General features: G+C 37.8%; 6 protein-coding genes and 1 non-coding gene across 10 annotated transcripts; 1 reads left to right on the plus strand and 6 right to left on the minus strand.

Annotated features, from left to right (window-relative positions):
* Positions 1–21,775: 21,775 nt before the first annotated feature.
* On the minus strand, positions 21,776–47,233 carry mao (monoamine oxidase). Its single transcript, XM_046845413.1, has 15 exons — positions 47,088–47,233; positions 36,932–37,026; positions 36,555–36,692; positions 31,026–31,130; positions 30,749–30,840; positions 30,492–30,633; positions 28,530–28,679; positions 27,192–27,351; positions 26,148–26,244; positions 25,968–26,021; positions 25,818–25,875; positions 25,118–25,215; positions 24,258–24,369; positions 24,120–24,182; positions 21,776–24,005 (listed from the first exon to the last, which is right to left on the minus strand). The coding sequence occupies exons 1-15, from the start codon at positions 47,134–47,136 to the stop codon at positions 23,850–23,852; spliced, it is 1,569 nt and encodes a 522-aa protein (XP_046701369.1). The 5' UTR covers positions 47,137–47,233; the 3' UTR covers positions 21,776–23,849.
* A 3,147-nt stretch (positions 47,234–50,380) lies between these two features.
* On the minus strand, positions 50,381–59,814 carry LOC124380498 (norrin cystine knot growth factor NDP). The gene is made up of 3 exons (XM_046841548.1): positions 59,670–59,814; positions 55,370–55,760; positions 50,381–51,372 (listed from the first exon to the last, which is right to left on the minus strand). The coding sequence occupies exons 2-3, from the start codon at positions 55,559–55,561 to the stop codon at positions 51,148–51,150; spliced, it is 417 nt and encodes a 138-aa protein (XP_046697504.1). The 5' UTR covers positions 55,562–55,760; positions 59,670–59,814; the 3' UTR covers positions 50,381–51,147.
* Positions 59,815–64,170: 4,356 nt separating this feature from the next.
* Positions 64,171–73,405, minus strand: efhc2 (EF-hand domain (C-terminal) containing 2). 2 transcript variants are annotated; one of them, XM_046841232.1, is made up of 15 exons: positions 73,259–73,405; positions 71,737–71,916; positions 71,507–71,657; positions 71,203–71,426; positions 70,872–71,123; positions 69,271–69,378; positions 68,949–69,087; positions 68,402–68,567; positions 67,860–68,002; positions 67,278–67,474; positions 67,007–67,140; positions 66,519–66,713; positions 65,869–65,961; positions 65,667–65,769; positions 64,171–64,390 (listed from the first exon to the last, which is right to left on the minus strand). In XM_046841232.1, the coding sequence occupies exons 1-15, from the start codon at positions 73,289–73,291 to the stop codon at positions 64,280–64,282; spliced, it is 2,229 nt and encodes a 742-aa protein (XP_046697188.1). In that variant the 5' UTR covers positions 73,292–73,405; the 3' UTR covers positions 64,171–64,279. The 2 variants fall into 2 exon arrangements, with proteins under 2 accessions (XP_046697188.1, XP_046697197.1); XM_046841241.1 differs by having other exon boundaries at positions 64,171–64,761.
* A 1,255-nt stretch (positions 73,406–74,660) lies between these two features.
* On the minus strand, positions 74,661–77,353 carry fundc1 (FUN14 domain containing 1). Its single transcript, XM_046839416.1, has 5 exons — positions 77,266–77,353; positions 76,262–76,418; positions 75,986–76,061; positions 75,727–75,855; positions 74,661–75,235 (listed from the first exon to the last, which is right to left on the minus strand). Exons 1-5 carry the CDS (start codon positions 77,291–77,293, stop codon positions 75,158–75,160), a joined length of 468 nt encoding a protein of 155 aa, XP_046695372.1. The 5' UTR covers positions 77,294–77,353; the 3' UTR covers positions 74,661–75,157.
* Positions 77,354–78,879: 1,526 nt separating this feature from the next.
* Positions 78,880–116,444, plus strand: kdm6a (lysine (K)-specific demethylase 6A). Of its 2 annotated transcripts, XM_046839374.1 has the most exons (30): positions 78,880–79,651; positions 79,792–79,855; positions 87,176–87,284; positions 87,410–87,459; positions 92,860–92,918; positions 95,791–95,911; positions 98,445–98,499; positions 98,979–99,013; positions 99,904–99,997; positions 100,781–100,907; positions 101,286–101,384; positions 101,661–101,880; positions 102,192–102,326; positions 103,701–103,838; positions 103,923–104,000; positions 104,105–104,209; positions 104,331–104,738; positions 104,877–105,595; positions 106,143–106,272; positions 109,372–109,477; positions 110,311–110,516; positions 112,602–112,663; positions 112,754–112,828; positions 113,080–113,228; positions 113,336–113,450; positions 113,572–113,759; positions 113,876–114,017; positions 114,188–114,314; positions 115,067–115,237; positions 115,368–116,444. In XM_046839374.1, the coding sequence occupies exons 1-30, from the start codon at positions 79,452–79,454 to the stop codon at positions 115,395–115,397; spliced, it is 4,317 nt and encodes a 1,438-aa protein (XP_046695330.1). In that variant the 5' UTR covers positions 78,880–79,451; the 3' UTR covers positions 115,398–116,444. The 2 variants fall into 2 exon arrangements, with proteins under 2 accessions (XP_046695330.1, XP_046695339.1); XM_046839383.1 differs by lacking the exons at positions 78,880–79,651; positions 79,792–79,855; positions 87,176–87,284; ... (1 more) ...; positions 92,860–92,918; positions 95,791–95,911 and adding an exon at positions 97,264–97,422.
* Positions 111,159–111,230, minus strand: trnag-ccc. Its single transcript has one exon. It is a non-coding gene; the product is annotated as a tRNA-Gly (tRNA).
* dipk2b (divergent protein kinase domain 2B) lies at positions 116,253–121,580 on the minus strand. 2 transcript variants are annotated; one of them, XM_046839395.1, is made up of 5 exons: positions 120,842–121,553; positions 120,212–120,476; positions 119,805–119,978; positions 119,030–119,318; positions 116,253–116,868 (listed from the first exon to the last, which is right to left on the minus strand). In XM_046839395.1, exons 1-5 carry the CDS (start codon positions 121,237–121,239, stop codon positions 116,522–116,524), a joined length of 1,473 nt encoding a protein of 490 aa, XP_046695351.1. In that variant the 5' UTR covers positions 121,240–121,553; the 3' UTR covers positions 116,253–116,521. The 2 variants fall into 2 exon arrangements, with proteins under 2 accessions (XP_046695351.1, XP_046695358.1); XM_046839402.1 differs by having other exon boundaries at positions 116,737–116,868; positions 119,008–119,318; positions 120,842–121,580.
* Between the last annotated feature and the right edge of the window lie 4,620 nt (positions 121,581–126,200).

Raw genomic sequence — 126,200 nt, forward strand, 5'->3', positions numbered from 1 at the left:
GAATATTACAAGATGTGGAAGCATATACAACTGTAAGCTGCACATATTCTTGTTTTAAATGTGTTCAGTATTACACAGTTATAGTGGGATCCAATCAAATATTGCATACCACAAAATTTTAATTCATCTTATTGTATTCATTACGAATTCAAGCTCTCAAGTGCTATACCCTCCTTCGCTTGTTTGTGACTGTGGAGTGTTATGTTGTAGATGTTTATCGCTCATGCTGCAGTGGTATTTCAATTTTCCAGACAGGTCCAGCCCCTCTATTGTTCTTGCATGGTGCTTTATTTTCCACTCAGCCCTGTTTAAGACTCTTCAGTCTTTTTTTATCTTTACTAAAAAAATGCAGTCAACTAAGGGACATAAACAACATGTTTCATTCTGTAAAAAATGTAACAACTAATTTGTCAACTGCAAAGATTCTGATTAATTGTGATAAGTGTGTTTTTTTTCAATTAAGTTTCACATTGATTATTTACAACAATGAGAAAAGCAAAATGTACAGCATTTCCTAAATCATTAGGATATAATACAAATATTGTTTATAAAGCAGAGGTGGCAAAAGTACACACATTCTTCACTTATGTAGAAGTACAGATACTTATGTTTTAAAATATTTTGGTAAAAGTTGAAGTACTGACTACACTTGTACTTAAGTAAAAAGTAGCAATTACTACTACTACTACTAACTTTATTACTATACCTAAGTAGATTTTTTGGTATCAGTACTTTACTTCACTATGTATTTTTCAGACAACTTTTTACTTTTACTCATAAAATTTTTACATAAATATCTGTACTTTCTACTTCTCACATTTTTAAAACAGGCTCATTATTTTAGTTTAAATCTATTTGGTGAAATGTCTATTTTTTCTTCTCACTGCATGTTGTTTTCACCCCATCAACATATTTCTTATCATTTTCTGGCTATCAAACACAATTTGAAATTCGTTTTGTATTAATATATTAACTAGAGCTGTCGAAATGAACACGTTAATAACGTGTTAACGCAAATTAATTTTAACGGCTTCGTTTTATTAATGCATGCATTTTGACAGCCCTTATTAATATATTAATACAAAACGAATTTCTAATTTTGTTACCTAATGAATATATCCAGGCTGATCAACCACTATCGAGAACACAAGCAGAGAAAAGATGATGATGATCAGGTGATCAAGAATGTCTTTGTTTACAGTGATGTTTACATCACTGACTCCCTCTGTCTCATCCACTTTAGCATACGTTTTGTTGCCTTCTGCCTTGCTGATTGTTAGCTTCGCAAACTAGCCCACATCTGTGATGTGTGAGAGGCAGGAAATTATACACCAGTGGTAGATTAAAAAAGCTGCGCAATGACAGATGGGCTGAAAATGGCGGACAGTGAGAAGAAAAAAAAATACTGATCATGTCACCATATAGATTAAAAGTAAAGTAACGAGCCTGTTTCGAAAATGTAAGAAGTAGAAAGTACAGATATTTGTGTTAATAATTTAATATATGAAAGGAAAAAGTTGTCCAACAAATAAATAGTGAAGTAAAGTACTGATACCAGAAGAATCTACTTAAGAACAATAACAAAGTACTGTACTTGTACTTTATTTCTCACAGGGCGACTGCACTGTATTAAGGAGAGGATGACCGGGGCTATGTATTGCAAGATTTTTGGGAACAACCTCCTTCCCTCAGTTAGAGCATTGAGGATGGGTCGAGGCTGGGTCTTCCAACATGACAATGACCCGAAGCACACAGCCAGGATCACCAAGGAGTGACTCTGTAAGAAGCATATCAAGGTTCTGGCATGGCCTAGCCAGTGTCCAGACCTAAACCCAATAGAGAATCTTTGGAGGGAGCTTAAACTCCGTGTTTCTCAGTGACAGGCCAGAAACCTGACTGATCTAGAGAAGATCTGTGTGGAGGAGTGGGCCAAAATCCCTCCTGCAGTGTGTGCAAACCTGGTGAAAAACTACAGGAAACATTTGACCTCTGTAATTGCAAACAAAGGCTACTGTTAACATTGACTTTCTCAGGTGTTCAAATACTTATTTGCAGCTGTATCATACAAATAAAAAGGTAAAAAATCATATATTGTGATTTCTGGATTTTTTTTTTTTAGATTATGTCTCTCACAGTGAACATGCACCTACAATGACAATTTCAGACCCCTCCATGATTTCTAAGTGGGAGAACTTGCAAAATAGCAGGGTGTTCAAATACTTATTTTCCTCACTGTATATATATATATATATATATATATATATATATATATATATATATATATATATATATATATATATATACACACACACACACTTTCTGCACACACCTACACACATACATGCAACTTTCTTATGGCTCAGTATTACTATTTCTTACTGTAGTTTGCCTGTGGCCTCACTTAAGCATTTTATTGTCCAAACTGTCACTGACCTCTGTACATATGACAACTGAAATTAAAACTTAAAACTTGAAACTTGTATCTGATGACTAACAGCATACAACAGCATAATGAATGCCATCTCTTCCAGTGGGTAATTTCTGATTTCTCAACCCACCATGTTCCCAAGTAGCCCAGCAATGGACCTCCTTCTTGTGCTGGACAGGGGGTCTTTATTAACCTATACAGTACAGTAACTTGAGTTTATTTAAAAACTGCTTTTTGATAGCAATCAATTTAACTAAATCATTTAGCTTTAGATAAGTGAAAGGAAAAAGCTAATTAAAGGAACAACCAATGTAAAATGTCTTAATAAAGTACTAATCCAGCATTAATTGGCAGAACAAGTCCAATGCAATTTGCATCCAATTTAAAGTCTTTGTCACTGTAGTGACCACCAAGGAATTTTTCTGTATTTTCTTGGATATTTAGCATTGCACATATTCAAAATGTATTTAAATGTATTATTTTATTGTTATTAAAAAGCATTCAATAGTGAGAACCTAAATCACACTGTATACACACACACACACACACACACACACACATACATATATATATATATATATATATATATATATATATATATATATATATATATATATATATATATATATCAATAAAATGCTTAAGTGAGGCCACAGGCAAACTACAGCAAAATATTAAACATTAAGAAATAGTAATACTGAGCCATAAGAGAGTTGCATGTATGTATGTAGGTGTGTGCAGAAAGTGTGTGTGTGTGTGTGTGTGTGTGTATATATATATATATATATATATATATATATATATATATATATATATATATATATATATATATATACATACATATGCATGTCTGTGTTTTAGTATCAGATAATTTATGCTTCTGACTAATGTAATTTACTACAGTTCAAATTTGAGTTGTTTCCAAAGTTGCTTAAATAGCTTTTTTATTTCTTGACATTCTGCATGTGCTGCCAGAGAACATTTGGTGAAGTTGCAGAGATTGCCTTTAGTTACTGAGCTGTGACAGTTTGGGACTAAGTTTGTGTGTCTAGCATGGAACCACCAGCTGCTCTAAAACTCACATAAATGTTGTTTGTCACATAAACAGTAAATTTAAATCAAGCACAAATTTTTTGTCTATTCTTTATATATTATGATGTGCATACTTTTCCTGTTTTCACCCAGATACCTGATTTCACTGCACACACTTTGTCCTCCTGATCTCTTTAATAGATCAGTGCTGGAGCACTAGGCATGTGAAGCTCTTATTAATAACGAAATAACTCCAATAACTGAATGATTGTGTGGCTACCTTTCTGCAGTTACAACAAAGTGTCAAAAATCGATTTCTCAATTAGAAATGACACAATGATCAATGCTGTTTACAAATGTGTCTATAAGGTGAGAAAGATTTACTAAAATGTAGGTCAGGGAGCTATGGTACATTTTTGTTCTCACTAGAAAATACAATGTGTCATTATAACAGAATTGTACTGTATAATCCATTATTGTTCATAACGAAATTACTGTTTTGTTACACTCGGTCTATGCACATCTGCACAGCAAATGCTGAATTAATCCCCAGTGCTGAATTAACACCTCCTCTGTTAACCTACACTTACAGGGCACATTTCTGTCCACTATCAGTGTTAAATCTGCCCTGAGATTTTTTTTTGTGTGCTCTGCAATTTATTCCACCCACATGTATGCTATCACAGTCTCTACACCCTCTGCAGTTATGTGGGCAGGATGCTTCTGTGGCTCCTGTTGATGTTTGCCAGTCTATCATTGCAAATGGGAAATCGATTTCTAAATGTAATTGCCTGTGATAAATGCATCATCGCACCAAACAGTGGTTTATAGAATTAAAAAAATTATATAGAGAGATGGAAAATGATTGCTGTTTTATTAAGAATCAACTGACAGCTCAAGCAAACCATAATACATCCAAACCAGACAATACAAAATAATGTATTGAATGTGATTAAACCATGCATGACATTAATACACCAAAGAAAACTTTTTAGTCATAATTAAATTTTTTTAAATAATTGAGGTCTAAAGTCCTTTACAGCTTTCATCGAGTAAGCAGATTCATCATTATCACATTTTACAGTGTCAAAAATAAAAACTTTAATGTGAAGGAGAAAAGATCTCTATCTGCAAGCCTCCTGTCAGCATTCTCTGGCAGTTTGAAGAGATTCTGCTCCAAATCGGCAAAGACAAACAGACAGAGAGTAGAATTTAGTATGCATCCTGCTCCATGAAGGTTTTGCCATCACACACAAACAGCTACTATTGGAAAGAAATAAAATTCTAAAAGCAGCTGTTAAGCAACTCTATAAATACTCATTTTTATGGTACTGTATGCTACACCTCAAAAACACCTGCATCTATGTCTCTTCCCATTCCCATAAATATAATGTAAAATGTTATTTACTGAATTTGCTGAATACACATAAGTAATGTATTGTATCAAGACAGCAGGTAAATTATTTGGCTTGCACATTCAGGATCTAGACTGATTGATTGAGGTGATAAAAATTAGACTTGAATATCTATAATTAGTTTTGAACCTAAAGAATAATGTCTAGGGCCCTCTGCTGTTTGTAAAGAGAACTGCAATTGAAAAGGCAATTATTTTACTTCTGCATCATCCACCACTTCCTAATCCAACCATCTTAAATCCCCCACACCCTGATCATACCTCTCTAAATATGGTTCTAGAGTTGATTTCAAGAAGTTATTTTGCTGTGTTATATAATCCCTCTTGATAAATTATAATTAAACAGAATCAAGCCTGAACCTTTTAGGTCTACACAGCAGGTGGGTAGTTAGTAGGAGGAGGAGGGGGATGACTGAGCTAAATAAACTTGCTAAACACCTCCTGGTTTCTCAGTTTCCTCCCATCTCTCAAACACATGCTGGCAGACAGATTGGCTACACTAAGTGTAAGTGTGCCCCTAAGTGTGAATGTGTGCGTGAATGTGTGTTTGCATGGTGACCTGTGACTGGTGTCTCATTCTTGGTGTATTCCTTCCTCAAAGCTATATAGATAGATAGATAGATAGATAGATAGATAGATAGATAGATAGATAGATAGATAGATAGATAGATACTACAGTATCATAACAGTAACATAACAATTGCAAATGTGAATGATGACAAATAAAATAATTGCTTCAGGGATTTTTTTTCAATGTTCATAAATCCTATCACAGTAACACCAACACCTTCAAAACTATCTCCTAAAACTCCCCTATAGCTTTATGTATTCCAGAATGTTTGCTGAGGATAGGTGAGGTGCAGACTTGGAGTCATTTATAGCAGATAAATCTGTTAACATAATACTGATATACTCTAGTTCTCAACAGAATCCACAATGCGCTCTTTTTTATAGCTTTGCTTACTCCAACAGTTTACAGACAAGTTTTATATGATTTGATTCTAGGCCACAGACAACTAGATTGATTGTTCAAATACATTAGATTGAGCCTTCCAATTGGATTAAGCCTACTAAGAGATTGGAAGTAATGAATCAAGAAACTATAATTTATCTGAACAGTTGCAGAAAAGATTTAAACAGTGCAGTGCAGTACATCTGAATGTATTCATATACTACATTTTACCCTTCAGCACAGTAGCTTTAAATGTTTGTGCAATGGAACGGCATCCTTATTTAGATGCCAATTATAATTTATAAGCAATTATATAAAATGTCAAAATATATTAAGCGTGCAAAGGCTGTTATTTACACGCCTGCTGTGTGGTGAAAGGCTTCTTTTTTATTTATAGTAAACATAATGCTCTATTTGTGTGACATTAAATACTGTCATCTGCTAAAGATATTTAATTTTTCTCTTCGTCTCTCTTTATAAATTGTTTTGTCTTTTCTGATATTTATTTGTGTAGATTTACCATATCGGTGTATAAATCACACAATAAAATAATTAACTGTACATTGTAAATACTAGCAGCCCAATTTATAGTAAGAAACTGCACTATATAATATTTCTTCTTCTTCTTCTTCTTCTTCTTCTTCTTCTTCTTCTTCTTCTTCTTCTTCTTCGGCTTCTCCATTAGGGGTCGCCACAGCAGATCAGCCACACCCCCCTGTCCTCTACATCTGCCTCTTTCAAACCAACTACCTGCATGTCTTCCCTCACCACATCCATAAACCACCTCCTTGGCCTTCCTCTTTTCCCCCCCTTTCCTGGTGGCTCCATCCTCGGCATTCTCCTACCCCATATTCCTAATGTCCCTCCTCTGCACATGTCCAAACCATCTCAATCTCATCACACCCAATGAAAACCTTAACATCTTCAGCTCTGCTACCTCCAGCTCCACCTCCTGTCTTTTACTCAATGCCACTGTCTCTAAACCATAGAACATAGCAGGTCTCACCACAGTCCTATAAACTTTCCCTTTCACTCTTGCAGATACCCTTCTCTCACACATCACTCCTGCCACTCTTCTCCACCCACTCCACCCTGCCTGCACTCTTTTCTTCACTTCCCTTACACACTCTCCATTACTTTGCACTGTCCGGGTACCTGAACTTCTCCACTTTCTCCATCTCTTCTCCCTGCAACCACACCACTACACTGCCCTCCCTCTCATTCACACACATGTACTCTGTCTTACTCCTACTGACTTTCATTCCTCTTCTCTTCAGCATGTACCTCCACCTCTCCAGTCTCTTCTCAACCTACTACTTACTATTACCACAAATAACAATATCATCTGCAAACATCATGGTCCATATAGACTTCGGTCTGACCTAGTCCGTCAACCTGTCCATCACCACTGCAAACAGGAAAGGTCTCAGTGCTGATCCTTGATGCAATCCAACCTCCACTTTGAACCAGTCTGTCGTTCCTACTGCACACTTCACTGCTGTCACACTGTTCTCATACATGTCCTGCACCACCCTCACATACTTTTCTGACACTGCTGACTTCCTCATACAATACCACAACTCCTCTCTTGGCACCCTGTTGTATGCTTTCTCTAAATCCACAAACACACAATGCAACTCCTTCTGACCTTCTTTATTCTTCTCTATCAACATTCTCAAAGCAAATAATGCGTCTTTGGTGCTCTGGAGTTGTGGTATTGTATGAGGAAGTCAGGTGTGTCAGAGAAGTATGTGAGGGTGGTGCAGGACATGTATGGGGACAGTGTGACAGCAGTAAAGTGTGCAGTAGGAAAGACAGTCTGGTTCAGATGGTTTATGGTTTAGAGACAGTGGCACTGAGTAAAAGACAGGAGGTGGAGCTGGAGGCAGCAGTGCTGAATATTATGAGGTTTTTGTTGGGAGTGACAACGATGGACAGGATTAGAAATAAGTTTATTAGAGGGGCAGCACATGTGGGACGTTTTGGAGACAAGGTGAAGGAGGCGAGATTGAGATGGTTTGGACATGTGCAGAGGAGGGACATAAGGTATATCGGTAGGAGAATGCTGAGGAAGGAGGAAAAAAAGAAGACCAAGGAGGAGGTTTATGGATTTGGTGAGGGAAGACATGCAGGTAGTTGGTTGAAAGAGGAAGATGTAGAGGACAGGGGGGTATGGAGACAGATGATCCGCTGTGGTGACCCCTAATGGGAGCAGTCGAAAGAAGAAGAAAAAGAAGAAAAAGAAGAAGAAGAAGAAGAAGAAGATACAGGTACTTCAATTGGAGTACAGTATTCGGCAATCAACCATTTATTTATCTATCTATCAATTATTGGACACCTGTTTGAAAGCTGGCAGCCTGTAGGTTTCTTACCTTCACCACCTTCTTCCATATGGATACATTTTCTGTAAAGTCTGTTAAGTTAGACACCAATCAGAGGCTGCATTTAAATGATATCATTCATATCTAAGCCATAATACAAATGGCTAAATCCTATTTTATATTTGAAATATGTATTTCAAATACATGTATCATAAATACTGCCCATGCTTGCAAACACACACATAGACAACTAGTAGACAATTGGATTGTTTTAATCCATTTTTACCTCCCCTGACATGCTGTTTCTCTTTTTTTGCTCTTTATTTTTAAAAAGAAAGAATTCACCGTATAGTGTTGAGAGCTTATTTATGTAAATGCACATCAGCATGGAAGCTATTACTTTAAAAACTGCAGCAAAAAGATTTTTGAATTGTTCCTCAGTATTTGCACTGCTGTTTCCATAACATTTTGTACATTTCATAGATTGAGCACGAAACTTAAACAGTAGCTTTGTAACTGTGACAAAGCAGAACATCGTAGTTAACAGAATTGAAAATGAGCACTATACCACCACCCACTATTCAGGATTGCAGATTGTCTCTGAAGAGCCAAAACCAAAAACCCAGCTGGATGAGAAATCAATTCTGTGGGTGTCTCACAGGAATATTTAACACACAATGGCCAGGTTTGTCAAATGGAGGATGACAGAGAGTAATGTGGTGTGGGTCTCATAGCTGTATAGTAGTGTTGGGGCTGTGGCCATTGCCAGAGCCCTGAGGCCTTACTCCTGCTGGTTATAAAGCCAATACGTGCATGACAGATTGGAAGGCAAATTGCATGTGTCACTTTTCATATGCAGCAGAATGACTGTGGGCCCAAAGCAATGGCCTGGTCATGTGAGACTGCAACCTGTGTGCCATAATAATTTCAACATCAGCACCTTTGTCTAGAACAATCTGCCTGTCTTAGAAAAAAAAATGGGCTGTGCAGTTGTAAAACAATTAAACATGCAGTTAAATTATGGGACAAATGCTAGTAAGACGCACTGCTATTAGTGATCGGCCCAGATAATATCAAGCTTCTAAAACAGAAGCATCGTCCATGAGGATCACATGCCATCTGGTGTTGGTGCTGCTCCTGCTGTTAACTCAATGCTAAAACTGTGATTTAATGAACGACTAATGAATGGACACAGTGCTCCCACAATCCAAACCTCCCTACACATTTCAGTGTGCTTTTCATTTATTTAACATCCTGATGGAAAGCTGCCACTGCAAAAATGGACAAATATTTCTCGCTATTCTCTTCTTTCCTGCTCTGTTATCACATGCTGTATGAAGCTCCGGCAGATGGAGCACAGCTGTAGGTCTTATACAATACAAAATGACATCTTGAAAAAAATGAATACAGTCAAAATGATCTAGTATTTCCTCTCAGAGGATTACAATAAAACATACATACATTTATTACTACTTATAGCTTTATATCAGCTTGCTTTATTGAATCGGAAACGGATTCAATTAATTATATTTGGTATATTGCAGTCTTATAATAGGAAATACTAGATGAATTCAACTATATTCAAACTCTTTTTATTTAGTTAGACACATTTATAAGAGTCCAGGTGTGCAGGTGCTAAATAAGGATTAATAAATGTGACAGACAAACTTGCTTTGAGCTGAACATAAATCGGTTTGCATTACCTCTTGTAATGTGATCCAATTGGACCCCATTATTTGTTAGATACTTCAAATACAAGAACCTAAATGCAAAACATGATTAATTTGCTTTATTCATATTTCAAATTCAGTTTGACTGGTGGTGACAAACAGAAGTAAAATTGTGTTTACATGCACATGGGCATATCATTCAGGCTGCTAACAGTGAAAGTATAAAAGTATGTCAATAACAGAGGAGGTCAATAAAAAATTGCCAAATACAAAACCAGAAGAATTGAAAACATAGCCACCATCTTGATTGTGCCATCTCCAGAAGTCTATCTACAACACGTCTCATTACCAAGAGCACTATTCTCATTATTGACATTATCACCTTCATTTATTTTATGGCTTTTGTTGTGACTTTTTCATTACCAATCACTCTACAGACAAACATAAATAGACTTCATTAGTCTGTCAAAAGGGCTTCTTTAGGGCATGTTACTGATGCACTCAAGAAGCATGCAATCAGGTCGGTATCAAAGCAGGAGGTCTACACAAATTGAGATTTCATTCTTATCTAAAAAGACTATTGAATAGTGAAGCAGTTCGTGTCATTACCCAATAATGCCTCACATACACTCTGAATAGAAGCAGGTGGAGGTGGGAATGTGCACTTGAACAGATTGTTATATTGGTACAGTAAATGGAATGTGCGCTGTCTTTTCTACTATGCAGAAAATCATAAAGATTTTACTAAAGGCTTTTTATTTTATGGCATGGGGCAAGTGAATGCATATCTGTAGAGAGCTTTGTGGAGAAAATCTGTAAATGATGTTTCACAACTTATCAGAGCCTGACAAATTCTTTTAACTATTCTATAAATCATTTTATGGCTGTGGCTCACCATATATATGTAAATGGTATAGCCCTCTTTTTTATATTTGATTGTCTATTAAAGTCACATGGCATGTCTTATTAGTAGAGACACTTTGAGTAAAGCAAAAGGATGGTGATTTTATATTTAAAAAAGGCTGAGAAACATAATTTACTGGTGCTCTCAAAGTAAATCCATGAGTTTAAATAGAATATATTAAACTTTGTCACATTCATGAATGTATTTATGATGATGGACTACTAAAGTACACATCAGCATGGCTACACTCACTTTTATCAGATTCACTTTTAATCAGATTCTTTTAACAGATTCATCTATCCTAAAGGCTACTTTTCCCCACCCCATGTACCCTGTCTATTATTGAAAAAGTCCACCATAAAGGCCACTGCTGAGATATGATTTGAAAGGGAATACAATTCTCAAAACCATCACAACAGCACTACAGTAGGAAGTGTATATATCACTCTGGTATCAGTATCATTGTTTTTAAACACTGTGTTCAACATGATAACACTTCCACTGGTAGACCAGAGTAGAGCTGAGGACTAAAGTGTTTTTTTAAGCACAGTATACAGTGTGTTCATTCTAGACCACCATCAGCACCAGCTTTGGACTACAAGACTGCTGTAAACTGTATATTTTCCCTTTCTTAATCCAGGATTCCCAATCGGAGCAGTGCAAAAAAAAACTCATCCATGTCAGTGTTACAGCTGTGCTGTGCATGGTACACTGGGCAGCAGTTGCCCTATCATGGACTTTTTCCACAAATAGAAAGAAATAGAAATGGGCTTACAAGAAGAGTTGGTAATACATTGTCTACCATAACTCTGTATATATGAATATTTCTGATTTATTGTACACACATTCACTTTATCAGGTAAATGTTTTGTTTGCATGTTGTGTAGGAAATGAAGAACATAGAACAGAAGGCCATGTTTTAATTATGTCTTATCATTGTTAATAAAAGACAATCTGTATTTGATTAACAGTTTTGCTGTTTGTCTTTTTATCCAACCACAAATATGTCAGATAAAATATTAAACGCACCAAATAAAATGAGAAAATAGAAATGTTAATCCTGACAGTCATGACTCTGAAGCTCAGTGATCTGTTCTAAACTTACACTGGCACCATGCTTTATTTTGTAACAGATGGTAACACCTCAGGCACACCAACCTGTGCTCATATGCAGAAATGATTATATATCTATAATAGCAGAACTATACAGCAAATCTACAAAATATATACACAAATACACCCACCTACACACACACACACACACACACACACACACACACACACACACACACACACACACACACACACCACATCACACTGAGGGTGTTATGATTAAAGTGTGACATGCTGAAAGGAGTTACTGAAAGTGAGGACTCATATTTTATATACCTGCTCATGGGATTTAAATTCCCCTGGCATTCTCTCTCTCTCTCTCTCTCTCTCTCTCTCTCTCTCTCTCTCTCTCTCTCTCTCGTTCATGCTATGAGCGAGTGGGCGAAGCTTGAGGGAGTGGTGACTGTGTGTGGTTGTGCTCTTTCTTCTCTAACTTTTTATGTCTTTGTATTTAAAAAAAAATAGCATATATGGTATAATGTTATGTATATATGTTGGTGTTTAGACTCTGTTGCGGTAGGACTGTGAAGGATGAGCTGTTAAAGCTTAACCTGGCGTCATGGACTGAAGGTTGTGTGTAAAGCGAGGGTAGCTGAGTGTGCTCTAGCAGTAGGAGATGTAGTGGGTCATAGAATTAGAATCAGAATCAGGTTTATTTGCCAAGTGTGTTGACACACACAAGAAATTTAGTTCCAGCTGTTAGTGACTTTTAAAAGTACAGACATAAATAACACTATATCAGAAACAACATAGACAGTACGAGTATTAAATAGGGATACAGATTATATGACACATCAGTAATGTACATAAAGTATGAAAGTGCATGGTAATGCAAATAACAGTATTGTGCGTCAGGTACAATAAAGAGTTTACTTTAAATCTTTTGTACGATATACAGCAGCAAAAGTGTGTGTAACATATACGGATGATATGATGACTGACAGTTCTGATAATGCAGTACTTATACATATGAAGCAGGGAATATGTAATAATAATTATGGTGAGTTGTTAATGAGAGTGATTGCCTGGGGAAAGAAACTGTTGCTATGTCCGGCAGTTTTGGTAGAATAGAAGCATCTTCTAGGATGAACAGTGCCATTGTTCTCTTTTTATGCACAATGAAAAGGTTAATAAATGACCAAATCAAGAATCAAAATCGATGACTCCCTAGTACCTGTGTTCACGCTCAGCAGCGTCCCTCCTTTTGTAAAAGATGAAAATTGCTCTCGGGTGTAAATCACCGCTACTAAAACACATTGTGTCTTTCCGAAGACAAGTTTACATGGTTTTTGAAAAACAATAAAGACATGCTGGATTTGTCTATTAATATCAGAAATGACGGATTTGATTACACTGTCTATGCAACATCTGAAACAGGGATGAAATGCTTTAGCTGTGAAAAAATGGGCGACCTTGTGCATGCATGCCCTGAGATCCTGAATAAAAAAACCACAGATACTAAAAATCTTGAGCAGGTGAAGCCTGTCAAGGCTCTGAAACTGAGATAAATGAAGCCCCTGGGGCTGCTGCCGAGGCCGGTGTGAGCAGCGCTTCAGCAATCACCGACACTACGCTAAACCTGCGGTAGAAGAACATACTAACTGTCAGGGTGTGAGCGAAACAAAAGGCAGAAGCCGGAGTACAGCTCGCTTGGGTTTTAATGGCATGCGTGAGAGAGAGATACACATACGCACACACACGCGCACACACACACACACACACACACACACACACGCACATACGTACACGGCAGTCCTTCGGTTGAGAGAGAGAGTCTGAGTTGTGCATTGGGAGAAGTGTAGCTGACCCGAGATGCACAGGGAGGAATGAAGAGCTTATATAGAAGCGGGGCGATGAGGAGCTTCAGGTGTGCGTGATTAGGCTTGGAGCTCCAGAGAGAGTGGGGGCATGATAGATGATAAGCTCCAGGTGTGCGTGGTTAAACCTGGAGCTCTAGGGAGAGCGGAGGCACAGAGAGCCACCAAAGGGGGCGTGGCAGTGGATCCCTGACATTACCCCCCCCCCCCCAGAGGGGGCGGCACCTGACGCCCCAAACCCACTGATGCCTGGAGGGCCAGGGCACTCGGAGGAGCGTCCGTCCAGGGTCGAAAGGGACCTGGTCAGAACCGCCTGCAGCAGAGACTGGGGAGGGAAAGACGTCTTCAGCGGAGGCCTGAGGCAGAGAGATGGTTCCGGCATAGGACAGGGACCAAGCTGCGCCCGCAGCGGAGTCCAGAGGCTGAGCGATCTCCACGGCAGAGACAATAGGCCGAGTGCCGCACTCGGCGGCAATCAGGGGCGGATTGATGCCCACTGGGGAGGTCTGGAGCGGGGTGATGTCTAGCACGGAGGACAGGAGTGCAACGATGGCCTCCCCGGGGACCCGGAACGGAGCGACATCTTCGGCGGAAACCTGGACCGAAGGGGTCTACCACCGAGGTCAGGAGCGGAGCTACGTCCACAGCGGAGATTGGAGACCGTGTAATGCACTTGGTGGAGATCGGGAGCAGAAATACCTCCTCGGTGGTGTCCAGAGGCCGAGCTATGCCCACGGCGGAGATGAGGAATGCAGTGACACCTTCGCTGGGTCTGTGAGCAATGACGACGCCTTCAGTGGAACTCGGAGGTGTGGCTTTATCCGGAGAGGAGCCCAGAGGTGAGACGTCTCCTGGAGAGGGACGCTGAGGCATGTCTTCGCTTTCAGACGGTCCAGGAGCTGTGTCTTTGCCTTTTGGGAGACTTGAGGCTGAGACGTCTTCGTCGGAGGAGCTTAGGAGCGGGATGTCACCTCCAGAGGAGTTCAGAGGCGAGACGCCGCCATTGGAGGAGCCTTTAGACGAGACGTCGCCGACGGAGGAGCTCGGGAGCGAGACGTCGCCATCGGAGGAGCCCGGAGGCGAGACGTCGCCATCGTGGGAGCTCGAGGTGTGACGTCGCCATCAGGGGAGCTCAGAGGCGTGAAGTCGCCATTGGAGGAGCTCGGAGGCGTGAAGTCGCCATCGGAGGAGCTCGCAGGCGAGACATGCTGGAGCGGAGAGGAGCTCTCGGAGACTCTGTGGAGCAGAGAGGAGCTCTCGTGGAGCTCAACGCACAACGTTCCCTTCGCGGCCAGGCGGCGGCACGACGTCCCTTTTGCAGCCTTGGGGCTGAGCTGAGTGTTCTGGGGAGCTCCGGGGTGGAACGGAGTTGTCCTGGAGGGCCTGGAGTCCTTGGATCGGAACTGAGCTCGCCTGGAGACCTTGGAGCTGAGAGGAGCTCTCGAAGATATGCTGGAGCTGAGAGCAGCTCTCGGTGACATGCTGGGGCTGAGAGGAGCTCTCAGGGACGCTGTGGAGCGGAGAGGAGCTCTCGTGGAGGTCCTGGGGCAGAGCTGAGCTCTCGTGGAGGTCCTGGGGCAGAGCTGCGCTCTCGTGGAGGTCCTGGGGCAGAGATGAGCTCTCCTGGACGACCTGGAACGGAGCTGAGCTCTCCTGGACGACCTGGAATGGAGCGGAACTCTCCTGGACCCAGACAGCAGAAAATGTGGAGTGCGATCTTGTCTGCTTCTGTGGGGTAAGAGGATGAATAAAAGTCCATATATTCACTGATGCTCCGTATAAATCCGCCCCACTCAGCGCTGTCACCGGAGAAGCGAGCTGGGAAATCCATGGCGTCATCACAGGGGCGTGGCAAGCATGAGCTGCGTGAAACGGCAGCGGACTTCCGGGTTTTCCCTGAGGTGGAGCTTGGCTGCCACTTCATCGCGGCAGAGCGAATCCTACCTCAGAGGTTCGGTCTTTTCAGGGGTTCGTTATTCTGTCAGGGTGTAAGCGAAACAAAAGGCAGAAGCCGGAGTACAGCTCGCTTGGGTTTTAATGGCATGCGTGAGAGAGATATACATACACGCACACACACACGCGCACACGCACACACACACACACGCGCACACACACACACGCACACGGCAGTCCTCCGGTTGAGAGAGAGAGTCCGAGTTGCGCATTGGGAGAAGCGTAGCTGACCTGAGATGCACAGGGAGGGGAAGCGCAGTCGGTACGGGATTCTGGAGTCCTAATGGAACGGATGAGAGGAGTCCTGTAAGAAAACCGGAATGCGAAAACATGCAGCACGGGAAGTTCAACATAAACAATAACGAACGGGGAGTGGGAGTGAATGAAGAGCTTATATAGAAGCGGGGTGGAGTGATGAGGAGCTTCAGGTGTGCGTGATTAGGCCTGGAGCTCCAGAGAGAGTGGGGGCATGATTGATGATGAGCTCCAGGTGTGCGTGGTTAAACCTGGAGCTCTAGGGAGAGCGGAGGCATAGAGAGCCACCAAAGGGGGCGTGGCAGGTGGATCCCTGACACTAACACAGCTGGAGACATTTCTGTACCTACAGATGTGGCAATAAACATTGATAGAAACAGATGACAATGGTAAGACCGATCCAGAGACATAACCAGTTCAGAAGTCCCCACCAAAAGAAAACAACTCTTTTGCAGCAAAAACTAATAAACAAAAGAGAAAAGGGAAAAGCGAAGCTGAAAGCATAGTGTCAGACAACGATGGCGATTCATCAGATTCCAACCCATCAGACTGTTCTTATTTATCATCACAAAATGAATCTGAAAATATGAGTGTAAAGTACAATGGTGGGGAGATCAGCAAATTCCTACTTGAGACTAAAGGTCTACCAGGAGTAGAGGTTGAAGATTATTTTTCTAATGGCACAAGTTTAATAAATGATGTAAACTTTAATGAAATAAGGTGCCTTTTCAGGTAAGGAAGTTTACCAGCTCAGGAAAATTGTAAATAAACTCAAAATACAAATGTTGAAGAATATAAAGCAGTTAATGATATAAATATATATTTTCATATATAATTTTTTTCTGGAATCATTTGACAGGAATCATTATATCTCTAGCTGTTTTGGATGTAATTTCCCCCAAAAAACAAACAAACAAACAAACAAAAACCAATTTATATTCAATATGAAAGATAAAGATAGAAACCCTTAATCTAAATGGAACAAGGCGGAGCATTGGTAAAGCATAAGAGTGGAGGAAGGTGCACACAGGTGAACTATGTTCTATGTAGGAGATGCAACCTGAAGGAGATTTTAGACTGTAAGATGTTGGCAGGGGACAGTGTAGATAAACAGCACCAGATGGTGGTCTGTAGGATGGTTTTGGAGGTGAAGAAGGAGAGGAGAATTTTGAGGACTGAAAGAAGAATAAGATGGTGGAAACTGAAGAAGGAAGATTGTGGTGTGAGATTCAGGGAAGAGGTCAGACAGGGGCTCGGTGGTGGTGAAGAGGTGCTGGATGATTGTGCAACTACTGCAGAAGTGATAAGGGGGACAGCTAGAAAGGTACTTGGCGTAACATCTGGAATTGAAAGGAAGACAAAGAGACATGGTGGTGGAATGAGGAAGTGCAGGAAAGCATAAGGAGAAAGAGATGAGAAAAGTAGGCAGGAGTAAAAGGAGATGCTGCAGCAGGTAAAGAGGGATGTGGCAAAAAAAAGCTAAGGAAAAGGCATATGAGGAGCTGTATGAGAAGTTGGACACTAAGGAGAGAAAAAGGATTTGTACTGATTGGCCAGGCAGAGGGGCCGAGCTGGGAAGGATGTGCTGCAAGTTAGAGCAATAGGATGGAGAGGGAAATGTGTTGACTAGTGAGGAGAGTGTGTTGAAAAGATTAAGGGAGTATTTTGAGAAGCTGATGAACTAGGAAAATGAGAGGGAGAGAGAAGGTTGGATAGTGTGGACATGGTAAAGCAGCAAGTGGATTGGATTAGTAAGGAGGAAGTGAGAGCAGCGATTAAGAGGATGAAGAGTGGAAAGTCGGTTGGACCAGATGACATACTAGTAGAAGCATAAAGATGTTAAGGAGAGATAGCGGTGGAGTCTTTAACCAGGTTTTTCAACAAGATTTTGGAAGGTGATTGGATGCCTGAGGAATGGAGAAGAAGTGTGCTGGTACCGATCTTTAAGCATAAGGTAGATGTGCAGACCTGCAGTTACTACAGGGAAATAAGGTTGATCAGTCACACCATGAAGTTCTGGGAAAGAGTTGTTGGGGGAAGAGGTGACCATCTGTGAGTAACAGTTTGGTTTCTTGCCGAGAAGAGGACTACAGATGCAATATTTGTTATGAGGATGTTGATGGAGAATTAAAGAGAAGGTCATTGTGTGTTTGTGTATTTGGAGAAAGTGTACGACAGGGTGCTGAGGGAGGAGTTGTGGTATTGTATGAGGAAGTCAAATGTATCAGAGAAGTAGGTAAGAGTGGTGCAGGACATGTATGAGGACAGTGTGACAACAGTAAAGTGTGCAGTAGGAATGACAGACTGGTTTAGGGAGGAGGTTGGACTGCATCAAAGATCGGCTCTGAGCCCTTTCCTGTTTGCAGTGGTAATGAACAGGTTGACGGATGAGGCCAGACAGGAGTCGAAGCAGCCGAAAGAAGAAGAAGAATCTGAATGGTGCTATAGATAGTCAGAAAATGGTTTTGTTTAAATATCTAAAGCAAAAACAAATTGATGTAATGTTTATTCAGGAATCATTGTGATCTAAAAAATGAAGTGGACTGGACAAGACAATGGAATGGACAAATACTTTTAGGCAACATGTCCTCTACAAGTTGAGGAGTACCTACCTACATCTACCATCCTCTCATTAAATGAAAGAAGTAGTTAAATGACACCTTTTAAATGTAAAGGCAAAGTTTGAAAACACAGAAATTACCTTTTCAAATGTTTTTGCACCTACAAAGGGGGCAGAAAAGATTCTCTGGAGGCCAATCTTTTTATTATGTGCAGACTACAAAATACTGTAATTATTAGTAATTTAATGAATCAAATAATACATCACGATCAAACATACTGCATACCCAATAGATCAATACTCGACAACATCTCACTAGTCAAAGACATCTTTAAAGTCTCAAAGCTATTGGGCATCACTGTTTTTTTTATTTCGTTAGATCAGGAAAAAGCTTTTGACCGTGTCGAACACCAATACCTACGGCGCACAAGCTACTGGTTTCAATAAAGGTTTTATAAGAATTATACAGGCTATGTAGTGTAACATTGAGAGTAAACTAAAAATCAATGGTAGTTTAAGTACTCCTTTAAGTTTAAAGAGGGAGTTAAACAAGGATGTGCTCTGTCAGGATTGCTGTACTCTCTGGCCATCGAGCCAGAACTGGTTTCCAAGTGTCACAATGTAACTACTTTTTTCATCTTTCTGCATATGCCGATGATGTATTGGTTTTTATTTCTGAATCTCGTGATGTAAAAAGACTAGAAGGTATTGTTAAAGATTTCAAGGCTATCTCTTCTGTAAAAGTCAATTAAAAAAAAAGGGAAGCCTTGTTGATGGAAGAATGGAAAAAAAGCCTACCCAAGGAGATCTAACATGGAAAAGGGGTGGCCTAAAATACCTTGGAGTGTTTTTGGGTAATAATAACTTCACTCAAAGAAATTGGGAGACAACATTTAAGAACATTAATGGACGTTTACCGAAGTGGAAATGGCTGCTTCCCCAAATGACATATCGAGGATGCACACTCATTACCAACAACCTAGCAGCATTCTGCATGTGGCATAAACTCGCTTGCATGGACCCTCCTGCTGGACTTCTTCCAAAGATTCAAAGTGAAAACATCAAGCAACAGTAGTCCACTGCTAAACCTGGGACAACATGAAACTCTAAATCTTTGCACAGTTTAAGGAAAATTCATCTACAGAAACATAAAAAAGTGATAAACAAACACACGCTGAAAGGCTGAGCAGACACAGTGTGGCGCAACAAGTTAATGATTACTGAAAACGCTAAACCTGTGTGGAGAATATTATACCAACCACCATTGACTAAAAGGGCAAGTGATCTCCAGTGGAGAATTTTACATGGTGCTGTAGCTGTGAATGCATTTGTAACAAGGAACAATCCTACTGTAGGTGATTCATGTCATTTCTGTTTAGAGAGAGAAACAATATATCATTGTTTTATGGACTGTAAAAGACTTTCTTCTCTGTTTATTCTTTTAAGATTATTATTTTCTCTCCTAGGAGTCATTTTCACAAAGCAGTGTTTTGTTTTTGGTTTTAAGTACACTGTGAAACAGAAACATACTTGTCACTTGATAAATTATATTGTAGGTCAAGCAAAACTCGCTGTGTACATTACCAGAAAAAACACAACTGAACAGAAAGATGGACAAGAAATTGTAGCAATATTCAAGAACATGATAAAATCCAGAATAATTGTTGATTTTAATTATTATAAACTAATGAATACAGTTGACACTTTTGGAACTGAATGGTGCTGTAATGCTTGTGTTCTGTAACTAATGGTGAACAGTAATCATATACCCACATCAACCAATGTGCTTTTTTTTTTTTTTTTTGTTTTACTGTACCTGAGAAAGGTTTCTTTTAAATAATAATTATTTTTGTTTTTTAATAAAAATCCCTCTCTCTCATTCTTCCTTTCTCTTTAGCACAAATACTAACCTCATAATTCCTAGTTGGAGTCCTCTCATCATCTGATTGTGCCTTAAAGGGCATTGCTTTTTTTTCCTTCATCTGAGATTTGCCCTTTCTCTTTGATGAAAAATTGTAAAGCCTCTTTCCTTGCGTTACTCCCCTCAGTTCAGACTGTCTTATCCTCTGCTAATCGAGTTTTGATTTTCTTTTTTTTTTCCCTAGATGTCTTTGCCCATTTTCAGTGTCTGTGCTTCAAAGTGGGGATTTTGATGATGCTTATCTTAGTGTAGCACTGAAGCTTTCTTTGAACTTGGCCTTGGGTGGTGGGGAACACGGGACAGGAAGCCGATTTAAAAAACAGAAACACACCAATGTGAGTGTATGATTGCACTGAGCTCAGTGATCAGGATCAGCAAAGTGCAGATAATGTAGCTGGTAGATCACATGCATGTAAGACCTAGAGAAAACGGCTAAATTCCAATAAGTCAATTTTTTATAAAACATGCATGAAAAACAACAAATCTCACTTGGACAATAACATAAATGTATAGCTCTTAAACTTTATTATAAGCATGCTAGTGTAAAACTGCACCCTGGTTACTTGGACCTCGGCACAAGGGTAGTAAGACCCTGAATAAACTCACAAATGGATAAACAATTGAAATATATATCTATATCTAACATCTAACTAGCAAATTGCTTTGTAAGTGAAAATCATTAGTAGAAACACTCTTGTAATGATGATCATATAAGCGTGTTACACTGGCGCCCTCTTGTGGAAAATTTGAGCACTGTATATAAATGTCTCAGAAGTAGAGGTTCATGGGTTAATGGTTTCCTGCACTTTCACCTCATTTGTGGCGTTTGTTCATTATGTTTCTCGTATGTTTGTAATGTTTTTAAATTTTCTTATATTTTCTTCCTGCCATACTGTTTGTTTTGAATGTCTATTCATATCTACCTCAAGCAGTTATTGATAAGAGATGCCTCACACACTTATTTACACCTAGGGCCAATTTTGTGTAGCTAATCATGGCATATATATCGACAGAGGAACTATAAACTCATATAACCCAGAAGAAGAACACACAGATTGTAAGCGAGTGCAGGAAAAATAAACACTAGAGCTGTGAGGCAGCAACTGTAAATGCTGCATCACCATGTTGCCCTACATTGAACTCACAAGGGACCACAAAAAAAGTAAAAAAAAGAAAAGGTTCTATGGCTTGCTAAATAGAACCTTTTTCTTCAACAGTGGTAAAAAAAAAAAAAAACCTTGGTGAAGAATAAAGTAAATTGCTTATTGCATCTTGTCTGCACTGAGGAAGGGACAATATATATATATATATATATATATATATATATATATATATATATATATATATATATATATATATATATATATATATATAGGACTGCTGTTCATAAAAAAAAAAAAAAAAAAGGAAAAACTACACCCAGGCAAGCAGGAGGTGAATTTCATATTTTATTACCATCTGTGTTGTTGGATTTGTACAAAGAAATTAAGTAATGCAATTACAAGTCTAAGACATTGGACACTGTGAACACACATGGCTTTGACAAAGGGTTCTCACTCAAGACTAGCACAATCAGCAGCAGACAAAGTGTAGAGACTGCACCATGGTTTAGCAAAGCTTTGTTAAAGCACAATACATGACTCACCAGACAAAGAGGTTCCATCAACTACAACATGACATGAGGACATCACTGACAGATTCACTGCACCATTACAGCTCATAGTCCACCAGATTCTGGATAAAAAGCTACTTTATGCTATGGTAAACTTTGAAATAGATTAGTCAGCACTTAATATCTGGTTCACATCAGTTTTCTCTGGTTCCTCTGGCTACTTTAGGAGTTAGTGACATTGTGCTGGCTCAAGAAACTCTTAACAGTCATGACCCATCAGCATGAGCATGACCACAAGAACACGACAGCTGGCAAGACATGATAGCGGCGTTATGAGGATTATTTAAAAAAAAAAGGTGACATTATCATCTTTGTGCTGCATAAACAAACACTTAAAGAAGAAAGAAGTAAGTTATATGAAGAATCTATTCACTAAAGTAGCCAGTGGCAGACCCAGGAGCTCATTGCCCTCACACACACACACACACACACACACACACACACACACACACACACACACACAATCACAGAGGCACTTTAGAAATGACAAACACGTCTAAATCGTTAAGGCACCACAAACAATACAACATACCTTTGGAACACTGACACATTCCAAAAACACTGGGCTTACACACACACACACACACACACACACACACACACACACACACACACACACACACACACACACACACACACACACACAAACATCTATTCAATGTCCCATTTCTTCTGTCTTCCCACATCATTTTCATTTAGTCACAATTTTAAGTCAAATTTGTGATTGGTTTGTATCATCATTCTAAGCTTAAGCAGTGAAGAACACATCTAGAGTGTCAGAAATAAACTGTCTTTACTGTTAAACAGAGACATATTATATATTATATATATTATAATATTATACTCCAGCACGCTGTTCTGCGCAACCTTGAATACGAAGTGTGGGAACCATCACGCTGAGTCTTTTATTCTATTCTATTCTATTCTATTCTATTCTATTCTATAGCCAGATAGATATGATGTAGGAATGATATACCTGTGAATGCTGACATATGGTGAAAAGTGACAGTATGGATGAATGGAAATCACCTTCATACACTTAAAATGTGAAACAAACCCAACCAACAACTTAATGTATATATCAAGTATAAATCTGTCTAAATTATGTTGAAAATCATATACAATATTTAAAGAAAAAAAACAACAACAACATTCAAATACATTCATTAAAAATCAAATCATAATTGACACGAATGCCACAATCAATCATGCACAGCAGCATGAAGAAACAACCTGGGCTTTCTCTAGCTTTAGCGACTACGGGCCACTCAGTGAGCACTTTGTGTGGCATGTGTCAGAGAAAACATATGGTGTAAATATCATGTTGCTTGTGATACACTATCATAAAACATAAGTCCGCTAATGCTTTAGTCACTTTTTTGTCACACGTAGTTTGAGAGGCTAGTTCAGGTTTGGAGTTCCTTAGAACAGCACCTAAAATCATCAGAGGTAACCGTGTTCAAGACGAACACTCTGTATTGTACGTGAGAATAAGTGTTGTGACTATATAGTGAAATGTAACTGTTGTCTGTGGCCTTGGAAATTTGTAAAAGATTAGTGGCCAGGCAATCATCTTTACTGCTTCTCACCTTTGAATATGGTGTATCCCTTCAAAAAAAAAGCAGCTCTTATTTTAACAGGAAAGTGTACATATTTTCTTCATTGCACTGGGAAATTTGTACATAAAATGTGATTGGTTGATAAAGTGTTAAAATTACTTTCAAAATCAAATCTAGAACTGACAAGCTCACGCCTAGTCAGCAGCATAGCCCTGGTGCGGTGACCGTATGGAGAAAGCAGTCTTAACCATGGCCAGTGAGACACTAAAGTGAGAGCTCTAGCATCGGTGAAGAAGCCCCTTTTTACAGGCCACAGCGCCTACAATAGCGGCAACTGCCAGGACTGAGGACATGCCCATGAACTTGAAGAATCCTCCAACAGACGGCAAATTTCTCTCCCAGAATGTGGTGACAAACGGCAAGGAAGGGACATCCTGAAACAAAGTCAATGTTAAAAGATATGCACACCAACAGTACAGAAATGAATATACATTCTGTAGACTTGTATAAAAGAGTTTAAATAACCACACTGGAAATAAATATTGTACCATTGACTCTGGCTCTGTTTGCCAGATTTGGCTTGAATGCAGTCTGCCCATTGAAACCAAAATCTGAAAGAGAGTTTAAAGTTTTATGTACTACGTTTATTTAATAAATAGCTGTATACAAATGCTGTGATGTCTCACCTCCCTGACTGCTCTCTCTCCAGCCTGAATAGCCCCTTCCATATAGCCACTCCACTCTGTAGCTGTCTCAGTGCCTGCAAAGTAAAGTCTGCCCACAGGCTCCCTCAGGACCCTACACGCAGCGAGATGCACAACTGTTACCTCACATCTACCGTTTAAAACTTCATGTATCTTTCAAAAACTTTCATCATACATTATATATATATATATATATATATATATATATATATATATATATATATATATATATATATTATATATCTTTTTTTTTTTTTTACATAAAGAGCTGCTATGGAGAATGAAAAAAGCCCATCATACATATTTAAAGCCATAAATACACAATTTATTCACTCCTTCATAAATAAAACACAATATTTGAAATTTTATAATGGTTTGCAGTACAGCATTATTCATGACCATGGTTGTTATTAGTATATTTTCAAAATGATTGTACTTCCTTCAATGAATTCGAAACGCTTCTACATGTGTTATAAAGTCCAATCAAAACGTTCCCAGTATGTAGGCTTTCTGTCCAATCTGAACAACTCTTCTAAAAAGGAAGCTGGCTCTAGTGTTTAATATTTCAGAAAATGCTTATATAAATATAATATAAATATATCCAGCACTATTCCCTAGCTATAACAATAAAAAAAGGCATAGGCCTTATTTAATACTAGAATAGATCCATATATATCTATGCAGAAAAAAGTATTTACGTATATAATCAGTTTTACAGTATGTGTGACCACTTTATCTTTATCAGGGTTGTGGTAAATCTGGAGGGATGATCACCTTACAATAGACATGTAATTAAGCGCAGGAATGGGAGCAGCAGATGAAGTGTAATTAAGTGTACCTACTTGCCATACTGAGTAAGGACTCCAGGGGGGATGCTGGCCGTATAGCAGCCACCAGAGTATTCCTCCTCACACCAGTTCTTTTCCTCATAGTGCACAGGCTGGAAATAGCAACAATTAGCAATCCACATATATTTATTTGATTTATCGATTTAAAAAAAAAAAAAAAGCTTTGTGTATTTTTGCTCTTAGCTTTTGCCATAAAACACAATTTAAACATGAGATTGTGGGCTCTGCAGTGATATACATATTAGATAGAATTTGTTTACATATACATATATATATATATATATATATATATATATATATATATATATATATATATATAAAATATATATATATATATATATATATATATATATATATATATATATATATATATATATATATATTATAAAGAATGAAAATGCTACTTAAAACTTAAAGACGAAGCTGTGAGCCCTGCCTTATGAATAATCGCTGCACGAGGGATTCATGTTCTGTTCATCATGCCCTTCTTATTAAACAAATATTTAAACAACAGATAGTTATTTAGATAATTCCTCTCCAGTGTTTAGATTTCAGTTAATTCTTTACAAAAATTGCTTCTCAGCATCTCGGTTCTCCACCATTGCAATCAACAATCCCCTAAGTATGAATAGTTATACAGCTGTGGTTAGCTGGTCAGACAGCATAAATAATTTAATGAAGAACAGAAACTCACATGCAAAGCTTCCTCAGAGCCTAGTACACGAGCATAGATCTCACAGATCCTCCTCTTTCTATGGGGGTAAAATTCCACATTTCAGGTCAGCTGTGACTACAGCTAGGAAAAGCTTCAAAAATAAAAAGTCTGTTTCCAACAAATATTTACCTTTCCTCCCTGGTGAGTCCAGCCAGCTTCCTGCTTTTACGTGAAAGGATGAAACTGCAAGAACGAAAAAGGTGTGGTCAACTGAATGTCTTTTAACCAGCTGTGTCTACAAAGAACATGTGTTTCTATTCAATGTGGGTGAAGGTACACAGCCCCATTAGTCTTCACAACTTGTCTTACCCCATTATGGCTGGCACTGTTCCATCTGGCTTAGTGTCATCCAGAGTCAGGCCAATAGGCGACTCCTCGTCTTCGATCACCATGGTTCCACAGTAGCCTGGAACCAAACAGCACTAATAAGCACATGTACTGTACATCTAAAAACACAATGTGTCATTTATTTAAGTTCATTTTCACTATGAAGAAAAAAAAAAGGATATCGCAAATTGCAACAGATACACAACAGCCAGAACGTCTTTAGCTAGCAAATATACATGAACCAACAGAGACAACATTAAATAAGAGTTAACTAATTTTAAATATACCTCATAAGTATGGCCTTAGTTTCTTTGTTGCTGGCATTTGATTTTCTGGCCTAAACTGACTGATTGCAATGTTTAGTTACTCTTCTCTTCTCTCGTCTTTTCTCTAAACAACAATCAATAATGCAACAAATTAAAGCACAGCTACACGTCTTCATCTGGAATTACTAATAACACAGACAGATGAGGTTGTGCTGAGAGATGAGACTCACAGAACTGTAACTGTGTGTGTGTGTGTGTGTGTGTGTGTGTGTGTGTGTGTGTGTGTGTGTGTGTGTGTTTTATTCAGCAAGGCCAAAAGTGAGTTTACTCTTTTGATTTACACCAATGTTTGTCTCCCCAGTCTTCGTTCCTCTAGTAACATAGGGTGTGTCACATCATATAAAATATAGTTTTCTTTTCAAAAGGTCACTGCAGTAGTAGTCATTTAGTCAGGTCATGTAGACTGTAGTCATGTAATATGAAATACATGATTATCTTGTATCAAAATACAATTTAGCTCTTGAGTACTATTTAAACATTTAATAATATATCATTCACTTTAATTTTATTAAATGTATTCTGGTCAAAAACACCCACATGTTCACAGCTCAGTGTTTATACAGAGAAGCTAAACCATCCTCCTGGTCAGACTCCTAACAGTAGTGGGTGGGGGGCCTGTGCACGTCAATATATTTATATTATAATTGCATTTGCTTATGTGATAATGGACTCGGTGCTACTTATAGCACTGATCAATTACCCTTCTTCCTCCAGAAGTTCTCCCTGTAGTAGACCATGCACTTGATGACTGAGCCCATGGGGACTCTGTGGATAAGTTGATTCCTTAGTGGAGGAAGTTCAGGGTTAAAGTGGATCTTCAGATTCAACCCTGGAGGTATGGCAACAATGACGTATTTTGCCTGCAACAAAAAACACAGAATTCAACATTCACATTTACTGAATGCTTATTACATCAGAAGTATTTATAGTTTAAGCAAAAGCTGTAGCATAGGAAATAATATTTTCAGATAAATGTTTGATCAGCAGTGCACACAGGGTGCTGAAGCTGCTGGATGTGAAACCCGAGGCCTGGTCTTTGTACTTGGATTACTGATTTAGCTGGATTGTATGGTTAATGATTTGACATGATCCTGGCTTTGTCTGGAACTATTGTCAGACTGTTACCAAGACAACAAGTCCATAAGCTCAAACCTGCTTAGATGCACGCTTATTCAATATTAACAAGATTAGGTGTGGCATTTAAAAGCATATCCTCATGCATTTAAATATCTAAGTTTAGTTTAGCGATTTGAGACAGAGTGCTTTTGTCAGCCATGTCCTAATTGTAGGGTGACTATTGTGGTTTACAGTTTATTTCAAGGAACAAAAGAAACCAATATGTTTACAATACTCTAAAAATATTGTGTGCTATATTGCTCATAATTCCTATATAATAACTAAATAATTTGTGCACATGTAGAGTAAATGTCCAATCATACAATCATTTCTGGGACACTATTACATGTAGCTAATCATCTTAATGAACTGTGTTGGAATGGGTATTTTAGGATTCATAGCAGATGAGAAGACCTTCCAGCTCGGGTCAACAGGATAATGCCCTCTACAACAGCTATTAGTGAGCTTTAATAAGAGAAAGAGGATGTGGTCAGGGCAGGGAGATTAAGAGCAGCTTTGTGGTCACAATCCCACAAGCGTACATGCCAAGTATACCAAGACACATGCTGCAAAAAAACCTTTTTTTTATTGTCCAGAAAGATTAAAGATTTAAAAAACGCGCATTTTACTATAATACAGTTACTCTTTACTCAATCATATTAATTATTAAATCACATTAACAAGCAGAAAGTACTACAAGCATGAAATACTATGGTTATGGACAAATTCTCTCCATCCATGATACGTAGTAACAGAAAAATGGCAAAGATGCACAGAATGCATGGTCATATTCTGTGAAAAATACTGGGGACTAATCTAAACAATGGTTTATTAGATTTTGAGAGCCAAGAATACATCTCCTATAATGTGTGTGCATGAAGAGAGTCTTAAATGCAGCCTGCTGTGAATTTCGACTGATTACCTTATATGTCTCCTCATTGACAGTCTTGACTTCCACCATGTCTCCACGCTGATCAATGCTGTAGACAGCACTCTGAAGCTTGACTCTGTCTCCCAGCTCTTTGGCCATGCACTCACTGATCTGATTTGCTCCTCCTACAAACTTTCGCTCCTGGGGGAATAAAACAAGAATTTAGCCAGACAGAAACTCATGAAATAAAATAAAGGCCTTTATTTAAACCAAATAATTTGTCCTCTGTATTTTTTTCTGTTTCCACTTCTGCCTGCCTTTCTGTCCATTCTGTTTCCAGGTGAGGACTAGGCATGGATGATTTGGTTTGCATTTCCTTTATGTACCAACAGGTGGCGCTATATTTAAATAAAAATAAAAAACCCTGTGTTAAACAATGTTCACACTGCTGTTGAGACCGAATTAAGTCAAGGTCTGCACAGAAATAATCACTTAATACTGTTTCAATGCACTCAAAGTAAGTTTATCTATGTAAAAAGGTTAGCGTGGCTGCTCAAATTATTTTCTGTAAATTAAAGGCTTGATCAAAAATGCCCCTTTTTTTAAGAACTGTTCATATATTGCATGTGTTTCAACATACACAAACGCCTTAATTGCACCACAAACCAGTTACTCTGTTTGCAGGCTTTGATATGTTTTAAAATAAAAAGAAATAATATGCAGGGAGCACGTTCTAATTAGGAAAACAGCAATATGTCTAACTGTGTTTGTTCACCTGTACAACATGTGTCTATCTTTTAGGCTGCACAATGATCACTGGCTAAGCAAACACACACACACACACACACACACACACACACACACACACACACACACACACACACACACACTATCCAATGCAGAGCAAATCACTGCAATATTCAAAAAGAGCAGCAGAGCAACTTATCTTTAAAGGGTGCCAGATAGTAGGAAATCACACAGAACCTCATAATAAAGCTCTCTAATTACTCCAGTATGTTCTCTTCCTCTGTAGCTTTGGCAGCTGAGCATTAATTATTTTATCAATACCAACAAATGGCTGTCTTCAATCTCTTAAAATCCACTATTGTGTGCACCATCTTCTTCTTCTTCTTTCGGCTTCTCCATTAGGGGTCACCACAGCGGATCATCAGTCTCAATACCCCTCTGTCCTCTACATCTGCCTCTTTCAACCCAACTACCTGCATGTCTTCCTTCACCTCTTTGATCTTCCCCTTTTCCTCCCTCCTGGTGGCTCCATCCTCAGCATTTTCCTACCGATGTACCCCATGTCCCTCCTCTGCACTTGTCCAAACCATCTCAATCTTGCCTCCCTCCAAAACGTCCTACATGTGCTGTCCCTCTCATAAACTCATTCCTAATCCTGTCCATCCTCGTCACTCCTAACGAAAACCTCAACATCTTCAGCTCTGCTACCTCCAGCTCCACCTCCTGTCTTTTACTCAATGCCACTGTCTCTAAACCATCCAACATCGCAGGTCTCACCACAGTCCTATAAACTTTCCCTTTCACTCTCGCAGATACTTTTCTATCACAAATCACTCCTGCTATCACTCTTCTCCACCCACTCCACCCTGCCTGCACTCTTTTCTTCACTTCTCTAACACACTCTCCATTACTTTATTGTGAGCACCATGATTAACTAAATTAGGGGTAAAGAATAGAGAGAGGTGCTGATTACAGGGTTTTGGGTTAGGATGCAATAGATTCAACCTCAATGCCTATTAGTTCTTGTACGCACCTGCATGTCTACAGTGCTATTTCACACAATGTTACCTGACTACACTGTAATCAGCATCAGAGATGAGCAGAGAGATGCAAGTACACAGACATTTCTCTGCAAATGCAAAAAAATCATAGAATCGAGTCCAAAGGCAAAGTATCAATTTCCAAGCCCTTTGTTATTTAAAGCCTTATAATAACGATATTTCACAGATGATGATGTGATAGTGTAAATAAGCTGGTGAGATTCACCTGGCCTCCATTAGTGGTGGAGAAGATCCTCATGGTACCACCGCACTGCTTGACATACCAGAGAAACCAGAGAGCGGAAATCTCGTGAGGCTCCGAGGTCACGTTTACATTTACAAACAGCGTGGCAAAGCGGCGGGCAGTGCTGCATGGGAACAATGTGTAAAAAACTTGTTTGTAGTTGTATCAACAATCCCATCTTATAGAAACACTAAACTTTTTTCTTTCATTACTGGGTTTTTTGTTTTTGTTTTCTCTACCTTGTCCAGCAAACTTTGTCCAAGAGCTCTTTCATGGTCATTTTATCCCACTCTATAGCATGCTTGGACCTCCATGGAGCTTCTTGTGGGATCTGCAGTATACATTCACAATCAGCTACCATATAGGACATCAATAACAATGTCAAAGTCTCTTCAATCTATAGAATCTTAAGGACTTAGAATGGTATGATACTGTCAAAACATTTCATATCAGCTCCTTTGTGATGATTAGGCCTAACAGAGAATTCCTGTTCCTAAATACTGCAGATGACCTTACCTGCATACCCATCTCGTCCATAGTCCTCCATAGGTTGTTGTAGTCCATCACGGCTAAAGGGTTCCACATTGGGGGAAAAGGCCCCTTGAATGGATACGACTTCCCCTAGGAGACATAAAGCATCCATCATAAGATCCTTTTTTTGCACCTTTACACTCTACCATTAAACTTAAATTAATCATAGCACCTCATTGTTTGACGTAATGTCTTTGTAAATGCATCATAACTGGAATTACGATTATGCTTTGGAGTGGAAAACATTTTGTCTGCCTAAAATATTCGTCATTGCATTTTTCATGGCTTGCATTGAAATAAGCAAAAGCAAAGTGTGGGGATTTTTTTTCCCCTAGCCCTATATTACATTACACAATTTGAGATCAGATCTAATTATATCCTATTAAGTGTAAAGTTTTAAAAACCAAACACTTTAAGGGGCACTTTAAGGGGTCTCAAATTATTACAGGTCCTCAAGAAATTATTACTCCAACTGTAACCTCATAAAATAAAGACTTCATTACCATAAACACAAATATTTCTCATTGGCACACAGTAGCGATATGACACAGGATGCCTGTTCACACAGTGTTTCATTCTCACAGTAGTGGAAATGCTTAGTCAGAATGACAACATGGTCCATAGCTGGCCGATGGGGTAACAGTAAGCAGACATTACTTCATACCTGAATTACTTTGTTGCAGAGGGACTTTTAAATAAATGCATTTATGGCTGATTGATTAATATTTGACTACAGATTGAAGATCTGAGGCACGTACACCAGAGGAGATAAATTTCCCCTAATCTATGCTCCACTTTACTATGAATTTAATAATTGCTAGTCTATGCAGCCTTGTAATGGGGTCATTGATAAAGGACTTTGGGTGATCAGGAGCGAGGATTACAACACTACTCGACTTCTGATCTTCAGTATTTTATCTGATGTGGTCATTTTTTATTTGAGGTTTAAAGGCCATGCTTCACGTTTTTCTAAACTCATGGTGGTAGTATAGAGAAGGTCATTGTGTGTTTGTTGGATTTAGAGAATACGACAGGGTGCCGAGAGAGGAGTTGTGGTATTGTATGAGAAAGTCAGATGTGGCAGAAAAGTACGTGAGGGTGGTGCAGGACATGTATGAGGACAGTGTGACAGCAGTAAAGTGTGCAGTAGGAACGAGAGACTGGTTCAAGGTGGAGGTGGAACTGCATCGAGGATCGGCTCTGAGCCCTTTCCTTTTTGCAGTGGTGATGGACAGTTTAACGGATGAGGTAAAAAAAGAGTCTCCGTGGACTATGATGTTTGCAGATGATATTGTGATTTGCGGTGAGAGTAGGGAGCAGGGAGCAGGTGGAGAAGAGCCTGGAGAGGTGGAGGTACGCGTTGGAAAGGGAAGGGGAATGAATGTCAGTAGGCGTAAGACAGAGTACATGTGTGTGAATCAGAGGGAGAGCAGTGGAATGATGCGGTTGCAGGGAGAAGAGGTGGTAAAGGATGAGTTTAGGTACCTGGGGTAAACTAAGTTTGTTGCAAACTAAGTGCAAAGTAATGAAGAGAGTGTTAGATAAGTGAAGGAAAGAGTGCAGGCAGGGTGGAGTGGGTGGAAAAAAGTAGCAGCAGTGATTTGTGATAGAAGAGTATCTGTGAAAGGGAAAGTTTAAAGGACTGTGGTGAGACCTGCGATGTTGGATGGTTTATTGACAGTGGCATTGAGTAAAAGACAGGAGGTGGAGCTGGAGGTAGCAGTGAAGATGTTGATATTTTCATTGGGCGTGACGAGGATGAACATGATTAGAAATTAGTTTATTAGAGGGACAGCACATGTAGGAGGTTTTGGGGACAAAGTAAGAGAGGCCCAATTGAGATGATTTGGACATGTGCAGAAGTTGGACATGAGGTATATCAGTAGATATACTGAGGATGGTAGGAAAAGAGAAAAAAAGGAAGGCCAAAGAGGGGGTTTATGGATGTGTTGAAGGAAGACATGCAGGTAGTTGGTCTGAAAGAAGCAGATGTAGAGAACAGAGTAGTATGGAGACAGATGATCCACTGTGGCAACCCATAATGGGAGCAGCAAGTGGCCTTGTCTATAAAGAAAAATTATTTAAATGGATCTGCAAACAATAAAAAAGGCACCAAAATCTCAAAGGAAAGCATCAGCCAACGAGCTATGTACATGCAGTGTTTCTAATGAGAGCTGATTATGCATTGTGCCAAGATCACAATGGATTTTTGATCTTGAAACAAAAAAAAAAGGCAGACCTCACACTAAATTCAACAATGTGCCACACAGGCAAAGCATTTCCACTCATCAATATCTTACAAGATGAGTGCTAGAAAGCAGTGGGCAAAAAACAACACATTTATCGTTGCAATTATTGGGTTTTCTGTGTGTGTGTGTGTGTGTGTGTGTGTGTGTGTCAGGGTGTGTGTGGGTCAGAGCAATGCATTAGAGCACAGTAGATTGCTCACTATCCAGCAACAGGTCTGTTCCCATGGTGACAGAAGTGAGGAGAATGCACAGACAGATGAGAGACTCTGTTTTCTTTTCTCTTTGCAGAGAATGAGCCAAGCCAAGTTTGCTTCTTTTGTCCACATACTGGCTCTAAAGCATTTATTTCGCAACCTTTAATTTCATCTATATTAATCCCTGATGTGCTGAACTTGCTCGGTTTGGTATGAGGCTAATAGGACAAAGCAGGTCAGGCCTTTAGGATTAGAGCTATAGGAAAGCTGATTAGCCTGAACAGTTTGCTCAGATGCTCAGCCTTATTACAAAATAGTCAGCCCATCGTGTGGATATAAACCAAGCAATGATTGTTGAGTAACTGCCACACTAAAAGGTCGACCATAAAGCTTTGAAAAAACTGTGGCATTGTAGTGATTTGTGAAGGAAAGCAATGAAGCTATAATTCAACAAACAGATAGTCACGCTTATATAATGCCATTTGAAAATTAGAAGTAAGCGTTATTGAGATTGCAGACAACATAATAACTTGTAATATTATATAATACCATTTTTTTTTTCAAACTTGTCAAGTTGAAGATGCCGAAACATTCATGCATAATCAGAGAAACAGTAAAGTTTTTATACAGTATTCTAGTTTTAAAGTGGTGTCACAGTCATTCAAAACTTTCTTCAAATGAAAACATGGAATAATACAATAGAGCATTTCACATTGATGGATAAACATGGATTTTAAAAACAAAATTTGATCTCTCACATTTTTATGGATGTCACAGGTAATTTTTTTCAGGCGGGAAAAGAGTGATCATTTGGGACTCTTTAGAATAGAAGCCTAATTAAATGACCATACTTGGAAAAAAAAATCACATTTTTGTGGTTGTGAATATTAAGAAAATATAGTTTAGACTACAGTTCAAACTGTAGATGAAACATTTATATTGAATGTACCCTTTCCCAAAAATCTTTACATTTCAATCCCTATGTTTAATCCCTTGTTTATTTGGAAGCTTTGGACATGTTTGTCTGTTCTGTGCATCATCTAAGTACAATGTTTTGCCTTGTTCCTTGTTTTTAAAATACCTCCTGGCGAGCAAGGCTTCCTTCGCACACATTTGCATGCCATGGAGCTTTATGCTATGCTTTATAATGCCCTCTTCATAGTCCTAGTGACCTTGAACAATTATCCAGATCATGTTCCCTAATTAGAGGGTGAATCAGGAGAAGACAGCTTACAAACTGTGTAAATGTTCTGTGTGTTTGCTTTAGGTGAGTTCTGTCTCCAGAGTCTGGTTATGAAATGAATGAAGGGCAACACCCCTTTTACTAAACACAGGGACAAGCAGAGAGATGGAGAGGGTATGTGAGGGGGGAGGGGGACAGAGAGCTAGTCTTTTCAGAACTGATAGCAATCTCCTTTTGATGGGAGCTGCAGCCAAGATGAGGACACAGAAACAGTGCCTCAGTGCGGATTTGAAGAAAACACACAAACATACACCCACATACACACAAAATTGTGGGCAGTTTGACGCAGAGAACATGGGTCATAAACAAGGTTCAGAAGGCTGCTGTAAACACAAGAAACACAAGCTTCCTCTCTTAGGGAACAAAAAACAAGCTAATTGTATACATGTGCTAGTGGCTATACACGCTTCTGACTCTTCTGATTCTGCCTTGCTGCTTCTCTGAAAGAGTTCTGGAAGAATGGAAAACAAAAGTTTTTGGTGGTATGTAGGTGGAATAATATATAGATTCTATCTGAATGTCAAGTCAAGAGGCTTTTATTGTCATTTCTACTATACACAGTGTTACACAGTACACAGTAAAAGCGAGACAACGTTCCTTCAGAACCCTGGTGCTACACAACATAGAGCTACAACACACAAAATAAAGCTACATAAAGTGCAGCAGAATCTTTCTTAATAACCCTTTTTTAAGGAAAACATCACTTCAAATATACATCTAAGCCTAAATCTTTCAAAATATATAACTCTCTATCCACACATGATCACTGCCTAATGCTTTGTTTTGTGGAAGTAATTCTGCCTGAGGGACTCAACTGACAAAACACATCAGATGTGACATCTTGCAATGCTTCTGTAAAGCTGCAATATCATATGCTATCACTCTGCGACACAGAGATCTGAAATTGCACTGTATATTTAGCATGAATAATATTATACAGTTTGACTAGCCTCGAATCGTGCTTGTGTGGTTTGTTTAATTTTCTGATTAGCAGAAGAACCCATGCAAGGTGGAACCTTTCTTCACAGTAATTTGTAGATTTAAAGCAGAATGTTGTGATTTGCACCAGAATGTTCATTAATGCTTATGAATGACTTCTCATTTGCACACAGCAAGTATGCCTCTGGGGTTTTCTGCCAGACTCCTCTGACATCCTCCAGTAGATTTTCTCTGTGACTTTTCGCTCTGCAAGCATGCTCATGTGTGTGGCTGTGTTTCTCCTAAATGCACATGAGTTAAACAAAGCCAGTGGGTGTATTTGTTCCATATGTGTCCACTACACGTACAGATTTAATTAATCTAGCCATTTTCTCAGATGCCTGCGATTTACAGCTCCAGATTCTGGCCAGAGCCATAGAACAGCTGAGTCTACAGGGAAATCTAATACTTGCGGGCAGTACGTGTGCACTAAAGGCAGAGATGCGTCTGACAAAATTGGATATAAGAAGCAAGAAGGATGGCGAGGCTGCTGTTTTCCTTTCCTTCCTCTGTGTCCACTCTAAACATATTACACACTTCCTTCAGGCACTGATTAGCATCTCCAGGCTCTGGCACCAATATGCTATAAAAGGCTTTGAGCAAATAGCTTTATGTGCCACAGAGAGACAGAGAGAGAAAGAGAGATAGACAGATATAGAGAAAGACCAGCTATAACCTTCTATGCACTACAATATGAGAATGCAGGATAAAGTGGGTATTTTTTTCTTTGCCTAAAAATAGTAAAGTCTTCAAAGCCCAGCTGTTAGGCAGACTGTTTTCACTGTGCTCAGTTGTGAATGTTTTGAGTGTGTTTATGCTGAAATGGAAAGAGACATGTTTTCTTACTTACGTTCACATAGTGAATTAGGGACTCTTCTTCGTTGACCTTGTAAGTCTGAACGCCGTACTCCTTGGCCAGACGCAGAATCCGGTTTTGAGTTGGCCCGATGTATGCTCCGCCCAAATCCACCCATTTGGCATGTTTATTCTGAGGGGCATGTCAAATTCATAACTCAATAGCACTATCCAAAAGGTTAGTTGAACATGGAGTAATTTATAAATCCATCTGTACAATTCCAAATAGCCTTTACTATACATAAATCATTATAGACAGAATAAACATGTTCATGCATAGGTTTCCTATTTGCTAGACAAATTATAGTATCTAGCTTGGATTTCGGAGTGACCACATGCTTATACCTTATTTCTCTAATTACTCTGTCATACCTGAACAGTGTAAGTTCTTCCACCGACACGGTCTCTGGCTTCTAAAACCACAGAGTTTAAACCACTCTCCACCAACAGCTTAGCTGCACTTAAACCTGTCGAGACAAAAAGCAGGAATCTGAGTTATAGTTTTGTAAAAACAATTCTGGTACCTCTATTAACCAATAACTGTATTATCACAGTATTATATGTGGTGCTATTTAACAAGCTGTAATAATATCAGTTTCCTGATGTTAAAGAACACACATTCATACTCGATCAGTTTTTCATTGGAGGCTGAGGTCATGTAATAATCCATTACAATATCTGGAACTGTAGTCGTGTCAGAATCTGTCATTTTTTTTACAGACTGTGTGCATGCACACATCTGGTATAATTACACTGCATTTTATCGTCAATAACATACCCATCAGATATAACCCCAGGTAATATATATCCAATTTCATTTGACGTGTTGGTTTGACAAGCAGTTTTAGTGGCCTACAGGAGAAACTACACAATTTAATGCAGGTGGCTTTAATGTCATGGCTGATTGCTATGTTTATATGTATGAATTGTGTAACAGTCCAAATATATATATATATATACACACACACACACACACACACACACACACACACACACACACACACACACACTTTATCACACTTTGTTTAATACTTTGTAGAAAAGCCTTTGTTGGTGATTACAGCTTCTAGACGCCTCTTGTATGGAGAGACCAGTCGTTTGCATTGCTCAGGAGTGATTTTGGCCCATTCTTCCACACATCTGGTCTTTAAATCTTGAAGGTTCCTTGGGCCTCTTTTATGAACTTTGATCTTCAGTTCTCTCCATAGATCTTCTATGGGATTTAGGTCAGGTGATTGACTGGGCCATTCAAGCAACTTGATTTTCTTTCTTTGAAACCACTTCATTGTTTCCTTGGCCTTGTGTTTGGGATCATTGTCTTGCTGAAATGTCCACCCTCTTTTTATTTTCAGCTTTCTGGTAGATGGCAGCAGATTTTTATCCAGAATGTCCCGGTACATTTTTCCATTCATCCTGCCTTCAATAATATGAAGTCTGCCAGTACCCCTTGCTGAAAAGCAGCCCCAAACCATGATGCTTCCACCCCCAAACTTAACTGTTGGTATGGTGTTCTTGGGGTGGTGGGCAGTGCTATTTCTTCTCCAAACATGGTGTGTAGAATGACTGCCAAAAAGTTCAATGTTGCTTTCATCTGACCATACTATATTCTCCAAATAATCCACAGGCTTCTCCAAATGCTCTTTCACAAACTTTAACCGAGCCTCAACATGCTCTTTGTAAGTTATAGTTTTAGAGTTTGTATAGTATAGTTATCGTTTTCATGTGTTCAATACTAATTCCGTGTGTCATTTCACTTTATTTATTATGACTCAACTTGTATACTTGAAAGTTCTGATTTCTTTGTATGAATTCAATATTTGGCTTGATGGCTACATCTGGTTTAAATTTTGTGTCAATAGCCCACTTAGAAATCCCCTTACTGAAAAAAATGCGTTAAATACTTATTTTCCCCGCTGTATGTATATATATATATATATATATATATATATATATATATATATATATATATATATATATATAAAATATTATGCTGATTCGTTGTGAATCTGACAACTATTTTAGACATCATGTAACAGTTCAGATTGCGGTGATTCCTGTATAAAGACACAGCCTTCCTCTTTCTACAGGGGAAGTGAAAACTCTACTTCTGTGAGAAACTGCATTTGGTCTTAGCAAACTAAGACTAAGTCTAAACATCTGATATGAGTAGACTAACAAAGCCAATTAACAAAAAAAAACATTTACTAAATCAAAACTAAATAAATGATGGCAATGTCTCAAAATAATGTGAATGTTCTTTTCAAGATGAGCTTATTACTAAGGTTTTATATTCAACAACTGATGCATGCACCAAAGAGTGTAGACATAACTGTTCATGTTTAGGCATACTGATGTGTCTACATCTATGGAAAATTATTTCTATACTCAAAGACTCTGTGGACAAAAAGACAAAAATTGTATGATTCTTATACTCTTTTATGGTTAATGTTTTAAGCAGACAAGAGCACATGTTTAAGGGTGGGGAAAAAACTGAAGCAATGAGACATGCCACAGTCTGAAAAAAAAAACAGCAGTTTAAATGGAAGAGGCTAAAGTACACAACTTGTTGCAAACTGGGCCCCTTGCTTGACACTCCTGGTGTATAACATTCAACATCAGGGGGACCGAGTCAGGATATTATGCCAGTATAGGTGCTATCCTGCAATATGAAAAAAATCCTACTTAATCATATACCCACAGAACACCACACCCATTAGTGTGGATTTATGATAAGGATCTGATAAGTCAGGCAGAGAAGCGCTCATATAATGTTTTGCTGCTGTGACTACACCCACCAATGTAGCATGGGGCCATACAGCCTCGAATATACACTTTAGATGGCATTAACAACTCTTGAAACTTCAAACGTCATTCAAACACTCAATTAAACAATTATTCCTTTTTTTTTTTTATTGTTGGAGCAGAAAGGATATTCTTTGTTTTTGCCTTGTTCTTAGATCAATCAGAAAAAGGCCACATCTGTACAAATGCACTAGAACCTTTTATCATACTACTGGGTCATGAAATTAGACCATTAAAATATCTTTTACTTTTAGCATATTTGCAATTGCAATGCTCGCTCATTAATCCAATTTATGTTAAGTAGCTCTGTTGCATTCATCTACTGCTGCTGTAATGGAGCTTTTATGTGACTCTGTTAATTTAACTTGGTAATAAAAGTTGTTAAATTAAGTTGACCAAGTTGATTTTTTATTTTTATGTCTAAAGCATTTAAACCAAATCCAGTATAATAAATCTTTTCAGATATGAACGAAATCTGGTTTACAGCTATGCATTCCTGAGCTATTAGAAAATATGAATAGTTCCCTCTGGAATAGAAAGCAGAACTACCCAAAAGCATGATGAAAATGTAATACCCAATACATCTGCACATTGTGTAACACTATGCATAAGACAAAGCATAACAATTGCTTGTAACACTTCCCATGATAATTCACTTATTCAATAATGATTAATTATTCAATATTGAATCCAATGGGTACAAATCATATATTAGCTCCGATATGTCTAACATCATCCTGCCGAAAATAGGGATTGGAATGGCCATGTCTTCTGGTCATGATTTCTGTCAAAGCAGAACTCTTACATCCAAGAGTTTTAAGATTAACAAGTCACTCAAACAATGAACTTTATCTTACAATCTAGAAAATACTACAATGCATACATACTGCACAGTATGTCAAGAAATCATTTGATTCAAGTTAATAATTTCTGCCAGAGTGAACCAGTCCAGTGGGATTGTTACAGAATAGAAAAAGGGAGATTAAAATTTAAGGGAGATTAAATATTGATAAAAAAAAAAAAAAAAAAATCTTCATCACGGATGTCTCTCCCATGCTTGTTCTCCCTCTTGGTCTGTCTTAGTCAGTCTCCAACTAGACCAGTTCACTATTATTATTATCATCATCTTTTTATTATTGACTTGAATCAAATATTAACTTGAATCAAATGATTTCCTGAAGCCTGTACTATACAGTATGTGTGCATTGTAGTATTTTTAGTAGAAACAATAGTACTCATCTTGATTACGGATAAAATGCTAATATAATAAGCCACTTAGATTCTAAGATAAAGTTCATTGTTTGAGTGACTTGCTTATCTTAAAACTCTTGGATATAAGATCTGGTAATTCTGCTTTGACAGAAATCATGACCAGAAGACATGGCCATGCCAATTGGTTGCCATGAACAATTGCACCATTTTAGTCAGTCTGCCTTTCCTTTAGCCTTTCCGTTTTCAGCCTTAAGATTTAATGCTCTTTTGCTCTCTCCCTCTCCAACATCCAGCTACACCTGAGGCAGATCGTGACCTAACTGCAGTGAAGTTAATTCAATAATGAGGTAGAACAGAAAGCTTCTGGCTCTTAAATCAGGCAAATATCCTAATTCTTAATATATGTGGCACACAACAAAAGGAAACATACAATAAGGTAAAATATGCAGCTGACCATAGGAACAACATCTAAGTAAACTGTAAATCATTTATCAGGAACTCTACTATCAACCATCATAAAGTCAGTTACAATGGTTTTAGTAAATTGGAACGGTTAAATCACACAATTCTACACACAAAATCATTTGATAATATAGCAAAACATCCTTAAGGCTTAAATCAGGAAAAATCTAACTCTCTCATAGTAAGCCAGTTAAACAAGCAGCTGGATTTATTCTTGTTAGTGTCAATACAGCAGGCCATTTGCTGTAAAGCAAGTGTGCAGAGGAACCAGCCAAGGTTTCCATGGCAACTGCAAATGTAAGGATGCGGTCGCTTGGTGAGGGTAAACGCAAGCATAGTCTGACTGCCTTTCACTATTCATCAAGAACAAAAGGTGACACGGCAGGCAGCTCCAAGATATCAAAACAAATATAAACTCTGAATGTAACAGTGGTCTGTTCTGCATAATGCTTGTTTTAGAAGTCGTCTCTAATGGGGAAATCCTTTCCAACAGCAGTTCTCACACATTATTAAAAAAAGAAAGCTGTTCAATGTTTTGAGCTCAGATTCAGACATTACCCACCACAGCCACCCCTCTGTGGCACAAAGGTCAATTGCAAATGAATGATTCTTGCCATTTAAAGTCTAATTCAAACTTAATTACCTCAAATGTTCTCTCAGATGAAACCTAATATTAAAGTCCTAACAGAATCTACTTCATGTGCCAGCTTTAGCTTTAATTGCGAAACCCTATTATAAGAACCAGCTGCCAAACAGACTGGATGTGACAGGGACCACCTATTGGCCTCTGTTATTTAAATGCCATTGCAACTTCTCTTTGCCTAACCCACCTTCAATATTTTGAATGTTCCTAAAACTAATGTTCAACGTAATGTTCATGATAGCATTATGTGTGAATACTGGGGGCTACTAGATAATATGAAGAGTTGCTGATCAATGAGAGAACAGATCTCCATAACTTAATCTAAGGCATCTTCCTTTATTTAATATACATTTTTAAGAATTAAGTCTAAAAAATACATATTTGTGCTTATTTGTTCCTGTAACCTGTCAATATTTTTTCTTAAAAATCTGTCTAAAAATCTAGTATATATATATATATATATATATATATATATATATATATATATATATATATATATATTTAAAAAATAAGAATAATAAATAAATAAAAAAAACACTGCCTCCCTTCCTGAACATTAATGCTAACAAATAATAGCCAATGAGGATGTTTATGAGTGGTGCACTTTGTTCTCTTGTTCTTGTGTCCACCACACCATTTAAAAACTATTGCTTCAGACATGCTGCCAAATGCAAAAATATTGTGTATTTTAAGATGCAATCACCCAGAAAAAGATTAGAGAAAGGGTTGTTGCCCTCTATGAGAAACAGTAAAGCATTATGCAAAGTTGCATAATGAAGCTAGTCAAGCTGGAGTCAGGCTCTTCTTTACTCAAAGACTAAAATCCTGTTTATTCATGCTGAGAATGCAATAGAGAATTAAGGCATCCAAATGACATAAAATCACAAAAATCCTCTCCGAAAGTATTGGAAGAGCAAGGCCAATTCATTAGATTTCCATATACACTGAAGATGTTTGAACTCGAGCTCAACTGACATCATCGAACAATGCATGCTCAATTAAATTGAGGGCAGGAGATTGACATGACCAGTCTAAATATTTCCACTTTCCCTCCCTGATGAAGTACTTTTCTGTGATGGCAGTGTGTCATTGTTTTTGCATGATAAAATTCCTCCCAATTAGATTGGTTGTATATCACAGTACATGGGCAGACAATGTTTTTGTAGACTACTGTATTCATTCTGCTCTTACAATCATGAGACAAATAATTAACTGAGCCATGTTTAGGATCATGAGCAGATCCTTTCTTCTTCCTTTCTAATTACAAGACTTTTGTGGCTAATATCTGTATTTGTTTTCTATTTCCATTCTGGATTTTTTCTGATGGTGTGCCAATATTTGTGTAATATTTGTGTAATATTTGTGTACCTCTGCTTAATTGTCTCTATTTTATTTTTTGTGACTTTCTGCTCCTCTATACACAGATAACAACCAATCTGGGCAAACAAGAAAGACCAGCTTCTGACTTATTCAGTTATATTTCTTGAACACATTTTAAATAAAAGGTGTCATGTTCCAAGTTGTTTAACAGATCTAGATAAATCCAAATGGATTCGTTATCTAACAAAGAATGTAATAAAATAATAATACACATTTTTTTATTTATTAAAATTGCCCCTGCTGTTACAATCATTTTGGAGGGGGACGTTATATTCAACAGGTCCTTGTTTTCCATGCTCCTGTTATTGTATATCTTGCCTTTGTTATATAAATTGAATAGGATGCTGCCAGTTGAATTTTCCACTGCCACATAGAAATGCTTAGATGTTACATAATGAACCCCCTGTAGATACTTCACTGTGTACAGACAAAAAATAAACAATAGGAATCAAGCGTTAGTGTTGCGCTTACTCTGAGAAACTCACAGCTGTCATTTTCATTGCAGACATATTTTGGTGTTGGTGCTTTCCGATTACATTAATGTGGAAAAGTAAACATTGATTAGGAACATCATGAAATACTTGACAGCACTCTCTGAGCACACTTTTGTCTTTAATGTTTGTTCAGCTTTTTTAAATCGTCAGTTACAACTTGTTAACATTTGTGACTGCATTAAACAACAAAAATCCACGAAATGGCTACAAATGTCTGTTGGGTATAAAGTGTTTTAAGTGGACCTTTATCTATAGTCTGCAACAAACATGTTTGAATCGCCCACATGCTAGTTCATATTATATTCGACAATAATTGCATCATTCTCTGTAAAAAACTCTTTCACACAGTCTCCTCAATTGACAATGTAAATGATGATGCGAATTATATCAGAAAATATTCAGTACTATTCAGTAGCAGTTGAAGCTTCAGTCCTTCCTTTTGAACCAGTGGACAAAAAGGCAGGTTTTTGACAGTGACCCCTAGTCCATTGCGGAACCCTTCACAAATAAACTGCAAGGTCGTCAGCTGGAACACCTCACAGATCCAAGAACTTTAGTATCCTTGCATTACAATGATAGGGGCAATGAAGGGCAACAAAGATAACTCTAACCCCTCATCCATCATGTCCCAAGCACTTAAATACAATGTTACACCCGCGCATGTATAATCATACAATACTGTACAGTGCAAAAGGGATTTTATCAGTAATGAAGAAGTCAAAGGGATTGAGCAGAGAGCTTTGTAGCCTTCTTACACTTGAGCTTGTGTTTCCAAGATTAACCGAGTAGCCCTCAAACACACACATTCCACATCTATCTTGTTTGTCTTTACGTGCTATTTTTGTTGCCTTGCGGTTCTCCAGAAGCAGAATTCTAGTATCCTAGCAAGCACAGGATGCCAAACCAAAAACACAAGGTTCACGTGATTAGATGTGGAATGCCCAGTCTTCAGCTTCATTTCTATGACGATTTACACATCAACCGTATATAGTTTCATATAGTTGACTATATAACTATATGAAACTATATACGGTTGATGTGTATATCGTTTATTCAGTTTCTGTCACCGTTACGCTCTAAAAACTAATGTAGAAAACTTATTTAGATTGAGAAAACTAACACATAACCTGCCCCATCATTATATTCACAAATATGCACTGAAACAAATACAATACAATCATTTGTACAGTAATAATTAAGAGTTTAATGTGGGCAGTTCATAAAACACTTCAGTTCATATAACAAAACCAATGTTAATACATGATGAATACATGTAAAGATATAGAGTATGTAACGTGGCCCCAGCATTATAGGTATTATAGGCAAATGCTTGAGATATCACTTTTATCAGTGTAAATCAGTTGTACCTAATATCTGACTTCAGATTACAAATAATGTAATTTAATTCTTAACACTAGTTCAACAAAATATCTGGTGTAGTTACACAACTTTTCAGCAGATAAGAGAAATATATCTGTACAAGGGGAAACAACCTTCCCCGAAGTTTATGAGCAGGAGATAGGGTCCTGTTTATCCAGAAACTCTAACTTTTAGCACACACATTTTACGATGATTGCTCTCCATTTTGCAGAACTCTTAGTCCTCTGCACCGAATTGCAAATTCCTTCAAAGTCCTGATATACAGTGTAGGAACTGGCCATCAACTTTAAACAGCAGGAAAGGCATTTCCTCTTTACAGAAAAAAGGACATGACCCTTGTATCATAGCACTGTTACATAAACACAGTTCACTATAGTTCATCCCCAATGCAATGTAGGATGCACTATAATTCCTGGAAAGCCTTAAACACTAAAGGTGAAGTAAATTTTACTCATATTCTTTAAGCTGTGGCTAATAAACCTTACACCTTTAATTGCCTTCTGTGTCTTGCCTAACAGGCTGCAGTCTCAGTAACTAGGACTATAAAACCGTGGACTATAATAAAAGTTGCTCAAGTTTAACAAATTAGCATGCACTCGTATCATCAGTGCAAGTGTTCTACGAGACAGACGAGTGCCTTTGATGTGAGATATCTAACTTAACTCACGGGGTCAGTGTCAAACTGTCAAATATCCAGCTATAAACCCTGGTGCTGCAGCAGATTTGCTCACACTCACATAAACACTGTGTTAGCTGCATATTCATGGACACACATTAAACCAACCAACAGGCATGTGCTCCACGTACAGGCCAAGTTTATTCATTACTTATCATGTCTTTACTTATCTAATCTTGCTATGGTTCAGGGATAATAAATAATGTGAATATGGCCCAATACCCACACATCTGAGAAAACAAAAAGACCACCATATGGACAAGTTACAACTAGTGAGACAGCTCTCTGGAGGAATTCATCTTACCTCATACACACAAGTTTGTGTTATTGCACTTGTAAGGACCATCCATTGACATTCTTCTTTTATTATTATTATTATTATTATTATTATTATTATTATTATTAATGCATATAATTAATCAAATGACTCACATTTTAACTTCAGTAATCCAAATCAACATTTTGGTGCTTGCTGCTATTTTTTTTAAATAATTAAAGATAACTGCAGCTTTTCACTAAATTGTTGAGACAAACCAAATGTTCCCACAGAGGACAAATCTCCCCGGTGTTTCTATCCTTATGGGGACATTTGATCACCACCAAGACCTCTCTCCTCTCCGTCTCTCGGTGTCCCTCTCTCTCTCTCTCTCTCTCTCTCTCTCTCTCTCCCTCTGTCTCTCTCTCTTTTTTCTTTCTCTCTCCCAAACTGTCTCTCTCCTACGCTCTCCTCTGTCTCTATCTCTGTCTATCTCTCTCTCCTCTGTCTCTCTCTCTCTCTCTCTCTCTCCTCTGTCTCGCTCTCTCTCTCCTCTGTCTCTCTCTCTCTCTCTCTCTCTTGCTCTCTCCTCTGTCTCGCTCTCTCTCTCTCTCCTCTGTCTCTCTCTCTCTCTCTCCTCTGTCTCTCTCTCTCTCTCTCTCTCTCTCTCTCTCTCTCTCTCCTCTGTCTCGCTCTCTCTCTCCTCTGTCTCTCTCTCTCTCTCTCTCTTGCTCTCTCCTCTGTCTCGCTCTCTCTCTCTCCTCTGTCTCTCTCTCTCTCTCTCTCTCCCTCTGTCTCTTTCTCTCTCTCTCTCTCTCTCTCTCTCTCTGCAGTGTAATAGTATTACAGGTAGATTCACGGAACAGGAAGCGAACTCTGCTCACACAGGAGCTATAAACCAACTGAAGTTTCATCTCGCGTAGTAAATAAATGAACCCTTATAATACACGCGCTTTTTATCATATCCACATGTAAACCTGGCTCCAGGACAGCGTGCTTGGTGAATTGTGCAGAGATCTGGATGCAGTAAAGCCCGACAGTCTGTAAGATGCTAAAGTCCCTCCCTGTGGAGAGCATCTCGTTATCGGGAGTATCAGTGTCACAGCTGTCTAAATCCTGCATTCAGACCGCTGCACCTCTCATTAATGCGCTATGCAAACTTTACCAAACGGCACCATGGGGTTTCATTAAGTTTTTTTTTTTTTGGTGTGTGTAATACTCACCTGAAATGCCTCCCCCAATCACTATCACGTCGTACGTGTTGGCTGTCATGGTGCTGTACTGCCCTGTCCGTTCTCTTCCTCCCTGTGTCGCTCACAGAGAAACGCAGTGCAGCTCACGGCCGCAATAAAGAGCCACCGCGAGCATGTCACAGTCCCTCCCACACATCACACGCCCCGCCCACACAACACACGCCCCGCCCACAACACACTTCTGCAATTATGCAATCTTACCGCAGGCTCTTATATTAGCGTTTATCAGCTCTTATCTAAATGGTTAATGATTAAAAACAGGGTCTCTCAAACACATCTGCCCGCTGCATAAATTTATAGATTTACTGCAATTTTATTTTAATCTTCAAATTCAAATGTGTATGATAACATTCAGACCATTTTTACATTAAAAAGTTTACATAAAAAAATTAATTAAAACCATTGATCTAAACCAAGCATTTATCCCTGGACCTTTCACTGACAGAGCACATCAAACTCAAGGTGACAATTTGTTTCTCACTTATTAAGGTTTGGATTCAACCTTAAAACCAAGTAGCTATTCATACCAGTTAACGAATGTAAAAACTTAAATACAACTGTTATATCCACCACTGTAACAATATGTAGATTATATATATATATATATATATATATATATATATATATATATATATATATATATATATATATATATATATGCAAACAATATGTATATTGTATATTGTCAGAACACTTTAACCACTGTTTTAAAGATTTTACTTTATGCCTTTTTTGTGAAAAAAAATGCCAGCAGGGCAAATCATTATCATTTGGCAATAATAAATTAAACCTTTCAATTATACAAAATTTCAAACAATTACTACAAGTCTTTAAAACATTCTGTCTGACAAAAGAATCAGACATTAGTGATTGGTAATCATTGTCATTCACTGTAAAGTAAAATTAATGTTCTGAATACACAGTGAAAGTGAAAGCATTTGCCCTCTTGTGGCTGGATTTGCTCTGTGCTATGCAGCAGGTGTCTTTAAGGATTTCTCTTTGCAAATCACCTATGAATACTAAAGTCTGTATAAAATATAAAAATAAATCTTTATTTTCTAAGGGGAAAACACTGTATGCTATACATTGACAATCAAATGACCATTTGAGCACACTCCACATTTTTTAAATGTCACCAAGTTAGCACAGTTTTCAGTAGAAGAACTACAGGGAAATGTGCACAGCTACAGATTTTAAATATCCAGTTGGTACTGTGTGCAGCAAACAAAAAAGAAACTTATGCACTGACCCCTTTAACTTCAATAATTAACATACTGCAGATAATTCTGAGCTGATCCCATTTAGGTGAGCAACCTAGTAAAACTCCACGCTAGTACATCTTAATATCCTGGAGGACATCCCATAGAGAAAAGGCCTTCACCCAGAGACTGAGTTAACAATAGCACTATGCAGTTTGTCTTTCTGTGGGCTGTCCTCAGCTGGACCGCAGCCACATACCTTTACTGAGGTGTCTGTTTCAACTTCACCATACTTACTTAGCAAGGAATGTAAAGACTAATGCCTAACAGCATACAATAGGCTACAAAGAGCCCAAAATAAAGTGACTTTAAGTCTTCAGGTTCCAGTGATGGAAAGCCATTTTTGCTGTGCATTTTTCAGTATATCCAGTAGAGTGGGCTCTTGCAGCAATCATTTCTATTAGCATTAGAAACAAATATGTTTACAGCTGCCATGCTATCAGTTAACATACATTTTTTAATATATATTTTTTATGTACAGTACAGACCAAAAGTAAACTTTTGGTCTGTACTGTATATATATATATTATATATACAGTACAGACCAAAAGTTTATATATATATTATATATACAGTACAGACCAAAAGTGTATATATATATTATATATACAGTACAGACCAAAAGTTTGGACACACCTGCTCATTCAAAGAGTTTTCTTTATTTTCATGGCTTTGAAAATTGTAGATTCACACTGAAGGCATCAAAACTATGAATTAACACGTGGAATTATATACATAACAAAAAAGTGAACTGAAAATATGTCATATTGTAGGTTCTTCAAAGTAGGCATCAAGAGAATGCCAAGAGTGTGCAAAGCAGTAATCTAAGCAAAATGTGGCTACTTTGAAGAACCTACAATATGACATATTTTCAGTTCACTTTTTTGTTATGTATATAATTCCAGATGTGTTAATTCATAGTTTTGATGCCTTCAGTGTGACTCTACAATTTTCATAGTATGAAAATAAAGAAAACTCTTTGAATGAGCAGGTGTGTCCAAACTTTTGGTCTGTACTGTATATATTTCTAAAAATGTGTAAAAACAACAGATTAATGATCGGTTTATGATAAACATTTTTTTTAAAGACAGATCATTTCTTTGTCTTGGTTATTAAAATTATAACTCATTAGCTTGAGTTTAATAAGTTATTATACATACAGAGCTTAGCCTAATAATTTATAATTAGAATTTTTATAAATAATTTTTTAAGGAGTTTTTCCTTGCCACAGTCAAGGCTCATCAGGGACAAACTTACACTTATAAAGAACATATACATTTTTTATCACCACATTATCTGTGTTAAGCTGCTTTGAGACATTATCTGTGTAAAGCTGCTTTGAGACATTGTTAAAAGTGCTATACAAATAAAATAAAATAAAATTGAAATGCAGTATTTGGTAGATTGAATGGCTCTAGCAGCTTTATTTAGGCTTGCTTTGTTACAGAGTATAAACACTAGGTTGTGTGTGTGTGTGTGTGTGTGTGTGTGTGTGTGTGTGTGTGTGTGTGTGTGTGAACTATCTTTCTAATTTACATAATATATTTCAGATTCAGCAAATGTTGGCAGTGACAGTTTTGGGAAAACAGAATGAGAACCAGCTGTGAAGGACATGTATATTGGTTATACTGGTTAGTTCAAAACACGCCTTGTTGAGACCAGATTCTATTGAGCACATTAATAATTTATGTTTGACAAAAGATAAAAACATACAGAACTGTCTCTGGAGAATGAATTGAATTCTGTACATTATATTCTATTAGACTATAATAATTAATAAAGCTAATGCTTATCTCATTATATATTAACAGGAGAAGCCTTTCAGAGTAACCATGTCATTATTAAAACTCACACTGTCACCTACACACTGTGTCACGCTGCCAGATAAGTTCGAAAGTTGGTGGCCTGACTAAATATAAGTGCAAGGTTCCCTCTACTATTCACCTTCACCTGAATAATAATATGAAGTCACAAAATGTCAGCTAAAAGCATACAGGCAGTGTGTACAAACAAAAGGAAGTAATTTATTAGATTCACATATGGTGCCAACAGAGCTGTCAGTTTTTTTTTTTTTCATAATTACAAACTCTGTGCAACTTCACAAAGGGTACAATTACAGCAAAGCATGACAAATAGAAAGCTGCTTTGTCTTATTGTAAACTAATGAAATTCTGATGCTAACTTAAAGAAATGCAGCATTCTTTTGTGATTTGAACATAGGAGCCCCATAGCTATTTTTGTCATTATGGACTTGGAATATTCCTTTGACAAATCAGTCCTGTTCCACGTAATGATCTTAACCGTGCATGCTATATTTGACCAGTCTTATATTAAATGACCATTTTCCATTTATAGTCCCAGCACTGACATTACAACGTCTGACAGCTGAAACAGACATTACCCTGGCATCACTGCAACCTGTGAACAATTCCCACGAGTTCTCTCGCTTTTGTTGGAATGTCTCCAGCCCGGAACAGATACGATACCTTCTAAGTTCTCTCATAACGCCCCTAAACTGCAAAGTTGTTGCCAGCATCCATAATTTTGCACATGCTGTGATCAAAGCAATGGAATGCATTAGAAATTAATCAACTGGCAGAGATCAGGCCCAGGTGCAACCGACTCGTCAATGTTTCTTTTCTTTGATTTGCTGGCTTAATCTCCATTCATACCAGCACTGTTAATGAATCGTGTAATAGTTTGTTTAATATGGACAGCAATAAAACACATAAAATGGGGCTTAGCCATTTCCTTGTTCTTGGCAAGCCCATTCAGCTGCATTCCTCGCAGCTGCATGCAAGGATGTACCGGTAGGTGGCAGTTATTCGAGTCCCACCAGAGCACCGCAGACGCACTGCTTTCAGTTTGGAGGTGTGCGGGCGGCAACAGAAGCATGTACTTTTAAAGGGTTGCTTAAGAACAGAGCTGAAGGAGATGAGAGGGTCTGAACGAGATGTATGGCTGCAGTGACCTTCACAGCGAGCCAGGAGTACCATCTGTGGAATAAAAGAGAGCACAAAATTAAAGGGATTATTTCATTAAAGTGATTACATTAACTGAAATCAGATGTACTAAAACCAGAATCTCAGTTCATGATGGTTAAAAGAAAACACAAATGTCATCTGATATGTTTAAATTTTCTATTACCTAAAATGTTCATATTAAAAGTATTATATGCAGCACTGGAAGCAGAGGTGCAGTGGGTAGCATTTCCGTCTCACACCTCTAAGACCCAATCCCACGGTTCCCACTCAATGTACAAAGTATATTGTAGTTTCTGGATCTACCATGAATAGTTCAAGAAGATGAATACATTATCATTTTCATTATAGTGAATTTAAATGTAGTTACTTCATGTGGCTGAAAATTCCCATTTAGGAAAGTTAACCACCTTGTGTATGTGTAGATGTAAACATTTAGGCAGTGGTAATGAAATATCAAATATTCCTTTAGTATTGCTAAATATTAACAATCTAAAAGAATTAATTTAATAATTTCTCTGAGTGTATTTTTTTATTGCTAAATAAAATGTAATGGCCTGAATTACAGAAACTCTATAGAGACAGAAAATATTAATAAATGACATTTTAAAGTTTAAAAAATATACGTGAATGCTATGAATTCTCCATAGGTACTGTGTAGCTCATGTTCAGATTATTCAAACAACAGCATCAGTTTATTGAGTCTACTTGAAGTCCGCACAGCAGTCTGTAATGGGACTGTGTGAACCGCTATCGTTTGTGTGAACCTTTCCTCAGGACAGGGCTGAGATAAGCTACTTCAGAGTACATTGCTGTGAACAAAGAATGGTTCTGTATTCCACGTGTGACCTTGCACCTGTGCTGAGATGGGAGTGTGGCTGATCTCTCCCAGACCTGGGTGCAGAAGCTATACCAGCCTCTGGCTCTCACACACAAACACACTCACTCAGCCACTCACTCACTTATTCAGCTACTCAATCACTCCCTCACCCACTCATTCTCTCACAGACAAGGATTCACTTTAGGTGCCATTTTAACAGCATTGTTTTGTGACATTGATTTGTATTATGTAATGTAAAAATAGTTTTATACACATCACAGCTCATTTTATGAGGGTCAGGCAATGCACCTGGGCAAGGTTATTAGGCCTTGAGCTATGGCTGATAGCAATCAAACCACCCACAGCAGCCTATGAAAGAAGCTATCCTTCATAAGAATTCTCTCATAATTAAAGTTTAATGAGTGATGTGATGGTGCATTAGATCTGGCTAGTCAGCTCCAGTGGATGACACACACAGCTAGCTGGACAAACATGACTTAATTGATCAGCCTTCTAAATTTGAATAAAAGATGACTAGCACCAGACCACGAGTCACACATTCCTGCTGCATTTAGTAAACAGACTCCTGTATCATGGTGCCTATCAGCTGTCTAGTGTCAGCCAAGTGTCACCCATACTGTCCGGGACAATAGTCTGTTGGGAGCCAAAAGCTTACTGCAGAAGGCTGTGGGAAGTCAGACCTGAGTCCACATTGTTTAAGTGTCTCAGGGTAAGAGTGCTGATATAAGATCTGGGATCATCTGTCCATCTAACTATATTTATTATGATGCAAAAGACAAAAATGGGTCTGTAATCAGCACTCTGTAACTTTGATAATTTGAGCCTCCTGCAGCGAGCAGTTATTATGAGTATGAAAACTATGGTGATGTTATTATGTCACTCTTCAACTGTTAAGAGCTACATGTAATGATGGAAAGTACTTAAGCCCCTTGGGCTGAACTTTGTGCAAAAATTCCCATATGTACACTTCTTTTCAGTTTCATGACTAAAATTGAATTGGACATTTTAGAAATTAGCTTTTAGAAACATGGGATCCCTCAGAGGTTGTTTGGGCAGTTACTGCTTTGGCTGTGAGTAGAATCATTTTATTGTAGGATTACTGAGGGGTTCCCTCGGAGGTGCAAACTTTTTCAGGGAGTATTTTTCCAAAATCTTTCATTGTATTAGGAAAAATATTCACTATTTAAAATTTAAGGGTAAATCATTTAAATGCTTATACCCTTTTTTCATCGATCACACCATTTTTTTTTTCTTTTTCTATTCTGTGGCAAAGGTTTCCATATCTGCTAAATACTTGGTAGATTGAGCCAAAGTTAGCATACCAGCTAGGCAGTTTAAATGGGATGTTGGCTGAAATTAATGACAGTTAGCTTTGAAATAAAATCTGGCCCTAATTTTTTGGCTATTTTTTTTTTCCCTGTGTCATCCATTACAAAAATATGGAGCAAAAAAGTGATAGTTCTCTCTCAAAGTATAGTGAGAAAGTCAATACATAAGTGCTTGTGCTTGAAAAATTAGATGAATTAGACATATCCTGTAACAATGCCAGTGGATGGAGTTGATAGATTTGAAAAGGTGGGAGGCTGGAAAATGCCGTTTAGAGTGAATGGGTCTAGGTGACAACAGCTGGACAGCAGATGTAGATCTTTCAGGCATATTTCTTCCTTTTATGTTTATAGCGTGAATGATTGCACAGGTAGATGCAATGTGCTATGCGGTGCTGCTTAAATTTGCATGAAGCCACAACCATCTTCATAGCTCATGATGTATGGAATTGGCCTCTTAATGACTGTTACTAAGACATGCTTTACTTGTGAATTTGCAGTGCAGTAAAACAATGTGCCTGTGACCCTGAATGTTAAATCATAAACCTTTTGTAGGATTGTAAATGTCTAGTAGTTGATCTGAACAATTCTGCCCGTAAACCCGACCTTCACCATCGTTTGACAGTAATTCCTCTAAGACCAATAAGCAGTCATATTAGTAAAAGCTGTTACAGCAGAATCTGTCATGATTAGTTACAGCACTGATTCCAAATGGTCCCTCAGGACTTGATGCCCTGGCTGGATACATGAGTAAGTCATTCCTAATCTAACACGGCTGTCCATACTCTATGCACTTCATGTCAATTTTGGTCATTGTGGTTTTTCTTGTAATAGGCACTAATATTACATTTAATTCTGAATGACATCGAAGGAAAAGAATGAAATTTTGTTAGTGATATAGGTTTCTAACATCATATCATCTGTTTATCGGATGGAGAAAAGATTCTGCCTTCACTTATCTCCTCCCTTTGCTGAAATGTCCCAGCTGGGGACATGCTAGTGGAGTGCACAAAGCTGAAATCTGTCCTTTCAACGGCTGAATCAGGTAAATCATAGACTCTTCATTTGGCTCACACCAAGGGTGTAAGGCTGCAGCATGCAATAGGTTAGAGGGCAAACACTGTTATTCAGCCACAGGTCTATGAAGAGCTCTGGAACTGGGCCACTGCACAGACATTTTATGTACCCAGTGGACTTATTTCTGGCCAGACCATGAGACCCACAGGCTGCATATGTTCACTGTTTTCTGCCAAAGTGTCAATGTAACCATGGTAGAGATCACGAGAAAAGAGCAAAGATTTAAAAAATGTAGGTTGAGATCCTAATAGTTAGAAAGAAAGCCCTTTTCCTTAATGTATTTCTTTTAACCTCTCGTTAGCAGGAACATATGGATGTGGAGTGTATTAGCTTACAGCAGGGTCTGACCCAGGCCATTACTGGAACTCAGTGAACAACATGGGACTGTATACTAACCTGCTGTTGATCTCTGTTGGATGCTAATCGCCAAAAAAACATCGACATGAAGAAGCACAGGCCTGAACATAATACTGGAATAGCCATCTTAATTAACCTTTCCCTAAGTAATGATTACAAACATGTCTACAGGGATTTATAAACACAGTCACACACAGCCTCACACACACACACAATATTTCCTATATATATATATGTTTGTGTGTGTGTGTGTGTGTGTGTGTGTGTGTGTGTGTGTGTGTGTGTGTGAGAGAGAGAGAGAGAGAGATTAGATAGATAGATAGATAGATAGATAGATAGATAGATAGATAGATAGATAGATAGATAGATAGATAGATAGATAGATAGATAGATATGCAGCTGGTAAACAGACCTTGGAGTTGCATTTGTAGATGGGATGTGTGATGGTCTCCACAAAATGGTGTCTCATACACCTGTCAGGATCAGAGTCCCCAAGGTGTCCACTCTCAGCCTTACAGGTAACTCCACGCAGAATGCTTAGCAGGGGACATGTGACCAGCAGGAGAACAATCCCTGGCTGGCTAAATGCACTTGTGTTCTTCATTATGGCACCTTGGCACCGATGCAGTGGTGAGTTAAAATTTCCCAGCAACAAAATGGACAGAGATAGAGCTTCTTCACTTACAGGGAAAAATTTTCAGCTCGCTGCCCATGCTCTTTTGGCAAGTTGGTAACCTGGACTGTGTGGTGGATTTGTTCTTTATGCACTGCCATCTCCTTTAGCTCTGTCTGCGTGTTTCTTTCTGTTATGACAAAAATAAATATTTTTAGGACAGTGTGAAAGCTAGAGGCTATAATCTAAGGTAATAATATTTTTTTTATATGAAAGCTTGTCAATTACTAAAACCATCGGAAAAAATCTGTACTACTTCATTTTGATCAAGGTGGCTGCTATGCAGTCAGGAATGAGTGAACTGCTGTACGAGACATGCTGGCAGCCCACCCCGCTGTTATTCCTACAGTCCCAACAGACAAAAGAAATCTGATTTTATTGCAACAAGGAGAAACTTAATCCATTAATAAATAGACGGTGGTGAATAATTTCCCTGAGAATGCATTTTTTCATTGGAAAAATTATATGTTCTCTCAGGACAAGTTAACTATATATTTGTATATTTCCTTTGCTTTCATTTGTGGTCTATGCACTTTATTAACCTCTTAACAGTGGTATTCCTGTGAAGAAAATGTCTTGTGTGGTGATTAAATTCATCTAGTCAGAACTGCAAGCTTATTGCTGTGCTTGGTAGAAACGCCTGTTGGTTCTTTCTTTACTGCCTGAAGTCCCAAAAACCTTAAACTTGGGCAAACCTGTGAGGAAAGGAAATTATCGTTCATAAAACATAATGCACTGCATTGTGTCCAAACTTGTTCTGTCCAATTTTACTTCATTTAAATCTGAATATTTTGTCGAGACCATCATTTGTTCTGAAATCGCAAACACTTCAAGTTAATTTAAAAAATGTCCCCTTGTGTTTTTCTTTCTGCACAGAATAATTTGACTTTTACATTCCATGTGTGAGAAATTTTAGAATCAATTTGCCTGTTAAAATAAATACTCTCTGAAATGTTTAACTGCACCAGAGAGCTTGCAGGGTTTATATAAGCAGACATCATAAGTCTGTTCTTAACTGAGAGGCAGGTACAGATACAGTTTGAATATAATCAGATATAAAATTGCTTTAGCCATACTACTGCCAGTGGTACACCTTGTTGTGCACCTGTAATAATACATTTTAGTGATAAAGTGAAAACAGAAGGTATATAGCAATATTTATAAGCTATAGGGCAAGAAAATAATCTTATGGTCATTAATCATAAACTGCAGTTTATTGTCATGTACCGCAGCAGTTAAGGTAAATCTCTAGAGTGGTATGAGTAAGAAAGATGCGGGAACACATTTCCTCATCCAGCTATCCATGCATAAAACCTTACTTAGTATAGATCAGCTGTATCTGTTCACATCCACCAAACGACAGAACCCAGTGTGTTTACAATCAGCAGCAATCTTCTAAAATCCTGCATCAGAGACAGCAGTATACATTGCCTCAAGCCCAATGTCGCTCTTGTCTCTCCAATCTCAACTATTTCCCAGTCTGGTGTTTGTTAATTTTTTTTTGTGGGAGCCTAATTATGGATATCAGAGATGGGGTTTTATTTATTAGACATGTGTAGTTTGATTTCGGTTTGGCAACATTGCAGTTTTACTCATACTGCACTGAAATGTTTCCCGTAATTAGAATTCACATTATAAATGTGGCCGAAGCCAAGAACTCTGCGAATAAATAAACTCATTTGATCGTGGAGATTTCTGGAGGAGAAAGAGGTGCGGTTGGAACCAATGAAAAATCACAACCCAAATATTATTTCCCCAATTGATCAGGCTAATAGCCTTGTTGACATTATGTTTCACTGAAACAACAATAATTTTACATTTACAAGTTATACTTCAACTGAAAGAAAACCCAGAAGAATTCTTTACTATCAATGTTTTACATCCATGTGCTGTGTTTCTTTTACTGCAAAACATCTGCTAATTATTGTTTGAGCCAAATCAACGTACTTTTATTCTGTAAAAAGAGACGCAATAAACATTCAGAACAAAGGCCCAAAGTGAGCAAGACATACAGACATGCTGTGTAGTGCTTTCAGGCTAAAATGAGTCAGAGAATTTCCTCTACTTCTCCAGGAGTCCTTTCCAGGGCTGATGACACGCAGCAGGCCTCTGATCTGAACTGTCCCCAGTGTGTTGTCCCCTGACAAGGGGATATGGTGCTTTTTGATCAAGGTATCACAGGCTTAGTGAGGGGCCTCAGCGTCTACACCATTAGAACTGTGAAATTCCTGGCATTCAAAAGCAGCCACAGGCCATGCCCTCGGACTCCATCTCACCAGTCAAAACCACAATTAGTTTCTTTTGGGGGAATAAAAGAAATGCTTTCTAAGTTTGGGTACATCCCATGTGATACCCTGGTTTTTAACTGACTCACTCACCCACTCACACATTTGCACACACACAAACACACACAAGCTCTGAAGAAACTTCGTCTTTTGATATTGGTGTAAGTTGTCCTGTCTCTGGCTCTCATCGCTGCTCCCTGCCTTGCATAAGCTAAAGCACAGACTCTGTCATTTTGAAGAGGATTTTCAGACTAAAACGTTCCTTTGGGTATGAGAAAGGATGGATAAGGCAGAATTTACATTATTTGCTATGGTTGGCACCGAATTGCCTCAGAGAAGCAATTTATTTAGTCTGAAACAGATTTAGCAGGTAACTCCTTTAGTTGCCTCCAGCCTCGAAGTGAATCCCCTGATCCCGGGAAAAGTCATTTAATTCCGGATCATAACTGTTTGCAATTGCTTTGTTGATCTGACTAGAGTAGCTATGCATGCAATACAGTTTAAAACTGGAACGATGTTCATGCTTTCCATGCTAACAAAATTACATTTAGACAAGCTATTTGTTACAGAGTTGCTACTAAAGTGCCGTAAAATCTCCTACATACTGACATACTCGCCTCCTCTTTCAATCATAGCTTACGTCATTGTTTGGTGCTTTGGTAGCCCTATTGTCTGGCCCGCTTTTAATAAACCAAAGGGCAGATTCCTACAAGACCGCATAACCTCAGCACCCCTCCTCCTCCCTGCACCCATCTGCACCCACACAGCATGCCAGGCCGTAACAGGGGCACTACACTCTAATACCACCAACCCATGCCTCCTCTATGCTACAGCTAAGCCTTGCGCTAAATATATCCTGCATGATGAAGATAAGACAAACAGTGTAGATTTGAGCACAGCCTTTGTCCAATGACAGTAGATCTCGTAAGCCAACGCAAAGCTGACGTTAGTGTTACAATTTAGTCTTCTTAGAATAGAGCATGTCAGATTGAGGTAATGAAATATAAAAGGTCCTGGTCCTAGGTGTCTAATAAGGACACTATCATCAGTTTGTATTACTACATCCTGTTGAGCATCCGTCTTCAATTTGGCATTCATATTAAAACGTCACACAGGGGCGACTGGAACACCAGAAAACACAGTAAAAATGATAATGAGCAACCTGACACCACACAGGCACACACACACACACACACACATAGTGATGGTGGGTTGGTGGGAATTGTCTCAAATTGTGCAAGAGAATCATGTGATGCCTCTCATCCATCTTCATAAAAATGAAGACGATATGCATATTTTCGCTGAAATTCTCAGCTATGAATTCTCAGTATCTGTCTGTGCAGAGGTATTAGCTCATTGTAGCAGTCAACCTACCACAGAACACATTGTGTCTCTCATCAGATGCACATACCAAAAAACCTGCCCCAGGATCAATGCCTTACCAACTCATTTCACTCATGACTCACACACTGCATAATTACCTTGCCTCTACTGCTCCCATGAAGGGCTAATAAAGGTGTCTGTGACTTGAGGAAACCCACAAAGAAAAACAGAGCTTTGGAGGTGATACTGCGGCAACAAGACTTCCTCAGGTAATTAAAAAAACATGTTACGCAAAACAAGCTCAGGACCACTGTGAACATTTATCCCAATCAGTTGATCGACTAGATGCCAACATAACGACTAAAGACTAAAGGCTGAGTGGCTCTGTGGCTCTGAGCCCTGGGTCACCTAAAGATTCAGGGTGAGCTTACCTTCATTCCAGTTTCTCTCAGCTGTTGATATCCAACCCCATCTGCACCTTCTTGGACTGATGTGGAAATGCTTCAATAACAATTGCTTTTAAACCTCCTTCTTCTCTCTCCCCACTCACTCACTCACTCTCTCCCTCTCACGCACACCGATCGTGTGTGAGCTCTTGACTCCCTCTTTCCCTCCCTCCACTCCTCTTGCTGCTCCCCCTCCCCTAAACCTCCTCCTCTGACATTAACACCCCACATTTTTATAAAGGAATCAGGAGGGAAAGGGAAAGGACAGATGATGCACATCTTAGTTGTGGAACGTGACACAGCAGTAATATATCACTTTGGTGACACATCTACACAGCTGACACACCAAAAAGCTCTCGCAAAACAAATGGGGATTCCAGCTATGGAAAGGTTGCAGAATCAAAGGTGACCAACACCCTGGCCCTGTTTTACGATGCTTGGGGTTATAAAACTGTTAGCAGAATTAGTTTATTTAAAAACAACTGGTGCAAATGCATAAAAATCACAGTATCTGTAGTCTCCCGTAAGCAGTAGGGTCACCAATGGGCTTTGGGAGGTGCTTCAGAAATTCACACAGTTTCTACTATGTCCAATCCTGGTTGATACTTTAGCCTTTCTTTTAAACAAGAAACAAGGGTTTAATCAGGTGATTTACAGTGTAATATGGTTTAAAGCACACGCAAAGGCCATGGCACCAAATGTATTAAAAATGAAACAATGTGTGACAAATAATGTCACAGTGTAGAAAGATATTTGTCCACGTATTTGTGTATTTTCAACAATCAAGAAAATTCTGAACAGATATATGTAGTACGTAGTTGGGAACCTTTAATCACATAACTAGAAAAGTGTCGTCTCAACGTGTGTGTGTGTGTGTGTGTGTATATATATATATATATATATATATATATATATATATATATATATATATATATATATATATATATATATTCATACACACACATTTTCTACTCTAATTGTAAATTAATGAATTGCAACGAATAGCAGATTGGTTTAAATGAAAAAAGACACTCAACCCAATCATAGTCTTTGAAAGTCTCTGAATCACATAAAGGATAAAGACAAGATATATATAAATTTAACTTACAAAGAAGGAATAATTGCCGTTTTACCTTTCAGACATAGAAAGCATTCAACAGAGTTTTTTTTTTTCCAAACATGTTTTCAATTGTTTAAAATGCGAATAATTTTAGCAATTTAAAATGGCAGAAGTTGAGGGAAGAATGAGACGTATTAAATTACTGCAAATATTGGCACCAGAGGGGAGTTAGTAATCTTCAAATTGAAGTGTGGACTCAATCCAAGACAGAACTAAGACCCTGCACAGCAAACAATATCTGATAATCAAATTCTTCTCATTTCAGGCATTGTTTTAGCAGTTTTCATTCAGCTATGCAAAAGTGGAAAACTGTAATATGTTACAAGAAAAAAAACATATGGTCATAAATTAGTTTCAAAACCTAAACCCTCAGGGGAAATTAAAGGAAAGCTGGCATAACTAGGTAAGGCTTTAGGGGTCAAAAGTTTATGAAACTTACAAAGCTTCTTTGAAAGTCAAATTTATCTCCCACCTTCCATCTCCTCACCCCTCTGACAGGACTATTTACAATCCAGCAGCACAAAGACACCACCAACACTCTTCATTTAGACCATACAATTACAGAACTGCTCATATTTCTTAAAACATTGTCTATTCAGGGTATCTTGACTCAGTACTTTGTTTGAGTTAATGTGATTAAACGTGTAGTACATTCATTAAACTAACTGTTATAGGGATTTATATTAACTGATGCTCTGGATTTGTTAAGACACTCTCTGCTTTTATGAATAGGAGTTTAATGTTGGAGTTGACATATAATTTCAGCAGCTCACTCACTTAGTCATAACTGTAAAATGGCCTTGGCAAAGATTTTCTAACAAGGAATCGCTCTTATGTTTTTGCCTCCTCCATGTATTTAAAAACTATTTCACTGTATTGCGCAATGTACTGCCCCAAACATCAAATCATTTTTTCCCATGACCCTAACACACTGTCAGCAATCTGGGAATAGAAAAAAACAAAGAGAGAGAATAAAAGGTCGCTCAGGTGGGTGATGATGTCAAGTTCTAAGAGTGTTTAGCCATATGTCTTTCTCGTACCCATCACTTTCCCCTTGGATGAAAGAGGGCCTGTGTGCACCTTTCCTTCGGTCAGCTGAAGATGGCTTTCATGTTCCCCTAAAGCCACAACAGAAGACTACCTTTGAGGTGTTGCATAGCCTCTTCCCCAAGTGAAAAATGATGGGTGGAAATTAACACTGACAGATTTGGACACATTTTAGTCTTATTTTCAAGAGGTCGATTTCAACTCTTGTTTCAAACTACATGTAAAAAAATAAAAGAGGTCTCATACTTCTGGGTGATTTATAACCACAAGGTGAATGCAGCAAAACAGTCTTACTTGCTTTCCAAAAATGACCTCCACCGGGAACACTGACCTGCATGAAAATAGTCTCACTGCTCTAATTTACAGCCTGTATAGAATAACAATTTTCATTTTAACATTTAAAAATTGTTCAGACTGCACTTAGCCAAAGACAACTTGCTGATTACTGTAACAGGTATGAAAAGAGAGAGACAGGGAAAATAGGCAGTGGTATAGGTCAAATATATTAATCCTTGCTTTGAATCAGTCTGAGTAGAATTAACTCAATTATACAAGTACAAAAGAAAACTTGTGCTGGAAATCGAATTTTTTTGCCGGGGGTAAAAACCACTTGTTCTCCACATCTTCAGTATCATCTTATAAAAAACACAACAAAAAGAACATTAACTTTCCTAGTACTGCATTGTTCTGTGGTCAGCACTAATAAGCTATTCATTACAGATCTTTATAATCAAAAGAAAAAATGAAATGTTCTTTTGTACACTTAATTGATGGAGGGATAAGCAACTAATGCCATTCAGACCTATTTATCTGACGCGAGCTGGTCACTAGACTGTGTTTATAATAAACTCATTGTTTCTTACATTACTGAGGATAAAAGACTATTTTGGATTTATACTGACTGCGAAACTCTTAGGTCAGAAAACGTGAAAAGCAGAAATGTTATGATAAAAGTTTGTGACCATGGGCACATATTACCGCTTAAATTGATAAAAACAGATAGAGAAATCAGAGGCAACAATACTATATACAAGATAAAGCACATCTTGAAGCAATGTTTAAATCTTTTTATTATTAAATGTGAACGTGGTATCATTCATATGGGAAAACCTTTTAAGGGCTTATCTGTTTCTTATTTAAAATTTATTTTGGTTTTTAATTATTATTCCAGCTCTATATTGGTTGGTCATACATATTTTATAAGTATATTAAACATGTGTATCCAACAGCACAGTACAGAAACGCTGTCAATTTTTATTGAAGCCTATACACATTTCTAATGTTTTCCTGTTTGGACAATTCAAATTGCCTCCAGAGACTAAACTAAGCAACCATTAAACCAGAACCAGGCAACATTACAGTTCTTACAGAGCCCAGTAACTATCACATCCAAAATGAAATATCTATCACACACAAAATTTATATTTCATCCAGTTAAATCAGCTGATACTTAGAAGCACTGAATAGATGTTTCCTAGGATCAAACAATAAGAGATTTATAAATTTAAGGCTAACAATTTTTAGAGTAAACATGTGCTAATCAACGAGTGAGTCCTGTGTATTTACAGAAGATAATGACATCTTTAAGTGAATAAAAGCTATTATTATGTTCATTATTATGTTTATCTGATGCCCATGAATTGTTCAGATGAAGCACAATGTCACACAGTGTCCTCAAACTCCCATTTTAGAAAGCATAATGGGTTAAATATGCAGTGGGCACTAATAGTCCTTTGTATTGTAGACCACAAAGCCGATGACTTCAGAGTCCAGCATCTTAGTAAGTCTGTGGGCTCGTGACAAAAATTCGATCATGCTGGTGTGAGATAATTTACTCATCTTGATTCATCCGAGGATCGTGCCTTGATTACTAGGGCTATGACTTTAGGAGTATTTTTATGCTCTACATCAGCCACTGACAGTTGAATGACGTGTCTGATTAGAGACCGATTTGGCCTGAGAAAGTAATGTACATCATTAACAGGGTCTGCAAATCCACAAAATATGCTTTGATTTAACAGCTTGTATATGTTTGACCTCATTTTTATTCATATTCATAATAACAGATCTGAGATGTCCTGTTTCTCAAGAACTCTTGTGAACTAGAGAGAGTGGAGCTGGGGTTTATTGCTAATGTGGTAAAGCTTTCTATAAGGAGATTATTTATTTATTATTTCTGGAAGGAATCTTCATTGAAACCTTTCTCAATATAAAGCTCATTTGGCCAAACAGCTTATGAACTAGCTTTTATCTTTAATTTGTCCATCTGTCTGAAATAGATATACATAACAAACACACAAACATACTGCACAAAGGTGGTGTGGTAGAGTTAAAGCTTTATTTGAACCATTCTCTCATTCATACACATACCACCATGTTCTAATTGTTTATGTTGGTGCCTTTCAGAGAGAGGACAACTTCATGCCTCTCAGCTGATATTGTTAGTTTGAACATTGCTAAAGGCTTCATCCAGTAACAGAGTGTAGTTGATGGTTTTTACTGCAGGAACGACTGCCTCTCCCTTCGGGTCTAGATCAAACTGCAAATAGTGGGAAAATATAAACAGTGTAAAAGCTAGCATTCATCTCAGTATTTTTTTTTTTTTTACATTAATACACTTTTGAATTGGTCATTATTGGTCACAATGATCTTCCTGGTAGTAGATAAAGATAACAGTCAAAGTATCAGGAGTAAACTTCACTAACACTAAGAAAAAAAATGCAGATTGCGAATACACATTAATGGAATACACAAAGTTTCCATTTATTAAGGCACTGCAGCAATGGCATGAAGAAACTGAAGATGACGCTACTCCTCTTCTTAATGTCCCAAAAGCTCCTTGATAATGGCAGAGTATCCCACTAAGGTGTGGTCATCTAAAGTCGGCTTTGGCAGCGTAAGAGAAAATGGCTGGAAAGTGACCATCAGAAGGCTGTTAGCAAGTAATGCAAAGCAACAACATGCAAAGCAAAGAAAAGCAAATACTCAAACCTGCCTGTGTGCACTATAACACACTACTAGAGTCAGAGTTCTAAAGCAGGGGTTCTTAACAGTTTTTTTTTTTTTAGATAGAGGCCTCAAAGTGTAAATCAATTCATAGACACATTTAATTAGATATTAATTTTATTACCAGCTATAGAAATTGCTTACTCATTATTTAAATTAGTACTCGAATATTCTGGCTATTTGTTGATCTATAGATCTTTTATTCCTAATCTTTCTAATGACAGTACACCAGGTTCTGGTCTAATCTGACCTTTTTCTTTTTTGGTCTAATTTTTCTGACCATAATAATAATAAATAAATAGTATGTGTATGTGTATCATATTTCACAAATACCAACTTTGAGAACCACCATGGACTGTCTTCATTCTGATTAAATATAAAAATCACAAAATAATCAAAAGCCCCATCTACTGGTCAAAACACCTAAACTCCCCTTTTCACCACTTATTTTGTAAACTCTGGGCCAGATGGTTTTGCTTAGAATGTTATGCGGCATAGCACGCTAAATTAAAGGGCTGCAATAAAAAAATACTTGACTGGGTTTTTTTCAAGGCTGATTTGAATGAGGTGAGGCTTAGAGGTGCCTCTGTGGTAGGTTGAGAGCCACAGACGAGAACTTTGCCACCTGGCCCTCATTTCCAAACACACTTTTCACTTTTTCAGCTCTGAGTATGTGTGGCTGTGTCTGCTAATGATGGCAGACAAAGCTTCAAGAGAAAAGCTTCAGCACAGTTCATTGATGTCTAACAAATCATTGAAACATCACCTTCTCCGGTGCCTTCAGCTGTATTTAACTGGTGTTAACTCACTTTCATAGCAGCGTCTGGTGGAAGTGGTATGGAGGCATTCTCTTTCCAATTGATTGCTGACAGGAAAGCGTGATAGTCTATCTTCCCAGACTCATTCTCAAATCTGAATGGCAACAAAAGCCAAAAAGAGATTTTAAATAAAGATGTGTAAAATATAATTTTAGTTAAACATTGAAATAAAAAGTCAAATAGAACTATTTACTTTTGCAGAAGGGCTTTCAAAAGTTCATCGTCCAGTGGCAAACGGAAGGATTTGCAGATGATCCTAGCTTCTTTGGTGGAAAGATGCCCACTTCTTTATCATGGCAAAAAAAACAAAACAAAAAATAAGACAAAAAATTGGGCAAAATAATTCACATAATTAGATAGACATAATTTCATAAAATAACAACTTCTTTACTCATTAGACAGAAATGTAAAATAACTGGCCAGTCCAAAACACATGCACATTAATCCACTGGTGTTCCCAGTCATTTATTTGCTACATGCCACAAATCTGGGGAGATCATCTGGTTCCAATGCTTCACTTGTACCACTGGAACTAATCACAGCTCCTGAATGTGGAGCCGCAGGGTCTGCAGACTGACGCTGCTCTACCTCAGGCTTAGTGTTTGTGTGCACCATGTCTTTCTAAAAATGCACAGGCATGCTTATTTCTGTATGAAACTATCATTCATGTGACACCCTGCAACGTTTATATGTGGGGTGAAAGATAATAGTTTGTGGTCACGTTAGAGTGAGGCACGCATTAGAACTGAGTGCATAACATATTAAGACTTGACCAAGGGCCATGCTCCATCTCCTGGCTGTTGATGTAAAAAGCAGACAAGTGTAACATAGCTCCCGTTATACCTGTCTCGGTCCTCATGTGTGAAAACTCGCAGCATGTCTAAGAAACTCTCAAACTGTTTCTTCTTCAGGTGATCATGAGTGACGGCGAGCATGAGGCCCATGTCCAGCTCAGGCTGCTCTTTCACCGAGTAGATACGGGCTAACACTATGATCTCATGCTCCGACAGCTGACCATCCATATCTGCCAACAGAGACCTGTAAGGACACAAAGGCACTCAGCTGCTCAATCACATGGAGCACTGTCTGACAAGAAATCCATGGAGAATATGTTGTGTTTTCACTTGTGTGGCTTAGCGAAGACATGAATGCATGCTGTCTGTGAAGCAAGTAGGATTGGACAAGAGTGTGTGCGAGTTTTTTCTGCTGTTAGGGTAATGTGTATTCCCTGCATACTTCCCCAGGTGCTTCATGTGATCATGTCGGTTAAAGGGGGAAAATGTTAATGTTCATGTGCTTATTAAATACATATTCTGAGTTTGGCTCCTTACCTGAAAGACTCATAAGGAATGAATCCAGTGTTGCCTGAATCAGTTAAACTCAGGAACTGTTTGATTTCCTTTTTCTTCTCCTCAGGAATTGATTTTAACTTGCTTAAAATGGTGCCAATGTTGGCCTTGGGAAACTATGCAAGAATAGTAGTCAAAGCATATCTGTGAATTAATGGCTATTCAAATAGAATTTCCAATTGCAAAATACTATAAGGGACAAGACTAAAGTAAAAACAATAACAAGAATGAGAGAATAATACATGTGCATTACCTCTTCTGCATGCTGTTCCATATAGTTGAAAACATACTCATCAGCATCCACTAATTGAAAAGGCTGACTGTTTATAATGAGTTTGGCTCCCACATACAAGTCTTGAGCTTTGTAGTACTCAGACATCTCACTCTTAAGGAGCTCCTGTCCTGGTTTCTTCACGCGACATCTCTCCAGGTATTTACCTCCAATAACCCCTTCAGTATAATATGTGTACATTTGTATCAGTTTATTCTGTAACTCCATTAGGAATTCGAAAACTTTATTCCAAATTGCAATATTTTTTATTAAATGTAAAAATTATTACAATTGTGGTAAGTGAAAAAGAAATTCATTATATAAATGAATGTATGTACAGTACAAAAAATCTGTACTGTTGAAATACCAATGACAATTTTTGAAAAGTAGTCTAAAATTCTGTAACTGTTTTGATCAGGTTTCAAATATTCCCACATCTATCACAATTTATTAAAGATCAAGTGACCTATAGACAATTTTTTCTCTAGTATCTACAACTTGTGAGACAAAAAAGAAAAATGGAAACAATTGGTGCCAATAGAATAGGGAACAAAGGTGACCTACCTGAGTTCTTCTGGATGGGTTCAAACACTGCTATAGTGTCATCACTGAGGAAGAAGGAGATGATGAACGTGCGGTCCTTGTTGATACGGTTGTCTATAATCATCTTGCCCACAAATCTCAGTTCGTGGCTTACCAGACCTTGCCTGACATATACAAATAATAGATTAGAACATTTTGACTTATATTACTATCAACAACCACAATGTATAATAAAGCTAAAATTTTATGAAATACTAATCTTGCTTTTGGGATTATAGTTTGGGATTCAATTATAGAAATAAAAAAGTTGTTTAATTGAATCCAGAATGATTGTCTAAAGACAGTACAGACAAGAGACCAGCCTTGTCTGCCATCCATTACTGCACACATTCAGAGTGGAAAAGCACAAGTAGAACCGACAAGGAACTTAACCCCAAGTCAGATCAATCAAATGCTCAGGAGATGCTGGTGTGTTGGTTAGTTTAAATATTCGTTTTGTTTAACGGTGGAATGAAATGTCTAGCATGTCCTGAGGGAATGTATTCCAGAAAGCATCTGGTTACCTGTCTTTTTTCATTAGCTTCCTGAAGTCTTTCTTAGGGCGTTTGAGTATCAGCCCACGGCAGGAGCTAAGAGAGTCCTCCTCTGATCCAAAGCCATTGTAAGGAGGGACCTGGACATTAACTTTAGCTGGTGGTGGAGCCGTGTACTTCACAGGAGTTAAGTCCACTACAACACACACACACACACACACACACACACACACACACACACACACACACATTTTCAGTCTTGACATGAGCAGGTTAAAAACCTGTTTATATTTATACCAGTACATCACTAGGTTAAATGCAAAGTACAAGTAACATAACTATCAGTGAAATTTATAACAGAAAACATTTTTTTTCCTCATAATTTTGCAACTCTGACATTTGAACTCAATAGTGACATCATGTGGTCACATTCTCATAAAACACACTTGACCCGATGGAATCTTCTTCTTCCCAAATACAGGCAGAGTCTGGAACACTCATACTTTTCATTTTCACTGAAACTGGAACTGATGAAGTTTTATACATAGAACCTACATATGCTAACGCTAGAACTTACCGACGCCATATTTGGAACGATAGTACTCTTTGGTGAAGTTGTCACAGTCACAAATCACCACTCTACGGCCCCAGACGTTAATGACCCCTCCTACATTCAGGTCACAATCTTTGTAGAACTCCTCATTTACAGCACCAGTCTTGAGATCATACACATATACAGGAACAGTTTAATCTTTTCCAAATTTATCACTAACTCAGATAATGAATAAACAAGCTATGATTGTACTTGAGAAATAAAACCATTAAGAAATGTAATTTAATAATAGATGTATTCTAAGTGTATCAGTGACAATTTTTTAAATTGCTCCTTTGTAACTCACTTTGAGGCTGTCAAGTATGTAGCGACCCCCATGTCCCATTGGCCCAAATACATTCAGGACAGTGCGGTCTGTTATTTCACCGGGCAGACGTTTGGGAGAAGGAGCATGCTGTTAAGGAAAGGCAAAGAGAAAATAACTGCAATCTGTCTCGAAAAAGAATTGGCTGTTGGATAATTATAAATATATTTTAAAGGCAATTATTTTCTCACTAGGAAAATTGCAAAAAAATTTTAAATCACTAGAAAAGTATTGAGTACTTGCTGACAGCATGACAAGATAAATTAATGCATGGGTGATGGGGAAGCTCATCCAAGCAGAAGATGAGACAAAGAGAAGAGAAGTGGTTTTAGTGCTTTGTTGTCAATTTTGTACCAATAATGATAGAATTTACAGAACAGTAAATTGTATGTTAATATGTCATTGTTTATTACTCTTCCAGTAATGATGAAATTTAGATGAGTGAGTCAACACATAAGTCACTGTGCTCCAACGGTTCCATCACTACTGGACTAGAACAGTAGACTACTAGCTGTGTGTCTGTGCAGGATTTTGAGTTTTTACAATCCCAGTTAAAAATTTAAACAAAAAATGTTAATGTGGAAAAAAAAAAGAATACAATCATTTGCAATTTCATAAAACCACATTTTGTTTATAATAGAACACAGAAAACATATTAAATATTGTTATGAAAATTACTGCATGGGCTCAGAAACACGTCCAAAAAATCATTGTGTGTGAACACAGTTTGCCATGTTGTACATAAGTGCAGGTTAAAGCTATAGTATGCAAAGAAGAAGCCATACAGTATGTAAACATGATCCAGAAACGCTGATGTCTTCTCTGTGAGAAAACTTATCTGTGATCAGACAAATCGAAATGTAAAATTCTTTTGAACTAAAGATGAGAGGGACCATCCATCTTATCATCAGTGCTCCGTTCAAAAGCCTGCATTTCTAATAAAATGGAGACGCATTAGTGCCTATGGAATGGGCAGCTTTCACATCTGGAAAGGCACCATTAATGCTGAAAGGTATATACAAGTTTTAGAAAAATAAATGCTTCCATCCAGAGGATGTATTTTTCAGCAAGACAATCATTAACTGCATACTGCATCTATTAGAGCAACATGGCTTTGTAGTAGAAGAATCTGGGTGCTAAACTGGTCTGCCTGCAGTTCAAACCTTTCATCATTTGAAAACATTTGGCGCATCATGAAACAAAAAATGCGACAAGGAAGATCCAGGAGTGAAAAACTAGAATCCTATATCAAACCCAAATGGGAAAACATTTCCCTCAAAAAACTACAGCAATTGGTCTCCTCAGTTCTCAGATGTATACAGACGGTTTTTAAAATAGGAGAGGATACTACACAGTGGCCCTGTCACACATTTTTGAAGGACATGTTTAAAATTACCTTTTTTTTTTTTGCTTAAAATCGCTTTTCCATTAAAAATTTCCTCAGTTTGTTGGTGAAATTAGATATGGGTTTATGAGATTTTCAAATCACTGACTTCTGTTTTATTTACATTTTACACTTTGCCATTTAAAAGTTTTTTGAAATTAGGGTTGTAAATCACAACATATGAGATCTTGCCACACACCTTTGGAAGCTTGCTTCTGTGTAAAAATTTAGGAGCAGTATCTCGGCCAGAGTTTGCATTTACGACTTCTACTATTTCTATGGTGTCATCTGCCAAGAAGTAGTGTAGGATCAACTGTCTTTGGTCTCCAAACATGCTCTGGGTATCATCCCAGTTGCAATAAAAGCGCAGAACATTGCGGTCATGCTGAAGGAACTGTTTTAAGGTATCCTGCCTCTCAAATGGGCGCAGTGGATTCATGCTGTCCTCCACCTGTGAAAGTAAAGGACACAGTCTGAGAACACACTGTTGCTATTCTGTTTCCAGTTTGGAGACGCAGACACATACTTACCCCCTTACGCATTGTTGTATATTGGTCTGGTGGTGTTATAACAGGGGCATTGAGACGCACACCCATTTTCCTCAAAAAGTTACATGTGAAAGAGTCACAGTCTGTTATTGTAAAGGTCCTGGAGAAGAAAACCATTTTCTGATTTATATTAAAGTGGTACAAATTGTAAAACTGGTCATCAGCAGGAGCAGGGAGAGGAATGCGTTGGCGGTGAATAAGAGTTCCTGCATGGAGAGGGAATGGCTTAGCAACAAGTTGATTGCATAGAATTGTCAATCTTCAATTTGTCATTTATAGGATGTACCTTGTGTAATGCCACTATTTCTGAACTCTGGTTCCACAATTTGTATGGTGTTGTCTTCCAAGTAGAAATAAATCTTACATTGTCGAATTCTGTAAGTTTCCTCTCTGCTCGAAGTAACAGATTCTTGGAAATATGCATCGAAGCAAAGAACCTAAGGCAACAGAAACATTTCTTATTGCTATCTGCACACTTTACTGCTCTGGTTAGCTGGTTATCTTTTATCTACAAACCTGTTTGTCAAACTCTATCCAGGAGGGGACGTCACTGCCTTCTCCTTTGGTGTATTTCAGTCGTGGTGTTTGGCCGAAAAGCAATTCTCCTCCAATGCCAGGTTTCTTTGCACCCACCATCATTGGCTCATCTTTGAAGTAATCAAAATGCTGAGACTTGTGAAACCTTTCTTTTCCCACCTATAGAAAAAATCAAGTTATTGAAAGAAGTCTTTTACACATTATTTAAAAACAATACAATTAACAATAGATTTGAGTGACCAAAAAAACCCACACCCCACAATAAGAGCAGTTTTGTGTACAGAGGCATCAGGTTCAAACATATTTGGGTCTGTGGCTACTTGAACCATACGGGAAACACAATTTGTACTGCATATGGGTGAAAACTCAGGTCTTGTTCTGTGCATGTGTGAAATGTCTACTACTTCCTGTCATTGCCAGTCAGTCTAGCGATATGGATTCTTTGCGTTTAATAAATCCATGTGTGAATGAGTGAATGAATGAATGAAGGATGGAAGGAATGAATTAATTTATGTATATATAAATAACTATCTTGTGTGTCTCTTAAATGCAGAAATTGGTAAAGTATGCTACAATAAGTAGAACCGTTAAGTAGAACATATCTACAGAGAATGTAATTAAAACACTTTTTTTACACACACTTATATACCTAAATTGGGTCTAATAAATGTAAACTATTTTTTTACATTTCTCCATTTATTTAATTGTATATAAGCAATTTAATTTGTGGCAATTTATTTAAAAGAATATTCCAAATGTATTAAAAAAGAATCACTGGTAAAGAACTCATTTCGGTCTAAACCGGGTGGTGTCAACAATATTACAAAAACTGGAAACTCAGGACAAGAAGTAGATGCATTTGTGCACACGCGCAGTAACAGTCATGTTTCTGATATGGATCGAGTAGCCACAGGGCCCCTTCATTCCAGGGAGAAGAAACTGATGACCGCAAACAACAACAGTGGGCTGTTATGATAATTTAATGTGTGTCATTACAGTATAAGAAAAACTGCAAATAATCCTAGTAGACAATTTTTTTTTTTTTTGCATTATTGCGACTTTAAAGAAAACTGACTTCCAAATATCATCTTTCCATTTTAGTTTTAAATGTAAGAAAAAATATTTTGTATGTCAATGAAAGAAGAATCATGCTGTGTATAATAAACTGATAAAATATATTATATTGTTATTATATTGTCATATATATATATATATATATACTGTGTATAAAAATAGGTCACTATATCTGTATAAACTTTACCATTTATTTTAAGAGCTGTCATACTTAATTTAGTGCAGTTTAATACTTAATGTAGAAATACATTTTTTATATGTAAAACCTTTTTTTAAGGCAACAAACATTCACCTTGGGACAGTCAACCAACACTAGTTATTCCAAGCCGCACACATCAGCTGCCCAACATTACAGAAGACAAGAGCCCTATCCCGCTCATTGTAATTTTCATTTTCAACTGTAAACTGATATAATGTATAAACTTACAGTTTTGTAGCGTGAATATCCAGGTAAAGCCATTTTTAATGTGATAATGATAAATACTTTTCACGGAAACTGTTCGTGGGGAACTAGCCGGACTGCAGTTCACGTTGCTATAGTGACGTTACGCTTGCAAACTCAGTTGCCATGATACGCAGCACAGGTCACGTGCTCACGGCCCTTCGTTGAGCTCCGTGTGATGTTGCCGACGACAAACAAACATGGCGTTCAGTGGACGCTTTTATACAGTCAAATGAATGATCAAGTAGAGAAAAAAAAACAAGGAATTACTAAGAACTGGATATCCATCAAAAAAAGATATGACAGGACAAAAATAAATCTTATGATGCAGCTACTTTGATCCATATTAAAGGAGCTGCAGGGATATTTAGCACTTTCTAAACTCATGTTGTTGAAATCTCTGGATTATGGATTAGTTTATATGGAACCATAATGTTGAATGGTCTGGCGAGACCATATAGACGTTTTTGGATATAAGATACACTTGACAAGAAAAACAGTGTATCAGCTAATAAAAAAACTCACACACCCATGGTGAAGCATCGAATGCAGCAATCCTACTATGGGGCTGCTGCTCTTCAGCTGGTACGGAAGCTCTAATGAAATAGAAGAAATAATGGATAGCTCAAAATGCCATTCTATGGAGCAAAACCTGGAAAGCCCTGGGTAGCTGTAGAATGTGACCTTCCAACTCAATAATGACCTAAATCACAATTCAAACGTGAACAATTGTGTGGGGGGAAAAAGGTCTAAATTCTATTTAAAAAACCCTGTAAAATTATTTGAGGAAGGATGCAAGAATAGAGGAATAAAATGGCCAGATTAAGATGTGCTAAGCTGGTAAAAATAATAAGAATGAGCTTTGAGCATATACAAAACATTTTCATTCATTCTTCTGTTTAGTTTTGCTACATTTTTTACATGACAAAATCTTAATCGATTTTCCGCCTTTTTTTTTTTTTAATATCCACTGGCCCTGTATTTTGTATTTTTTTTTTTATATAAACAGACTCTTTTCTATCTTCATCTATTATTGCAAAACTATTCAAAATGTTCTATTGTAGCTTTTCTATTAAACAGAGGTATACCCAGTGCCATATTCTATCCATGAAATATTTGTACATTTTCTCCAAAAAGGACACTTAAATCACTATGAAAGCTATACAAAATGGAAGTCTTCTTTGTCTTCATGCACACAAAATGAAGATTTGTCTGTTCAATTGGGTTCTTAGATTCTTAATCCTTCAATATTGCTACATGTATCAAATATGCATTGTACTCATGAGCAATTAAACATTTGATGGATTGTATGGTGGCATAAAGAAACAATAAGTCAAGCAATGATTAAGTTAAACTATTCAAACACAAGGCACAAACAAATTCAACATGAGTGGAGTAACTTTTATGTTACCACATAAACATTTCAAACTTGACACAGATAGAATTTACACATCCTGTGTATGAAGAAAAATACATCATAAATAAACAAAATTATGTCAGAAACAAACATATATAAATAAGCAGCACATATAAAATCAATTTATTATTTGATTTCAATTTAACTCAGGCTCACGCCATGATATGTGAAACATAAATAGTCATGGAACAGTGTAAAGATTTCTACCTTATCAACAACAATACTAATCAAAATGGGCATTAAATGGCTCATAGCATAGCAGTTAATATATTATCTACAGCATTGCTTTTTCTTTCCTAGCCATGCTGATAGCTGAGAGGCGCAACTATATTTCCCAACTCTGCCTCAAACCAAACAATACTGTAACCATTCTTGGGTGCATGTTTCTTTGATACAGCAATAAAATGTAACACATGAAATATCTCTGGGTAGGAAGTGTTCATTAGTATAGCAGGCCCAGCTGTGACTCAAGATGCCAGACCCAGCAGAAATCCTCCAAGAAATCCACTTGAAACAACTATATTCCTCTTGACAAATTCTGTGGACTGCAAAACGATAAGGAAAAAAGTTGTTACCACAAAAAACATTAATAATAATGTAATATCCAAAATTATACCTGCTAGACTTAAGATTAAAAATGTTATGTTATTTTTACTTCTTTGGTTTTCACTACAATTATATACAAAAATAATTTGAAGCAACAACAGTTTAATCAAATTACCACACCCCTACTAGGATTTCATTTGACTTATATTTTTATTTTAAATAACATTACTCCTTTCAAGTTGTATAACTACTATAACAAAAACTATTATTTCATACATAAACAGGATAAATAAACATATTTAAAAATTCCATGATTATATTGGAAATTCTAAACATAAAAATTATTACCAGAAGTTTCTTTATAATTATGTTTTTATTTGGATTCTCATATATTATTTGTTTCTTTTCTAATACTAGTAATGCAAATGAAGCGGTGCGAGGTCTCAGGGAATGAAATACATGTAGGAATTCTTCTGCATTGTGATGCTACCTCATCAATAAATGAATTCAGTTCTGGTGCAGCTTTGCTGGCCTTCTTCTTCAGGTGCTTTTTTGCTTTATTAACATCCTTCTTTACTTTCTTCCAGTCTACCTGCACGTACCCACTGTGATTGGCAATCTGAAAATGTAAATCTTTCTTCATGACTATTATTGCAGAATATCCATAGATAAATTGAAAATGTGTAAAGAAGATTAAGTAGTATTTAAGTAGTAAGTAAAGTATATAAAATGTATGATGTTGGGCTTACTTGCAATAAAAGAAATCCTCCACCAACTGCAGTTGCAGCAATTTTTCCAACTTTCTGAAATAAATAACCAGCACACCTAGGATACAGACAAAGAAATACAAAATAAATACCCCTATGTTTGGTTCTGTTAAATGTATTTTTGCCATTATTATATACTCTCTTAGAAAAATACAAAAATGTTACAAGCGGTGTCTTTCTACTTGAACAGCAGGCATACGAATGTTATTCAGAAATTATATGAAGATGCATGTGAAGGTGCATCGCTTCTAGCTTTACCATCCTGTTACGCCACCCATCAAGATCTGTGTGGCGACTGAATACTTTTCAGCAATGGGTCCTGTGTTGCTCCCGAAAACTCGACTCCACCACTGATGCCGTCGTGCATATTCAGTGATGTCCACCACCTCGTACAGCTCATCCTCGCTCTCAGCTTCTGTGTGGGAATTAAATAAAAACAGTTCAGACATCCACATATAGGTAAGCTGTTTAGTTTTATGCATCAAGGAATCAGTATAGCCTTGGTGAAGCTCTCATGTTGGGTGGTATAAGGGTTTCTCCAGACAACCAAATGTGTTTAATAAGAGGCAAAGTTTTACAAATTTTCAACACAATGGTTTGGAGGAGGCCTCTACATACAACCCTTATATGGCTGCTCTACTTCATATGAACCATTCCCACTTCTAAGACAAGTTTATGCAAAGAAAACTATCACTAAAATCACTACAAAATGAGACGGTCATATTGTCAAACAGCAGACAGCATGAAACTGTTACTAAAGATAGATACATTGAGTGCTTTACTAAAGGTAACCAAAATGAAATGGTCGTTTTCACATACCCCAGCTTGACAGTAAGCTGGGGTCAGCAATGATACAGTACCCCTAGAGCGGACAGGGTTAAGGGCCTTGCTCAGGGGCCCAGCAGGGGCGCTGTGGCTTTAACCCTCGACCATATGATCAGAAAACCAGAGCCTTCATCACCGAACCACCACTGTGTACCTCATCTATACATTATCTAGGTTTAGTGATTGGCATTCATAGCAATGAAATACAAACGAGAAAAGCAAATATAATCCTATTCATTTTTTATTCGGAGATGTCCATTTTACACAATAACACAAATGCTAGTTAATTAGAAACCAATAAGAAGGTAATGAAGCAGACCATTGAGATGACACGTCGACCGTAATGACTTTATTTTCTCTATAAGCTCCGACACCGGTTAGGAACGGTCTACGTATGTTTCATATATAAAGGTTTAGTGTGAGCATTTCTAATTTACCTTCTCCGCGATCCGCCATTTTACACATCTAAAGTGTTGACAACCGTCGAGCTACCAAGGCGCATGCGCAGTGCGATACTGAAACACGGAAGTGGGTTCTGCTTATAATGCATATGACGCATTGATGAGTAATATGACGCATTGATGAATCCAAACATTACGATCTATAGCACGGGTTTTAATCTCCTGGATGTTTATTCTGGTCCGTTTGGTACAATTATATTATCCAACTGTATATTTTATGACGTGAACGGGTACATTTATTTGGATTAATAAAAGACACAAACCAAGCAGACATTTCAGACATGGATGCAGAAGATTAGTGACTATAATGTTAGTTTTGCAATTATCTACGAGCTTTAAGAAATAACCAGCCATATATATATATATATATATATATATATATATATATATATATATATATATATATATATATATATATAGGAGACCAAGAAAGACCTGGGCAACAGAAAAGTGGTACAAAATGTAATTTCAACCATGAATATGGATGCAGCGGGTTTGCCATTACAAAGCTATTGGTTCATATAAATGGCAGTAGCACTGATTGTTTTTTAATCCCTTTCCTGGTTTGGGCATTGTAATACTATCAACTGCACCTCATACAGCCTTATAAAACAGTTCTGAACACCACTTACATTGTCCTTGATATTTCAGTTCAGTTACAACTCAAACAGAACAAAGTATGGCATTATGAAACACTTTCACTTAATAGAGCACTTGCCAGAATGTCATGGCAGCTTTTCTGTTTCATTTTATACAAACCCTGGAGCTGTGAAGCTGTAAGGTTGTGTTGTGAACCCTGCCTGCATGTCTGCCTGCTGTCTGCCACCACTGTGCCATCATAGCAGTTTTCCATGTACGGATTTCCACATCTGTATTTACTACAAAATCAGGTTTGTGCTTGTTTGGAGAGTTGCTTCTTAATAAACGCTATGCTATATAATATGCCAGACTTATTGATATCCAATGTTGTATGTAAAATTCCTGTAAAACAATTAATTTAGGACCCAAGCATTTAAAATAATTTGCATTGGTGGTAGAATGACTGTGGGAGTCTATAACGTATTGTTCTGGAGCTAATTCATCATTCACATCTGATGATCTTTTGGGTTCTTTTAACTGTAGATATTTTTCATTTAATGCCATGCAGCAGTAGAGTTTTAAAACCATTATCACTCATCAAGATAAAACTTTGTTCGTCCCACAGTGGGGAAATGACCAGTTAGTTAGATAGTTAACTATCATGCATTATTATAATGTTACACAATAATAATGTTAAGACGAGTTATAAGTGCATAGAAGTATATAGAAGAAGTGTCTGTGTGTGTGTGTGTGTGTGTGTGCGTGTGTGTGTACATATAGACAAATAGACCAAACAGTCTCACAACTGAATGATATTGAGCATAAACTGGGAAAGACACATTTCGCTTTAAAATATTGTATTCCTTTTTTTATTTATGTATCTATAAAATATGATATATATGTTATGCAAGACATTAGAATCAATTGAAAATATAAACCACTGGTCGCTTATTAAAAGCGGAACTGGCAACAGTGACCATTACGCCTATCTCAATCTTTGCATACCTTTGTGAGTGTGAATGGACAGCTGTTTGAGCCAATGAGATTGTCTAAGAGACTTTGACGCAATCCCAGTAGTGCGTTGTCCTCCAATCGGAGTAGGCGGAGAGACAGCGTAAAGTTGAGTCGTTTGTTATTTATCCTCCCCCTTTGAAAGTTTATGAAAAAGAGGGATCCCAAGACAAGGCCGGTCACGTGTTTGTAGGCACGCGCAGCGATTGGTTCAAACGACAAGAGAAGGCGTGGTCAAGCGGCGGCGTGGGTTCGCTTGAGTGACACAATTATAACAAGTTGGAACTGGCGGCTGAAGGGGAAGTTTGCGATATCGTTACATTTACACGTAACGGCAAAAACAAAGAAATCCGTTTTGCAGTGTGACGTGCCTGGTTCGGTCTCGGGAAAAGCGAGCGGGATCTGCGTGGAAGACAATGTGAAAAGGGGGCTGTTTTGAGGAGAGTCTTTTTCCTGGACGGATTTTGGCATCTGCTCATTTGGCGTTTGGGGTCCGCACAGAGGTGCTGGCGAACGGCGAGCTGGTAGATTAATCCGGTGGCGTGGCTTTGCTGCTTCTTTTGGACTCTTCCATGAAATCGTGGGGAGTGTCAGTGGCCTCTGCAGCCTGCACCGCCACCACTGCCGCCGCTAGTGCTGCTGCTGCTGCTCCTCGGAGTCTCGGCGACGATGATGAGGAAAAGAAAATGGCGGCGCGTAAAACGAGTGAAAGCGAAGAGGACTTTCCAAAGCTCACAGCTGAAGAAAGGGAATGTTTGGCCGGCGTTGACAGGTTAGATACATATTTTATCTCTTTTTACTTTTGATCGGCGTTTTAAAAAAAAGTGACACGTTCCTGTCTAGTGTGTAAAAAAAAAAAAAAAGACCCAATTGAAGTAAGAGAACCGCCTGTGTGTTGTCCTCTGCTTGCAGTTCACTATTTGGATTTCAGAGGCTTCATGAAGATGGCGCCAGAACGAAGGCCTTGCTGTTAAAGGTAACATTTAGCTCTGCACACACAAGGACCTGAAGCTTACACTTAGCTTTTAGCAACGTACAGTCCTATCTGCTCCACCTTGACTCGAACTTAGACTCCAAAAAAACCCGTAATTTTTAATGAACATTACATTAAATGGCACTTTTTTGCACACACTTTTCAGGGGTCTTGCTTGTGATATATTGTAGTTTTTTTGCTACAAGCTGCTCCACCAAACATTCACCAGCATTCGCCTTATTACATAAACGTGCACGCTGGAAGTTGGGCAGATGAAGAGGAATGGCCTCTGATTGTGGTGCATTTGAAGGAAAATGTTACTGATGCTGGGTCACTGCTTTCCCTGAGCTAGTTGTGTGGCTTTGTTAGTTACTTCTCCTAGCATGTGGTGGGCGCGAGATGTTAGCTTCGTTTTAACCAGTTAACTCTGTGCCAACCAGCGTTTTGTTCTACACCTAGTTTAGACCATTCAGGTCTTTAACCCATGGCTTGGTTGAATTGAATAGTGTATTTGGTAAACCCGGTTAATGTGCAAGACCGGGTGGACTCGCTAACCAACTAAACCTGGTTAGTTAGCATGCGACCACACGGCTTTAACCTTCCCAGAGCTTGAGTGCCGTTTTAATGTCAATTTTATCAAACGACCTGAAAGCTTTTATTACACGTATAAAAATACATTATACATTTTTAGTGTTTGTTTTTTGCACGCAAACCTCTCCCACCCTTTTTTTGGTGGGATTACTTCGAGAACTACCCCGTTAGCTTTGGATGCTAGCTGTGGATTTGAATGCGCCATATTCCGTGTTTTCGTGTGTAGGGTGGCGTTCAGTTCCCATTACAAAATACACCAATATGGACCTACTTTTTTTTTTTTTTTTTTTTTTTGGCTGAAGTAGCTGTACTGCTGTGTTAGCAAGACAACTAGCCACCGGTTTTATATATATATATATATATATATATATATATATATATATATATATATATATATATATATATATAAAAAATAACCCTGCATATTATGCAAGTATCATCATGAAAACTGCACACTCGGGGAACCCAAGCCCTTGTTTGTTTAGTGAGCTGGCACTCGGGCTTTTCACTTCACATGCGACATGTAAGTTAATGGCTTTACATGACTGAATGGTCGAAGCAGGAACAATATAGAGCAAGGTTATACTCCGAGTTCTGCACTGTGGGGGACAAACCAGGCCCAAAGCACACATGGATCCTGTGCGCACTGCTCGGGCTTCAAAATCCTCTCATTTGTTCCCCTTGTTTCGGTTTTAGTCTAGTTAGCATGTGCCTCGGCTGAGCTCTGAAGGCCTGCCAGCGTGTGGAGCCTGGGCTACTCAAAACCCTTCTCCAATTCAAATCATGCATGTGTATTACACTACAAAGCTCAGTGTAGCTCTGTCCAGATCACTTCATAAAGGACTTTTGGTGCAAAATCAACTTTGAGCATTCATACAGGTTATGGGCTATTTCAGCATCCACATTATGTGGTAGCTATCAAACGATCACAATCCTATTAAATTAACTAAACAAAATACTTATTTTGAAGTGTGTGTGTCTGTAAGATTAACTCATGGAGTGCATATATATCATACATGTAGAACAACACTGGTTTTACACAGACACACACACGCACACGTGTGTGTGTGTGTGTGTGTGTATATATGTATATATATGTGTGTGTGTGTGTGTGTGTATATATATATATATATATGTATGTATGTGTGTGTGTGTGTGTGTGTATGTATTTGTTTTTTTTTTTTTTTTTATTTCTTTTTATTTTCTAAACCCAAAGGAAGCAAAATATCAACTTGTGGGTTTTAAAAATGCATAATACATAAAGATCATAATGAGTTTTATATTTTGTGTGTGTAAAACACAAAGTAAGCAAAAAGATCACCTCTCCTAAACAATGTTGTTTGTGCAAAATGAGTCTGGCAAATGTTGATTAAATTTGGATGTATAACCCACATTACATAAATGGGTGTATTTACTATGAGCGCATGGTTTTCACAATAAATTCCATGTGCACTGCATACACCTCTTTATTTTTTTTATTTGTTTAACCAAATAATTTGAAATACGTTTGTTTAACATTCGTTTCACATGTCACATGATGGTACCTGTGCTAGAAACTAAAGCAACTTTAAACCCTGAAAGTGTTATTTCTCTAACAAATCTTGTTAACTAACTATAGGCATTTAAATGTTTGCATTTTATATTTGGCCAGTACATTGAGTTTTCTAGTATATATATATTTTTTTGTATTAGGTTAAAAAAAAAAAAAAAGTAATTCTATTCAAGTGGTGTTTGTGGGAAAAACAATATTGACTCTATGGATGTTGGTGGGATTTTCAGTTTACCTCTTGGGTCAGTTCAGCACCGACAACCTGACCCCCTTATTACATGGCCGGTTTGGTCCATTTATTGCACTCAGGTTAGTTTGGTGCTAAATTAATTGTACTCTGCAATCATGTTTTGTTAAAGATCACCTAGAAATTGACCAAACAAACCTCAGACAGTCTCAGGCTAGTTATGTAAATGATTGCTGTTTTATCATAGTAATTAAAAAATGTGTTGACATTTTGTCTCATAAGTCATTGTTGGTCTTTGTCTTTGGACCCATTTCCAATAATGCAGCATTTTGGTTTTCACACCATCTTGCATGTCCAGTTTGTAAGACTTGCAGTGAGTAGAAAAGCTTAATTCTTAATTTGAAAATAATTGCTTAGTAAATTGGAAACCAGACTTTGCTCAGGTCATCTTGTGGAGTGTTCCGAGTTTGTAGGTTGTGCCAGAATGGACCTGAGTGGGTAGATCAGTGTTTAAACTTCTGGAACTGCTGGACCCTTTGATCAAGAGCCCTTAACCCTCAACTGTTAAGTTGTATAAATGAGATTCTTTGCTTTGGATAAGGGCGTCTACCAAATACTGTAAATGTAATATAAATGAAGCTGAATGGATAATTTCAGGATTTTTTGTGCATACAGTCTTAGAAATACTCCCTGCTTTTAAAATCAGTAGTCTATTTTAGTACGGCCTGGTCCTTTCCTCGCTGCACGTAAGTGTAACGTCCAAAGCACGTTTAGGCACATGCACGTTAACATGTAGGCACATACGTGCAGCTGCGACACTAGTGGCATTGTTCACGTATTCGTTTGTGTATCTTTATGTAATTTGGAGGATGCCACATCCACTAGATGGCACGTCAGAGGCATCTGCTCAACTGCTTTCTAAGTAGAGCGATAACGTTTAGTGATGTCACGCAAAGTGATGTTAGTGATGTTATTAGCATCATATCATAATTTGTTCGTTCATATCTTTACTTTTAGCCACTAGTAACAAGCTAGAATAGTATGCTGTTTTGGCCATGCCGATGCTTTGGTCAGTTGCGGAAAGAGTCACAGCTTGCTATACTGCTTCCTCTATTCACTCTGGTATTGTACACTCAAAGTATTAGACTACCACATGCAGTGGATACGTGCAGTGGCCATCTTTTTTTATTTTTATTAATGCATGCTAATATAGCTATTCATGCTAGTGTGTGTGTGTGTGTGTGTGTGTGTGTGTGTGTGTGTGTGTGTGTGTGTATATGCATGTAATATATATCTGAACAGCCTGTGGTTTGAGTGGGCAGACTCTCCACTGTTCCTGGAGGTGTCACACTAGTTCATAAGCCTAGAACCCAAGTAATCTGTCTCTGCACTGTTGAAATATTGCATCATCAAATGTGCAGGTAAGAAAATACCTTGCTGCCTCCAATCAACCCAATGAGAGAGAAGCCGTGTGTACAAGTGAAACTCTGTAAGCTATACCATTACTGCAACCCATGGTTTTAGGCACTCTAGGGGAAAAAGTATTTGTGCCCATATTTTAGTTACTTATATGGAGTCAATACAGTGTTATATATTTGCATATGCATTGTGCACCGTAAGCATACATTTACAGAATTCTTTTAAGCTTAGAAAATGTTCTACTGCCGGATTTATTTTGTGGTTTTGCGAATTTATTTGATATTGGGTACTAGGGCTAAAATGGTTCCTCGAGTAATTCGAATAAAAAAAGCATCAAGGCCAATTATTTGCTTTGTTTAGTCCATTTAACACTGTTTCCCCACGGACCATTCTTACTGACGCACCACCCGCTAAATTCTGGACTGTCTGGGACCTCCTTTATAAACATGGCGTACGCAGAAAAGGGGTCTGGAAACGAGCATATGCCACTTTTCACGCGAAGGTTGTTCATGCTGTCCGTGTTGCCAGTTCCCCTTCTCGCCTGTTTTCACATTGTGTGTATGTAGGGCTCGGAATTTACTTACAGGTGCACACTTTCTCCTGTCGAGTTTGTTTTTAATAAATCACAATCTTTGCGTGGAAAGTGGCGTACGTACAAAGCGAGGCTGAGAATATGCGTACGCTACTTTCCACGCGCAGGTCGTGATTTATAAAAACTTGACTGGATAAACGCAATATTTAAAACCAAGACCCCTGGACAGGTAAACAATGATGCTGCAGAATGAAAAATGGATGAATGGAGAGAAAACAGTGAGTGGTGAGAAGATTCAGGCCAAAGAACACAAAGTTTGGGATTGTTTCAAACGAAAACATAAAGAATACAACATATAGTGAAAGTAAATAAATTTGAATTTTATTTCTATTTTATTTTTTATTTATGTATTTGCATTTTAATTTAATATAGCAACTAAATGGGTTGAATTCTTTTCAGATTGCAATTTCAGCAATAAAAAAGTAAATTTTTCTAAAAAGGAAACAAATTACTTCGTTTTAAGAGACCCGTCTTATTTTCTTTTGTATATTTAGTATTGATCTTTTAATGAAGAAAAAGTACTTCTTATCTGATTAATCGAGGGACTAATCAGTAGAATTCTTGATTACTTAATCGATAGCTGCAGCTCTAATAGGTACACACGGTGATCTTTGGTTGGGATGTTGTTAAACACAAGTTTAATGCTCCTATTTGACCTAAAAAAAAAAATAATAAAAAAAAAGGCGCTTGGCCGTCATACTTGTATGTGGATTATTCTCCAAACTTTTGCCACAGAGTTGGAAGCTCCCAGTTGAATAGAATGTAATGCTATAGCTTTAGAATTTCTCCTTTTAATAGAACGGTAGGGCCCTGATATGTTCCTTTGTATAACTCTTTGAAGAAGTGGTTTACCAAGGTTGAAGGAATAGTCTAATGCTATCCTCTCACAAAAAGGTATTTGACAGTTTAAAATCCATTTGGAATGCTTTCAGGATGACTGGGTTTTTAAAAGTGTTAGATTTTTGCTGGGCTGGGACTTAAAGGAATTTTTGCCCCAACTAAGTTTTTGATGTTGTGGTTTGTTGGCTGGCGACTCGAATCAGCGGTAGACGTTTAAATGTCATGCTCTCCTGAGTTCCAGCTGTGCCAGCAAATGGCTATCAGCTAGGCTATTATTTAAAATAACAAAAATATCACCCACAGATCTTTTGTTCACAGGATGTTTTTCTTCATTTTGTTTAAACCTTTAAAGACTTGTGTGGAAAGAACAGGATATCAGCAGTTAGAGAAATACTCCAACCAGTCTGTCTTGCACCAACAATCATACCACAGTCAAAATTACAGAGATCACATTTTTCCAGATTCTTATGATTTGATGTACCTTGAGCTACTGCTCTGTATCTGCATGATTTATTTATTTTTTGACACATGATTGGTTGGTTAGGTAATTGTGTGAGTGAGGAGGTGTACAGGTGTTCAAAATAAAGCGGAAATATATCGAGATCCAAAGCAATGCCCAGTTAGCCAATGATTTAGCAAAAGAAAATGATAGTAGAGAGTAGGAAGATGTGTGGTTTGGGTTAATGTTGCTACAGGATATTAAACTGATGTCAGGCAATCGTAATGTTTATGCCACCTCAACCTGTGTACTTTAGGTAAAGTCTACAGTAGGCACCCTGCATGATTGGTGCATTGCTGAATCTGCCTGTCGTCTTACATGTGGTCCAGGGTTAATCTGGTCTTATTAGAACACATCACCTTGTTTCATTGCTCCAGACCCCAGTGTTTATGCTCCCTGGTAAATTGAAGTTTTCTTTTGGATAAGTGGTTTTCTTAAGGTTACACAGCTGTTTCTCTTTGCTTTGTGTGTTTTGAAAATGCTTTTACTGTCACTATTAAACATAGCTGTGAATTCTACTGTTTTAGTACGACTTGATTTCGCCAAAATTTTACGTGATCAGAGATCACGATCATTAATTTTTTGTTCCTGTCAACATTTCTTCCTTCGAGATTTAAGAAATAAAAAGCTTCATTCTCATCCCATCATATAAGGTTAAAAAACTTGTTGCCAGCTAAAACGTTAATCACTGCAGTGCACGATTATCCATTGGACCTTAAGTCCTGATGAGACCTTTTGGCGTGTGTGTGTGTGTGTGTGTGTGTGTGTGTGTGTGTGTGTGTGTGTGTGTGTGTGTGTGTGTGTGTGTGTGTGTGTGTGTGTGTGTGTGTGTGTGTGTGTGAAAATATTAAATGTGTATTTTGAACTCGTATGTTGATCTCTCCCACAAATGCGGCCCTCTGGTGTAAGCAATAAAATAAATTGTGTCTAATGCTTCTGATGGAAACTCAGATTAATCTAAGTTTGGAGCGCCAGCTGAATTTCTTAAATATGAGTGAGTGAATTCCAAAAACTCTTTATTCATATATTAAAGTAAAAGTGTGTTATAAGTGTATAATCGTTATTGGCCTGGTTTCCAATGTTTACAACTCTTGTATATTAACTTTAAAATGCATTAATTTTATTGCTTCAATGCCTGCATTGATTAGGGTTTTTGTCTATGAGGCTAAATGGTGTGTGCTATGTACAAATGTATAAATCTAGGATTAGTATTTCATCACTACTCTGATCATACCATGTTTTGAAGTCACGACAGTTGGGTGCTCAGATTTGTTCTGCACAACATTCACGAATAACTGGTTATCTAACACTATCTTTCTGCTCATTAAGTGTTTTGTTAGTTGGTCCATATTGAATATTTTTGTTGTAAATTAAAATTATTTGTCATTAAAACACAGCACAGATGTGTGTTTTGAGTGCCGTGGATGTGCTAGAAGGAACTCTAGGTAAACGAAATGGAAAGAACCTCCACAATTGGGCAAACATTTTATAATAAGCCTATATGACTTCATGCAAACATTAAAATTGTTGTATGATTTCAAGAAAAATATGAATGCCTTTGTGTGTTGTGTAGTTACTCTACCATTCTGTAAAAAAAATGGTTTTGATGATATTGTGTAATTTCCCCCCTGCATAATTTTTTTCAGGCTGTTCGCTGCTATGATGCCTACATCCTGAAATCTGAAGGAAAAGTTGAACCTGAGGTTTTTTGCCAGTTAGGCCATTTCAACCTCTTGCTAGACAATTACCCTAAAGGTGAGTCAAGACTGAATATATTCTTATTTTGGGTTGATCATTCTAATAACTGTTTCCAACTACTGTCTGTAAGAGTACCAGTTTGCGTCAACATCACTAACTTCACATTTCTGTCTTTTTGCTAGCATTATCTGCTTACCAGAGGTACTACAGTTTACAGTCAGACTACTGGAAGGTGAGATATTTTTATATATATATATATATATATATATGTTTCATTCCGAGTTTTTGTTTCTGTGGTTAGTTTTGGTTCCTGGACTCGTTGCATGTTTGTGCGAGTCAGAGTTGTGTGTGGGAAGGTGAGTGCTCTGAGATGCCGTGGAGTGCAAGTGATGACATTTCTTAGTTTCCAATGGTAGAGCTCCACGCTTGGTTGGCTGTCGACAGGCTGAACATGAGCTGTGTTCGCTCACACAGATCACTTGAAGATTTATCACTTGTGCCTTATTAGATTAATCTCGAATCTGAACTACAGTGTTGCTCCTTCTTGCATTTAATTTATTTATTGTAATAGTCAAGTTTATTTCTAAAACGCTTTTCACAACAGACATCGTCTCAAAGCAGCTTTACAGAATTTAAAGAGTTAAGGTGAATGGTGTGTATTTATCCCTGATGAGCAGCCATGGCAACTGTGGCAAGGAAAAACTCCCTTAGATGTTATGAGGAAGAACCTTGAGAGGAACCAGACTCAAAAGGGGAACCCATCCTTATTTGGGTGACATAAAGAGTGTGATTATAAATCCAAAATAGTGGATAGATTTGTAGCTTGGCTTGATTTAGGTTGCTTTGCCCTAGTAATTCTTTGAATGTTTTCATGTAACACATCAGTGGCTAAAACCTCATTGTTTGGATGCCTTAATTGCCTTTATTGGTGTGTAGCTTGTTTTTCTTTTGCATGGCAAATGCAGGTGGTATAGTTTGGCTTGAGCTTAGTGCTGCCAGCACTGTGTCTGCTGAGCTTGAAATGGCACTTAATTCATTTACTTCTCCTACCAAGCTTACTTGGTGTCACTTGCTGTGTAAGACTTTGCTAGAAACTAAATGTGTACTTGGTTAACAGATGTGCTGAATGGGTACAGGCATGAATTGATCATATGAGATGTGCTTTTTCCGCTGTAGCTGCACTTATGCTGAGAGATTTCAGGGTCACATAATTAGCACTTAGTAGTATGTCTATGCCAGTGGCCTACTGAGAAGCTCGCTAGTAACCTGAATACAACAGGACAAAAGCCCGACAGGTGTTAACCAAACAGAACAAGATTGGAGACTGGAGCATTGGCCATGCTAGTTGTGCTGGACAACAAACACATTTTGAAGTTATTAATCATGTAAAATTCTTTGAACAGTGTCATCATTGGTCATTTTGCAAACAGCTTTGTGATACTGTATGTAAAAAATACATTTTTAATAATATTCACTGCAAAAAAACTTTATTTAAAAAGGCATTGCAGCCAAACTATCATTACAACAATCTGCAGAAATTAGTTAACATTTTTACATTCTAACACCCTATAAATAATCTTTTGTATTAAGTGCCTATTCATGAAAATATATATATATATTTTTTTTGGTCGGTCATTATTTCCAGTCATATGTTTAATCTAGGTATATATGTATTTCCAGTTGTCATCTTTATTCTTCTTCTTCCTATTATTATTATTATTATTATTATTATTATTATTATGAACAATCTGTTAGCATGCATTTTCAGTGCGCTTTTGCTAAGTTGATGTGGTGATTTAACCATTTTATTCACAGCAAATGGGAGGTTGTTTGTTTATGCACCTTTATCAAAAACAAATCATACAATACACAATTGATCCATCCAACTTTTTATTTTATAATGTATTTTATAGCTAGTACAGAAAATTAATATTTAGACTGATGTTTGCAAATATTGTGGTTGTATTCAAATTATTTTTTTGTAAATTGAGTAACCAAGAATTGCAATTATCTCCCATTTCCAATAAAAGAAAATCACACTTGGCTACGATTTGGCATGCGTGCTGCCACTAATGAAAACTCTTTGGATTTCGATATACAGCCGAACCTGGTTATGTCGCCGGCTTAGGGGTGTGCCAAAAAGCGTAGAGCTAAACGAAAACCAATATGGCGGCAATATATTAACATGCTTGAAATTTCTTTATGTACATGATGTTCGTTAATAAATGAGAATGTGCATGCACGTGTTTTTTTTGAGGGGTTTTTTACACAACAGCGTTGCCGCGATTTGTTTGATGAAGGCATGCTATAAAAATGTACATATGTTTAACAACAAAAGGCATATGTATACCAACTAACAGCAGAGATTCACCAGTATACAATACAACTCACCGTCGATTCTCGATACAAACCTTTATTATATTCTCCAACATTGCAAACACAAAGATCACTCACAAAATCACAAAAAACGTGCGGGGTGTAGTTCATTTTTACAAAAAGCTAACCAGTGTCAACATTAAATTCTGTCATTTCACTCTGACACACAGCTCTGAAAAGTATCCTACACCTGTAACAGCTATAAGGCTTGATTTTTCCGCCACTTCCGCGAGTTCTTCTGCGGCTGCACAGTGCCGTCTCACTACCGTATTTTCGCATATATAAGATGCACCCTGGGTGAGGGGTATATAAAACTTTCTATAAGACGCGTCTTATATACGCGAAAATACGGTAGTGAGATGGTGACGTGGCAAAAGCCGGCGATTGAGATAACTTCAGTTAAGTGGCAAATTTGCCCCCCCTTGTGCTCGAGATATTAGGGTTCGGCAACATATAAGAATCGACATAACCGATGAGAAAATGCTAAGACAAAGCGAGAATTTGGTTCCACTTCAAAAACGTCGACTTAATAGGGTTGGCGAGTTAACCGAGGTCGAGATAAGTGGGTTCGACTGTAGATATATATAGATATAATATTTTGGGTCTTCAAGGAGTTTCAGCAGAAGAACAGCACTGAGCTTGTGATGTTTATCAAGGTTTAGGAAAACTTTTCACTTGCTTTTAAACATTCCATGCAGAACATTTGGGTTATTTTATATTACATTTGTGCATGAGAGCAGTCTGCAATCCTGATTAAAGGTCTTGCAGGGTTTAAAGCTTTGTAGGCAATTACAAAATGGTAAATTAAACGTTAAAGAAAGTTTGATGTAAAAAAGTTTGAACTTTAATGTACTAATGATTAAATCCTGTCATCGATGCCAGCAATACAACGGCATTTTATTCTTTCTACATCTGAATCCGCTTGAATTGCGCATATTTCATTTTAATGTGAGACGCATTAAGAGAATAGCCAAAGGAAAGGTATTTAATGGCCTCAGTGCTCAAGGACTTTGCATTTTCACGTTTTTTCATGGTGTTAATGGGGTCAGGGGGCCTTCAGTGATTGTTATATTACTGTAGGGGGGAACTAGCAGTTTGATGATGGATACAGATATGTATGCGTTGATTTTACATAATTCTGTAATATTTTCATACAGAATTCCTTGTTCTCATGTTGACGCGTCAATTATTTTTTTGTCATTCTTTGCAGGGTGTTATAGTTTTTAGAAATATTTTTTTAACATGGAAAAATCTGAAACTTCTGCTTCATCTATAGTTCAAGAAGGGAGTCATTTTGCTCAACGGTTAGACTTTTGACTAATATTTAAACTGTTCATTTGTATTTTAGAGATTCGAATGTTTGTTGTTTAATACTTGATTGTTTATCTGATTTAATTACCTGAAGGCAATTCTACAAACAAGGATAATTCTGTCTGTTAAAATTTTGTTTTTACCAATAGTGATGGATAACTGGCATCTAACATATATGCAGTCTCATGTTTATACCATAAAACAGTCAAAAGAAGAGTTGACCAAACCAGCTGGAAAAAAATGTTAAGGTAGATATAACGGCATGCTGCTCAAAAACACAACAGAGCCAGTGTGAGATTTTTATGCGAGCCTTTTTATTGTTACTTATGTCCCTTGGCACTGTCGACAGACAGGAACGGAACGTGACGTGAAAGAAAAGCAAATAAAGATATCTTTCCTTCTGGTGGCTCACCGTCACACATGCTTGCATTGCTCAATGCTTAGAGAGAGATGGAAAGGGGAAAAGGAGCTAGGTGGGAAAATGGGCTTGATTCAATGTTCATTAGTTTAAGTCATTCCCTGCACACCACCTTCCTGCTGACTACCTCTAAACCTCACTCCCACATGCTGCAGAAGACCATTTGATTTCAGTGGTAATTGTATTTATTTTATTTTTATCCCCCCTGCTCAACATGGTTTATTTATTTTGAGTAAAAGTAGATGCTTTTTAGTTTTATGTTCTGGTGGTTTAAACATTTGTTGAAATTGTTGATCTCTCTTGTCTCTGTTGCATCTCCTCAAACTGGAATATTATGAAAACCTATTTAAAAGGCACACAATGATGAAGACAGGCTAAAAACTATGTCACAGAATCTAACGGGATTGTTTGAAAAAATGTTCTCCACACTGAATGCTGTTTTGCTTCATTTGTTTTCTGTAGATACTCTCTGGGTCAGTTAGTACTTATAATTTTACTACAAACTTTTGATCATTCTCGCACAGGCCTATTTTAAAAAAAATCACTTGACAAATAAACTTTGATACTATAGCAAACCATTCTGTGAGCTACACTCCTGTAGCTGTAATACTTTTTTTTTTATAACCGAGACTGTAAAAAGCAAAACAGAATTTTAAATATCAGGTTGAATTATGACTGTTTTAGTCATAGTCTGCCTTTTGTGAAGGTGTTTAATGGCCATGTTTTTGCTTAAATGTGGTTTAAACATTGTTGTCTGAATTTGTATGTAGTGTCAAATAATAGTTTAATTAACATAATGCTTTATTTTCATGGGATGAATTATTTAAGGGCACAGCACCACCTTCTGTGTTTGAAATGGTGTATCCCTACTTTAGAATGCACAGAACATTAGTAGATGCTCTATATGGACAAATGTATTGGGAAGTCTGACTTTTCCAGACTGTTTTTTCCCCCATTATTCTTTCTCTCCCCGTCTCTCCCCACCCCCCAAACTGTTACCACATAATTGGTGGAACACAATCGTATAGGAAGGCTGTGGATGTGCAAGCACAAGTTTTTTTTTCCTTTCACTTTAACTAGAAGAACCAAACCTTTTCCAAACCAAACAGTGTGTCTGTTCACAAAGTGAGTGCCATGAAGATATGATTTACAAGGATGGAAGTGGATGATCTTGAGTGACCTGCTTTAGAGATCTGACCCCAACCCTATTGAACACCTTATGAATGAATGGAACCGCTGACTGCGCTGCAGGCCTCTTCACCTTACATCATTACCTAAAATTACTAACACCCTTGTGGCTAAATGAGCACAAATCTTCATAAACACACTTTGAATATCTAGCGGAACATCTTCCCAGAAGAGTAAAGGCTATTAATAAAGCAACTAGGGATTTAATGAGGAATTGGATGCCCAGGAAGTGATTGTAAATCTTACGGTCAGGTGTCCCAAATATTTGTTCGTATTGTATCTTTTTATTTGGACAAATTTGTAACTGTTTTCTGTTTGGTTTTTTTTCCCCTTTTGCAGAATGCTGCCTTTTTATATGGCCTTGGCATGGTTTACTTCCATTACAATGCGTTTCAGTGGTGAGTACTATTATCAGTCTTTAACTTCTAAATATTTTCTAAAAATAATTGTTGTATTGTTTAAAATACAGGCTAGTATCTCTAACTTCTGTAGAAGTCCTTTCCTCTTGCAGTATTTTCCTTCATGTTTGACAATCCCCTGCATCATTATTCTTTTTACCTACACATAAAATTAAATATAGTTTGACAAATTTCAAAGTTTCTTAAAGCTGTAAATTTGAAATAGTGAATGAAAATTGTAAGACATGTGAGTTAATGGCCCAGTCATGTTGATCCAGCTGATTGTTACATCAGCTGTTCCATTGATTTGATCAATCCTTTTCCTCACCACAACAGCTGGTGGCCAATAAGATTTGAATTCCCTTAGGGACACGTTCATTTGACATCCGGGACAAATAAATACTTAATTGTAACAAATTAGTTGAACTTTAATGAACCTAATTATAGGACTGTTACTGCAGAAAACTGTTATTTGACATGTAATGCATGTATATGATATGTATAATTGTGTCTTGTATAGTATAAACCACCCATAGTAGTAATATGGTGAGAGGCTACAAATGCTCATCACTGAATGGTGCACACAGTTGAATAGTTTATTAGGCATTATAGAAACTATAATATTCTAGTTGTTTGAGCTCAGGGAAATAGCATGATAAAATGCTGATGTGGCTGGGTAGAATTTGAGTTAGTCATGGACTACATTGTGTAATGTGACTGGTTTCTAACAAAAAAATTAGTATTTATTTATTTACCTGTGACACAGCTTGACCTTCTATTACAAAATTAGAGCATCTCCTTTATCGGGCCTAGTTAACTGGAATATTGTAATGTTTAATTAAAGCTAAAATCTGAAGATTAGTCTATAGCCCCATTAGTAACACATTGACAGTTGCTGAATCTGTTTTTATTTCCTTATTTCCCTAAAAAAAAAAAAAAAAAAAGGTTAAGCAGATGGCTCAGGTGAAATGTTTCTATCACAAATTAGAATATTGTAAGGCAGAGATTTTAAATGTTTATTTGTTGTACTATATAGGCAAAAGCATGGGACACACCTTTGTGTTTCAATCAGATCCAATACCACAGATGTTTCAATGTTCAATTTCTAGCACTTGGCCATTTATGTTTATAAATAATTGCAGAAAATATTGGTAATTCTGAAGAGCTCAGTGACTTCAAGCATGATACTGTTATAGGATGCCACCTTTGCAACAATTGAATGGTGATGTCCAGGGTTTGTAAAAAGTCACCAATGTTGTGCTGAAGAGTTTCAAACTTTCACTGGTATTTCTTTTAGGATAAACAGTGTACCAGGACCTTCATTGAAATGAGTTTCCATGGCCAAGTAGCTGCATGCAAGTCTCACATGACAGCAGTATAATGCCAAGTGTTGAATGCAGTGGTGTTAAAGCGAGGAATAACACTTCTGATTGGCGAGTTTGGGTGTGGCAGATGCCAGGAGAACTTGAGGTCAACTGTAAAGTTTGGTTGAAGAGGGATAATAGCATGTTTTTTTTTAGGGACTGGGCTAGGCCCCTCTCTTTCAGTGAAGGGGAAACCTTAATGCTTTAGCAGACCAAGACATTCAGACAATGCTATGCTTCCAGCTCTGTGAGAACAAAAAGTGTTTGTAAAGTAACACCTACATGTTAAATATCTACTTTACATGTGATAGTCTGTGACTTTGCTGCTTATTCAATCTGTGAACGTTTTATTTACATCACCAAGTAAGCTGTGCTGTAGTTGAGTACCTACTTTTTTTGCCCTAGTACCATTTGAACTAGTTTATATGGCAGAAAATGGATATTGTGCAGTCAATTGATTGCTTAACACAGTAAGGATACACATCCTTATTAAATGTTCTTAACTGGAATTGCTTCTCTAACATTACAAAAAAGGCAACTCCATGCTTAGTGCAGCATCAAATAAGCTATGGCAGATTGGCACGACACTCTGTAGCCTCCGAAGAAACTGGGAAAGTAATATGAGCATTTAGTCGGGACATGAACACTTTAAGGGGCTTGTATTTGTTGCTGAGCTGTGGTGACCCATGTTGTCCAATGAAGCATACACGGATGAATGGTCTAAATGTCACACTGGCAAAAGAAAACAAAAATGCATTAGCTGTTAAACATCACATTAAGCAAGATCAGTATCATATAAAAGTTTCATGGTATGGCACAGTTGAAATAGTATAAAGAAGTGTGCACAAAATGGGTCTCTAAACCTTATATATTGAATCGATATTTTTTTTTAAAAAACAGCTTGCTGCTCTGCATCTTGCAGCTGATTTTTAAAAAAAAAAAAAAAAAATCTCCCCTTGTGGCATTTATTTGCCTGTTTTGTAATTGAAGCCCTACGCTCATATGTGTCCTGTTTTGCCTTCTGGGATCAGTCATCTTTTCTGGGATCAGCGAGCTCAGCAGCAGGCGGGGAGGCGAATCTTTGGATACGAGTTCATTGAGTTCACTAAGCTGTGCTTCACACAAATGACCTACGTTTGTATTCGCTGAGGACAGAAACAAGCAGAGCCCTACTGCTATGAGTTGGCCACATGGGCAGTTTAATAGGGATTGTGTACAGAAAAATGTGTCTAAGTAGGAATTCTGGTTTCTAAGCTCTTCTACCTGCTGACATGCATTTACATTTTTGCCCAAACATTGCCATGGTAACCGAATTACTTCTTCTATTTACTGCTGCACCTACTGATGTCTTTCAGAGTGTCCGCACATACCTTGTGTTAGAAATTTTTCTAGTATGAATTAAATAACATGCAGCATTTCATTCTTCTGTGCTGCCCGAAATGGGTTATGTTACATGAGGAGGTACGCTTCCACTCAAATGCCACTGTTTGCTTTTCTGACATCTGCAGGGCGATCAAAGCCTTTCAGGAGGTGCTTTACATCGATCCCAGCTTCTCGAGAGCCAAGGAGATCCATTTGCGGTTGGGCCTGATGTTTAAGGTCATCACAGACTACGACCTGAGCTTGAAGGTTTGTCCACATTTTTGGTCAGAAATTCAGGAGTAGTTTCATTTTCATAACCTTTTGTGAGGATACCTACAGTGTGTACATATTATATCAATTATAATAGTTAATATTTTTTATGATTTTTGGTGTTCAAAAACTGCAATTCTTTTTATTAGAACTTCATATACAGCAAATAAAAAAAAAAAACTATTTTGACTATACAGCTGTTGCATTCTGTTTTCCTTCGGCCTCTACTGTGATTCATTAAGGTTCAAAAATTGGGTCCTTAAACATCCCTCAATCACTTTTTAGTGCAATGGTTTGCATGCTGCGTTGCCATTTGGGTCATGTTGCCTAATAAGGGAGGAAAGGAGCCTGTGTGTCAAGGATTTGATGTGCAATATTGACTTTGTGCTTATTGTCCTTTCCTGTTTCCCTATCGGCCCGCATCTGTTTTGTTTTAACTAAGTACAAAAACACTACAATTAATAAATTATCTTCCTACCCAGTGACACAAAATATTGCAGTGTGTTTGGGTTCTGTGTACATGTTAGCGCTTTATCTACAGTCATCACCACTGTGTGTGCATCAGTCAGTCAGCTCGTTTGCCTCACTGGGGTTCTGTGGGTAAAAAGCGAGTTGGCATTAATACGTTGCTGGTTTTGCGCGTGCAGAATGTCCTCTGCTCTCTGTGACAGTGCTGAAGGCAGTTCTGGCTGGCAGCCAACCTCCCAGTTGCACACTGAATGTGTGTGTCCCACTTATGGGAACAAAGGCAAGGAACCAACACTGCACCTCCTCACAGATTGAGTTTGTGTGCCCAACTGGGATTCTTTCTTACCATTTGATCCCTGTTGTATTTTGCTAAAACATAATGCGTTTAATAATACACCCTTTACAGCTGTCCATGATGAATATTTTATTTATTTTTTCTGGTTGAAATATTTTGAAATATACTCTAGAACATTCATTGTCTCTGTGTTGGTCCCTGATAGAATACCTTTTTTGGTATTCCAGCACGATTTTGCTTTTGATTGATGAAATAAAGAAGCCCACAGCTTTTCAACATGAGAGCAAGATTGTTCAAATTCCTAACATGAACTGAGCAAGAAAGTGAGAGATGTTCCACAATTAGAAACTCCATACTGCTGCTCCCTTCACCCCAAAGGGATTGACTGGTGCAGCAGTTCTGCCTGAGCCCCCACCCCAACCATAGTCTTCCTTTCCCTGGCTTTTTGAAAAGAGTAGGTAGAGCTTACTGCAAGCATATGAAGTGTGTGATTAAAAAGCCTGGAGGTGTATGTGTGTGTGAGTGAGAAAGGGAGCAGCATGTCATCTCTCAGCTGCTGCTCTCTTGAATAGTAATCAGTGTTGGAGGGAGACAGAAGCTGGCAGTCCTGCTGCATTATCTTCTTGCCCGCTGAGTGCCATAGAGCTCACGTTGGATGGTCGGCTGTTTGAGCGATAACATAAAGCAAAAAACTGTATAGCACTAATGGCTTGATATGCTCCTGGTGTGTGCATGGGATGAGTAGGTATGTGGAAAATCTTACGTTTGTTTTTGTGTAGGGACGTTTTTGTTGGCTTTTATTTTTTATCAGTGTCTTCACTGTAATGGTTAACTGGAATTGACAGGACAGAGGTAAGTGTTGGAATTTTTTTGGAAATGGCTGTGTCAGTAGTATATATTAAAAAGGGGATTCCCTATTTTAGCAGCTATTTTTCTTTATTATTATTATTAAATAAGAAGCCTGATTATTTGATCTGCATTGTAGGTTATGAAAGCTTTTACTGGTAAGGCTCAGTAGACAGATATTATGTCTCTCCTTGAGCTGAATTCTGCAACATATTGTAATTCATAGCTGTGCCTCTTTTAGTTGTTGCTATGTTTGAAGACAGGTGACCACATTTTGCCTGGAAAGCCTAAATTTTTTTTATTAAGCTTCATTTGTTATGCAACATTGGACAATTTGGATTATTGTACCAAATATCCTTGCATATATGGACTAAAGTCTTGCAATTGGGTTAAGTACATCTTCACCTCCTAATTTTGATTAGAAATCTCTTAGGTGTTTCTCTGTATACGTGTTTCTTTACATATTTCTTTGCATCATTCCCTGTAATTTGCTGTATTTATTCTTGGCCAATTTTAGTTAGTTTCTCTGGCATTTTTCACAATTGAGCAACTGAACTGGATTGAAGACAACTTTTGCTGCCCATGGTTGAAGCGCAATTAAACAATTACATTAATGGTTTCATCAGATGCATTTATTTATTTTATTGAAAATGTATTTATTTCTTCAAAGAAGATTTCAGCTCTTTTGCTATAACTGTTTCCTCTCAAATCTCTTTAATGAAGTGTATCGGTCATCTTACGTAATATTTTACACTTCATGGTCAAGTTGAAACTAAGGCATCACTTTTGTCTGAACACGATGCTCTGTTTTTTTTAGTGTAAAAATAAACCTTGTTAAAAACCCTCTCTAAAATGAGCCCTTGTATGTATTATTTTAACATGATCTTTAGCCACAGCTCATATCTATCTTTCTCTCTGCAGCATTTTCAGCTGGCTTTGATTGACTCCACACCCTGCACTTTGTCTAAGGCTGAAAGTAAGTACCATTAAGCAACAAAGCAGTTCTCATTTGTACATTAGAATGCTTTTCTGTTGAGTATCTGGATGTGCAAATGGACAGAATTGCAGGGGTGCTTTCATCAGTTCCTTTTGAGGAGAACTGAAGAGAGGCAATGCAGCTTGGGCAGATTGGATTCAAATGGATATTTCTGTAATTTATTTTTCCTCCTCATTGCTATTTCCACACTCCCTAAGACTCCAGTTGCCAAGGAAACTGCCTTACAGGATTCAGCCTTGTGCAACTCTCCACACCGGCAGTAATGATGGGCTAGAAGTGCAGACGGGGCACATTAACCTTCTCCCTCCATATGCATTCAGTGTACCAGTAACACATTATCTTCTGTGCACTCTTGCTAGTGGCATTTTCCCTCATCCTGCTGTTTTTATTGTGTATTCCTTTAATAATGTATTTCTTTCTCTCTCTCTCTCTCTCTCTCTCCCTCCCCCGTTATGCAGTTCATTTCCACATTGCTCATTTATATGAAATTCAGGTGAGTGCCATTCTGTTTGTACTGTTTCATTTTTTTTGTTTATGTATTTGTCAGAGAACTACTGATAAGTCAAAGCTAAAATAAAACATTTATTTTTGAAATGGATATTTCCAATATCAGTTCTTAGAGCTGTATTTGATTGTATTGTGTGGAAGCCTGTGTAGTATTTCTAGACAACTGTACTACTTTTTTCTCGTGCTATTTGCTCAGTGGAGCATGTGTTTGGATTGATTTCCCATTCTAATCCTATCAGGTACATCAGAGAATGGACAATCTGTTTAGAATAAGAGCTGATTTATTCAGATCGCTCTGAATTGCCAACATCTTTGTAACTGACTGATCTAGACATTTGCAGTTTTTTTTTTTTTTTTGTTTTGTTTTTTTTAATATGCACTTTTGTTAGTGCTAATTTGCTCTTGAGTTGAATACCTTAAATGCATAGAGAACCAAACACAGGTAGGGTTTGTCTATGTAGCTGTGTGTTGTGCTAGGTTTTTTTAATGCTTGTGTGTGTTGGGTCTTGAACATTTAACTTAAGTATGTGTAGTCTAGGGCTCAGTCTCAAGGTCACCAAGAAAAACAAATATTCTAAGTGGGCTTCTCGTATTTCGTGTGTGCGCGCGCCTGCATGCTCATGTATGCGTTAATGTGCTCCTAACCCAGTGGCTTGTTGAGTCTAGTCTGTCCTGTCTGTTCTTGGACTGACCCTCCCCCAGTGTCTGTCTTGGTGTACAAGCTATCGCTCTCTGTCCTGACTAGTTAAGTTCATTCCTCCTAGCCAGCACTCTCATTATAGTGAGTCTGTGAAGCCCCTTTGTATCCACCCTTATGGGCCATAAAATTGCTGACCCTTCTGTCTGCTTAACGTCCTGTCCTCACTCTCTCTGCAGAAGAAGTACCGTGCAGCAAAAGAAGCATATGAAAGTCTATTAGAGACAGAGAATCTCCCGGTACAGGTGAAGGCAACTACTCTACAACAATTGGGTAAGTTTTGCAATTTTTAGGCACCTGTCATAAAGCCTGTAAGTGTAGTTCTAGTATATCTTTATTGCTTAATGATATTTAGTGTTATTGTTTTTCCCCTTTGAAGTATTATGGTTTGATTTATAGTCTATAAATAACCTACTAATTTTTAGTAACGTCACAGTAAACTATAATCTTTTCTTGAAAAAGTATTCAGTCTGTGATTTCTGAGCTCTGTTTCCAGAATGAATTCCGTTTCTTTTCTGATGAAACAGCACACAGGTGTATACATTCTTAGCCTACTGGATCTTTTGCACACATCCCCTGAAGGTCTCTTTTTAAATTTCCTGCTAGTCTAGGATTTACCATAGAAGTATGGCGAGGAGGGGTGAGGGACTCGGTCATAAAACAATTTCCACGCCAACCTGTAATTGTCGGCACTCACGCGGTTGCCATGGTGATATGTGTAGGCTCTTGGCACACATGTTAAAAGCTCATCTGGGATCACAGACTGGGAGAGGCTTTGTCTAACACACTATCTCGCTGTTCTTAACAACCTCTGGCTGTCTGTAATGGGATCTTTTGAAGCTGTCCGTGGTAGTGTCAGAATCTCCTCTTGCCCTTTAATCCCTCCACTGTTACCTCCCAGTGGACAAGCCACTGGCGTTTTTTTTTTTTTTTTTTTTTTTTGTGCTTGCACTGTGCTTCATGGATACAGCACATGTTGGCCATTTTTGTGTTCTTGTAGGTCATGTTATTGTAGAGTGCAATAACCAGGTTGTGTGCTTTCCAATGCTTCTACAGGCTGGATGCATCACACAGTAGAACAGCTAGGAGATAAAGCTAACAAAGACAGCTATGCTATTCAGTGTCTGCAGAAGTCTCTGGAAACAGATCCTGACTCTGGACAATCTTGGTACTTCCTGGGCAGGTAACACTTTTTTTTTTTTTTTCCTTCTTATTTTTAACCACCACAATTTACTTTGCGTGGTAAATGTATTTCAGGTGTAAAATGTCCTGGCAAGCATTAACACATTTATTATAGTAACCGTAAAACAATTTTGGTAAACTTGAACTAACTTAGGCTTGCTCGACTGTCCGATATAAAGTGTGCTGTGTATCTAGTTAATTTTTTTTTTTTTTTAAGAAATTGTAGTTTAGTTAAGGCTAGTTATAACTCGCGTAACTCGCAGGATTGATTTATTCTTGATTCTAAAACATAGAACTGTGCTCATGTTCAAAAATTTTTACAGTCACTGAGAGCAAACCTCAGTTGGATGAACATGCTAAATTTCTTCTTTTCTCACAGGTGCTACTCCAGTATTGGAAAGGTCCAGGATGCGTTTATTTCATACAGGCAATCCATCGATAAGTCAGAGGCTAGTGCTGATACATGGTGCTCAATAGGGTAAGTAATATGAAGGCATGATGTATGGAATTCATCATCTCTAGTTGATGTAGTCTATTTAAACAGGAAATAAAAACCTAATGGGGATAGTTTTGTGGGGGGGGGGTTCTTTTTGCTGGATTTATTATTTATTTATTTTCATCTGAGCAATTCCAATGCCTTTCATTGGGATTCTGGTTTTCATATTTATACTTTCACACCATATTACCTTTTTTATTTATTTATTTTTTTATTTTTTTTTTTTTTAAAACTGTTCTCTGCTGATCTTGTCTTTAGCGTGTTGTATCAGCAACAGAACCAGCCAATGGATGCACTTCAGGCCTATATATGCGCAGTACAGCTGGATCACAGCCATGCGGCTGCCTGGATGGATCTGGGAACCCTCTACGAGTCCTGCAACCAGCCTCAGGATGCCATCAAATGCTACATTAATGCCACTTGCAGCAAGTCCTGCTCTAATGTTACTGCCCTCACTGCCCGTATTAAATGCCTACAGGTACTGACTTGTGTGCTGAACTGTACTGATGTCTTGAATATTCAACTTAATGGGTCCTATTTGACAAATATCGGTCTTGTTTAGAGACTTGTTTGAAACTGTGCATTGTGTACACGTGCTTGTATATCTGCATTCAGTTTTTTTAATACCCAAGCTATTTCCGAGCATTTGCCATTACCATCTTTATTTTCCAGCATACCTCCATTACATGACCTGGAATGTTTGATTTAAATATGTAGATTGATGTCTGGAGCACTTTCTTTAATCATCCACTTATAAATCCAACTGTGATTTTTACACATCTTTTCTAGGCTCAGTTGTGTAACCTACAACAAGGTAGTCTACAGAGTAAAAGTAAAATGCTCCCTAGTATTGAGGAGGCATGGAGCCTACCAATTCCAGCAGAGCTTACTTCCAGACAGGGAGCCCTGAACACAGCACAGCAGGTGAGACCAGCTCAGCTAGACGGACCTGTAGACATCCACCCCACTTCCTACACCCTTTATGAGGACTTTAGTACAGCTATTTATTGTACTTGGATTTAAAATGATATGGTGTTAATGGAAGACAGCTATGCGTTTCTCCAAGAACTTTTAGATGTAGTTTGATATTTAGTATATGCTGATACTTATCACACATTGAACACCTTCAGTGTTTGCACATAAATATTGTCATTTTATTTGAGTTTTTTAATACCTGGTGCTATTAAATTTAAGATTTTATTGCTGGTCAGACAGTGCTAATTATTATTTTTTTGTAACGGTGCAGCTCAAACAGAAGTGCTAGCTGTAGGTAAAATAACAGGCTATTTGTAATACTTTATAGTTTTTGTATAAAATGTTCATGCACTGAGACTTAAATGTTCCATATAGTCTAAGGCTCATATTTATTTAGTAAAGGGAAAAACGGAAAATAATTTGGCACTTACTTAAATTAAATGTTTGTCTTTAATAATGTGTGGAATAAGTCTCCAGTGTTCAGTTTTTGTAAAGTTAGAATAAGTTTTAGTCCAAGGGAGGATTTTCAGGACTGAGGACTTTCCAGTTTCTGAAGAATATAATCCAAATGAACTTCTGTATCTGTTACAACTAAAAGATTATAGGAACGAACCTGTTCTATGACATTTTAAGGTGACAATAATCAGTTAAATATTTAATTAAATCATAGAATGCTGAAAAGTTGCAAACACTTCGGGACATGCTGCTTCACGCCATGTTTTATTTATTTATTATTTTACACTAATTTGTAATCCATGATTGAATCTTTGATGGTTTAACAATTTAATTTTATTTGAATTTTGATTTCATCAGCACAACAGCTCACTCGATCACTCATTACATTCATCATTACTGTTCATGTGACCTACATGAATAGAGAATAATGTCCAATGCACAAGATCAGTTTGAGTCTATGGTGAATGTAGCATTTATGAAAGTCTGGTGGGAAATTATTTGCCGTTTATTGGTATATTATGAACACGTTCTTGTTTTTTCTTTAATCAGCTGTTTAACTTTGTAGTGTTTATGTTGATTTATGAGTAACACTCTCTGGTAATTTGGTTTTCACTAGTCATATTCCATTATTCCTGGTAAGAACGAAAATAATTGAGACTTTATGAAAAGAAAACCTTGGGAATAAAATCTTGCTTTTAGTTTCACTACCTTTTGGCTTTTGTAAAAAGGTATAGAGTGACTATGAAGATAAGCTCCAATAATGTCTTTTCTGTATGAACTCCTCCAAGCTGCTTTCTTGTCTTTTTTTTATTATTTATTTATTTTTATTATTATTATTAATTAATCATTTTTAAAAATAACCCATAGCAAGCAGGAAAGGCTCTTCAGCGTGGTGAAGGTCAGTCCCAGCTCCCAGCACAGTCACTGCCTCCACACATGCTCTCTAGCCAGTCAGTTGACCAGTCCAGTCCTAGCAAGAGGAAGAGGACCAAGAGTCCATCTAAGGTAGAGAAAGAACATGAATAATTTACTGTTTGAAAATTTATACATAACCTAAAAGTATGTTTTTCTCATTCTAAAAATGCACAGAACTCGGCTGATATCTGTACCACCAATCCTGTCCAACAGCAAGTTCCAAATTGGTACCTAAATCCCCAGAGGCTTCAGGTTGGTAGAAAAAACTTGCCGTTTTTTCCTCCTTTGGAATTGTGCAATGCACAATACAGATTTAGTATTGCTGGATGTTACAGAATTATCCTTTGTACTCACAGCACCTGGAACAGTTGCGGGCTAACAGGGCAAACCTGAAGCCAGTGCAGCTTCAAATGTTAGACCAATTGGAAAAACAACTCATTCTTATGCAGCAGCATCAACAGGTTTGTATTTGTATGTGTAATTGCGTGAAGTGCATTATTATGTATATCCTGTTTTTGTGTAATTCTTATCCCCATCTGCAGCATGGTAAACATAAGATGCTCATTTATCTTTTTTGAACAGATAAGATTGAATGCTGTCGGTGAAGCACGGCCCGCCTTATCCAACGGACCTTGTTCAAAAAGTAACCCATCACTGCCTGATTTAAAAACGCTCCCATCACCACGCCATACACCAGTTGCTCTCTCCAACACGCCCTCCACTCAGCCCTCATTTCGTACCCCCTGCACCCTTCAAACAATGGCCAATGGACCTGTTTCTGCAAGCCCCTCCTCCTGCAGTACTGCTGGAGCCCTGGCTAACACGGAGAGAAACTCTGTGGGCAATAATCACTTACCAGGGCAAGGGAGCAATGGAAATGTGCCTTACCTGCAGCAAAATGCACTACCTCGTAACTGTGCAACCCCTACCAGCAGCAGCAGCACAATGAATGATCAGCTGTGGAAAAGCCAACATTTCAACTCCACTCAGGTGAGGGAAATCCGCATTTTCTTCTATAAGTAGTGTGGCAAAGTATTTTGTCCCCTAATATTAAACTATTTCCCATCACCCATTGCATTATGGTTTCCTTTGTTTATATATTTTTTTTTTTTCTTCTGTTTTTTACAGGGGCTTAATAAAAGTCCAGGTTCGCATTTAGCAGGTCCCAATGGTGAACGGCCACTTTCTTCCACAGGGGTGTCTCCACCTACCTGCACTAGCGTTCCAAATGAGTGTGGATATTCTGCACAGGAGGCGCAAAATCCCCTTCCTTCTTCCCCTGACCCTCACTCCTCTACCTCAGGTGGACAGCAAGGCCCTGCTCCGACCAAAGAGAGCATGCCTTCCTCAAATGGGCATTTGGCGGGAATGCCCAACAGCACTGCCACTGCAGGACGGCCTAATCACGTCCATCAGGGCCTGGCAGGTGCTGCTGTGCTCGAACTCTGCTCACCAGCTCAACTCAGTCCAGACAATCTTCCGCCCTCAGCCTTGCTAATGGGAAAAGCCAATAGTAATGTTGTTTGTAAAGACAGTGGGGTGGTTGCTCCTGGCACTACAATTAACAGCATTCACCTACAAATGGGCTCTAAGACGCAGGAGAACTCAGTGGCTTCATCACCCTGCTCAGCCATGTCTACAGCCACACCTTCACCCAAATCCACAGAGCACAACAGCGCTGGCAGCCTTAACAGCCCTAGGCTCAATGGGAAAGGTCCGGAGGACTCGCAAAGCCCGACGAAGGTGGACTCCCCTTTAGTCTGCTCTAAAGCTCCAACCCCATCGATTGTTCCTTGGGCATCAGTTTCCATATACCCGAGCTCCAGGGAGATGCTTAAAGCTTGCAGGTGGGCTGTAGTGACAGTCATGCAATGACAGAGAATGCTCAGGATAGTTGCTCAGAGCACCAGGCAGTGTATAACTTTAACAGGAGTGTACCTGTAGTAAAGAAGGCTTTGAAATGCTTTCATTTTAATAATTGGTTATTATTTAATTATGTATAATTAATTTATGATGTATATTAGCATATATATTTTTTTATATTTCTATATTGTCCTCTAATAATAACTCTTAACTAGGCTTAATTACATAGCATTTTATAAAATATGATGCTCAACACAGATTTATTATCGACACTTAATTAAACCATTCATCAGTGGTAATGGTTTTAAAAAAGTTTGCATTATTAGAGGTGTAAATTCATGATGACACAACTGCCATTATGGCACAATGTGAGATTTTCTAATCATTCTCCGATAAATGGAGTTTCTTGTATCAAAATAATCAGATTGATATAAAATATTATTTGTGGGACCTGTCCAGATAAATGATGACTGCCATTTTTTTGTGTAATTCAATGTTTTAGAAGTGTTTAATTGAAGTTTTGTTTTCCAGACACCTTGGGAAAAATGGTGTATCCACGAGTAGCATCTTATTGGACAGATGCCCCCCTCCAAGGGTTTCTCCTTCACCATTCCCTCCGCTACCAAAGGACAAACTTAACCCCCCTACCCCTAGTATTTATGTGAGTATATCATGTTCTTGATTTGGTTTATTGTAGACATGGTGGTGGTGATTTATGCATGTTGTTGGCTTGGCTTGTCTGTCTTGGACTCAAGCCAGGACAATTTGGTCCTGTGAGAACCGATTGCTTAAATCTTTGGTCCTTAGACAAGAAATTGCATGTTACATGCAGGCATTTCTTTTATGATTGACTGTGAGAGTCTATCATTTGCTATTATTTAATCAATATTTTCTATAAATGCAGCAAAATACAATAATTAAATAGCCTAGAAATTTTATTCATGTCATTTAACAGTTTTAATTATCAAAACTTTACACAAGTTTTTATTTGAAAACTAAATCTGTATGAGAAATGAGATTTTGCTTAAAAGGTCCTAAGGTTTCTGGAGATATCAGCAGTAATAAAATTTTAACACTCTTATTTTATATGTAATGACAAAATGAACTGCTACAGTTTAAACACATTGTCATAAATGTATATCAGAATTTTTTTATTTAAAACATTTTTTATTATTGACATGCTGTTTTAATAATTTTTTTGTGTTATCATCTTAAATACAAGAGCCTGTCACAATAACCAATTTAATTGTACAGATGAGAAAAACAGTTTGATTTTAATTTGTTTCCTTGAACCTCTGAAATAAATTGTAGGTTTTGCCGCTGCCAGCAAAACATTCAGTATGCTCATGAGACAGGAGTGTCAACATAGTACATAAGCACTGATTTTAACTCACAAATCCACATTGCAATCAAGCCCCAGCCATGATAGAAGCACGTATATATTACGGTTAACAATAACCTATCGAATGCTTCTGGAGGGTTTTGGTGGGGTCTTAACAAGTCTGAAATTTGAAAATCACAATTTTTAAGAATTAAAACTTAAGTCTTAAATTCGCTGTTCTAGATCTCAAAAAAATTTTATGTATTCATTTCCCAATGTCCATGTAACACTAACTTTAATGCTAATTTAAATGCTCCCGCAGCACTTCAGAATATTTTTGTTTTGTTAGTTTCCGTGTTGTAGCAGTTCTTTCTTTTGCTAGTATAAATATAATTTGCTGTATTACGACGACAAACGATACCAACATGCAACAGCCAATCAGCTTTCTGTTATTGGTGCAAATCACTCGGGTTGTACCACAAACTTAAAAACTAAATTTTTCAGCTATGGGAAAGTGCAAGTTTAGCGATACTTGGCTTGTTAAAAATATTAATTAAGGGCTTGGTTAAGGCCAGTTGCTAACAGCATGTTTGTGTTTTTGATGTCATGATATAGGTTTTACATTTAATTCTTAATGGTCTTAGTAGGGTCTTAAATTTGACTTTGTGAAACCTGTAGAAACAGTTCTGAAACTGTTCTGGATAGTATTACATTATGTATAGCACTACGGGTTGTTTATTTTTATTACAAGTTTACATAAACCAAAGGAAATGAGACTGTAGGCTGAATTGCCTCCTTATAATAAGCTTACCTTGATCATTAAGTGAGCAGTCTTCAAGTTGGTCAAATGCCCACTTGTGGGAAAAATAATACATGAAAATATGGTGATGCCTCAAAGAAGGAAAATTTGTCTCATGCCCAATCCAAACATAAGTAAATCCACAAACCCACTTTTGGGAAATGGTAAAGTTCAGTGTATAAAGTTTAATTGGCAAGTTGATCAGTAGTTATACAGTATATGATTTTAAGAATACTTATTTTTTTACCTTAAATTTAATGAGAATGGTTTCATTGCTCAGTACAACACAATTTATTTACAGCTCCACTCCAGTAGCTAGCCTCATTGAATTTGATAAGGAGTGATGCATTATAATAAATCATTCTTAATTAAGCTTAATACAATACCATAAAGATAAAATAAAAAAAAATGTGAGGAAAAAAAACTCATTAGGTAATCTTCGATATTAAGGGGAATTCAGATCGATTTTTTTACTTTTAGTTATAGAATATTTGGGTTAGAGTTAGGGATGCACAGAATATTCGGCCACCGAAAATGTTTGGCCGAAAATAGCATTTTCGGTTTTCAGCCGAAAGACTTTGATCACCGAAACAGTTTGTTGTGATGACGCAAACAGAAACTGCGGTCTGCACGTGCATGTCTAAAACATGTCTGCGGTGTGGATGTATTTCGGTATATCTGAGAAAGACCCACGGATAGCGATTTGCAAAACATGTAATGCTGAAATTTCAAGAGGGGGTGCGCCTGCAAAGACTTTCTCCACGTCGGGTTTAATTTATCACCTGAAATCCAAACATCCCGATCGCTATGCTGAATATGAGAGGAACGGGGCACAGAAAAGCAAAACCCCTCCGAGCATGCGCACTCCGTCTGTGGTGGACGTTTTTGAAAAGGCAGGAAGTTTCCCAGTGATAGTGTTGTATTGTTGTATCTTTAAGCAGTTGCACTTGTTCTGAATGCACTTTGTTTTTATGAAAGAACATATTTAATTTTACAACCTTTCAGCAGGCCAGAGGGCCTGTACATTATTATTTAATGTACACATGAGTGCATTTAAGTTTGAATTTTAATTTATTTTATCCTGTGCATTGTTGCAATGTGCTATAAATAAATATTTTCATAATTTGTAATTGATTTATTCTTTGAAACTTTAATATTAATTGATGCAATTGAAATGCCTTGATTTTAGTAAGGTTAGTACACAGTCATAGCCATAAATGCAATGGTAATAATAATTGTCATAATTTCTTTCGGCGTTTCGGTTTTCGGCCTTGCTTTCCTCTTTTTCGGTTTTCGGTTTCGGCCAAGAATTTTCATTTCGGTGCATCCCTAGTTAGAGTCTTTATCAAATTAAAGTATCTTTCAGGTGCTTTTTGTTACTACGAATGTCAGGAAGCTAAAATTTGACACTGTGCAACTGGATCAGCTCAGTGTAAAACCAGACAAAAATCAAGGAAACCAGTGAACCATATATAGAAAAAAAGGGTTGAGTATTGGCTTATGCATGGTTTTAGATCCGTTTGATAAAAAATGTTAAAGTTACATTCAAAGAAGCATGTATCAAAACTATTTGTGCTATTAGTTTGTTTAAAAAAAAAAAAAACGTAGGGTTTAACTCTTGTTTTTTAAACTTCCTACAGTTGGAGAGCAAAAGGGATGCGTTCTTCCCCCCACTTCACCAGTTCTGCACTAATGCAGCCAACCCTGTTACAGTTATCCGAGGACTTGCTGGAGCACTTAAGCTGGGTATGTGTGCATTTTCTTGTCTGTCTGTGGGGTTTCATGTAGGTTTTATATTAGGTTTTCTCTGTGGCTTACCACCCATGCTTGTTATTTAATAAGTTAAAGAGTAGCTGTTCTGGGAAGTGTGCGTGAATTGTTGGGTAGTTTAAGTGTTAGGAAGCTGCCAGAGAGAGTGGACTTTTGCTATATGTTTTGTACATTATCAAAGCATGCAACAGCACCACCTGTAAGCTAAATTTGTAATTTCAGGTAGCATCTCAAATAGCACAACAGATATTTGAATAGTTTGGCCAGAAGCATGTCCCATCTCAAGACCTGCATTTTGGTTGCTGGCTATAAGCTCTGATTTTGCAACTGGGGGAATTTATTATTTTCTTTTCATTTTTACTTTAATATGCAATAATAGTTGATTTAATAAAGTACAGAAGTATCTCCTTATATACACTGCTACCTTATTTGACCAGAAAGCTACATAATTTGTGTTTATGTTCCATTGAGTAATTGCCATCTTCTCTGGCTGCTGGTATGACCTTATACTCAACGCATTAATGACCTGGCTTTTTTTTTTTTTTTTACAGCTGTTTATTCACTTGAACAAATTAACATGCATTTAGTCTAATACCATGTTGCCAACTTGTCATACTGCCAATGTTTTATTATTGTAGTGAGTTTTGATGGTGTATAGGTTTTGAAATACTAATTTTATTCCAAAGGTTTAAACTTTTCAATGGAGTACTCATATTGCCTGGATGTGTTTCATGTGACTGCGTATATTTTGGAGTCAGCAAATTACATGCTTCTGTCTCAATTCTTTCCTCCTCTCACCTGTGCTTTAGACCTTGGTCTGTTCTCCACTAAGACCTTGGTAGAGGCAAACCCAGATCACCTGGTGGAGGTGAGGACTCAGTTTTCTCAGCCCACTGACGAGAACTGGGACTTAACTGGCACAAAAAAGTCATGGCGTTGCGAGAGCAGCCGATCCCATACCACTATCTCAAAGTATGCGCAGTATCAGGCATCTTCTTTCCAGGAGTCTCTGCGTGTAAGTTCCACTTGTTTTTCTCATCCATGGTTGTTTCATGTTGTATGAGTGAATGTTTGTTTATTTTTTTTAATTAAGGCAATTAGTCTGTTTCATCAGTCTGATCTCATATCTTTGTGCAGTATCTAGTGCAGTTTTTTTATTATTATTATTATTTGTACTGGAGATAATCAAAGGGCAGTTACATGGTTTTTACATGTTTACCGCATGATGCAAACCCCAAGTGCTCATGGCTTATAGATTTGGTTTATTAGGATAGAACTTGTTAGATTGAACCAGAAAAGGGGGAAATCGACTTTAGATAGACGAAACGTCTAAATAACCTAGATATAAAACTAACTCAAATACAGGTGTGGATCAACTCTGTAGAGTCAAGCATCAGGCAAAGTGTCTTTGTTGTGAAAGGCTCTTAATTGAACTAGTAGAAAGGCAAAACAGAAGACACCGTCCTCTGTTAAAGTTAATAAAGGAAGATGATGCTTGTTAGAGTAAACTTTCTTTCGGCTTCTCCCGTTAGGGGTCGCCACAGCGGATCATCCGCACGTTTGATTTGGCACATGTTTTTACGCTGGATGCCCTTCCTAACGCAACCCTCCCCATTTATCCTGGCTTGGGACCGGCACTAAGAGTGGCTGGGGATGGTTCCCTGACCGGGAATCGAACCCGGGCCACAGCGGTGGGAGCGCCGCATCCTAACCACTAGACCACCAGGGAACCTAATAAGATGCTTGTTACAGTGATCAGTCAAAATCAACATGTTGAAAAATGTCAATGTAAGGTCTGGTTGAAGGCACCAGTGCCCATCTACAGCTTTCTTGTGGAAACTAGAGTTAGGTCTCTTATGTAATGTGCATTTCAGCCAAAAATGAAGGAATGAGCAAAAACAAAGGAATGATTGATTACCGCTGAAGAATAATAACAGGTTTTGACTGATTTATACTGAATTGGTAGAAGCAGTTGTGTTCAGTTTTGTTGGCTTTCTGCTTGGGTCTAGTTTTCTTTGGGAGTTTTAATGTTTTGATTGGCAATTCATAAAGTGTTTCCTCTTTCTCCAACCATATCAGAATCTAAACTGCCATTCTTAGTGTTTATGGGCTTTAATTGTGCTTAAATTAGCACTAAGCCTTGTTATGGTGATAGTGACTAAACACTTAACTACATTTAAACGTATTATTGCCAGCACATTGTGTAGTTGACTATATGAATTTTTTTTAATGTTTTCTATATGGTAAAAGGCTCTGATTAATAAATCATATATTCCAGTTGGTTTTACCAAACATTATTTTGGTTGCAAGCCTAATAAGAAGAAAATCGGTCAGTTTTACATGCTCCGAGTGGTTTCTAAAGCAACTGTTGTCATTGGGCTGTCTGGGTGTGTGTGGGTGTGTGTGTGTGTGTGTGTGTGTGTGTGTGTGTGTGTGTGTGTGTGTGTGTGTGTGTGTGTGTGTGTGTGTGTGTGTGTGTGTGTGTGTGTTGGTTGCTTCTCCTTCTTTGATTTTTGAGCTATATAGTGAGTGGTATGGATTCCTTGATTTGGCTTGCAATCAAGGAATCCATCAACTTGCAGCATAACTGTGATGTATATTTTTATCCTTAAAGCAATAATGTGTTTGTGTATGTGTGTGAGGTGTTGAATTTAAAGCCATTTCCTGAAACTTGGAACTGGAAGTTGCAATGTATAGGAATTCTAAGCTGATGGGGGTGCTTTCCTTTTTATCCCTGGTTTATGGTCAGGTGTTACGAGTTACCATCTCTAGTTTAATGCAGCAATTCTCTGTGCAAGCCTTGTTTGCAATAGTTGACTTTAAGGCATTTTAAAGAGACATAGTGACCCCTGCTGTCTAGTCTTTTACCCCCTTGCAGTGTGTTTCAGTAAAATTTTGGATCATGTCTTTCTTTGCTCAGCATTAAACTGTGATATTTTAAACAAGTTTTAACAAATCAGAATTTCCAGTGTTGTGTTGTTTTGATCAAGTAATACATTTTCTTTGACATTTTAATGTCTTTTCAACAGAAGAATAATGTTTCATGTTTCACCTGATAAAGATCTCATGATGATTCTGTCTATATTTGACTCATTTTAAGGAGGAGAATGAAAAGAAAGGACAAAAAGAGCACTCGGACACTGAATCAGCTCCTGCAGAAACGTAAGGCTCCAAATGATAAACATACAGACTACTGAAATTATGCATTTCAAAACCGTTCCAGATTTAAATAAACCTCTTGTGTCTCTTCAGCTTGGTACGACGGCGGAGAGGTCCCTTTAAGCATATCAAGTTTGGGACAAACATTGACTTGTCTGATGAGCGAAAGTAAGTGTGTTGACTATACATAACGTTGTGATTCGCAGTAAAAAGGAAAAAAGTATGTCTTAAATACAGAAACAGACTGATATTAAAGAAGCCTTTATTTTTTCATATATACATTACAGAACAGGCGAATATTTTCTTTGCTTATTCCAGCTGGTTGGGAAGCTCTGAGAGAATTGGGTGAGCAGTGTTCTTGCGCTCAGTAGACACTTTGTGTTTTATCACCTTTTTTTTTTCTTTTCTGTATGATTCAGGTGGAAACTGCAGCTGGCTGAATTGAGTAAGCTGCCTGCATTTGCTCGTGTTGTTTCTGCAGGGAATCTGCTCACTCATGTGGGCCATACCATCCTGGGCATGAATACCGTCCAGCTCTACATGAAAGTTCCAGGCAGCAGGACTCCAGGTCTGCGCACGCACGCACACACCACCTATGCAAGTGACTGATATCATATGTGTCTCATGTGACACGTGTTTTTCAAATGTTAATACACTTTGGGTATTTTGGTTCAGGTCATCAAGAAAACAACAACTTTTGTTCTGTCAATATTAACATTGGCCCAGGAGACTGTGAGTGGTTTGCGGTGCCCGAGTCATACTGGGGTGTTTTGAATGACTATTGTGAGAAGTAAGTTAGTAAAACTGTCACTCTGATTACCCTGTTATTGTTTTATGTAGAAATGTCATACACTGTTATATGCCATATATTGTCTATTGACCTCTCTGCAAATTGTTTCTTAATTATGTAGGAATAACATAAATTTCCTGATGGGCTCATGGTGGCCCAACCTGGAAGACTTGTATGAAGCTAATGTGCCAGTGTATCGCTTCATCCAGAGACCAGGAGACCTGGTGTGGCTTAACGCAGGCTCAGTACACTGGGTGCAGGCCATTGGTTGGTGCAATAATGTTGCTTGGAATGTAGGCCCTCTCACCGGTAACTATTAAAGATTTGTTTTGTGTACTCTGATTATAAAATATGGAGTTTACAAACTAAAAATGCAAATTGTCTTTTGTCAATAACAAAAGCATGATTTCCCTCTTTTACTTCAGCACATCAGTACAAGTTGGCAGTGGAGCGCTACGAGTGGAACAAACTCCAGTGTGTCAAATCCATTGTGCCCATGATTCACCTCTCTTGGAACTTGGCCAGAAACATTAAAGTATCGGACCACAAGCTTTTTGAGATGATCAAGTGAGTCAGCCTGATGTGCAAACACTGTGCCAAGAGCATATAATTATCAAACAACCTTTTATTAGCATTGTTGAATAATTAAGTTTTTAGCTTGTGTGTCATGTGAGTTTATACAATGAAACACTGATTAATTGTGGTCATTGTGATCATGTGGTTTTCCCTGGTGGCAGGTACTGTTTGCTGAAGACACTGAAGCAGTGTCAGATGCTCAGGGAGGCTTTGATAGCTGCAGGCAGAGAGCTAGTGTGGCATGGGAGGACCAAGGATGAGCCAGCACACTACTGTAGCATTTGTGAGGTAAGGGGTGGTGCTACTCATGTCTACATTATTGACCTACCATTTATAAATGTATTTAATTATTTCCCGTAGAACTTTTAGACAGTGGTATTGGCTATATATTTTTTTATTAGAATGACTATTTGCAAAAGTTTGTGAGGTGCACTTGCTTGGTATTTGATCAATCACCACACAGACATTTTCTTGAATCTCGCACAGCCAGCAGTCCCTAAACCACTTCACCATGCATTTAATTAGGAGACCAAATATCTTAAGACAATAATATATTGCTTCCTTTCAGATCAAGACATTGCTCACTGTTTTCCCCCAGCTCAAATTCTGAACGGTTTCTATGTAGATTTTATTTATTTTTTTATTACGAGCAGATGTAAACAATAACCATAGATTTCTGTTCCAACTTTCACCACCAGGAGGCTCTAAATTACCAGTACTCCTTTATAAGTGCCCTTATTCAGCAAATATGCATCCGGTCAAAGTCATAGTTGTAACACAATCATATGCATATTCAGTCAACAAATTCCTTATTTATCAATTTCCCTTTTGGTGTATCTGTACATAAAATTCCCATCTGACAGGAGTAAGTGAATTTGAGCAGATTTGTATAATTTGTTCATACAAAAGTCTGGGTGTTCATCTACACTCATTTCAGTGCAGCTTTAAACTAGGCATGGTATGAGTGTTTTGTGTTTTTTATAAATCCTGTTTTTTCTGTTTTTTTTTTCCTTTTTTATATTTGATTGTCCTCTTTTTAGGTTGAGGTCTTTGACCTACTGTTTGTCACCAGTGAGAGCAATTCGCGGAAAACGTACGTGGTGCATTGTCAGGACTGTGCTCGTCGAGGCAGTCCAAACCTGGACAACTTTGTAGTTTTGGAACAGTATAAGGTGGAGGATCTCATGCAAGTCTATGACCAGTTCACATTAGTGAGTCACTGTTTTAATTCATTCAGATAAATTCATGGTGCCTTTCATGACTCTTCTAGCATGCGGTTTGTTGTACGTCATATATGCTGTAAGTAATTCTGGCTAATTTGTTTGAATTTTTGCTCAACAGGCTTCACCTCTGCCTTCCTCTACATCATGACATTAACATTAACAAGTTCTGAGGATAAACCCCTGGAACGCAACCTAACTCTTTCTGATATTCAGGAGTAGTGACCCAGTTCCACACCACTGGTTTCTGTAGCAAATAGCACAAGGCTGCTGGTTCTAAACTGTTTGTCTATGCAACCCAAATACAGAGAGTCAACCCCACTGGTCTGGAGCAGACAGTGGGCACCTCTTCAATCTATTCTCGGACTGTTTTGACTGGCTCAGCACCACTTCTTAGAGGGAAAAGGCAAACTATATACAAAGGATAAATCAGTGAAAAATAATTTTTTATTCATTCATTTTATATATATATATATATATATATATATATATATATATATATATATATATATATATATATATATAATATAAAATTACAACTGGCAAAATCACTCAAACTACTGATGTCTTTCTTTTTCTTTCTATTCTTTTGTTTTGAATCTGATGAATTTCTTTCCTTTCTTAAGTGATTTATGTATGGGGTGAAACATGACCATAGGTCCTTGAATTTCTTTCTGTACTAAATGAGTCCTAGGGTAGCTGGTCTTTCTTAAATTTCTTTAGGCAATGAAATTGAAAAAAGAGAATTATAATGTGAAGGTAATTCATTTTTTTTATCAGTTTATATGTTAGTCTAATATATATATATATATATATATATATATATATATATATATATATATATATATATATATATATATATATATATATATATTAGTAAGGAAAAACAGCCAAGTCACAAAGAAACATGGGTTGCACATGGCTAATGAGTAAACTTTAATTTGTACTTTTTTGTTATGTTTCTAATCTTGTAAATTTACACTATTTATAAATGTGTATTTATTGCTTGAAAATATTTGTTGATGGAATGCTGTTATTTTTTGAGAGTACACACCATTAAATTTTATGGAGCAGCGTTGTTTTACCATTTCTCTTATGTTTTCTATACATGGATTAAACTGTTTCGTAAAGAAATGTACGGAAAACACTGTCAAATTCTTTGACAGGTGTTTGAGTTATTAAACAGTTTTAATTGAAATGTGACTGTGTGTATAATCTGTGATGCATGAAACCTACGCAGTGCATAGTCCTGACAAAATTGGGATTTCTGATGCTCTAGAACTTGGCACTATACCTGCATTCAGGATACCTGTATCCATAATCAATATTGCATGGCCTGAAGTGCTGTAATGTCTCTTTAAGGATTTGAACAGCTTTGTGTATCCTCTGGTCTGACTGAGCTTGGTCTGCACATATAGTAATTTCTGTGATTGCTATACTGGGCAGTCCAGACTCTTTAGCATCTGTAGAAGTGAGCAGTTTGGGAAGAACGTGCCTACAGAGCAAGGCAAAGCTTTGAGTGGGACGAATGCTTTTACAGGGAGGAGTTCTTATGCAGGAACCGCTCAGACATGAGAACACATCTGTGTGGTTGTCGTGTTGGTCTGCTTCAGTGTGGAATCCTACAGAAGGTATGTGGTTATTACATTTGTGCATATTAATCATTAAATGCATACTGTTATGAATAGGGCAGAAGGTCTGAACACATTAGATGTGCTACATTTTTTTTTTTCTCTCACTTGTATAGCAGTACAGATTTACTGTCCTGTGAAAATAACACCGCCATTATTGTCTGTAGCTGTCAGTAGCTGACAAAAGTAAGTACACCGTAAGTAAAAAAAATAGATTTACATTGTGTAATCATGCAAAGCCACATGTCCTGGTCATGTTCATGTTTTTATCTGATTGACAGGACCATACAAATTTGTGTATCTTGTATAAGAGCAGTTAAAATTTGGTGAGAAATTTGAGAGCAATTCTCTCATGCTGACCACTAGATGTTCAACATGGCACCTCATTGCAAAGAACTCAAGATTTGCGAATCAGAATTGTTGCTCTCCACAAAGATGGCCTATCGGATGATCACTAACACACTGGATCTGAGTTACAGTACAGTAGCCTGGGTCATACAAAGGTTCTCCAAGACTGGTTCCACTCGGAACAGACCTTCGCAAGGGTCGGTCAAAAAAGTTGAGTCCTTGTGCTGTTCGTTAAGCGCAAAAACTTTTCAAAAACAGACTGATGCCAGCATTGCTTTAGAGGGTGCAGAAGCGAAAGTTCCACTTCGGGCATTCACACCATACGCCGCACACTGCAACAAATTGGTTTGCATGGCCGTCATCCCAGAAGGAAGTCTCTACTGAAGCTGGCTTACAAGAACGCCTGCATACAGTTTGCTGAAGACAACCTGTCCAAGAGCAACGGGAGTTTCCCAACGTCATAACCCCAAACACACCGCTATGATGACAATTGCCTTTCTGAGGAAGGTGAAGGTGATGGAGTGGACAATTGTCTATAGACGTGAACCATGTTGGGCAACCTCCATCTGACGGCGAAGAAGCGCCATGTGTCTAACATCCAGCAGCTCTGTGATGTCATTATGGAGGAGTGGAAGAGGTGACCTGTGCAGCTCTGGTGAATTCCAGGATTAAAGCAGTGCTAGATATCAGTGGTGCTCACAAGATAGACAATTTGAACTTAAACTTGAATTTGTTAAAACTGTTTCTACTTGGGGTGTACTCACTTTTATTGCTATTAATTTAGACAAACACTGTGTGTGTGTGTGTGTGTGTGTGTGTGTGTATACTGTTATATACATTTTCTCTCTCTCAAGTGTATGTATATATAATATAAAATATTCATAAATATAAAAAAAATATAAAAGGGGTGTAACGGTACTCGTACCGTAAATTTCGTACCGAATGCAAACAGTTAAAATCTGAGTTCCCTCAGAAACATAGTGTGAAGCATGTTTTTTTTAGTCATTGGTTAGAGGCTAATGCTAGCGCTACGTATTCTTTAGTCTTTTTTGATGCACGTGCAAACCAATTGTTGTTTCCGGTATGGAATGACTAGTTCAGCTTTAAATATTTCTCTTAAAAGCAGAAAATCTTGACAGTTCCACAAATCGAGGGGGTGAATGAAATGAAGGATGGAAGGAATGAAGACGTTTGTTAAAGTGTGCTGAAACAAGTAGAACAGTTCAGTAGAACGTATCTTTAGAAAATTAGAAAATTAAATATAAATTACACGCACTTACTTACACGTGTTACCCAAGTAGTGTCTAACGAATGTTAACAATTTAATTAGATTATTTAATTTGTTTTATTTTATTTATTCAATTAAATTTGTGCCACTTTAATCAATTAATCAATATAATAAAGTGAACTGCATTCATTTTATTTTTATAAAATTTTATTTTATGCATTATTTAACCAAGTGGCATTTTATTTAAAATTGTTAAAAAAAATGTAAACTATTGAGGTTCACAAATGTTAATAATAATAAACTGTGTTAATAATAAACGACAAGCAATTTTATGTTTTGGCATTTTCTTTTCTTAACCGTACCGAAATTGAACCGAACCGTGACTTAAAATACCGAGGTACGTACAGAACTGAATTTGGTGTACCGTTACACCCCTAATACACATGCATATATAATGTGCGCACGTAGCTGCATGTGGTCACACTAATCTAGTTTTGTTTTCTGTCAATCTGCTAATTGGAGAGCCCACTTTGCCAATGCTTGCATTATTGTACCTATTCATTTAAAATCCCTCACCCTCCTGCAGATCAATGATCCCGATTGTGCTGGCATCCATGATGAAAAGCCTTCCATCCTCCGCTATGCCAAATATGTCCTCTGAAACGCTGGTGTAGTAAAGGCGGAAGTGGAGGCTATTGGAGGTCAAGCTCTGGGTGATGTGGAGGATCTGGTAGGCAGCATCAGATCTGTGTGCCAGCGCTGATTGGTACAGGCTTCTCAGGGGTCTGCAGCCTGCCCACACCATCAGCCTGCCACAGGAACCGTGATAGCGCGGGAAGGGCCAACCCTCATTGCCTGGAAACATCTAGAGCAACACAGTAGGGGTGGGGGAGAAAGAAGCTGCTTAGAAATGTTTCACAAAAGAGAGCCTACTCAATTGAGTCACTTTGTTATATTTCAAAATGTTCGAAGGGTTATGTAAGTTTGGTACCAGCATTTTAAAATGCTTCTATGTGGATTTTCTTTCTTCTGAAAAGAAAACCATCAGCTGACCTTAGAGGGATAAAATGAGTAATTTATTGTGCCAGATAGCACCTTTCCTGTTAAGAGGGTAATGGATACTACACAGCTATAAATATAAAAGTGAAGGGATTTTATATGCACTTACTAATCAAAAGGTGTTCAGGTTTCTGTGAATTGTGGACAGAAAACATTTGAATTGGAAACCATTTTGTTTTATACGTTAACCATTAAGAATAAGTAGACACCACCATGCTCACGAAAATTCCTTTTTTTAAATATGCTTAGTATGTGCAATGCGCATATAAACTGTGATCATTTTGTTTTATACCTGCAGTATAAGAGGCTGTTGATTGACAGCCATTGTGTAGAGTAGTCTGAGCTTGTCCTTTGTGGTGAAGTGCTTCATTTGCACACTGCCCACATCAGCCACCTCAAAATAGCGGCGCACGATTCGATTCAGCAGCCTCTGAGATGGGCAGCGCAGCATTGGACTGACCAGACCCTTATAACAGAGGTGAACATACAATGCAATAGTGTCTTTAGGATTTGTAAAAAAATAAATAAATAAAATCAGCTGCACCAACATCAATGCCAATGTATGTCATTGTGAAAATAGGAATGATTAATTTACTTGAAAAGTCTAATAAAGAGGAATAAAGCAAGTGAAGTATCTTAACTGACAGCTGTAAATTATTAGGTAAATTGTGTAAAGCTTAGAACTGCATAGAAACAGACCTGCACCATACTGTGTAACAGGATATTAGAGTTGGCCAAGTTCTGGAAACGTGGGGTTGCTCTCAGAACTGCCTCGATGCTACAGGATTTCCTTTTGCCTGCTGAGATGCAAATGCTTTCGTCAGCCAGCTGGTGCAGGTCGGGGGAAACCATGCGTGACAGCACTACGGGCCGCCAGGTTTCCGAATCATCTGTATAAATTGCCTCATAAGATGTCCTGTTATCTGAGGAAAAGTGCAGTTGAGGATCCAGCCACCTTTCAAACCTGGTGTGAAGCCAAGCGTATTTCCAATCTTTTAGTTAATTGTTATTTCAGCTTTTTAAGCAAATTATTTGCCAATTTTTGTGCTAAATTCTTTATATTTGGAGGATGTTTGCAACCATTGATGAAAAAAATAAAAGTTTAATATGCAATAACCATGAAATCTAAGATAAACAAAGTTCACTTCGGAATCACATTTCTTCATAATTGTGTTTAAACCCTTTATTTCTATGTTGTGGATTTAATGGTCATATGAACACTCGGTCTATTTTGGTTTTCTGCTGTGTGAACTGTAGAGTGTATGTCTGGAAAGAGAAAGTAATAGCACATAAAAAATATAGCCTTTTTAAACTCACTCACCACCTTACCTTATTTGCTCTTTATAAAGCTTCTTGCATATAGAAGTGCCCACACAGGCATTGCATTTATCCAGACCCAGGAAGCTTCTTGTAAAACTGTTGGATCCTTGTGATGGTAGAGGTGAAGGATTTGGGACCACCAAAGGCAGTCCTATGTACAGGAACCAACCATGCCACCATGCTCTTCCAATCGATTCTGCAAAGGCCATGGACAAGAGACTCCTCACTGCCATCCCAACATTGTGTACAGACCTCCAGCAGCTCGAGAAAAACACCAGGCTACAGAGTTTAAGATCTTTAGATCTGTGGCCGCTATACTGAGAGAACAATATCTGCATGACCACTGCTACACAATGCCACACCTCCACAGGAAACACATGGAGGATACTGATAACCATTGTCGTCATGGAGACCTTTCCTCTGTGGATAAATGGACCCTGGGCTATATAAGACCCAAGAGAAACAGTGTAGTTTTGGCAATTTTTTTTATGCAACAGATAAATGAGTCTGAATAATTGATCTATTGATATTTGGGGAAGACTAGAAACATGTTCTTGTCTGTCTTTTAAAAGTTTTCATTAATCCAAAACTTTAGTTTAGAAACGTACCTCACCCAGATCTCTGGTATACAATCACTTGTTATTATGGTACTTCACATGTAACGTTTTCACAGTTTATTTATTTTTAATTCCAAGGTGCATTTTAGTTAGTCTTTCACTGCTTGCTGTTTTTGGGGAATTTATGTTCACTTTGTGTCCACATAAGTTTCCTGCCACCTCTCAAAAACACTTCAGTAGATGGATCACTTACACTATCTCATTTGTTGTGTGTTTTCATGTCTCATGAGCAGTGTTCCTGTGGTCAGGAAAAAAAAGAATAATAAAGATGAATGTGTGAATGCATTAAACTGACTCAATTTCTTCATTTGTGATCCTACAGGATTTATTCATTCTCATTTGGGATTTTCAAAAATGATTTATTAATTCGCACATGTGATCAAATAAACTATTTTAGGAAAGTTTTATAGACATCTGACTATTGCATCTGTGTTTTTTTGCATCCTTGTTGATATTTCTTATTATATATATATCTCCCAGTCCACATTTAATACCCCTGTGCTGTTAAAATAACCTCCACTCTTCTGGGAAGGCTTTCCACTAGATTTGGGAGAATGGCTGTGGGGATTCATTACTGAGGTCAGGGGTGTTGGGTGTGGAGGACTGAGTGTTAGTCAGCATTTCAGTTCATTGTCTCAATGGTGTTCAGTATGTTTAAGGTCAGTGCTGTTTGCAGGCAGTTTGAGCTCTTCTACACTAACCGTGGCAAATCATTTCTTAATAGAGCTGTTTGTGTAGAGCACCATCTTCCTAGAACAGGTTTAACCTCCACCTATTTGTTTCAGTAAAGGGAAAGTGTGCACTTTCAATTTTGTAGCAATATTCTTGGGGAAGGCTCATTTATGATTGTGATAATCAGGTGTCCAAATACCTTGGCTATTTAGTGTATTGTTCACGTGATATTACATACTAAAATAATCACATAGGCACCAGTATGTAAAGTTTCAAGTACAAACCTGATTCCAAAAAAGTTGGGGCACTGTACAAATTGTGAATAAAAACAGAATGCAATGATGTGGAAGTTTCAAATTTCAATATTTTATTCAGAATACAACATGGATGACATATCAAATGTTTAAACTGAGAAAATTTATCATTTTAGGGGAAAAAAATTATTTAAAATCAAATAAGTTATAAGTTGTAAATTGGTCCTCCAGCTGTTCCATATATGTACATTTAACTTTTCCGGCCTCTTATTGCTACCTGTCCCAACTTTTTTGGAATGTGTCGCTCTCATGAAATCCAAAATGAGCCAATATTTGGCATGACATTTCAAAATGTCTCACTTTCAACATTTGATATGTTATCTATATTCTATTGTGAATAAAATATACGTTTAAGGGATTTGTAAATGATTGCATTCCTTTTTTATTCACAATTTGTACAGTGTCCCAAGTTTTTTGGAAACGGGTTTGTAAATGAATTCATTCAATTATGAATTCATAAAATTATAGAAGACAATGAAAATGTGTTAAATTGGCCCTCAAGTGACATATACTAAGGTTTTAGGATTGCATTTGGGGAGGATAACAGAGTGCACATTGAGCTGCTCTGATTCATCAGCAATACTCGTAACCACATGTTTCTCGTGATGAAGCCGTGAGTGTACAGAAGGCGATTCTATGTAATGACCCAGTGTGGCCGCTAGAGGTCGGGCTGGGTGAGTGCGTTATTACAGCAAATTACATATTCCAAGGCTGTTAGTCATTCTGGTGATTCATAGAGCTCTAAAACCTTTTTTTTTAAATATATGATTCACATATATTCTGGCCTTGTATAAACACATTGAGTTATTTAAAGGTAGGAAATAAAAATACAGGAGGTAATTATGTTCGGAAGTTTCCCGGGACAAAGTCATCAAACCACCATAGAGGAAATGCATTCATTTTAGGAAGTCGTTTGCTTCAAACGTCTTACACAGTTATTCCATGTGAAGACTAATAGAGTAGTAAGATGAGGATCAGCGTCGTGGTCATGAGGCGCACAAAAACATATTGTCTGGATTATATACTGGTAGCAAATAAAGGTAAATGAAGCTGGGAGATTTAATTACTGTTTTTCATTCCAATATCAACAAGATAGACTTTTTTACTTACCACATAAAAAAAAAATTAAGTAACATTTTAATGCAACATCTTATATTTGAAATTGTGATTAAACAAATCTGATACTTTCCTACTTTGCTTTAGGGTACCAGGATTCTATAAATAAATATAATCTAAAATATAATTTTGATTGTAAAATATTTAGACAGAAAATTATAAAAGTAAAAAAAAAAATTTAATACTTAAATCTTCAATTTGAATTCATTTTTTTAAAGAATAAAAATGTCCATAAAAATAAAATTGATTGCTTATGTGAAAGATACAGATGTGCTAGATAGAATTCACTGGATTTTTATTCCGATGCCTCAACAAACAGATGTTCAGCAAAAGAATCATCTATTGCTCTGCATTTAAGATTTCTTTTTTTCAATCAGAATTCTATGGCTTTAAAGTCTATATTTGCACAGAACTTTTATTACAGGTATATAAAATGCCTAGTGATATCTGTGTTTGGGAGGTGAGTGATGTGAGCTGGAAAACAAAGAAACTTTTATTCCATAATTATTTTGATCTAAAAAATATTGTTTCAAGACAATGACTCAGTAACTGTACTTCCCCTTTATTTTATATGTCCCAGAAAACCCAAAGCATATGACACACCTTCAAAGAAAAAGAATCTGCAACATATTTTCACCACCTTCAGTGCAGATTTTGTTGCGTTATTGTTTCCCAAACACAATCCATCACATATGAATTTGATCATTTAACAGTTTGACTGTCTTCCAACTGCCAAACTACAGTTCGAACAAATCTCTCTCAGCTGGCTGATAAACACTGCTAGAAATGTAATCAGTGCTGCATTGTAGATGTCATTAACTGAGAAAAACAATAATCAGAACACCCACTCACTGTGTATCTGTATAATGGTGTATGATGTGATATATAGTTTAATGGTCAAGGCTCTGGGCTACTAATCAGAAGGCACTTGGGGAAAGCACTGCCAAACTGCAACTGTTGGGCCCTTGAGCAAGGCCCTGACCCTCTCTGCTTCAGGGGAGGATGTATCATAGCAGCTGACCCCAGCTTCCTAATAAGCTGGGCTATGCAAAGAAAGAAATTCACTGTGCTGTAATGTATGTGACTGTATATGACTTCCAGTTTGACCAGTCGTGTTTGAGTTGTGGTAGCTGGTTAGACAGATTGGGATGCCCAGTGTCAAATTCACCCCAAACACAAGCTTCAACATGCTGCTTACAAAGTCTTACAAGATATTTCTCAATTTTATTGCCTACTGTGGGTGTTTACGGAGGTGTTTAAACGCATCTTTAGCACAGCCAGCAGGAGAGGAAGACTAGCCAGCACTAGTCCAATGCACACTGTATTCCAGACCAGATCTGCCAGAGTGACTGCTAAATCATATACATTACACGATCAAATACTCCGGAGGCATATGAGTCACGGAGAATTAATCACCGGCGTGTTGGTGAAGGTACCGGCTCTGGAGGAAGCCAAATTTATTGACTGAGTGACTCAAGGAAATCTCTTTCAAGAAGCAACCGCTGGGCTAATAGGTTAACTGACACCCACAGGTTAAATAACACTCCAGTGTAAACAAAGATGTGTGTGGAGGCCGCAGGGCGCTTGGCTGTGTGTTTTGGCCGTTTTATATCGGATACGGGGAATAACTGGCATCTGGCAGCTTTGTAAACAGACTGTTAAAGCCCGAGCCGTTAGAGAGGACAGAATTCCCCCGAATACCAGTCCGGGTGAGTGTCCGTGCTGATGAGCTGACTCACAGGAAACACTGGATTATACTGAGCTTTCAGCCAAAGAACACACACATACACACACATGCACACACGCTTTTTGAGTGAAACAAGGTGAAAACTAGTGTTGTTGTTCATCAGGGCTTGTAGGTCAGTGAGTAATGCATTGAGGATCACAGCACATCTGCCTTCCAAGCATGATACAAAAATCTCTTCGAAGGTTCACATAACCAAACTCTTCAGTGTGATAACATAACTACCACACGATGGCAGTGTTGGAAAACCACAACTCTACACGCACGCACGCACGCGGACACGCGCACGCGCACGCACATACACACCAACACGCACCATGCTCTTGCACAGAATGATAGACCTTATCATTTTGCTCTTTGACAAGATAAATTCATATATTTATCGATCACATGCAGTGCATGCGGTTTATGTAATTGGTTTTTGGTTTAAAACAAACAAACAAACCAAAGCATTCATGACCACTATTTATGGTATTTTTTTTTTTTTGGAAACTATACGATAGAGCAATGTTGCTAGGTTACTTTACATTTATCGTGAAATAAATCATTGTTTTCGTTTTTATTTTTTTGTTTGTTTTGTTTTTGTTTTTGTTAGAATAAGGAAATGATCAGACATATTTATTCAAATGTCAGACACATTATTTCTTAATTAATATAATTAATAATAGTCTGCAGATAAATTGAATAACATCTTTTCCTGTTTCTCCTTTGCACTTTTTTCCAGAAAGATCAGAGTAAAAGCCAACTAAGTGAAAGGTCACATCATTGCATTAGTCAGAGTCCAATATAAAAATATGTAATCAAAAAGTCTGTAAAGCTACAAGTTCAAAACCTTTTGTATTGCCTTCACTGTTTATTAGCCTTTATTGCGAACAAAGTCAACCCACACCGTGAAAATATAACCA

This window comes from Silurus meridionalis, chromosome 3, assembly GCF_014805685.1.
Source record: "Silurus meridionalis isolate SWU-2019-XX chromosome 3, ASM1480568v1, whole genome shotgun sequence".
Lineage (NCBI taxonomy): Eukaryota > Metazoa > Chordata > Actinopteri > Siluriformes > Siluridae > Silurus > Silurus meridionalis.

Excerpts from the sequence above, each read along its gene's own strand:
- dipk2b (XM_046839395.1), bottom strand. The coding sequence starts at position 121,239 with ATGACGACAATGGTTATCAGTATCCTCCATGTGTTTCCTGTGGAGGTG. Across the intron at positions 119,319-119,804 it reads AACAGCCTCTTATACTGCAG|ATGTTTCCAGGCAATGAGGG; the intron begins GTATAAAACAAA and ends GTGTTGCTCTAG. Across the intron at positions 116,869-119,029 it reads GATCATTGATCTGCAGGAGG|GATTCCACACTGAAGCAGAC; the intron begins GTGAGGGATTTT and ends TACCTTCTGTAG.
- kdm6a (XM_046839374.1), top strand. The coding sequence starts at position 79,452 with ATGAAATCGTGGGGAGTGTCAGTGGCCTCTGCAGCCTGCACCGCCACC. Across the intron at positions 99,998-100,780 it reads AACTACTCTACAACAATTGG|GCTGGATGCATCACACAGTA; the intron begins GTAAGTTTTGCA and ends ATGCTTCTACAG. Across the intron at positions 110,517-112,601 it reads CTTTCCAGGAGTCTCTGCGT|GAGGAGAATGAAAAGAAAGG; the intron begins GTAAGTTCCACT and ends ACTCATTTTAAG.
- efhc2 (XM_046841232.1), bottom strand. The coding sequence starts at position 73,291 with ATGGCTTTACCTGGATATTCACGCTACAAAACT. Across the intron at positions 71,124-71,202 it reads ATACAACAATGCGTAAGGGG|GTGGAGGACAGCATGAATCC; the intron begins GTAAGTATGTGT and ends TTACTTTCACAG. Across the intron at positions 65,962-66,518 it reads ACACATGAGGACCGAGACAG|AAGTGGGCATCTTTCCACCA; the intron begins GTATAACGGGAG and ends GCCATGATAAAG.
- LOC124380498 (XM_046841548.1), bottom strand. The coding sequence starts at position 55,561 with ATGAAGAACACAAGTGCATTTAGCCAGCCAGGGATTGTTCTCCTGCTG. Across the intron at positions 51,373-55,369 it reads TCTACAAATGCAACTCCAAG|ATGGTACTCCTGGCTCGCTG; the intron begins GTCTGTTTACCA and ends TTTATTCCACAG.
- fundc1 (XM_046839416.1), bottom strand. The coding sequence starts at position 77,293 with ATGTGTAAAATGGCGGATCGCGGAGAAG. Across the intron at positions 76,419-77,265 it reads AATGGCGGATCGCGGAGAAG|AAGCTGAGAGCGAGGATGAG; the intron begins GTAAATTAGAAA and ends ATTCCCACACAG. Across the intron at positions 75,856-75,985 it reads GAGGATTTCTTTTATTGCAA|ATTGCCAATCACAGTGGGTA; the intron begins GTAAGCCCAACA and ends TTACATTTTCAG.
- mao (XM_046845413.1), bottom strand. The coding sequence starts at position 47,136 with ATGACAGCCAACACGTACGACGTGATAGTGATTGGGGGAGGCATTTCA. Across the intron at positions 28,680-30,491 it reads CCACCACTAATGGAGGCCAG|GAGCGAAAGTTTGTAGGAGG; the intron begins GTGAATCTCACC and ends TTATTCCCCCAG. Across the intron at positions 24,006-24,119 it reads AAACAGAGCCAGAGTCAATG|GATGTCCCTTCCTTGCCGTT; the intron begins GTACAATATTTA and ends ACTTTGTTTCAG.